The 142,835-nt window shown below is 31.9% G+C and overlaps 15 protein-coding genes, 1 long non-coding RNA gene, 2 other non-coding genes and 1 pseudogene across 24 annotated transcripts; 8 read left to right on the forward strand and 11 right to left on the reverse strand.

Annotated features, from left to right (window-relative positions):
- Positions 1–14,678: 14,678 nt before the first annotated feature.
- LOC107645407 (WRC protein) lies at positions 14,679–16,822 on the forward strand. 2 transcript variants are annotated; one of them, XM_088489588.1, is made up of 5 exons: positions 14,679–14,826; positions 14,969–15,319; positions 15,592–15,674; positions 15,852–15,931; positions 16,009–16,822. In XM_088489588.1, exons 2-5 carry the CDS (start codon positions 15,089–15,091, stop codon positions 16,572–16,574), a joined length of 960 nt encoding a protein of 319 aa, XP_088345714.1. In that variant the 5' UTR covers positions 14,679–14,826; positions 14,969–15,088; the 3' UTR covers positions 16,575–16,822. The 2 variants fall into 2 exon arrangements, with proteins under 2 accessions (XP_088345714.1, XP_016204903.1); XM_016349417.3 differs by having other exon boundaries at positions 14,686–14,826; positions 15,997–16,822.
- A 6,746-nt stretch (positions 16,823–23,568) lies between these two features.
- On the reverse strand, positions 23,569–25,015 carry LOC107645410 (Cysteine/Histidine-rich C1 domain family protein). Its single transcript, XM_016349423.3, has 2 exons — positions 23,862–25,015; positions 23,569–23,683 (listed from the first exon to the last, which is right to left on the reverse strand). Exons 1-2 carry the CDS (start codon positions 24,873–24,875, stop codon positions 23,630–23,632), a joined length of 1,068 nt encoding a protein of 355 aa, XP_016204909.1. The 5' UTR covers positions 24,876–25,015; the 3' UTR covers positions 23,569–23,629.
- Positions 25,016–25,803: 788 nt separating this feature from the next.
- LOC107645408 (uncharacterized) lies at positions 25,804–27,741 on the forward strand. Its single transcript, XM_016349420.3, has 2 exons — positions 25,804–25,995; positions 26,128–27,741. The coding sequence occupies exons 1-2, from the start codon at positions 25,875–25,877 to the stop codon at positions 27,606–27,608; spliced, it is 1,602 nt and encodes a 533-aa protein (XP_016204906.1). The 5' UTR covers positions 25,804–25,874; the 3' UTR covers positions 27,609–27,741.
- Positions 27,742–27,786: 45 nt separating this feature from the next.
- LOC107645409 (Cation efflux family protein) lies at positions 27,787–31,205 on the reverse strand. Its single transcript, XM_021103747.2, has 10 exons — positions 30,597–31,205; positions 30,383–30,491; positions 29,730–29,769; positions 29,368–29,444; positions 29,181–29,269; positions 28,984–29,053; positions 28,841–28,879; positions 28,558–28,708; positions 28,226–28,315; positions 27,787–28,137 (listed from the first exon to the last, which is right to left on the reverse strand). Exons 1-10 carry the CDS (start codon positions 30,970–30,972, stop codon positions 28,036–28,038), a joined length of 1,143 nt encoding a protein of 380 aa, XP_020959406.1. The 5' UTR covers positions 30,973–31,205; the 3' UTR covers positions 27,787–28,035.
- LOC148554442 (uncharacterized) lies at positions 30,259–32,294 on the forward strand. The gene is made up of 2 exons (XR_015885987.1): positions 30,259–31,079; positions 31,765–32,294. It is a non-coding gene; the product is annotated as an uncharacterized LOC148554442 (long non-coding RNA).
- Positions 31,471–31,560, forward strand: LOC148554443 (small nucleolar RNA Z161/Z228). The gene has a single exon (XR_015888436.1). It is a non-coding gene; the product is annotated as a small nucleolar RNA Z161/Z228 (small nucleolar RNA).
- NUDX23 (nudix hydrolase homolog 23) lies at positions 31,796–34,816 on the reverse strand. Of its 2 annotated transcripts, XM_016349429.3 has the most exons (8): positions 34,297–34,816; positions 33,911–34,039; positions 33,566–33,642; positions 33,249–33,384; positions 33,008–33,148; positions 32,837–32,895; positions 32,354–32,418; positions 31,796–32,152 (listed from the first exon to the last, which is right to left on the reverse strand). In XM_016349429.3, exons 1-7 carry the CDS (start codon positions 34,525–34,527, stop codon positions 32,358–32,360), a joined length of 834 nt encoding a protein of 277 aa, XP_016204915.1. In that variant the 5' UTR covers positions 34,528–34,816; the 3' UTR covers positions 31,796–32,152; positions 32,354–32,357. The 2 variants fall into 2 exon arrangements, with proteins under 2 accessions (XP_016204915.1, XP_020959407.1); XM_021103748.2 differs by lacking the exon at positions 33,911–34,039 and having other exon boundaries at positions 34,297–34,664.
- A 369-nt stretch (positions 34,817–35,185) lies between these two features.
- Positions 35,186–38,287, reverse strand: LOC107645416 (Chaperone DnaJ-domain superfamily protein). Of its 2 annotated transcripts, none has more exons than XM_016349433.3 (7): positions 37,993–38,287; positions 37,611–37,703; positions 36,603–36,735; positions 35,986–36,274; positions 35,821–35,875; positions 35,620–35,707; positions 35,186–35,523 (listed from the first exon to the last, which is right to left on the reverse strand). In XM_016349433.3, the coding sequence occupies exons 1-6, from the start codon at positions 38,119–38,121 to the stop codon at positions 35,633–35,635; spliced, it is 774 nt and encodes a 257-aa protein (XP_016204919.1). In that variant the 5' UTR covers positions 38,122–38,287; the 3' UTR covers positions 35,186–35,523; positions 35,620–35,632. The 2 variants fall into 2 exon arrangements, with proteins under 2 accessions (XP_016204919.1, XP_016204918.1); XM_016349432.3 differs by having other exon boundaries at positions 35,186–35,519; positions 37,993–38,265.
- A 5,340-nt stretch (positions 38,288–43,627) lies between these two features.
- LOC107645412 (actin-3) lies at positions 43,628–46,280 on the forward strand. Its single transcript, XM_016349427.3, has 5 exons — positions 43,628–43,809; positions 44,012–44,087; positions 44,330–44,723; positions 45,075–45,688; positions 45,912–46,280. The coding sequence occupies exons 2-5, from the start codon at positions 44,028–44,030 to the stop codon at positions 45,975–45,977; spliced, it is 1,134 nt and encodes a 377-aa protein (XP_016204913.1). The 5' UTR covers positions 43,628–43,809; positions 44,012–44,027; the 3' UTR covers positions 45,978–46,280.
- Positions 46,281–47,881: 1,601 nt separating this feature from the next.
- Positions 47,882–48,668, reverse strand: LOC107645417 (uncharacterized). The gene is made up of 2 exons (XM_016349434.3): positions 48,186–48,668; positions 47,882–48,105 (listed from the first exon to the last, which is right to left on the reverse strand). The coding sequence occupies exons 1-2, from the start codon at positions 48,501–48,503 to the stop codon at positions 48,016–48,018; spliced, it is 408 nt and encodes a 135-aa protein (XP_016204920.1). The 5' UTR covers positions 48,504–48,668; the 3' UTR covers positions 47,882–48,015.
- A 452-nt stretch (positions 48,669–49,120) lies between these two features.
- Positions 49,121–53,751, reverse strand: POLD2 (DNA polymerase delta small subunit). The gene is made up of 15 exons (XM_016349426.3): positions 53,595–53,751; positions 53,374–53,503; positions 53,157–53,263; positions 52,894–53,020; positions 52,548–52,655; positions 51,848–51,963; positions 51,678–51,761; positions 51,219–51,287; positions 51,061–51,132; positions 50,877–50,968; positions 50,656–50,783; positions 50,400–50,501; positions 50,228–50,295; positions 49,781–49,860; positions 49,121–49,378 (listed from the first exon to the last, which is right to left on the reverse strand). Exons 1-14 carry the CDS (start codon positions 53,652–53,654, stop codon positions 49,801–49,803), a joined length of 1,323 nt encoding a protein of 440 aa, XP_016204912.1. The 5' UTR covers positions 53,655–53,751; the 3' UTR covers positions 49,121–49,378; positions 49,781–49,800.
- A 56-nt stretch (positions 53,752–53,807) lies between these two features.
- TRNAA-UGC (transfer RNA alanine (anticodon UGC)) lies at positions 53,808–53,880 on the forward strand. Its single transcript has one exon. It is a non-coding gene; the product is annotated as a tRNA-Ala (tRNA).
- A 10,331-nt stretch (positions 53,881–64,211) lies between these two features.
- Positions 64,212–69,388, reverse strand: FAD2 (fatty acid desaturase 2). Its single transcript, XM_016349428.3, has 2 exons — positions 69,247–69,388; positions 64,212–65,646 (listed from the first exon to the last, which is right to left on the reverse strand). The coding sequence occupies exon 2, from the start codon at positions 65,633–65,635 to the stop codon at positions 64,484–64,486; it is 1,152 nt and encodes a 383-aa protein (XP_016204914.1). The 5' UTR covers positions 65,636–65,646; positions 69,247–69,388; the 3' UTR covers positions 64,212–64,483.
- A 3,736-nt stretch (positions 69,389–73,124) lies between these two features.
- On the forward strand, positions 73,125–75,273 carry LOC107645420 (large ribosomal subunit protein uL22c). The gene is made up of 2 exons (XM_016349436.3): positions 73,125–73,548; positions 74,660–75,273. Exons 1-2 carry the CDS (start codon positions 73,284–73,286, stop codon positions 75,046–75,048), a joined length of 654 nt encoding a protein of 217 aa, XP_016204922.1. The 5' UTR covers positions 73,125–73,283; the 3' UTR covers positions 75,049–75,273.
- A 6,531-nt stretch (positions 75,274–81,804) lies between these two features.
- LEA4-5 (Late Embryogenesis Abundant 4-5) lies at positions 81,805–83,147 on the forward strand. The gene is made up of 2 exons (XM_016349437.3): positions 81,805–82,000; positions 82,451–83,147. Exons 1-2 carry the CDS (start codon positions 81,893–81,895, stop codon positions 82,841–82,843), a joined length of 501 nt encoding a protein of 166 aa, XP_016204923.1. The 5' UTR covers positions 81,805–81,892; the 3' UTR covers positions 82,844–83,147.
- Positions 83,148–104,711: 21,564 nt separating this feature from the next.
- Positions 104,712–108,420, reverse strand: LOC107645422 (zinc finger CCCH domain-containing protein 14). Its single transcript, XM_016349438.3, has 3 exons — positions 107,951–108,420; positions 107,203–107,263; positions 104,712–105,715 (listed from the first exon to the last, which is right to left on the reverse strand). The coding sequence occupies exons 1-3, from the start codon at positions 108,021–108,023 to the stop codon at positions 104,962–104,964; spliced, it is 888 nt and encodes a 295-aa protein (XP_016204924.1). The 5' UTR covers positions 108,024–108,420; the 3' UTR covers positions 104,712–104,961.
- A 2,708-nt stretch (positions 108,421–111,128) lies between these two features.
- LOC107646258 (non-structural maintenance of chromosomes element 4 homolog A-like) lies at positions 111,129–114,912 on the reverse strand (annotated as a pseudogene).
- A 78-nt stretch (positions 114,913–114,990) lies between these two features.
- Positions 114,991–118,915, reverse strand: LOC107647905 (protein EMSY-LIKE 1-like). Of its 4 annotated transcripts, none has more exons than XM_016351953.3 (7): positions 116,948–117,086; positions 116,569–116,753; positions 116,386–116,495; positions 116,196–116,304; positions 115,856–116,041; positions 115,678–115,746; positions 114,991–115,532 (listed from the first exon to the last, which is right to left on the reverse strand). In XM_016351953.3, exons 1-7 carry the CDS (start codon positions 116,973–116,975, stop codon positions 115,464–115,466), a joined length of 756 nt encoding a protein of 251 aa, XP_016207439.1. In that variant the 5' UTR covers positions 116,976–117,086; the 3' UTR covers positions 114,991–115,463. The 4 variants fall into 4 exon arrangements, with proteins under 4 accessions (XP_016207439.1, XP_088347496.1, XP_088347495.1 ...); XM_088491370.1 differs by lacking the exon at positions 116,948–117,086 and adding an exon at positions 118,779–118,915 and having other exon boundaries at positions 115,268–115,532; positions 115,856–116,068; XM_088491369.1 differs by having other exon boundaries at positions 115,268–115,532; positions 115,856–116,062.
- Positions 118,916–126,329: 7,414 nt separating this feature from the next.
- LOC107647906 (cotton fiber protein) lies at positions 126,330–127,237 on the reverse strand. The gene has a single exon (XM_088491635.1). It carries the CDS (start codon positions 127,208–127,210, stop codon positions 126,554–126,556), a length of 657 nt encoding a protein of 218 aa, XP_088347761.1. The 5' UTR covers positions 127,211–127,237; the 3' UTR covers positions 126,330–126,553.
- Positions 127,238–142,835: the final 15,598 nt, after the last annotated feature.

The raw sequence follows: 142,835 nt of genomic DNA on the forward strand, positions 1-142,835 counted from the left end.
CAATAATAATTAATTATTATATTTTAAACACATATATAAAAAGACACATCCAAAAATTATATCTATAAAGACATTTCTATTAAACACAGTCATAAAAAAAACATTTTTATTAGACATATATACAAAAACACTTTCATTAAATATAATTATAAATAAAAATTGGCAGAAATGTTAAATCTAGCGGAATTGTTTTTTTATATAAATAAACACTAAAACGATAGAATCGATTAGTTGGATTTGAGTTGTAAAAAAAAATTATATAGTTAAAAATTAATTAAATTAGATATCTCTTCACTAATTTTACATGCTATGAACATTTATTTTTTATAGACAACAATTGAAAAGAACACTCAAAACAATATTAGAATTATTATTATTTATTTTTCTTCTTATCACTTTTCAATTTCAATTGGTTCTCTCTTCAATGGTGGAGAGAAAACTTTTTAAGTGGGCCTTATACCTTTTAGGTTATTATAGAATTTTTTTTAAGATTTATATTCAAACAAACAAACAAAAGATAATTAATTTTTTTTTTACTTTCTTATCCTTCTTTCTATTTTCCATTCAAATAAGGCCTAAATAAAAACTAAATTGATAGAAATCGATTAGTTAGATTTGAGCTATAAAAAATTCATATAGTTAAAAATTAACTAAATTAAATGTCTCTCACTAATATTATATATTATAAACATTTTTTGTATGGACAACAATCGAAAAAAAAAATCTCGGAATAATGTTATAATTATTACTTTAACCTGTGGAAAATAATTTATCTTTTTTTACTGTCTTGACTAAAACAATTTAAAATAAGATAAGACTCAAAAGTAATTTTTAACAACTATCCCATTTAATGACTAAATTTGAGGAAATAGAAACATAATAAGTTGAACATATTATATCAACATAGAACTGAAAGGTATCAGATTCTTAAAGAAAGAAGGAGAAAAGATAAGAGTTTTGAGGGCTCAGAGAAGGAAGATAAGAGAAGAGTGTAGAAGAGTGTGAAAGAGAATAATATTATTGTTTATTACTCATTGTAAAAAAACTGATCATAAAGGAGGTACAGTGAAAATATTTATAAGGTGTGATTACAGATTGTTGAGGCTGGGAGTAACTAACTAAGGGTGAGTGTAATTGATTTAGTGTAACTAACTGCTGAGCTATCATTAACAACTTTCAACCGCTTTGACAATTTGTAACTGCTTTTGCTTCTGCATTCTATGCATGGAGTTATCTGACTATATACACTCACATGCCCCTCAACTGCTCCAAATATTAGGGTGCTACTTCAAACACTCTTAATGAATCCCTAAACCTCAGAAAAGCAGCTGCTGGGAGAGGCTTTGTTAGAGTATCTACTAGTTGATCCTGAGCTGGAATATGCTGCACAAAGATTTCTTTTTTGGTGACAAAATCTCTGACAAAAGACTAACTTAGTGTAAAATATTTGGATTTGTTGTGTAGAATTGGATTTGCTAACAATAGTACAACGCTCTGATTGTCACAGTAGACTACAGGCTTGGTAGAACAAGGGAGTTTTATTTCTCCTAGCAAGTTTTGTAACCAAATGATCTCACTTACAGCATCTGAGATGCCCCTGAATTCTGTTTCAGTGCTACTTTTGGATACTGCAGTTTGTTTTCTACTCGCCTTTAACATCCCAACTTTTTGAATCAAGTCATTTTTTTAATAACTAATTAATTAATTAAAATGATAATAATTTAAGATTTGAATTTAAAATTTAAATATATGAAAGCACTAGTGGTAGTAAATCTCTAACCGACAGTAAACAACTTTTTAAAACATAGTCATAACTAATTCTACATTTAACAGATTTGAATGATATTTTTTTATATGAAAAGATAAGAATAATAGCTCTATTTCTTAAGTTTATTATAAAATCAAATTCAAATTAAATTAGATAGATAAACCGGTTACAAGTTCATAGTAGAAAATCGCGCTCTTATTAGCCAGCCTGATATACTAATAGTATTTCAGAAATATCTCAAGATGTGGTTATCCGATTAACTTCTTTTAAGATTTGTTTTAAAGATAATTCAATTTTCTATAAATTTTTCTCTAATATCTAATTCCAAGTTGTAAATGTAGAAAAAGTTATAGGGCTCACAAAGTGACGATTCAAATTGAAAATTTCACCTAAATGCCTTCTAACATAATCTGCACATACCTGAGAGCTATTTGATCCTCCCTTTCTCATTCTATTCCCTTTTTCTATACAAAATATTCTAGTATATACAAAGTCTAGCTATGAAACAAGTCTCTCTTCACTAACAAACCGCATCTATTTGCATCAGAATACCTAGCGGAACTTCACTCGAGGTAAGGGATTTTGTGCTAATTTTTATATGTCATATCTTAAATGTTTTTGAACATATATGTTAGTATTACACGTCATGATATAATGTCTCTTTTCTTCATATGCATTATGCATTATAATAATAATCTTATGTGCATTAAAGAACTGAGGGAATGATCCTTCGGTAAGGGAAGGTGACCCCCCAAAGACAAGATAATCGAGATGATCCTTCGGTAAGGGAAGGTGATCGGTAAACTTTTGGGAACCTTCGGTAAGGGAAGGAGACTCCCATCAATTTTATATAATAAGATATCTTTGTTGATATAACTCTTTTCTTGTGTATGTCTAAATAACCTTGATTGTAAATTGAACTGAGGGAATGATCCTTCGGTAAGGGAAGGTGACCCCCAAAGACAAGATATCGATATGATCCTTTGGTAAGGGAAGGTGATCGCCAAAACGTTTGGGATAAGAACCTTCGATAAGGGAAGGAGACTCCCACCTTTTATACCGGTTTGAGCTCAATACCTTCCATAAAAGCTACGAAAAAAAGTAACGAAAAGTGCAATGAAAAGTGTGATCATGATTGTTCTTCTTTTATCTTTTTTTTTATGATTATGTTTATTATTGCATTCAAAGATCCTTCTTTTTTCCAAAGTTCCTTTTTGTATGATGTATGATATTGTTTAAGATCTTTATTTTATTCAGATCTATTATGTTTGACTTATCTATGACAATGTTACTATTCTTCTCTTATTTATTATTTATTTTGCCTTGCTTTATGGGCTATGAGAATATCATACCAAGGTTTATGAGTTTACCTTTATATGTTTTAACGCTATAGGCATTTTTTTGTATGCATTACACATGTCATAACATAAGTAAATGAGAAGCATCTAAAAGTCACACCACTCCGACTAATCAAGACTTTTGAAAATAATAATTAAACAACATTGCATCATCACTGTTTTTATTTTAAAACTCGAAGTGGTTGGGGATGGATACGATGACACCATATAGATAAACTATTAAGAAACTTTTGTTTCTCACCCCTCTCTCCGTACCATCTTCAAGAACGATGCAGTAAGAAGCAATACAATTGAGGTGAAAAGACAGGTGCACTAGTGGGAGCAAGCTATCGAGGACGTAGATATAAAACATTAAACGTTTACATTAAGAAGGAAGAATATGCGATTGTTTTAGCCATAGTTAAACAAATTAAGAGAATTAGGATTTCCTGTGTGTCTTGTTTTATCCTTATTGACTGATTGCAATTGTAACTATTATATTTCTTTTTTTTTTATTTGGTATGAGTAAAGCTTGTCATTGTTGTGTCTTCATAGTTTAGCAGACCGGTTTTTCATGTTAGTATTTTCAAATTCACTTATATTTTTCAACTAGTAACTATTCTAATAAAAACTAATTATTCAATATTTTTATCTATAAATTATTTTATATAAATATTTCACATTTGTTTTAAAAGAAAAATTTTGCAAGGTTTTGAATATCAGCTACTAAATATAATCCAAATAAAGCTTAACTCAGTTTAAAAGTATTAGGGTGTTACATTTTGGTATCAGAGCAATTTGATCCCATAGGACCATATTCTATGTTTGCCAGATTAAATTATTATCATTTAGTTATAATTAGTATTATACAATGAAATATTTTCTATGTGATATGTAATCATCTAATAATCAAGGTTAGTGTGCCCCCTAAAAGTTTTTGTTTGAGCCTTATTGCCATAACTATTTGATCAAAATGTGCTTGTGCTAAAGGTCAAAATATGGATTGTCTAAGAACACCCTCCTCATACTTAAAGACATAGAAAAATGCACATAAGACATTCTAAAAATATATATATATATAGTAGAAAATTATGTTTTATTACCTTTTTATATATGTTTGGCATGCGTTATGTTCTATTCTATTATTTATCATCTATGTTGTCGTATGATGCCCAGTTATCTTTATAGCATTATTTCTTTCTTTCCTTCTTTTACATGCATACAATATGTTTATCATCCAAGTTTTCATATGCAAATTCATTTTTTAAAGGTCTTTTTACCGAGAGTACATGCATATCTTTGTGTTTTCTTGATTGAACTTACTTATGTTGGGACTATCATATATGATATATCCCTATACAAAGAAAATATAGATAAAATCTACTAGGATAAGTGAGGTTGAATCAGTATCTTTTTAGGAGACACGAATTTTGGGGACAAAATTCTTTTTTAAGGGGGTGAGAATGTAACATTCCAACTTTTTGAATCAAGTCATTTTTTAATAACTAATTAATTAATTAAAATGGTAATAATTTAAGATTTGAATTTAAAATTTAAACATATGAAAGCACTAGTGGTAGTAAATCTCTAACCGACAGTAAACAACATTTTAAAATATAGTCATAACTAATTCTACATTTAACATATTTGAATGATATTTTGTTATATGAAAAGATAAGAATAATAGCTCTATTCTTTAAGTTTATTATAAAATCAAATTCAAATTAAATTAGATAGATAAACCGGTTACAAGTTCATAGTAGAAAATCGCGCTCTTATCAGTCAGCCTGATATACTAACAGTATTTCAGAAATATCTCAAGATGTGGTTATCCGATTGACTTCGTTTAAGATTCGTTTTAAAGCTAATTCAATTTTCTATAAATATATCTCTAATATCTAATTCCAAGTTGTAAATGTAGAAAAAGTTATAGGACTCACAAAGTGACAATTCAAATTGAAGATTTCACCTAAATGCCTCCTAACATAATCTACATATACCTGAGAGCTATTTGATCCCCCCTTTCTCATTCTATTCCCTTTTTCTATACAAAATATTATAGTATATACAAAGTCTAGCTATGGAACAAGTCTCTCTTCACTAACAAACCACATCTATTTGCATCAGAATACCTAGCGGGACTTCACTCGAGGTAGGAGATTTTGTGCTAATTTTTATATGTCATATCTTAAATGTTTTTGAACATATATGTTAGCATTGCACGTCATGATATAATGTCTCTTTTCTTCATACGCATTATGCATTATAATAATAATCTTATGTGCATTAAAGAACTGAGGGAATGATCCTTCGGTAAGGGAAGGTGACCCCCAAAGACAAGATAATCGAGATGATCCTTCGGTAAGGGAAGGTGATCGGTAAACTTTTGAGAACCTTCGGTAAGGGAAGGAGACTCCCATCAATTTTATATAATAAGATATCTTTGTTGATATAGCTCTTTTCTTGTGTATGTCTAAATAACCTTGATTGTAAATTGAACTGAGGGAATGATCCTTCGGTAAGGGAAGGTGACCCTCAAAGACAAGATATCGATATGATCCTTTGGTAAGGAAAGGTGATCGATCGAGATGATCCTTCGATAAGGGAAGGTGATCGCCAAAATATTTGGGATAAGAACCTTCGGTAAGGGAAGGGGACTCCCACCTTTTATACCGATTTGAGCTCAATACCTTCCATAAAAGCTACGAGAAAAAATAATGAAAAGTGCAATGAAAAGTGTGATCATGATTGTTCTTCTTTTATCTTTTTTTTATGATTATGTTTATTATTTTATTCAAAGATCCTTCTTTTTTCCAAAGTTCCTTTTTGTATGATGTATGATATTGTTTAAGATCTTTATTTTATTCAGATCTATTATGTTTGACTTATCTATGGCAATATTACTATTCTTCTCTTATTTATTATTTATTTTGCCTTGCTTTATGGGCTATGAGAATATCATACCAAGGTTTATGAGTTTACCTTTATATGTTTTAACGCTATAGGCATTTTTTTGTATGCATTACACATGTCATAACATAAGTAAATGAGAAGCATCTAAAAGTCACACCACTCCGACTAATCAAGACTTTTGAAAATAATAATTAAACAACATTACATCATCACTGTTTTTATTTTAAAACTCGAAGTGGTTGGGGATGGATACGATGACACCATATAGATAAACTATTAAGAAACTTTTGTTTCTCACCCCTCTCTCCGTACCATCTTCAGAAACGATGCAGTACGAAGCAATACAATTGAGGTGAAAAGACAGGTGCACTAGTGGGAGCAAGCTATCGAGGACGTAGATATAAAACATTAAACGTTTACCTTAAGAAGAAAAAATATGTGATTGTTTTAGCCATAGTTAAACAAATTAAGAGAATTAGGATTTCCTGTGTGTCTTGTTTTATCCTTATTGACTGATTGCAATTGTAACTATTATATTTCTTTTTTTTTTTTATTTGGTATGAGTAAAGCTTGTCATTGTTGTGCCTTCATAGTTTAGCACACCGATTTTTTATGTTAGTATTTTCAAATTCACTTATATTTTTCAACTAGTAACTATTCTAATAAAAACTAATTATTCAATATTTTTATCTATAAATTATTTTATATAAATATTTCACATTTGTTTTAAAAGAAAAATTTTGCAAGGTTTTGAATATCAGCTACTAAATATAATCCAAATAAAGCTTAACTCAGTTTAAAAGTATTAGGGTGTTACATCGCCCATGACACCAGGTTTGATCCCAAGTAAATTGCATAGCCATTTGTTGACTTTCGGTCATCAATATCACTAGCCCAGTCTGAGTCACAGAATCCATATATTATGAGGTTGGTGAATTTTCTGAATCTCAGCCCGTGTTGTATGGTTCCTGCTAGATATCTGAGAATATGCTTGATAGCTTTCCAATGGGATTCAAGGGGATTATGAAGAAACTATGCTACTTTGTTCATTGAGAAGGAGATTTCTGGGATGGTTATTGTGGTATATTGTAGGTCACCAACAATTGACCTGTACAATGTAGGGTTGGTAAATGTAGTGTCACCAAAGGCAGAGAGCTTCAGGGAGGAGGTCATAGGGGTTGGGACGGATTTTGCATTGCTCATATCAGCTTTCTTTAATAGGTCTCTAATGTATTTGGTTTGTTTTAATGTGACTGTGCCTGTGGAGCTTCTGTGAACTTCAATTCCGAGAAAATAGTGCATTTCTCCAAGGCTTTTTAGTGAGAATGTGTTGTGCAATTGTGCCATGAGGGTGGTAATCTCACTTTCAGAGGTGCCAGTGACTAGTATATCATCAACATAGACAAGAATGTAGATGGTAGAGGTGGCTGTCAGTTTGGTGAAGAGGGATACATCAGATTTGGTGCTTGAGAAGCCAAATTGGTTGAGAGCAGCACTTAATTTTGTGAACCATGCCCTTGGAGCTTGCTTGAGCCCGTAGAGCGATCTTTGGAGCTTGCAAACTTGCTATTTGTTGGAGGAGACAAAACCCTCAGGTTGTTGCATGAATACATCTTCATAGAGATCACCATTCAAGAATCTATAGTTGAAATCAAACTGGTGAATTTTCCATCCCTTGGCTAGCGCTATGCTTAACATGATTCTAACAGTCGCAGGTCTCACTACTGGACTGAAGATCTAATCATAGTCCACTCCTTGCTTCTGATGAAACCCCTTTGCCACAAACCTGGCCTTATACTTCTGGATGATGCCGTCTGCATTCTTTTTGACTCGGAACACCCATTTGCAGCCTATGGGAGCTGAGTGAGCTAGAGGATCGACAAGCCGCCAGGTACGATTGTTTTGTAAGGCTGAGAATTCTTCTTTCATGGCTTCTCTTCAGTGTGGGGGTACTAAGAGCTTGTTCTATTGACTTTGGCAGGTTCTGATCTGCACATTCCTCCGCAGCTGAGGCTAAAGTAGTTGTGAATACTCGTGGCTTAAAGATCCTATTTTTGCTTCTAGTCACCATTGCATGCGTGTTCTGGGCAGTAGGTGCTGGAGGCATTGATTCTATGGTTGCCTGCAACATAGAGTTAGAGGAATCTGCAGTGGTAACAGAGTCAGTGGCTGCATTGTGCTCAGTGACTGCAATAGATGCATCAGGTAATGAATTAGATACAACATTGATATTAGTGGAAAGTGTATCATGAATGTCTATGCATGCAGGTGAGGAAGAGGGAATCGGGGAGGGCTGGGGTTGAGGAATTTGGCGAAATGTGAAGTTTGAGGGTGGGGAGAGGACCGGGTTGGTTGGTTTAGATGGTGGGATTTTGAATAGAGTTGGGTAAGGGAATTCATGCTCCCAGAAAATTATGTTTCTTGACATATAGACTCTGCCAGATGGGGATAGGCACTTGTAGCCTTTGTGGTCTGAACTGTACCCTATGAAGATGAATTTATGAGATTTGTGATCGAATTTGTGTTTATTGTATGGTTTTAACAAGGGGTAACATGTGCACTCGAAAGATCTTAGGTGCTGATAGTTAGGTGTGGTGTGGAAGAGGGTTTCAAGAGGAGTTTTGAAGTTGAGGACTTAGGTAGGTAAGTGATTTATCAGGAAGGTTCCAGTTAGGATGGCTCCAGTTAGGATGGCTTCATCCCAAAAGGAGAGAGGCAGAGAGGCTTGAGAGATTAAGGTGAGGCAGGTTTTGGTTAGATGTTTGTGTTTTCGCTCAACACACCCATTTTGCTGGTGTGTGTGAGGACAAGTGAGTCGGTGCTGAATTCCTTGGTTTGCAAGATGTTGGGTGAAGGGTTTTGAAAGGTATTCATCACCATTGTCTGTTTGAAGAGCTTTGATTTTGTGGCCAGTTTTGATTTCAATCATGGTTTGAAATTGACAAAAGGCTGAGAAGGTTTGGGACTTGGTTTGTAGTAGATAGGTACATATGTATCTGCTGAATGCATCTATGAAACATGCATAGTATCTGTAACCGGACTTACTGGGCATTGAGGCAGGCCCCCAAAGGTCGGAGTAGATAAGTTCTAAGGGTGTGGTGTATTGTGTTTGGGAGGGAGAAAATGGTAGTTGGTGTATTTTGTTGATGCAGCAAGGTTCACAGGTTGCAGTAATGGGAGTGTTATCCTGGGGTGAGTGAATATTGAGGTTAGCCAAGACGGTTTTAGTGACTTTGGTGGAGGGATGGCCAAGTCGTTTGTGCCAAAGGTCTAGGGAGTTGTTGGTATTAGTGCTTGTGATTTGGTTGGGTGGGATTTCGGTTGTTGTTTTGGTAGTGAGAGTGGTGTGTGTGACTTGATTAGGTGAGGTTTTGGTTGGGTAAGTGTTATGGTAAGGGAAATTGGCTGGGTGATTGCTACAAGTATGTGGTGCATTACTTGAGTTTGTTGTTATTGCACAAGAATTTAATGCAGCAATAGTTGGAGGTTTTCTATGACAGTCATTGTTCATTGTAGTATTGGAATCAGATGCACAATGATTTAAAAATGCAGCAGTACAGTTAAGAGTGTTGGAAAAGGTGTTTGTATTGAATTGGGAAGAAATTGTATCAAAGTTTGCATTTGTATTTGAATTTTTATAGAGATTCTTATTGACACTACTTTGAACACTGTCAAAGTTTGCATTTGCATTTGAGTCTTCATGGACATTCTTATTGACACTACTTTGGACACTAGAGCTGGTTGCACTATTGGCACTTTCTATTGACTTGCTGCAACTTGTTTTTTGTTTTTCTTCACTTTTCTTTTCTTTTTACTCATGACAGCAGACCACATGTTTTCCTTCTTTTTCACTTGGTACAAGTTTGACACTGACATTTGCACAAATGCTTTCTTCAGCATTGGCTGCTTTTTCTTTTTCAACCTTGCAGCTTGGTCTTTGAACCTGAATGTCATCAAATCCATACAATCTATTCCTAAGTCTGTCTTACAGCAGAACCTTCTTGGACTCCTAACATTTTACAACACATAGGTAAGGACAAAATTCAAAGAATACTCTATTATCTAATGCAAACTTTGATACACTGATTAGATTTTTTGAAATTGTAGGAACATGAAGCAAATTCTGAAGTTTGAAGGTTTTGTTTGACATAGATGCATGAATGATAGACCTTCCAATATTAGCAATGCTCATACCTTTTCCATTACCTCCAAACACCTGTTCAGGTCCCTAATATTCTGAGCTGTTGATTAGGTTCAATTGGTCGAATGTGATGTGGTGAGAGGCTCCTGAATCCGGATACCATCCTGGATCTGAGCTGGTGCCTGGAGTGGTGAGCAGTGCTTGAGGATTTTGGTTTGTTTAATTTGTTGAGGTTGTTGAGGTGGCTGCCTGTATGGCTGAGCATGTGGGCTTTGGGGTTGGTAATAGGGCTGGGATGGTTGGTTGGGTTGGTAGTAGGGTTGGATCAGTTGGTTTTGTTGGTGAAATCCATCATTTGGTGGTGGAGGTCCAGTGTTGGGGTGTTGGAGCTGTAGATTCTGGTAATACGGATTGAATCTATGATAGCACTGCCATACAGTGTGACCTGTCCTCCCACACAGTTGGCACTGGGGTCTGTTGTTTTGCCATCATGATCTGCCTGATCTGAAGAAATTTCTTCCTCTGCCTCTTCGACCTATTTGACCTTTGCCATAGTCTCTTGCGTAACTCTCATACGGTGCTTCAGTTTGATACTCCATTGCTTCCATGCTTGAATCAGGTTTCTTGTGCACTAGATTTGCATGCACTATATTCAGATTTGCTTTGCGGAATCTCTCATTCACTTCTTCCTATGCTAACAGTTGTGATTCTAATTCATTGATGGACACATGATCGAATCTTCCATTAACCATGGTGATAAAGGTACTGAATTCTTCATCTAATCTTCCGAGTGTGCATTTGAAATATTATTCTTTTTTTAACGGAGCTCCAAGGGCAGAGAGAGTTTGCTACCTTATTAATCTTTGTGATGAACTCTGCTGCGGATAAACTGTGCTTCTTGATTGATTTCAGCTGAGTTTTCAGTAACTTGATCTTTGATTTTATTCTGGCTGCAAAATGTTCTTCAAGAACTTCCCAGATTTTATGAGCATATTGATATTCAACTACTTTGTTTACAAAGAATTCATCCATTGTAGACAGCATCCACGCTATAAGACATTCATCTCTTTGCTTCCATTCTTTAAATTTTGGAGACACCCGTTCAGCTTCTTGGTCTTTCACTGAGTTGAATTTTCTTGGCATTGAGCGTGTTGAGATATGGCTTTGTAATCGATTTGCTTTGATGCAGGCTAGAGCTTGTCTATTTCAGGCTTTGAAATTGTCTTCATCTAATTTGATTGTTGCAGGAAAGTTTGCAATTGCAGCCATGGGTGAAGTTGAACGAGCTTGCGTTGCGAAAGAGTCGGGTAGAACCATTGGATCAGAATCGAAGCTCTGATACCATGAAAGGTATCATATTCTTGAAGAAAGAAGGAGAAAAGATAAGAGCTTTGAGGGCTCAGAGAAAGAAGATAAGAGAAGAGTGTGAAAGAGAACAGTATTGTTGTTTATTACTGATTGTGAAAAAACTGATCATAAAAGAGGTACAGTGAAGATATTTATAAGGTGTGATTACAGATTGTTGAGGCTATGAGTAACTAACTAAGGGTGAGTGTAATTAATTTAGTGTAACTAACTGCTAAGCTATCATTAACAACTTTCAACTGCTTTGAAAGTTTGTAATTGCTTTTGCTTCTGCATTCTGTGCATGGAGTATCTGACTATATATACTCACAAAAACAATATGTATTGTGTCTCTCCAAAATAGAGTCACTAATAAGTTAAAAAATACGAGACAAAAGTTTTAGAAAATTTAGAACACTAGCAACACGGTCTATCTAAATTTCTTCTATTTTAAAAGGTCCCTTCATCTTTATATGATATTAATAAACGTCTCAATATTTATTTTTTTGTCATTATCTTACATTACATCTTTAATTCTTATATTGTTTAATTAAACTATTAATAAAAATATTTTTCTAAAGAAAAAAATTTACCCTTAATATTTATTTAATATGTCTTTACTTAATTTTTTTCTCAAAATTATTCTATTTTAAATAAAGTGTTACATATATCGATATTTGAAGATTTGATCATAAAAATTATATGCTCCAAATATCTTAATATAATCCGGGCTATAAAAAATGTGTATTAAATCATCCATTAATTAAAAATAATTTCTGTAATTTTTATAAATATAAAAAACAACTATTTTTAAAATTGAATTAAATTCATAAAATCTTATTTTTTTTAATATAACAAGGTAGACAGAATAGTTTACGCAGCATATTGGTTACTGTGGGGCCATTTTTATTTAATTGGCATATCAAACATATAATGTTGACGTGTTAGAATTGGACGTATGCTCGAATTTCCAGGGCTGGAGCCATGCGATTAAATGTTCATATCTCAGCAGCCATTACAACTTACCCATAATCAAACATTCAAACTATAGGAAGAGTTTCAAGTGTACTAAAAATATTGGTGTTCTAGTTATTTTAATTGTTGATCTGAATTATAAAAAATATATATAATATATATTAATTAAAATTAACAGTTAAAATAATTAAAATATTGATATTTTCGGTACATTTAAAATTTTTTTCAAACTATATAGTTGCCTAATTTATTTATTTTTATTTTTCTTTAGAATTCTAAAAAATTATAGTCATCCAAAATTTATAGTGACAGATAGATGTAGAAAATTTAGACATCGGAGAAAAAAATGATAACTAACTATAACGTGAAATTTAAATTAAAATTGAATATATTGATCTAAAATTATGTTAAATAGAACCAAAATTTTACTAATAAAAAAATTAAATATTAATTATACAAAATAAAAAATAAATTTATAATTGATTTTCCTTCTTTTCATATTAAAAAAATAAAGAATAAAAACTTTCCAGCAACTATCTATATCATGTTGTTAGTTTTTATTGGCCAAATAATTATATATATAATTTACACATTATTTCTCTGGTTTAAGAATTTAATTTAGAAAGTTAAAATTTTCAATTTTCTCATTGTATGAGACAAATTTATTAAATTTATTTTTAATTATAAATCAAAGAGTGAAAAACACAATTTAATATCTAATACTGGTCTACAAAATAAAATTCTTAATTGACATATCGTAATCATATGAGTTGAATTTTATGAAAAAGAAAAGATGAATTATTAAACTTACTAGATGACTAATTACAAATTGACTCGTTTATTCTAATTAGCATGATAAAAAAAAAAACCGAATCAGATTGAGTTTATATATATTTAATTTTTCAGCTCCAGCCATAATAACAACATTGTCCACATTTCCAGTTACCATGCATGCACCTTCAGTAGTCTTGCAGTCTTTCACTTTTCGGTTATATATTGCTTCTGAGTAATGCTATAATAAATAACTTTTATAATTCAGCTAGAATTTATAAAGATTAGATGTTGTAAATTTGTAAGATATGCTAAGTTACTACTATGGCATGACAAGGAAATTATAACTAAGCGATCGTTATTATAGGATAAAAATTCAATGTGAATTTTATGCAAAGTTAATAATTGAAAATTATTAAATAATTTGACTAATTTAACTGAATTATCATCTAAAAATTTTTAACTATTAATTTTATATAAATTATTTGGATTGTATTTGAATTTTTATCTTATTATATTTATGGGAGTCACTCTGATAAAGATGATTAAAATATTTTTTTAAAGATGTTTTTTAGTAATTAAAATTTAATACATATAATCAATTAAACTGTGTTATTTTTGTCAAAATTAGATCAGACAAATTGATTTGGCCGAAAAATTAGTAAACCAAACTTTAAACCGATCTAAATTAATATTTTTTTTTATAAAAAATAACTACAATAATCTAATAATAAAAAATGACTAAAATATTCTTATTATATATATATATATATATTTTAAAAATCCTAAATCTTAACTCTACAAGGATACATAGAAAAGAGAAGGATTAAAATTTAGAGTTATAATAATAATAATAATAATAATAATAATAATAATAATATTTTAGTCATTTTTTATAATAAAAATATTATAATTATTTTTATAAAATAAATATTAATTTTAACTAATTTAAAATATATTTTACCAATTTTTTTAATTAAATTAATTTATGTGATTTAATTTTAACAAAAATAATATAATTTAATTAAAAAATATTTTAAGCATCTTTATCTTGAGTTTTTATATTTATTTATTTGTCGCGGATATTTTGGCTTGTTTTTGTTAAGTAATGCTACATTGCAACTGAGTACAGGTCCAATTAGTGGGAAGGAACACTTATATTTTTAATGACGACTAATCATTATTCTTTTGAAGAAATAATAAGTATTATAATAGATATTTAATAAATAAAAGTGAATTAAGAAGAAAGTTAGAGAGGTAGTGTGTAGTAGAATAGCAATATATAGAATGTCCCTTTCTACATTCTCTGTCTACAACCGGATACCGGCTGGTCCAGTGAATGGCAGTGTCACATGCTTGACACACCTCTTCCACACGTGCCGTCTTTCACCCATACAAACCCCCTCCCCTCCTTTCTAATTCTATTTCCATGGTGCAACAAATAAAAGTTAGAGAGAGAGAGAAAGAATAGCCCAACTCTAAATCCAAAGCCATGGAATGGAAGAACAACACAAAATATATGGAGGAGGGTGCCACATGATGCACAGTCACAGTGCCTTTCTTTCTGCAGTATAAGAGTGAGAGTGTGGCTGTGTCCTTTCATTTTTTCTTCGTGTTTTGTATATTTGTGTAGATGGGATGTTCTTCCTCCTCCTCCTCCTGCTTTTCCTCTTCTTCTACTTCACGCTTTTATTATTTTTATGTTTTGTATGAAAACAGAAGCTGAAAGATCGGGTATTTAGGCCTCTTTTTGGGGAAGATATAGCGGTGAATCTTGTGAAGCTTGTGTGTCTTTTCTTTTCCTTCGATTCTCTCTCTTTTATCTGCTCTTGCACCCTCATGAGGATCCGCAAAAGCCATGCGTTTTTATCTTCCCCCCACTTTCCGCCCACTCCTCCGTCAGATCCCCACCGCTCACCAGGGCTGGTGCAACTCACCACCGCAAATCTCCACCACCGACAACGTGGCTCCGATCATGGTGCTCAACCGTCTGATCAACCTATCAACGGCTGGGATGATTCCTCCGGTGAGAGTGGGGCACACAGACAGCACATCAAGCAAGACCCTTCGGTTAGTTAAAACTAATTTATTTATTTAATTTTTCCCCTCTTATTATTTATTATTTATTTATTTTTCCGAAAATTTCATGATGTGGGCTTTTACAAGTGCACTTTTGTCCAATCTCTGGCAAGTGGTTGGTGTCAAATTCGAATTGTTATTTTTTCTCTTTAATCCCCTTTTGGAAAAAAGATTATTTTTTTCAAAAAAGAGGAATTTAAAAGGCATAGATATCCTTATGTATGTGAGTGGATCCTATCATCAATCATCAATTGATCCTGCAGGTGGAGGATGATTATGATTATGATGATGGAAGAAGAGAAGACAGTGGTGAAGACTCGGAGGACAAGAAAAGTAATCATTCCAGGTAAGAAACAGAAATTAAAATCTCTATCTTGTAGGTGAAAACATGGAGACCCATATCTTTGATTTTTAACCATCACGGAAAAAAAAAAGAGTGATTTTTAGCATATATGTAGAGCAATATAATTAAATTGCACGTTGGTTTTGTTTTTTTGTCTTAGCAAGTTTGATGTAATTGTAGGAAAGGAAACATCTTTGGTTCTTCTCAAACACTGCCACCAGCACCACCGTTAAACCTTTATTCTTCGACTCCTCTTCAAGGTAACAAACAAAACCATGGTGCTATTATAATACCTTTGACTTGGTTGGACTCCGATTCTTCCTAGTATTGTATGCAGATGAGAGATGGTGTGAGGAAGAGAAAGCGATTCCTTTCAAGAAACGAAGAGGGAGCTTTGACAACATGGGAATGAGTGATGGTAAGAAGACGAAGGCGAGGATGAAGACGAAGATGAACAACAAGTGCAGTAATAACAACAAGAGTGAAGAGGAGAAGGTGAAAGGGAAGAAGAAGAAGAAGGGGAGGGGCAGTGCAGTAATGGAAGGCTCACGGTGCAGTCGTGTGAATGGAAGAGGTTGGAGGTGTTGCCAACAAACTCTTGTTGGTTACTCCCTCTGTGAGCATCACTTGGGCAAAGGAAGACTCAGAAGCATGACAAGTGTTCGAAACCGTTCTACAACAACAAAGGTGGTGGTGCAACAACAACAACAACATGCTCATGATCGTGGTAATAATAATAATAATCCTTCATCTTCTTCTTCTTCTGATAAGCTCAGCGTGAAGACGATAATGGGTGGTGGTAGTAGCAACAAGAGGAAGATGAAGCAGCTTGGAATGGTGAAAGCTCGATCCATAAACAGCTTACTGGGCCAAACAACTAACACACCCATTGCGCACACTTAGCTTCATTGTTATTTCATGTCGAACCATTATGTGTTTTATATCATATATTATATTACATATACTTGGTGCAACTCAAAAGTTCTTCGTTGCTGATGAATTCATGAATAATTTTGACGTGATTCCCATGAATTAATTGCACCGTTTCGATTGTGGATGGTCTTTACATTCATGCACTCTTTACACTATTTCATCTTTGAAAAATTCATGTATCTACTCTATTATTAAATGAATTATAAAACGTATTTTACGTGAATTTTTACATACATTTGATGCAATAATAAAAATGGTGAAAACTCAACTGTTTGTGTAGCCATAAATCCTATTTTTTATTCATTGAGATATGTTGATTTTGTATACCATTTGACCAATCATAGAGTAAAAATGATGATTCCATCCTCTCTTTCTCTTTGGATTCCAAAATAAAATAGAAATAAAAAATATTTGATAATAAATGAAAAACTACGAATTTTTTGTTCCATTTCCGAATTGAAATGCGAACTATCTAGGTCAAATAGCTCAGGTGAAGTCGACTTCACGTGAAGTTGATATCTGAGAGTCGTTAGATGATACTTCACGTGAAGTTGATATCGTTAGATAAAAATGTCAAATCATTCAAATCATCTAACGGCTCTCAGATATCAACTTTACGTGAAGTCGACTCCACCTGAGTTTTCACCAACAAAAATATGTACATGATATTATTTCTACTTTGAACATATCATAGAGAACCTTGCATTTGCATTTTGAGAAATAGAAGAGCAGCTTTACTTTGATATAAATGTATGAAACTTAGGAAGGTCAAGATAGATGCGTGCCTTGAAAAATTGTTAGCTTTATGATTATGGTTTATGAGTGGGCAATTTCTCAGATACCACTAGTAGCTATATAGTCCTGTTTTTGAACATAAAAGTAATGCAACTGTTATAGTCAATACGAAAAGAACAAGCCATCATATTGACTCAAAAGTGTACCATATTGTTATTATAAATATACATACTTTTCTTATGTGTTGATGCTGCGTTCATATACTTTATATTATTTTCTTCATGCAAGTACTTCTGGACAAAATTGATAACTCAGAATGTTGGATTTGTCAAAGAAAACAATCGATTCCGTCGATATGTATTGTTATTTATTCATAACATATAAACGATAATTATTGACATGATACAATATATAAGGATCCAATAAAGGTAAAGGTTCAATACCCTTGCTTAACTTATTATTGAAAAGTATTGGAATGTAGACCCCATTAATAATATAAGTATACTTTTAATTACCTAGTATTATTATCCGTGCTTTAATTATCAATATATCTTGTCAGTGCCAAAAAGTTGAGGATGTGATCTCTTGGCAGGTCAATTCTTGAATAATTGAGATAGACTCCTTGTACTCTGGCAATGCCCGCTAATATCGTAGCAATTTCCTTGTCATTGCAGAGCCTACAAAATTTTCTATCCAAAAAATTTGTGTAAGCTGTATTATTTGTACCTTTTTCTTTTTTAACACTAGATATATACATTTCTTTTATTATTATAGAAAATTGCATGAAACTATATATATACCATGTGATCTGTTACAGTAGTCTGGAACAAACTAAGGAAGTGTGGGGGGAGAAAATCTAGGTATAAATGAGTATTAATCTTCTAGGGCTAAACCAAGCATATGCATATTATTGTCTTGTGCATGCATGGTTTGGAGGACCATATAATATAAGAAGAAGCAGGCATGGAAACTGCTGATAGAAACATACATCACACTTAATTTGATGAGTATCTATATGTATATATATTATTGTTTTGTTGAAGACTTGAAGTAATATATTTTTTTTTACACACCTCTTTATTAACGCGGAGTGTATGATATACATATATCCCTGTTTCATGGTAATAATAAAGATATCATATGATATTTCCATGGGCTAAAATTACATCGAAAAGTCAATATATTATTATTGAAAAATGATAAGATAGTTGGTTTTATTCTGTGATAATAAAGTGACATCCAATAAGTCATAAAAGTTGAAACTATATATATTCTTTCACTTTGCTACTAGAAGCCTTAGAAGAATTACCACTCAAATGTGGAGTAATAATATATCTTTTAGGAAGAGGTAAAAAGGCCACAATAATACTGGGTTACAATTTATTTAAAAGTATTTGTCTAATTTATTATAAAAAATTAAAAATTAATATTTAATTTTAAAAATATAAAAATAAATAATTATTAAATTAAATATTTAAAATTTGTCATAAAAAATAAGTTAAACAAAAATTAAACACTAAATTATAAGCGCTATAAAATTTACTTTATTTTTTTTGGTGGTGAAGGCATTAAATGTGACAGAGATTCTTTTGGATGGAGACGGTTGGAGATGGAGACCCCATACCAAGAATTCTCCACACAAAGCCACAGGAATCATATCCTCTGAGAGGCCTCAACCTTTGTAGATTAAGTAAATACAAATCAGCGAAGGAAAAGTCCAGTGACTAGCAATTTTGTTAAATTTTGGTCAGCATGTAACTAACAAAGAAAAGTGAGTCATTGAATGAAATTTTACACCAATCTCACACTATTAAAATCATCTTGATGGTTATTTGATAGCTACAAATCACAAAAATTGTTGTCCCCTAGCATTCATCAATCAGTGAATACCAGGAACTTGGGGTACGGTAATGTAGCCAGCCATCAATATATCAATATATTAGTAGCTATATATGCATACAAGTCAATTTTAGTCACCTTAATATTCCAAAGCTAAAATTAAAGTTCATAAAATTCTTGACCCGCATTAATAATAATGTACAACAGTTATTAGTAAAAAGTTTATAAATGTAATGTTACAATAGCAAGGACTTAAGTAGCCAATAAAAGTAATTTTTGTCATTATTGGAAAGAAAATTTGAAGAGTTGGCGTTGAGAGGCATATTTGAGACGAAGAGGGAATGGGGAGAAAGAGGAAGAAAAGAAATTGGTAGAGATCCAAATTGATAAAAAAACGGGAGAGGAGGGTCATGCATATTGCGTGTAGCTTTATTGATGAATGGAGATTCACATGCAATGAGGAAACAAGTTTGTTATGGAAGGCCACTTGTCAGTTGAGAAATGTGGGGCCCAGAGACCCAATCAAACAGCAAAGCAATGGCCAGATAATGTATTCAATGCCACGTGCCCTCACCGCCCCACCAATCACACCATACCAAACCAAACTCATCCATTTTATATGCTGCTTCTTCCTAGTAGTACTAATACCAGAAATGAGTTAAGTTAGTTTAATTTATTAATAATTGAATCTATTTGTAAAATTTGAAATCAGATGTATAATTAGAGCCTTAGAGGTATCTCAATTTCCTCTACCTTAGATACAATAACATGGGGTGTTAAATTTTAATTAATTGAATTTGTAGCAAGTTAATGACGGAAATAAGTAATCATTTGATAATTGATGGAAATAGAGGTAGCCCATGGGCCATGGGAGGGATGGACCCTGTCCCTTAGGCAAAAGAATTAATTGATGGATCCCCATTATGATTTCCATGTTTATTCAAACACTAGCATCAATCAGCAATGAGCCATAGTTCACACGGCATTTGGTTCCCTCTCCATCTCAAAGTATCGGGTTTGAGTTCTACTCGTTGCAACCGAAAAAAAAAATTTGATAAGTATGTGAAGAGTGTATGGGTGTGTATTGTGTATCTAGGATTAGGAATTGTCTAATTCATTGGAGTACCTAAGATTAAGAGTTGTCCAATTCACCGAAAAAAAAAAAAAGTAGCATCAATCTGTGCTTCCAATAGGGCATATTGATTATTGGAATAACCTCTAGGATATAAAACTACTATTCCAATCTCCCTCTACCTATTCTACCTATAGCTCTGCAATTATGTTCTTATCTCTGAATTTGCAATCATCCCTATTCTATTCTCTATATCTTGTATTTGTGATGATGATCATCATCAGGTTCATGAGGGAGCGCGCAGAAAGTACAGTATCATTGATTACTATTGTTTATAATCAATATACAAGGCAACAAATTGTGAATACTAACAATAATAATAAGAAATTAAGAAAGCATGTGAAGCTAGCCAGGATGCATATGTAATTGGTAACTAAGTGCAATTATATATAACAGCTAAGAGTGCCATATTAGCACATTTGAATTGTACGTGTCAATAGCAAATAATGTTCATCACCGAATAGAAGATGGGACCTAACAATATAAATTAGCTAGAGTATGTAGCTTACTGAACTAGATGGAAAAGGCAGAATATAAATTAATGACTCTTGGATTGTAGTTGAAACTGGATTAGTTAATTTTAATTAAAAATCACTCGCGATGGCACCTATTGCCATTGTTGTAAAATGCATGGTGTCGGATTGTGCTTGACCTCTTAGCTAAGGTGGCCATACTTGACAGTAAGGCCGTACTTATGGTAGCAATTTCATAGTGTGGTTGGGGAATCATAAATAATTCTTAAAAATTTTAAGATGGGAATATCATATTTACATGTTTAGTTTAAAGTTTAAAAAATTATTTTTAAGTAAGTTTGATTTCAAGAAATCAAAATACCATCATTTTAATTTCTACATTTCTCATAGATATATTTGATTCCCATAGGAATAAAATCAAATAACAAAGTAATACTTGAACCACACACACTGTTCTTTGGTACAACTGTAATAATAAGAGATCCTTTGTTATGTGCCTGTATTTGGCTCAAATGGTCAATGTCCAACAAAATTTAACGGTTAAAGTTAAAGATTATATCTGTATGAAGCATTTTATGGTTAAAAAAAAAATAAAAACCAGTTAAATTTAGTGATCAAGTTATTTTATGTTTAGTGTTTAAATTTATTTAAAATTCAAGACTACTTAAAATTTAAATTTACCTAAGATCCAAAACTACTTAAAGTATAAATTTACTAAGTTAAAAGTTATATAAATTAATTTATAATTTTTTTCTATAAATAAGATTAATTTTAATAAATTAAAAGAATTTCTATGTATTCACATATTTATTTATTTTCGGGAACTGAGCCTCTCACAAAGAAAGGGGGCAATAACCCCTCCCAAAACTCAATTTTTTTTTTTATAAATTATATGTAGATTTTAATTTAACTCTTTTAAAATATTTATTTTACTCTCATTTATATTATAAAATTAAATTTTGGCCCCTTCTTAAAATTTAGTCTAGTTCCGTCTCTGCTCACTCTAACATACTTTAGTCACATTGAGATACAAAAACATAAATAAAGAGTCCATATAAGTATTGAAACATTCCATTTTTTTTTTCATTTATTTTAATTCTGTTTTTTTTTATTTAAATTCTATCATTTTTATTCAAGCACTTATCAACCTCTACATATTTTAAAATAAATTTTATAATTTTAAATTCTTTATATTTTTGTACTTATTTTTTTATTTTTAACTTTTTATATTATTATTTTTATATTTTTATTGGGTATTATTTATAAATTCTAACAACAAGACATAAAAAAAAATTCATCATATCTGCTCTTGACGTGTTTTTACCTTATATGATGACTAGCTACAACCTACAAGGTCATTCTTCAACAACATAAAACATTCACTTAGCTTCAAAGTATTTTGAAACGCCTAAGCTTCTAATCAAGAAATCGAATTAAATCTAATTAATGTATAATGCACAAATATTTATGGAATTTTTTAATAATTTAACTTTGTATAATATGATCTGTGATATAAATAATGCCTTCGCTCCCCAATAATTTTGATATATATATATATATATATATATATATATATATATATATATATATATTTGCCTTATGAGAATAAATTTTATTATTTAAATATTTAAAAGGCCCAAAAATAAAAAAATAAAAAATCTACAAACTCGCACTAATATTAAATTAGTTTAATCATTTATATTATAATGAGTTAAAACTTTTATGTTCGTGATTAGCAAGTTAAAAACCTAGCTAACAAATACGGTGCAAAATAAAATCCTATAACATTTGACACAAATTTATTATTGATGATTATGAATATTTAAAAGAATCTATTTGTGTGTACTACTATTTCGTCTACTTCCTCTATAAAAATTTTGACACACATTTTAATGTTTTATCGAATGATATAATTTTATTGGTATTAATTTTTATTCTTTATAAATTATGTATACACTTTATTCCACTCCTCTTTATGACTTTTTTTTCTGTGATGATTGTTGTACATTACCCTTGTACTATACATAATTCAGTAAGAAATGATACAAAAACAAGAGTATGAAAGATTGGCAACCCAGTAGTTAACATAGGACATGAATTCATAAAAGCATAGTGGTTTTAATTTCTGGAGGAATTAAAAGGAAAAATGTAATTTTGTTAGTGGAATTTGTGTTTGTATGTTTTGTCCTCAGAAAAACAAAGGAAGAGTAATGTGTTGTAATTAGTGGACAATAGAAAAGGCAATGGGCATGGTGTGGTGTGGTGTGGTGGGGTGGGCACTGTCATTTTGCACTTTGTTTGATTCATTCATTCTCCGTTTCAACCTCCACTAGTAGAAGTAGTACTATTCTCTCTTATTACACCCACTACTGTTTTTATCAGATCAATCCAACCGAATTTGGACTATTATATATGTGAATCCATTTTCACCTGCCCTAAAACTTGCTTCCAATTTCACAAAATAAAAGTCTTTTGTCTTGGCCCCTATTTATAGGGGGGTAGGGCACTACACTACTACCTCCTTCAAGTACTATCAGACCAAATAAAAGGGATTAATGTCTCGTACAACATTAGAATCCCATTAACCTAACCTTATCATCACCGCTAGAATTTAATGTCCTTTGTTTCTGTAGCCAGAGTTTTCAAACTTGCGTTCATTAAATTTGGGTTCACACTAGAATTAATAGGCGTAATTAAATTCACAAAATCCAAATTAAATTCACTATATTGGTATATATTATGAACATAGTGAAGTGTGCAATTATTTTCATTTTATATCTATGTGCTTCAAAAACCTTACTGTATATATGTATACATATCCACATGGCTGTGCTAATAAATAATTATTAAAGGCAACATGACAGGAACTTCTTCCAACCAGATGAGCCGCTATCTCTTCCCTGCAAAGAGTTTAAACACACACCATTAATTATATGTATATCATGTGTTTAATTATGGGTGAAAATTCAGATGCAGTCGAATTATCTAACGGCTCTCAGATATCAACTTCTCCTCAAGTCGACTTCACCTGAGTTTTCACCTTAATTAATTATTAAAGGATCGTTAAAATATACATACCGAGTGTGAAGGTTTATGATTGGTTTTAGGAGTGGGCAATAATCTTTGCTTAGAGTTTTGATTCATTACCATCACCACTTTATGATTTGCTTCACCAAGTTCTTCAAAAACTGCTGAGTTCAACTTAACACTCTTATCCCCTTCGCTCCTCTCTGCAACAACGCTTAGATGATTCTTATTACTTTTCTGATCATCACCGTCTTTCTTCGCGTTCAAATCTATCGAAAAATATGCCTCGCTGAATTGGCGACTCGGCGTGGATTTATCTCTCAACGGTGTTCTTTCTTCCAAATACGCTCTGAAATCACGACCTCGTGATGGACTTGGACTACCAACAACTTTTCCTTGTTGGATCTGCGTGGCAACCAAACGCATGATCTCATACACCATGCCGCCGCCGTGGTGGGCGGTGAACTGCGTCATCAAAGCGTTGGCCTGAGTGAAAGAAGGATGCTCAACCGACTGCGGTTCGATGTTCTGAACAGCGCAGGCGATGTGCGAGTCGAACTCGCACATCCTGCATCTGTATAGCCAACCAATGTTGTAGGTTGACTTGGTGCACAAGTCACAGAAGAAGTCATAGGGAGGCATGAATTCGAGCTCCATTCTGTGAGGGTGCGGCGAGATGGCCACGGACAGCGGCAGCGCCAGGCAGAAGGCGTGGAAGAATACGCTGCTGCATTCGGCGCAGTGGTAGGTGAATCCGGTGACGTGGTGGCCGCACGCGGCGCATCTTAGGGTTGCTCTGGTGGCCGGTGAGGATGGTATGACGATGAGGACTAGATCGTGTTTGGAATGGGATGGATGCTTTGTTATCAGTGGCATCTTGAAGCATGCATAGTGGAGAGAGAAGTTGCAGGGTTCGCAATGGTAGTAGGATTCACCATTCATGAAACTTAGCTTGCAGCCAAAGCATGTTACATTGTTATTATTGTTTAATTCTGTGGTGAATTCCAATGGATGTGGATGACTAAAGTGGACAACGCTTGGGTCTTTGCGCATTATTGATCCCATTTCTTGTTCAGTTAATTCAACTTGTATTGTATGTGTGTTTATATTGGTTGGTTTGCCTTGATTTTCTTTGGTGGAATGATTCACAGTTCAAATTGGAAGCTAGCTGTTACCCTTCCATTTGTCTCATCTCTTCATCATCATGCATCACATGATGCTCTTTGGATATGTCAAACACAACAACTTCTATATGTTTAGTATCATTATTATAAAATGGAGGTAATATATATACCTAAAATTATTCTTGGTGTTTAATTTGTTGGGGGGCACGTGGTTGATACTTGGTATATATTCGGAGATTCTGAAGAAAACATTGGAAGGGAAGGAATTATGAATATTTGCGTGATGAACAAAGCAGGTAGGGTTGTGTTTTGTTTAGTTCTATACAAACAAATTAAATATCCACACATATATTTTAGCCGGCAAAATGCGATGCATGCATCTTTTGCTGCTATTCACCAAACGGCAATGGAATTTTGCATTTGACCTGGCCTTCTTTTTTGCACATTAGAAAACAACATATTGCTTACTAGTTTTCAACATATTGCACACAAAAGACTATTAATATGAAGAATAAATGGGTGCTTAGCATTGCGTGCAAGTTCTGGTCATACCCGTATTTTTAGGAAAACACTTAAGTTATAAAATATATATAATGTGAGATATTATATCTAACCCATATTATATTAATCATTAGATTTTTAATTGAGTATCCAAAAAGGTTGCCAAAAGAAAAGAACTTTCCCTTCCTTTTGTAGAAAAGTAAATCCTATTCTGCATTGGATAAACAAAGAATAATAAGCATACCACATCAATTCCTTCTTTGATGTCTTTCTTCACGTGAAGTAAACTTGATGCCTAATTAACAGTAACCAAATACTCAAGAATCGAATTTGGAAAATGACCAAAAATAAAAACACTACTCTTATTTATATCCCTTGTCTCCCTCAGTTCAAAGAATTCCAAACTTGTGCATTTTGCTATTGAAACTATCAAACAAACATGGATCAAAAGATTGAGCATTTCAGCCATGTGCACCCATTGCTATTGAAAGAGGATCACAAGAATGAAGATGATGGGGTGAAACTAGTTTCTTGCTCAGCCTGTGAGAACCAGATTTCAGGTCCTTCCTATTCTTGTAAAGAATGCAACTACATTATTCACAAATCATGCATAGAACTTCCACTCAAATTGAAGCATCCCTTGCACCCTCAACACCCTCTCACACTCCTTTCAACTCCACCTTATGATGCAGGGTACTTTTGTGATGCATGCAGAGGAACCTTCAACAATGGATTTGTCTACCATTGCTCTCTTTGCACCTATGATCTTGACATATCATGTGCTTCTACATGGCACCCTGATGATGGCCATGTTCATGCCTTCATTTCCTTGAATAGTTTGCAGCCATTTGTTTGTTATGCTTGTGGAGACGAGGCTGGCGAGGGCTCGGCCTCCTTTTGCACTGCTTGCCAGATTTGGGTTCATTGCAGCTGTGCTGAATTGCCTCATACCATCATAAAACATTTCCATCATCATCCTTTGCAGCTCACCTATTCGCTTAATCGTGTTTACGGATTCAGGGATGACATAACTTGTGGTGTATGTCATGGAACAATGAGTTCAGGATTTGCAGGTTATTATTGTTCAGATTGCAGATTTCCAATGCATTTGAAGTGTCCAGCAAAACAAGAAGAGGATTTTGAGTCTGATACTGAGGAAGAAAAGGATCATGAAGATGAGACGCTTGCTCTTGATAAGGACAAAGAATCCAATGTTGATTTTGGACATAACCATTTGTTAACATTGATAGAGGAACTGGGTTTGGAATTTGCTGATAAACTCTGTGATGGGTGTGTACAAGCCATCACTGCACCACCATTGTATTCTTGTTCAGAGAATTGTGGTTTCCTTCTTCATAAGAGCTGTGCTGATTTGCCTAGAACGAAGCAGCACCGGTTTCATCCTCATCCTTTGACTCTTCATTCTAAGGCACCTTCTTATGATGGCATTTATAGGTGTGATAGCTGCAAATCATTGAGCAATGGCTTCGTGTATCGCTGCGACGAGTGTCAGTTCGACCTTGATGTTCGTTGTGGCACCCTTGAGGACAAAGTTAAGCATGAAAGCCATAAGCATCCTCTTTCCGTAGAGAAGACAAACATTGCAAGGGAATGCAAATGTTGTCACTCTCCATCAAAATATGTGCTTGTATGTGATGTTTGTGATGATTTTGCCATTGATTGTGGGTGTGCTAATCTACCCTCTAAGATTTGGAACATGTGTGACAAACATGTTCTGAATCTAATCTACTATGGTCAAGGTAAATTGATAGAATGCAATAACTGTGGCATTTGCAGAGAAAAAATATCTCCAAAGAAATGGTGGTACTATTGTGAAGAATGTGATTTTGGTGCTCATCCTTCTTGTGTAGTTGACAAGTCTTTTAGTAGTGTCAAATTTGGAGGCACTTTCCAATATGATGCACACTCTCACCCGCTTGCATTGGTTGAAGAAACTGGGAAGCACCCTCCTCCTCCATGTGAAGCTTGTGGTGAAGGCTGCAAAGGTTGGACACTTGAATGTGAGCAATGCAAATGCTACTTCCACAGAGAGGGGAAATGTTTCTGGGAGCAGCTTAAGAAGAGTTCACAGTACTCGACACTGTCTAGAACGATGAGGCATAAATTTGCAGCAAATGTGTTGGCTGCCACTCCCAATGTAACTGATAAATGAGAGACTAATAATTTCAAATGATTTAGCTTTTATTCCTATCCTATAGTATTCTGTGTATTATGTGTGATTAAACTATATACATAAATTCTTTATTTATAATGATCAATACCTTGTTCGTGCAACTCTTTATGCATTAATATTTGTTCATGTACATATTGTTAAAATAAGTGTTATTAAATGAGTTCCGCCAATTACTTTTTCCATTGTTAACCATTACTAAAAATTTTGCAATTTGCATCCATATATTTCTGTTTAGCTTTGGCAGGGAATAAAGTACTGCTAAAAATCAACTATCAACTATAAACTATTCCCTAATAAAAATCATACTTGCATCCCTTCCCCAGTAAACAAACAATGAACTTTGATGTGTATCCTCTGCAATAAACCATTAGCAAAATAAAATTTGAAGACAAGAAAACAAGAAGTGTCAAGTATGATCGGTCTGCACGGTGAGGTCCTGCACACCCAAATCATGGTATAGACCATGCACAAATTCAAGGATTGGCCGATCATCAATCCCTTTCTTCACCTGTCACCATCATCCACTAAAACTCAGTATCTACATTTAGTTAGTTATCCTGTCAAGAAAACACATTAGAGAACAACGAATCAATTACCTGAATTGACAATGAACCAACAACATGACCTGGCACCAATTCCCAAAAACGCGCCTGGGAGACTTCCAGAACATCTTCCTGAGCAGTAATCTAACCAAAATAAAGTATTCTTAGAAGCGAAACATTGACTCGTGAAGCAACATGTCGAAAGGAGAAGCAAACACAAGACTGAAGCGAGCAAATTTCAACCAAACACCAAAACACAAACATCCTTATAGCTGATTAGAACAATAACTTTGCGAAGTATTAAGTACAAACATGTGGGATATGCATATGCCCAAGTCAGATGGGAGCATTGGGCAAAGCACATTTATCGCAAGTAAAGTAATAACCTGTCTCAAGCATTTGCTCAAAGCAGTTTTCGGAATGCTGGGAGATGCCATTTGTAGCAAGACACCGCCAGTTGCCCTAAAGAGTGGAAGAACAATCGTAAACACAGCAGCAGCAACAAGTCCCAAACACAATACTTCTGCATTCTGAACCCTGTGAAGGAGACAAAAACAAGTAAAATTACAGGATCTCAAGTACTATGATTAGGAAAATCTCAAGCTCTTAATGCTTATTTTCATTCCATCCTCTCAAGATTGTAGTAACATAAAACGAAACAGTACTTACCCAATTGACAATAACCATGATGCCAATATCAGACCTGCACTGAGAAACCATTGAAGTATATAAGCTTGATTTGAATTTATAATGAGGAAAGGAAAAGCATTAACAATTTTGTGTTGCTATATTTCACATGCAAGAATATCTACCTGCGAATGGAATCTGCAAGAACATGTAGGCAAACTGAATGGTTATTCATATCTTCAGCATTTCTGTAAGCTGGAAGACAGATTCGAGAAGAATCAGATAAAGATTCAAGGTTCGAAAGGAATCCATGCATGAACATCCATACAAAATGATGAAAGGTTACATCAAGAAAATGTTAAACATTCAAGGAAATACTAACCAAGATTAATCCGAGCATAGTTCCGAAAGAACCACACACCGATAAGATTCACAATTAAATTGGTAACCGCAGAAACAATTAAGTAATGCCTGCAAACAAAACATGGTCAGCATAAAATCGTCAGGGAGAAAAAAAATAAAAAAAAGCGTCCCCAGATACAGAGAAAAAGGCAAGCAGTGTGACTTACTTGTGCTCTGATTCATCTTGTATGAATGCATGGAGTGCTTCAACTGCTAGGGAGAATGACATAAACAAAAGAAACAGCTGTCTACACAAGCAGCAGAAAATGAAAATTGAATATGTTAGTGCATATGACAATATTTCCTTTTACCATGCAAAACTATCTAGCATCTTATATTAGTGAGGGTTAAACTGGGTCTCAACTCAACAAGACTATATTAGGAGGCAAAAGGTTGTTGAAAAATGGTCATCACTTTTGTTACATGAGGATCATTCTGTAAATTAATGATAGCATCAGGCAACCAATTAACTATAATGCAAAGGAAACAACTGCATAAGACAGCAGTAATGGAAATGGGGAATACTTACGGCATTGGTGAATGCAGACAAAACTTCTAGCCTTTTATATCTGAAATGAATGCACCACATTAGTTATGCTCATAATTAGGTATTTGAAATTTGAAATTATTAACCAAGAAAGTAAATAAGAGTTCAAATAATGTGTAACACACAGACAAAGTTCCAGTTATGAGTGAATCCACCATTAATTAACTGTTGGACAAATACATAATCTTGCATGATGCAAGCACAGACAAGAAGACACATGGGATAAATTTTTAATAGTGCATGAGATGCATTACAGGCACACCTAGACACATGGCCATGAAAAACTTCAAAGTCCAACAGATGTCAGTATAACCACAGCCATCTTCAACAAATCCATCTCTTTGTTGTCCAAAAATAGTTTAAAACTCCAACTCTAACATTATATGAGAACTAGCTCATGGTATAAAATTAAGAATAACTATGTTCATGAAAAGATAAACACATCACTCAAATGTTTCACAATGCACAACTTTGTCATACAAATTCAAACATACCTTACTAATTCTACAAAGTGAATGTTTGATACTACCAAGAGTTTTTCTATTTTTCCTTTTGCTCTTTACCAATGTGAAGAACATACTTCACAGTTTACACACGAAAATACTCACACACTACATAATGAAGGATGTATTTACCCATAAGTATATTCTCGATCAGGTTTGTTCCTTGATGCAGCCATAACAAATAGAGAAAATGTCAAAAGACCACATCCAAAAGTCAAATGAAACGCATCAGACACCAGACCTGAAAAAAAAAAATAAAGGAACCGAGGGTCCAACTTTAACAAAATTGAGCTCTGCATAAAATCATATATCATAAAATCTCACAAAAACTCACACAGAATCTTACCAACACGGCCAGTGAAGAGGCCAAAGAGCAACTCAACAGTAGAGTAGGCCACATTCAAAGAGATCATCAAAAAGAGTCTCTTCATGTACCTATGACCAGACCTAATATTCCTAAACACACCAAAAACGAAGGAAGGAAAAGACGATCTTTCCGTGGACCCAGTGAGCTTGTCGTAACGGTGCACCGGGTTGGGAATGTCTATGCTGGAATCAGTTCGGGACAAAAAAGGTCTCCCCGAATCGACGGCAATCGGCGTATGAGGCTGCTGCTGCTGTTGGAACGAAGTTTGCCGCGAAAACGCGAACCTTCGATCGCTGCCGGTACCGAACCCGAAATCGCCGTTCATGGAGCTCCGTGGTGAGTCTCGAGCTTCCATCTTCGGGTCCCAGAAACGAAACCGGATAAAGATCCGAACTTCGGAGTTTGGAGGAAAAGATACTGATTCTGAATCAGCTGGGTTGTTTCATCTGGTAACGAACAAAGGTAGAGGCTTTCGATTTTTGGGGGGGGGGGGAGGCGTGTTTGGAAAAACGGGTTTCTTTGTGATTGGGATTAGGGAGAGTTCATTGTTTTTCTTTTTCGTTTTTGCTGGAACTGAACATCACAGATGAATTGAAGCACAAGTCAAAAGTAAACTAAAGAAAATTTCTTTTTTCTATTTATGTTTTATTTATTTTTCAGACTTTCAATGAGGTGCGCAAAAGCCCCACACCGGTGGGATTGAGTTGCAAGTTTATTCTACTCTTACTATAAAAGTTGGCTTGTGTAGCCTTTCCCCTGTGCTGTGGTTTCTTAATCTGGCATCTAATTGGCCTTGTCCATCTCTTAAATTTTCCTTTGATGATTTTGTTACTTCTATTTCTAACTTGGTTGAAAACCAAATGATGAATTTGGATTTATATTTTCTCACGACGGTCGTCTGAGATTTCACTTTGATGTATATAATCCAATGGTTCTGATGGTTTTCAATCTTATTACGATGTATGCTTCAAGAAGAGTTCATTTTGGCCTTTAAAGATGCCAATTGATGTAGGAAGTTTATTTCAGTTTAAGGTCAACTTACCATACCAGCCTCTCTCATACCTAACGTACTAAGTTACTAGCCTATAAAAAGATTCTCTTTAGCAAAAGATTAAGCCATAATTATATTATTTGCTTATTCATGCAGGCTAAAGAATGTAGCTTCAAGAATTGGCTTCTTTGTACAGAGAAATTCTTCGAAAAGAATTTGATTTATCTAAATCAACATGTGTGTTTACAATTCCAATAGAGGTACAATAGTTGTCAATCTTTGTTCTAAAGTACTAGTTAAGGGTGAGCATGATTGCAACTACACATTTTGAGAACATCCCTTGACGAAGTTAAGAGTGATCATGAACTGCAACATTTCTTCCTTACGTTGAAACAGCTGCTCATCATAACAATGGTGGGGTTAAGAGAGTAATTCGGGTAATTTCTGTTCTGTCTGACATAACAAAAACAAAAGTATTGGGCCACTGCAAGAGACAAAGAACACCAGATTTTTCAACTTGCAATCTTCAGATATCCAGAATGTACTGCAACAAACAAAATGATTGATTAAAGCAAGACTGTGGATGTATCATCACTGAATCATGATGAAAGATTTGTAAGAATGATGTAATGCTAGTTGGGTGTTTAGGAGTTAATTATTGACAACAATTAAAATACGTAAAGAAATGTCTGAAAATACATATGATGGTATACAGGGTTTACATGAAATGCCATAGGGAATTTACCTTCTCACAAGTGCATATGATGATCCAATGTATAGGCATGAATATCTGAAGGACTCGTACCGGGCCTAATAACAACCATCGGATTGAAATCAAGCAGCATGATCAAGAATTTCAGAAATATTCCATCAAACAGTTTACACAAGCCTTGTACTACCAAACAAGTAAAGAGCAGTAGTTACATACTACACTTAAGCATACAAGATCATCTTCAAAAGAAAACTCACTGATTTCACGTGTCTGCAAAAAATATGACGATGCATAGCGCAAAGTCATGTAAAGATTGACTAGTTCATTTTGTGCAATTTTGCTAATCATGAGACAACCCAATCCACACAACTAGTTGAGATCCATGTACTTAAGAAGGCCAACATAACTTTATCCAAATGACATTATCATTGCTTTCTAAAATAATATTCTTTCTTCTCTCAAATAAATGATGCATAAGATTCTGAAGGAAACATAGTGTATTTGGGAAGAAAATACCTTTTGTTGATGATGCCATAATGGAATTTAGGTTTTCCAGCCTTAACATCCTCAACATACTGCAGCCACGACCCACGAACAACATGAGATGCACAGTATGAGTGTGCAAAGACCAAAAGAATAAAAAATGAAAGTAAAAGCAGCCCAAGTCTAGAAATATGTGAATCATACCAAACTTAAGGTAACCACCATTGATGAAAAGGATAGAGAATTGATAGGTATTTCATCAACCGGAAATAGTTGGCATTCTGATGATTCTGGACCCGGTGAAAAGTGGGGTGTCTTCAGTTTTGCTAAGAATATCATATAAGTCTGCCTCAAACATGCCATAATCATTATCAAATTCTTAAACTAGAAAAGTGAATATCCATAAATAAATAAATAAGGAGATAAATCAAAGCTTCTGTCTCACTTGACCGATTAAAGGAATATCCAATTGAGCAAACGGAGAAATAACTTCCACATCAGCGTTTGCTTCTTCCCTCGTTTCCCTTATAGCACCTTCCACAGCTGATTCTCCAATTTCCAAATAACCAGCAGGAAGCGTCCTTATTGACACCAAAATATGGAATTGAATTAACATAGCTCCTATGAGATAAGGAAAAAGCTTCATGCTTACAGTGAATGCATTAGCATCTTTAACATACATACATGGTTCTGGGGAAAATCATGTAATATGAATGAGATCAGAATCAATGTAAATAGACTGTTCAAAAATTCCATTCCTACCAAAGGCCATGAGATGGTTGAATATTCCTCTTGCAAAGAAGGACCTTGTTATCATGATCGATGAGGCAACCGACTACCTACTTCGCCAGCCAAAAATTACGTCACATTCATAAGCAAGTAATTAGTGTTTTGCTTTTTTTATGAACGCAATGAATGGAATACGTGCCCGTGTGTATTAAATAATTCTTTTCTGGACATCAGTCAGAGAATTCATTAAAGCAATAAGGCATGCTATATGTATATATCTTAACCTCCATCAACACATCACATCGCCTCCAAAATAAATCCTAAAGCTTATAGTAAGTGACATCAAAAGGAAGCTGATAAGCTAATTCAGGTAGGTACCATTTTTGGATTCTGATAAGCAATCTTCCCACAAAGTGTACAAATGGCTCTCAATTTTTCTTCTCCATCAGGTATATCATGCTTTGTTGGACCACCACACCACTGACAGAACTTGATGTTTCGAACACCCTAAGTTGTTATGCGACAAAGCTAAATCAATTATGAACTATGTAGATACATGCTCTCGCATAAGATCTTAATACTTGTGACTAGTTGCAACAACAACATATCTTGTACAAATGCGAAATGGAATATTATAAAATCAGCTCTGCACCTATCAACCCCTCATCCCAATTCTCTCAAAAGATCCAATCTTTGAAATTTAAATTGACAGAATCTTTAGCATTAGGAAAGGGTAAAAAAAAAAAGCGAGAGAGAAAACTCACAGCAGAATGAAGTAGTGGTGGGGGTGGTGGTGATGATGAAGCGTGAAAGGGAGTGAATCGAAGCCTGCGAGGTCGGGGCGTGGAAGAATCGATGGAAGGGTATGGGATTGGGGAGAATGAGGAAAAGGGTTTGGAATTGAAAGAAGATGAAATAGAAATGAAGGAAAGGGATTGTTTGAGGCTCCAACAACGGAGGGTAACACACCCACGTATCTGAATAGCTTTCAGCATTCTTCTGCTTCTCTCAAAGGATCAAAGGTTCTATTTTGGAACCCACACCATTCAATGTTCTTCTTCTCCTGCTACTACTTCATGCTTCATACATACCAAAGCCTTTTCTCATCTGCTACACTCACGCCAATCCCAAATTTCGGATAAATTTTGTAATTATTTAATTTTATTGAAGGGTTAACAATATAACCATAACCCCCAAACCAACGGTTGGTTGAAGGAATAGTTAGTTGCACTATCGAATCATTACATACACAAAGCAAGATTCGAATTCTAACAACTAGTTGAACTGACGAATAAATTAGTTACTCGACCAACTCAAGCAAGATTCGAATTCTAACTAGTTGAACTGACAAATAAATTAGTCACTCGACCAACTCAAGTTAGTTCTAATCAATGAATTTGTTAGTATCGGATCAATCAAAGTAAAAAAAATAAGCCTGAATATTCAAATGTGGTTATCAATTAAACCCAAAAAAAAAAGTTTTTAGAAGTTTCTCTTTCAACCATAATCCCTCCCTCATTTTGTAGGATTTGACTTTCTTTAAATTATTTTTTCTTTCCCCCCACAAAAATATTCTCTGTTAATAAGTGAAAGACAGAGTAGAACACATTAAATTGTTAATAAAAGAATATTCGCTTTTGCTCCAAGCCACAATTGGATGTCCCCTTCTTAAACGAAGAAAGCATATCGATCAACAAAGGGATGTAACCGTTAGGAGATTTTGAGAATAATATGCTGCTTAATGTAGTACAACAAATATAACTTAAATACATCCGAGAAAAAAATTGTTAATATTATTAATGATACATTTGTAATTGTGAAATAGCATACACATTATTTCCACTATTATCTAATAAAATTAATCAACAAACAAGAGATACAGTGAAAGGAAGCTCCTTGTGTTAAATTAGCATGGTCAAACATACACCAGCTCTCTTGGAGAAAGGCCTCACTGTTGACCACTCAAGTCCTAGGGATTTAAGCTTCTCTGCCTAACATTTGAAAATACAAGAAATTTATCAAAAGAAAACAAATGTTACATGAGGTGAACAGAGAGAATGGAAAATTCTAGAAAAGGAAATACATACATGAGGAGCATCCTTAATCCAAGGCCAGCTTATCACATAAAGACTGATAAGCTGCACTGCAGAGCTTGAATTTCTCCTCTGCTATACCCTACCAATATACAGAATGTAAAATAGATCATGAAATTTGATAGAAAATCTGGAGTAAGGAAAAGAACAAGGAAGGAGTGGGGAATATAATCAGTTGTTAGAGCTTGGCAACACCTTGGAAGAGCCTTGATGACGATCTGGATGCCACTTTAGAGCACATACGCGATACCTGACGACAAAAATGGTAATATCATAAGTAAAAAAAAAAAAAATAAAGTAACTTTGGCCACCTAGCATTTTGGTGAAGGGAAAGGGACAGAAGAAGAATTAAGAACCTACGCATTTTTCACTTCTTCAAGTTTCAGAGGACCAGAAGGACTCAATCCAAGGGCTAATCTATCTGTAGTTAAATCTGAATGTAAACTATCAGACTCGGATGCAGAGTCATAATCGCTTTCACTCCGATGTCTCCAGCTCCAAGATTTCTCATAATTAGAAAAGCGTGCAGACCTCCTCCACTGAGGATTTTCCTCATTGATGAAGGACCAGTAGTGGTATCTATTCCCACCAAAGGTAGAGCGGAAAATGGTTTCAATATCGAAATCATCTTCACAAAAGAATGGATCTCCTAAAGAAATCAAATTTGACTGCATTTAGTAATGACTCCACAATATGCTTTATATCCCATCTGGAATGTTATATTTTATATTAAAAGTAAAAACAGAAATGCTGAAATTCGGTCCTCATTTAAGAAAGCTTATGATGATAGATCAAATCATCAAATCAAATTAATTCATGGTCTCTGGCTCTTTAATCTCTCAAAATTCTACTTGGGCAGACAGTAAGTTTCCCGGACCAGATTTGATTAGAAAAATTTCCACAGAAGGAATCAGCGTACAACTATATGATACATATGGAATATTCTATGACACCATAAGTATTTCAGACACCCTTACTTCTGTATCGATGACTTCCTTGACCGTTATTCCTGTGCTTTCCAGAGGCTCCAGCAGTATATTGCTTTCTAAACCATGACGGCCCCCCACTTGAAGATGGATCATCCTCATCATCAATATCTTGCTTCCACCTCTAAACCATACAGAAAAGAAAGCAACCATAACCACTTTAGATGCAACATTGTAAGAGATACTAATGATAATCATGGAAGATTAGAAGCAAAGGGACCTCCTAGACAGTATCTATGACCAACACAGTTCATACAGAGAAGACCTAAGTAGGTGAATGATAAAAGGTACTAGTAAAGATAAGATGGGGAGGAGAGCTGAGAGCATGAAAGGTCATTCAAATAACCCTAAAATCTGAAGTGCCAACTTTAGTAAAGAGTTCCATAATTAATGTGTATAAACAGAGGCCATCTCATCATTTCACAGCATTTTGAACATTATAACAGTTAAAGGAGATAAAAGGATACATACATAAAAACTTAAGTCACAATCGTATTGCCAGAACTTAAGAATGTCAGAAATCATGTTCATTCTGATAGAAATTTCATTGAAGAAATATAACCTAGAATGGAACAAATGTGAAGGGAAACGATGGGTATTGTATAAATTGTTCCAGTTACCCTTCATAAGTATTATTTCTAGGATGGAAACTCCTCTAAAGTACACAAGTTGGTAAAGTGAGAAAGTAGGGGTGTTAGCACCCTTGGATAATTAAATTCAGTCAAAATAACAAACATAAAACACAATAAAATCAAAGTCCAAAGAAATGCAAATAGAAATGAATAACTGCAGCAAGATTAAAATGAATAAACGATCAAGAGTCTTGTTGAAAACCATATGATCGAGTTATCCGGTTCCAAAATTGACCATCTGTCTCAATTTGTTGTGAAGAATGAGAAAAGCACATACAAATGGACACAGAGATGAATAAGAGAATATCAAGATAAGTTTGTTATCCGTGCATTGAAAAATTGTGCAAGCATGACAAGCATCACGAACCTGAAATAGGAACTCTGCATAATCATTCATACTGCGAATTATTCTTTGCTTTCCATGCATCTTCCTAAACCTTCTCGAGTAATGGTTGCATTTCTGCAATATAACAATTAAGCAATGCTTTCACCCCCTAAATAGAAAAGGCCTAAACAGCAAAATTCAACACCACATTTCTTAATCTTAAAACACAAACAAACACTTTAACATTTTTAAATCAACCGTGTAGATTGCAAAATCTTAAAACTCCAGGATCATTATCATAAAAAAACATTTTGCTTTGTAAGTTGATAGAGAATCAGAAACAAGCGAAAATTAAAAGAGAGTAAATTGGAATTCTAATGGCGAATGAAAGAGTATGACTAAGCGAAGAAAAAGGGAAACTAACAGAATCCCAGGAATTACGCCGTTTGCGTTCCAAGAAGGGAGTGGAATGAAAGAGTGCAGCCCGAAGAGAGAAATGGAGATTGTTGGTGTTAGAGCTCAAGAGTGAGGCTTTCATGGCACCGATGTTCATTGTTTTCGTGGTGGTGGTGGTGATGGTGGTGATGGTGCAAATCGATCTTGAAAGCAATGAACGATGATGCTTTCAAAGGGGCAAACGAACCCAGTAACCCTTCAACAAAAGAAGGGGTTCGGGGATGTCTAATTAACACTCAATATTTTGAAAACGTGTTAGGTTTAAATTTTGCATTCTTTTTTTAAACAACATAATTAAGCTGCAATGCAAGCTTATTTATTTAAAGGATTTAACTAATATTTGGTTCCTAAAATTTTGAGTAAAATCTCAATCTGCTTCTAATTATTTTACAAATTTTTATTCTGTTTTTCAGTGATTGAAAAATGATATTGTGATTTTTTACTATTAATTCTATTAGATATTATGTTTTTATGTTAATATTTTTGTTTAAAACTAACAGATCTTGTCTACATGTATTGTTAATTCAAAATACTGTTGTTTTATTTTTTATTTTTTCTTTTATTAGTGTACTTTATTACTATCTTAAACACTGCTATCACCATCAACACGACTCTATTATCTTCATTTCTCTCAAACTATACCCCTCAATCTCTCACTTTATTATCACCATTTACCTTATTTTTATTTTTACCATGTCTATTTCTGTTTCTAATTCTCAATTTTGTCCTCGACCTATTCTCATAGTCTCACTCATTCTTACAACAATACAATATACTCTAAGATTCATATTTCACTCCGCTTAATTTTTGCAGTCTCTTCTCTCTTTTTTTTCCTCTCCCATTTGTCTCTCTTATTTTTTATAATTTTTTTAATTTTATTAATTTTGGATCTATATTTTAGTTTGTTTAAAAAAATTTAATGTTGCACTGGATGATTTTGTTATTGTTAAAGTTAAGAAATTGTGATATCGTCAATGAGAATAAAGAGTGAAAGACAGAATTAGACATAATAAAGGTGGAGTGAGAAAGGTATGGTGAAAGAAAATGATGGAGGAAGAGGGGATAAGTTTGTGGTAACATTAAAAGATATTAGTGAGGTGCAATAACAAATGTTAGATGATGATGGAGGTGACGAAGTGAGGTAGTGGCAGTTAGGGTGGAGTGAAGAGGTGTGATTGTGATGGGATGAACAACCAATGAAAGAAAAAGAAATAAAAAAGAAGTAAAGCGTTTTGAGATGTGCAAATTGGTAGTGTTCTACTAACTCATCACCAGGTGATTTGTCTCTTTAAATGGTTGCTTGACACATATTGAATTAGCGATATACGTAGATAAGATCCGTTAGATCTAAACGAAGATATTAATAGAAGGAGTATAATACATGACGGAATTAATCGTAAAAGACTGCAATGTTATTTTTCAATCGACGAGGAACAAAATGAGAATTTGTAACATTGTTAAGAAGAGGGTTAGGGGTTTACTCTAAAATTTTTACCGTTTGAAAATAGTTTAAAAAGTTGTAGCATGCAAATTAAAAATGATTTTCATTGAGCAAAAATACTGTAATTATATTTAATAAAATAGTTTTTAAAATTAAAAAAGATCATAATAAACACATATTTTAATTTTGATGCATTGATAGTATAAAATATTTTATATAGTTGTGCAATCATATCTATTTTTTTGATGACCATTTACGTGGTCAATGTGAAAAATAATTATTTTTAGTTATGTGACATTACGTAATTAAATACACGTATAAAATTATTTTATATATTCTCATACAATTTTAAAAATAACAAAAAAACATAAAACACAAATCAAATATATAAGACTTTAAATTTTTATATTTCTAATATATTTTTAATGTATTCAAATATATTAAAAACATCAAAATTACTCTTTTTAATTAGCATAACTGCCCCTTATTTGTTAGCTGATTCAACTAAAATATTACATAAGAATTAATTTTTAATAAAATCAGAAGACAAATCAATCTTTTAATTTTAAAATGTAAAATGGTATTTTAGAAAATAATAAATTTATAGTTTTACCTTATTAAATAATAATATGTGTAATATTTTAAAAGTAAAAACTACTTTTTTATTTAATTTTTTTTATATACAATCTGACCAATATAAAATTTATTAAGTGCTTAAGAGTATACTCAATAGTCAATAAAATAAAAACTTTTGATTTTTCAATGCGTTGAATACATACAAATTTTGAAAACCAACATTGATTTTATACTTTTAATAAAAGTTTATTTATTCAGTATCATTAACTAATGTTTTTAGGATATTAATTAGCAAAACTTCAATGTATTGCCTTCGAAGAGTGATCTGCATTTGGTTTAGATTAGCAAAAAGTAATTTTTATATAATCATTTTGGATAATAATAAAATCAACTTATTTTAAATATATAGGGAATTTAATTTTAATACATAGTATAAATAATAAAGTAATTCTAAGAAATTAATATTACAACAATTAATTTGAATAAATATTATACTAGTCTACCAAACGATTTTAGTACAAAGTCACTAAAGATAAACTTTTGTTAAGTTTATATTTTGGATATAGGTGAAAATTTACATGCAATTATTTTTATGTGAATTTGATAGTTAATAATTATTAAATAATTTGATAAATTTGAGTAAATTATCATTTAACAGTTATTAATTATCATGTAAAAATGAATTGGATCTTTTTGGTGGACCGTTTAGATCTCTCGGTAAGCCGTTTGAAGTTTTTCTGGCTGCGGTCATTTCGACGGGATCAAATTTTTAAGATCTGTTACGGTTCCTACTCCTTCTGCGATCGTGGTTCGGAGTTCTTGATCTATATTCTCTATGGGAAGTAATTTAAAAAATCACTTTATCGATGTGTTCTAACTAGTAGCGTTTGTTGGTAGCGACTCTGCTTGCTATAAACTATATCCGGTGACGCAATTCTTGGATTATTCGGTTTGTGTCTTCGCCTACGCTCACGAATGGTTTGCTTCTATTAAATCGGCAATCATCTCTTGGGAGTGTCACCTTGGCTGGTTGGACTACCCTTCCATAAGCTGGATGGTCGCCGTGGTCTTAAGGTTCGAGTTGATCAGGTTGATATATTGTATGTGTAAAATAATTTATTATGTAAATAATTATCCAAAAAAAATATAATTACACAATTATCAATACATTAAAATTAAATTCTTAAATATGATGCTAACACATAATTTAATCTAATATATTTCATATCAAATATAATATAAAAATTTAATTTAATTTATGTCTCTCAATTTCTATCTACTAAAATGGTCTCTTCGGCTTTCCTCTACCTACCAAACGTAGTTTCTCTAAATTATTACTCAAATAGAAATACATTCGAAAATAAAATAAAAAGGTAGAAAGTAAAATCAGAAAAAGTTGTCAACGGTGATCGAGGATTGTCCGAAACGGGATACCACGTTGTCTGTCTAGTTGGCAGTTATACACTGCACGTCTTCACTTATCGCCGCGGGAACTTGTAACAACCATCAGATTCAATCGGTCAATGGAAGGATCCAATCGTAGCGACGGGGAACACCAAAGCGTTGAGTGGATGCGATATCACACAAGCAAGCACACCCGACATGATCTATGGACAGTTGCAAACAGACTTGCTGAGTTGTTGGGCCCACTTCCATCGCTTTTTGCACCGTCCCATGTATCATTACTCCCACTCCGTTCATCACCATTCACCGCTGTAAAGTTCATTTCAAAAATTACAGGAACAAATTATTTAAATTACTAGTCACATAAAAATATTTTTATATAAAAATAATAAATACATAATATAGACGTACGTTATATTAAATAATTTTATTAAATATAATAAACTATTTAATAATTTTTAATTATTATTTTTATATATAAATTCCGAAAAAAAACTTGAGCCCATTTGTAACTTTTTAATCATATGATCATTATGTCCAGCTCACTTTACTGTATAATGTTTTATGTTTATATTTGTGCTGGTACTGGGACTTTTTCTTTTCCTTTTTCTTTTTCTTTTTCTTTTTCCCATATATATTTGTGTTACTTGAATGTAATGAATAAATTGTGACAAGATGATATATATGTAAAAAAGAAAAGAAAGGAATGAACATTTAGTTTTTTCTAATGTAAGAATCTGTATAATCTGATTTGGATTATACAGAATTTCTTAGTAAAAGTGCTATCTCTTGAAATGTTGAGAATATTAATGCCTTTTATATGTATTCAATTTAATAAAACTATAGTCTATATAGAGACACGCCTAATTAAAGACATTGTCTTCATCCTTCCAATAATGTAATAAGAAATTAGTTATTCATGGATTCGTTTTCGTTTCCTCATATGTTAAATAATGAAAACTTGCTTTAAATTCATATACATTCAATGTACCAAAAAAGCAAAGAAAGAAAGCCATATAGGCAAGCTAGGACCGATTAATTTGTGAAAATATTTTTATCTTTTTTTTTTAAAACAGTTATTTTTGTATTTTAAAAAATATGATTAATTTGTTAAAATGTGTTTTTAAGCGTAAAAAACAATAAAAATATATTTAATTAGTCTATTTCTAAAATGTAGTTTTAGTGTTAATTTAAAAGAATAAATGTATTAATTTAATAAATACCAGACATAAAATAAATGCAGTTGTAAATATGTGAGAATATATTAACCCAATAATAGTTACAAATTCCATGAGAGAATCAACACACTGTTCATGACATAAACGAAAATGAAAATCCCTTGTTTTCCTTTGGAACTATTTTAAACACTTAAAGAAAAAAAAGTTGGATATAAGAAAATATCGTTTCTAATATTGCAATTTTTAGAGATATTTTCATTAAAAAAATACTTCTACAATGTTAAACCAGATAATTTTTTTTTATGTTTATTTTTACTTTTATTAAAATGAAAATGAAAATGACCAAATTATTTAGACTTCAAAGTCTTTAAATAAAAAGATTCATATTTAAATTTAGAGAAAAATGATGGAATATTTCAATTAAGAGTAAAGTATTGTTTTTGTCCCAAACGTTTGGGATAAGTCCTATTTGTATCCCTAACGTTTAAATCGTCATATTTGTATCCTTAACGTTTATAAAAGTAATTTAATGTTATCCTACTATCAACATTTGATGAGCTATTTTTCGGAGTAGATCATCGATTCTATCCCAGACATTTGTATTTTAACTCCAAGAAGAGATTTTTAAAACTCAAACTAAAGCGCTTCATAATGTGTAACGGCAGGATAACATTGAATCACTTTTACAAATATTAAGAATACAAATAAAATGATTTAAACATTAGAGACACAAATAGGATTTACCCCAAACGTTGGGACAAAAACATAACTTTACTCTTCAATTAAATATCTAAATGCAGTATTTTATATTTGAAAATTTTAAGTGTTCTGAAAAATAAGATTCACTTCATGCAAACACATACATTCTAAGAAAAGGATATAAGTGCCAGCTATTTCCAACAATAAATGTGGCCCGTGGATGAGATATTCGAAACAGACGGCCAAGATTACGCGACATGGAATTTGATGTTCATTTCAAACGAATTTCATTTGCCAGAGACTCATTTCCTCTTTTTGAAAACCATATATAAGGGCGGGTACTACCCTTTAGCTTTGTGAGAGAATCACGCATAAGCCTTTTTTATTTTCTCTCTCTCTCTCTCACACTTGTTTCATCGTTTTCAATCCAAACACAAACACACACATTCCCCGTTTAACCTTAATTCTTGTGTTTTATTCTTCCTAGGTGAGTTCATTTAGTACTTTTTTCCCCTTTCAATTACAAACATAATTTCATTTTATTTTTCTTGTTCGCTTGTTCTGATGTATTATTAATCCATGCACTGGTTGGTTACTTAGTGTCATAGTAGTTTTCATGATCAGGGACATAATTTGGTTAATCTTTTTCATAGTGTCTTATTTTCTGCAAATTTGGTGTCTTTTTGCAGCAATCAATAAACAAAAATGGCAGATGCTGAGGATATTCAACCCCTTGTTTGTGATAATGGAACTGGCATGGTCAAGGTATGTATGGATCAAGCTTGAGTCTTTTCCAAATCATAAACTTTACCATTTTGTCTTGTTAATCTGGATTATCATGTATTGGGAAAAGGCTTTATTGTTATTGTTGTTGTAATATTTCATATATTTAGTATAAGTTAAGATGATAGTGTTACCAAGATTACTCAAAACATGCAATTAAGGGTATATAGCATAATCTGGTGACTGGTATGTAGTCTTAAGATGTCTGAGATTTGTGTTGGTAGGCTGGTTTTGCTGGTGATGATGCTCCAAGAGCTGTGTTCCCTAGCATTGTTGGTCGTCCGCGCCACACGGGTGTGATGGTTGGGATGGGACAAAAGGATGCATATGTTGGTGATGAGGCTCAATCCAAGAGAGGTATCTTGACTCTCAAATACCCAATTGAGCATGGAATTGTGAGCAACTGGGATGACATGGAGAAGATCTGGCATCACACCTTCTACAACGAGCTTCGTGTGGCTCCTGAAGAGCACCCTGTGCTTCTCACTGAAGCACCCCTCAACCCAAAGGCCAATCGTGAGAAGATGACACAAATCATGTTTGAGACCTTCAACACTCCTGCTATGTATGTTGCCATCCAGGCCGTTCTCTCCCTTTATGCCAGTGGCCGTACAACCGGTAATCAATCTTCAGTGTCAAATTTCCTCTGTTTAGTGTCAGTATATGATGATGATGCATCATGCATGTGTAGATCTTCTTAAAATCTGATATTTTGATACTTCCGCACAGAATTTATGGGACATGAACATGAGTATGTATATTGTTGTGGTCTTAGTTTTTGTTATAGCCTTATAGGGAGGTATGCTTGAAGATGTCACAGTTCAAACTTTATGTTTATTTTATAATGAGTGAAGGGATTGTTTCTTGAATGATGTATGTGATTTGAAGGATTAGCTTTCTCTTTAATGGTAATAAGGTATGTGTTGGCATTGAAAGGGATTTGATGTTGTTTTGTTCTGTTTTATGCAGGTATTGTCTTGGACTCTGGAGACGGTGTCAGTCACACAGTTCCTATCTACGAAGGTTATGCTCTTCCGCATGCAATCTTGCGTTTGGATCTTGCAGGGCGTGATCTCACCGATGCCTTGATGAAGATCTTGACTGAGCGTGGATACTCTTTCACGACATCAGCTGAGCGTGAAATTGTGAGAGACATGAAGGAGAAGCTAGCTTATATTGCTCTTGATTATGAGCAAGAGCTAGAAACTGCGAAGACTAGCTCAGCTGTTGAGAAGAGCTATGAGCTACCAGATGGACAGGTTATCACAATAGGAGCTGAAAGATTCCGATGCCCTGAAGTTCTCTTCCAGCCATCCATGATCGGGATGGAATCTCCTGGAATCCATGAAACCACATATAATTCGATCATGAAGTGTGATGTTGATATTAGGAAGGATCTCTATGGTAACATTGTCTTGAGTGGTGGTTCCACTATGTTCCCAGGCATTGCTGACAGGATGAGCAAGGAGATTACAGCATTGGCACCGAGTAGCATGAAAATTAAGGTTGTAGCACCACCAGAGAGGAAGTACAGTGTTTGGATTGGAGGCTCCATTTTGGCATCCCTTAGCACATTCCAACAGGTAAAAATAATGCATCACCATAGTTACATAGAGCAAATCATTCAATAGACTTTGTTTCAAGAAAACCATACAACTAACAGAATACTTAGAGATAAAAAAAATCAGAGTTATAAAGAATGTTTTATGTTTTATGTTTTATATTTTCCTTGTGCTTTTGGGGCATAATTCCATGTCATCCTTTCTGAATATTTTTTATATTTCAATTTTCCTTTTCCATTTGCAGATGTGGATTGCAAAGGCAGAATACGATGAATCCGGGCCATCAATCGTTCACAGAAAATGTTTCTAAAGCATGGAGAGCAAGAGGTGGAGGTGGACCAGTGGAACTGCAATATATATACTTTGTACTAAAGAAATATCATCAAGTGGTTGAGGAACTTTTTTATTTTCTATTCTCTACCATTTTCTTTTTATCATCTTCTTTCTTTTGAGTTTCCCTTTTCTTTATATGTTGGGATAAAGAGCATGATGGCTAGTAAGACATGTAACATTCAATATTTTCCCTCTCCATTTTGTGTAGAAGAGCTGTGTATTGTTACTTGTTTGGTTTGGTTGAATCAACAATTCTTTATATAAGGTATTCTGATTAACATAGTGTGATGTGCTTGATTTATTATTCTCTGCAAGGAAAGAAGGCTATTGTTAATTCTTGTCCAATCTTTTTAGCTCTATCATATCCTACCAACACATAACATGCCAATTTCACATCAAAATTATTACTTGTGTGTTCCACTTCCACCAGAGTTTTAAAATTATGCTGGTGTACAATGTATATGGCAGTGCCTGCAATAATTAAGCTTCCACAAACTATGCTGTTTCTCTAATCAACAGCAGCAACGACCAAATATTTTTGCATTCAGAGGGTCCATCCTTTTCAATCAATGCTTATCTTTTCTCAATTAATGTCTATCCTTTTCAATCAATGTCAGGGAAAAAAACATCTTAAATGAAAATCTTGTTGCAAAGTGGGAACTGGTAAAGAGGGAGGAAGAGATCACAAGATGTACTGCTTAACTCACACATGATGCAATCACTGGTTCTAGTTATAATATGTTTTAGAAGAAAATGATTCTTCCAAACCCCTGCACTAGAAAGAGTGACTGAGACGTGACTTTATCTTTTACTTTACACTAAATCCATGGACCATGAACAAAAGAGTACTAGGAAGTAGGAACTGTGTACAGAGCAATTATTGTAGTACTTGTACCATTTAAGAAGATACTATATATACTGTTTGTTGGCACCTTGTTTGTTGCATTTCCACAAGACCTTTTGGATGAGTGTGTTTGTTGAGTATTTCAAAGTGGACACCAAACCTAGGTAATCAATGCTCACTTTGTTTTGGATTCTTCATTGGGGCCTATGATGCTTTAACATGCCTTTTACTTTACAGCATGTTATTTTTAACCTTTTAGTCCAAATCTATGCACTTGAAACTTGAGAATTGAGTGGTTGGTGTATGCATTACTGTGACTATTTTTATTTTAAAATTCTTCTTCTGGTTGAACCTTGAACCAAAGAAAAAGAACTTTACTTTTTTGGAACGAAAAAGAGTTACACAATTCAAGACAAAGCAAAATACAACAGTCCAAATAGGCAGCAGAACAAACCTAATTTGCTCTGCACAATTCTACAACTAAGAGTAGTGAATAGTTACTTTTTAAAGACAACTAGATACTTCACAAATTTAATCTGTTTTGATGCCCTTGTCTTCTTATAAGAATTATTTTCTTAAATTTTAGCCTCTTGTCTCAACCTAAAATTATTTATATTTTTTGTTGAAAAAAAAGAGAGACGGCAAGGAGACACGTTCAATATAATTGTGTATGGAAGGGCAAAGTCACATTAAAGTCTTAAACACATGTTGGCACTTGGCTTCTGAAATGGCCTTTTCTGAATTATTGCATTCCATTATTCAGTTTATCATTGCTTTTCTTCTTTTACAGAAAATGAAAAAGGTTGTAATAATTCATTTTGATCTCAATAATTTCATTTGTTCTGAGCTATTAGGAGGTTTAGGACTTGTATGCATCATGATAACACTAGAGATTTGAGGTTTCTACCACATTGCATGCAAGTTCACTTTCAATTCCACACTAGAAAATCTGATCATGTTTTAACCTTGAACTTGATAAGGCAAAACATACACTACTTTTTCTATGGCAAGACAAGAAACTGGAGCAGAGAAGGGAATGGATGAAAGAATTAAAGTTTATTAAGCTAAGATGAAAGAATAGAACAGAACAACAAAGTAACAAGAAAGCAACATGAATAAAGTGAATTAAACTAACAGTGCAATCAATATACATATATAACATAGGATGGGCCTAAACAATGTCATTGATCAAACGCTTATGGCGATGATAGTGCTTCTCGATGAAAACTCTGGAAGCTCCTTGCACAGTTGTGCGCCATGTCTGCAACATTGAATGGTTAGTAGTCTAATTTGTTAGTGTTGATTGTTGAAGCTTCAATTTTAGGACAAAGAGTGACTAACCTTTTGAATGGTTCCCAAGAGTGACCTGTTCCTGATATCTCTAGCCCGGAGTGGGCGGAGCAACGCCGTCCTGCGGCTGACACCGGGAGGCAGAAGTGATCTCCTCTCGACGACAGCGGCAGCACTGCCGGAAGGGCTGTCACAGTGATCATCCCTCCGGAATCCCCTGGGCTTCTTGAGGCTAATGGTGAGACTCAAGTGTTTCTTGCGGGTTGTTTCCTCTGAACCCAGCTCAGCAAACTTCCTAAGAAGCTCATCGGAAGATTTCTTGGTGACGTGTTGAACCTTAGCATCAGCATCAGCAGTAGCAGTGTCCATCAGAATTAGAATTGAAAATGGAGTGTGTTGTGTAGAATCAAAAGAAAAAGTTGATGGTTTTATGTGGAAGGGATTATGGACCGTTGTGGGAATGGAAAAAGGGAAGACAGGTAACGCAATGATTAATATTAAGTGAATGAATAATGGAAGAGAGGAGAGGGCAAGTGAAAACTAGCCGTTGGGGGTTTAGGCTGAGATCTAAATCTAAATTCTAATAAAGGCCTTCATTTTACAGTTGCTGCTGTTTCTCTGTGCTTGCCATGTGAGACGGAACAATACAATTGCGCGCCTCTACGATTTCAGTGCTCTCATTCTCCCATGTGTCACGGGACTCATTCTAGGAAAACATGTTTCAGATTCTTATTTTATTCCTTCCTTTTCGGGTGTGTCAATCACAAAACTTTTTACATTTATACTTCCAACCAAGGTTGGTAAGTTAAAGTTGCATGATTACACAAGCTTGCATCAACGGTTTCTCCAAATATGAAATATCCACGAAGATATTTTATACAATTCAGCATAAACCAATAATAATAAATATTTTCTCTACTACTGCAAAACGATTCATCAAGTGGCAGGACTTAAATATGTCATGGTCTGGGAAAAAACCTAGAGACTAGAGCAAAATTTAAATATTTCAAGAATTTTTTTGTCAAAACAAAATGCCCGAATATGTTACAACGAGAAAATTAGATAATTAGAAAAAAAATTACACAAACAGGTCAATATATTATACTAGGATATACAAAAATTATGATATACACCCAAGAAATGGAGGAAGAAAGCCCTCATCAACTTTAAGCCTTAATTTTCAGGTCTTCGATCCATCTTGAAGATACAGACAGATGGCAGGCATTCAACAAATTTCCCATAACCTGAATTATACAAGACAAGAAACTTTTATTATCATTCCTAAGATGTAAACGCATATTTCTAGGAACCTTAAAACACAAAGAAGCTCTTAGAAAGTAAGACTATTAACTAATACTAGTGGCAGGAAAACTTATGCATGGAAGTGAATAAGGATGAATTTGGCAATACACTACAAATTTTAAGTAAAGCTCAGCTTCTGGTCATGACACAATGCTATTTTGTCTCAAGGATATCAAGTTTGAGCCGGAACAGAATACTACAACAATAATGATTACTGGATTTACAATTCAGCTCAAATGCAGACAAGAGTATCCCCAAAAAACAGATGTCAACTACAGAACAGTTGCCTGTTTTAAAGAGAGAAATCATAATTCACTCTGTAAAAATTAGGTATATTTACTTACCACAACTTCAGTCTACATTCTTATGAGCTGAATTGAGTTCCAAAACTGAGAGCATGGCATTCAAGATCCCTCAAATTTACCTGCAAAAATGAGGAAGATTTCAACATAACTTTTTTTTATATTCTTTACATAAAACCTTTACGTATATATATTAGAGGAACAAAATAAAATTCATTTCATGTGCTTCTTTTATGATGGAACTTTAAAATTGCTTCATTAAATAATAAAAGGGAGAAAAGCATGTGGAAAGATAACATATGTTATTTCTAAGAACCACATTTCCAGTTCATTATCAATTTGACATCATGTCAAAGGTTACTTTAACTATTACATTGTCAAGACAGCAAATGTCTTCTCAAGCACAAAAGACAAGTTATTAATGTGCTTATGGAAGCAACATAAGTATGAAAAAGCCATCTTTAAGAGTAGTGTAAAAACTGAGCTCACCACAACTGCAACGCCAGATTCACTGAATTTCGGGACGCTTATGAGTCTCACAAACTGCCCTTCAGATCCTGCAATCAACATGAAAGCTAATGAGTGTCAGAAAGGGGCAAGATATAGTAAAAGCAAATCATAGAACATTTATTTCTGCACCATAGATCTAGAATAAAAATACCCTTTATGACACGAGATTCATATTTATTCTGATTGCCAACAAAGTACACATGAGGACAGCTCTCAATGAAGAAGGGATCACTATCAGTATAAGGATAGCATCCTGGAAGACAGCAATAAACATCAAAATGTTAACTTCATTTGGAATTTTTAACTCTAGTTTTCTTCAGAAATAGCATGTGAAATATGATTGCCAAAGGTTCAACCTTCCAGAAACGTTTATATTACAGTTGCATTGAAGTACACATTATGCATACCTAGAGTATTAGGTGCTGTAGGTGCTATATGCCTCCACCTTAGTGTCCTTTCCATGAATTCAAGTTTATCTTTTGCATCAGAATACTTCTCAAGATCGTCTACATTCTGACCTGACGTGCCAAGAAACCTAAAAGAAATGCCAAAACATGTTAAATGTATTGTAGATAGTAGATTCAGAGTCAAAGACAGTAATAGGTTTGTGATTTTATAGCCTACTCACCTGATATTATCAATCTCAAAAGAATGAGGATTTGTACAAGATCTAAAGGTGTTATAAGCTGCCGAACCAGGAAAAAGGCATCTATGCAATGGCTGAAAGTAAAACTCTTAGTATTACAGCCAAACAACACCTAACATATTATATAAACATAAAGCATATTTATCTTGAAAGAAAACATGAAAACCTGCTGTGGTAATGAGAAATTAGCAGGGTCGTTGGGTCCTGGCATGATATCCAAAGGCAAACCAGCTGCAATCTAAACAAACATAAGTAAAACTTAAGCAATTTTCATTTGGGATAACAATGACAATGATATAAGAATCAAAATAATAAAAATGAAACCTGATTCAATAAAATATCCAGTTCCTTTATTGGTTCAGCAATCCTTGAGAGATCCTTTGAAGCCAAATTCTGCAAATATTAAAGAAAATACCTCAACAAATTCAGCAATTGGAGCAGTCTACAGCACCCATATGTCAACACCAACAGGAAAAAAAAAAAATAAAGGGGGAAAATAAAGCATGAGATGTTTTGGCTTATAGTGTGTATAATGTTTGAACTTGGAAAGGAAGAAGACATCATCACAGGAAACCAAAGTAGAAAACAAACGGATTCATGAAAATGTTAACAACAGTTGAGATATCAGAGTTATGAGTCTTTATTATTATAAATTTTATAACCATTAGAGTGTTAAACAGCAAACATTGTACAATTGTATTACAAATGTTTGTAACTGTAATATTCTTTTCCCTAGTAGTAAATGCACAGAAGTAGGGAACGATTCTGCTATAACAACAATACCTGTCCATTAACAAGTCCACGTGGTATGCCAATAGAATTTCCAGCAATGACAACATGAACAATTTGAGATGCAATACTTTGCTCCTGTTCAATTGTCATTTTAACAAGTTAAAACTTTGAATGTTGCATGATTATCAGCATGAGAGTTCTGGGAGAAGAATCAGGTAAACCTTTTCATCTCCTAAATGCCCTGTAATATGATCAATGAAAAGCTGAAGCTGAAGAGGATTAGAATCACTGCTCCCCACATTTAATCCAGACACAAGAACAATGTATTTGTCTTCCCCTGTTGAATCCAAAATAGAATGAAATTTCAAATTGTTAATAATCAAAATTGAAGAAATGAGCACTAAAGATGCACAGTAAGTGTAAAGAATGGCAAGGCTGTTATTGATCATCAGCATCTTAACAAAAGCAAGAACGTGAAGCATAAGCAAGCAGCAAATTATCATTATGACAACAGATGACTTGTTAAGGTTTAATAATGCAATAGGCAAGTTGAGAAGTCAGTTTCTTAAACTTGCAGCAAATGTTAAATATTGCACCAAAAGAAAGCAGACCATGTTAAGAGAATTGAAGTAGAAAGGCATCTATGATTGTGACTATGATTGATAAGTGTAAAGCATCTATGCTGGAAAAACAAACAAAAAGGCAACTCAAACAGCAATTCTCACAGGAGTGGGATGCTAGTCCATGTAGATCCAATTCATCAATCTTAATGCAAAATTAAAGCCTACCATATGAGGGTAAGATCCAGAATAATAATAATTGAAAAAGAAAAACACATGCACATAAACAGAGACACATATTCTAGGCATGTGCTTCACTAGATTAGCACCACCGTACATGTAAAAGATAGAGAAGTAATACTTGATTTAAGAGGGAATTCTATCTGTGGTGGTAGGCCAGCTTCTAGGACTTCCAAAACCGAAAAATCACCTGCCCCCGTTTCCTTTCCATGTAAGGCAACCACAATTCCTGTAACAGATGATGTCATTACAATATCATCATCTGCCAAAAAGAATAATTTGTATGGCAGGCAAGTCGCATTACTAAAAAAGCGGATATCATAAGTAGCCAAAAATTTAGCTTGGATCTCAAAGCATAGAAAAAATGAAACAAAGCCAATAGCATAACAACGAATGTGCTAGTGTTTCAGAAGTTGAATCACCATCCTACCATACCCGATTAAGATAATCTGTTTATAATTACATACCTGTTACAAACACAGAAGGCGATATGAGATCCCCGCCAAGCTTAACTCTCCCGCTTTCATCCTCCAACACTAGATAATCATCGTCGTGCATGAAGTTATGAGGCCTAACAAGTGGAACCGCAGATCTCTGTATATAAATTGCCATTGAAGCACATCATTGTCAATTTGCATACACAGAAAGTATAAAATTCACACAAAAATCAAATAAAAAAATACAATTTTTCCCCCCTAAGACAAGAAGTGAAAAATAAAAATCCCCCTACCTCCTTAGAATACTCATCAAGTATGCAAGGTTTGAGCTTCATGTGTTTATAGAGGGTTCCAACAATGACACACTCTTTTCCCTGTTCCAATCCCAACACAGTGCACACTGCACCAAACAAAGCATGAACTAAATGAGACCTAAACCAAATAAAAAAAAAAAAAAAAACAAACAAACAAACAAACAAAAACCCTAAATTGAAAGCAAGGGTTACGAACCAGGGGTTTGGGGTTTCCATTGGGAGACGAGGGAATACAAGAGAGTGCGCATCAAGTGAAGCCGAGCGAAGTATATCTGGCTGTATTGCTGCCCCCTGTAAGTCTCCTTCCCAATTTCGAACACTTCATCCTTAAACCCAAATCCAAATTCAAATTAAGCTAAGAGAAACTCTGAGTACTGAAGAAAAATAGAACAAAGAGAAAAGAGAAGAGAAGTGAACCAAGGAAGCATAGGAGCATTGCAATCTGCAGAGGCTGTTCTTCTCAGAGTCCATTCCCATGGCAATGGCGGGAAAAAGAGTTCGCGCACTCTCAAATTCGAAATCGACTCAGCTGGCGGCGCTCTCTGAAGAGACCAGGGAGATGTCGAACTTCAATATAAACACCGATCGCTACATTCGTTATTTATTATTGATTCTGGTCGGACATTCAACGGGGATGTAGCTCAAATGGTAGAGCGCTCGCTTTGCATGCGAGAGGCACGGGGTTCGATCCCCCGCATCTCCATTTTGATATTATCATTATTAGAGGTGTTCGCGGTGCAGTTCGGTTCGGTTCGCGGTGCAGTTCGGTTCGGTTTTAAGGGTATGTGCGTTTTGGATCAGTTTGAATTTGTAATTTTTTAAATAAAAAAAATTAAATACATATAACAAGTCTCAATATTAAATTTTAAAAAATCAACAATGACATAACAAGTCTTAACAATATCTTAAAAAGCCAACGATAACATAACAATAGAAATAAAATTATAGGTTAGTTAAAATAAATAAATAATATTTTGAACATAAAATATTTATTAATAATAATAATACATGAATAATAGAAAAATGTATAACAAATTGAACATGTTATAAATATAATTGTAAATATAATAATAAAATGATAATATTATAGTACATTGTGCGGTTTGGATTTGATTGGATCAGTTATGAAAAGTAGAATAAAATTCAATCAAATCCGAATTAATGCGGTTTTAATCGGTTTTCGGTTTAGATCGGATTTGATGAGCAGTTTAATTTGAATCGGTTTGGATTTGAACACCCCTAATCATTATGGTAGTATTATTATTATTATTTTTTGAGTAAATGCCTATCTATAGACGGGTTAATGAACTAACTGTTACACCGTTAATTATGTTATTAAATTCTTTAAGATATAGGCTCAAATAATTAAATTAGTACTTCAATTTGCTAATGCCTAATAAAGTATGTCAATGAAGGAGGGTAACTTCTTCAAGTCAACGTACTTATTACTTCCCACACAGCCAAATGGATAGGTTTCTCATAGCCGCCCCTCAATCATGTGTCCTTTATTTAATTTAACTGTAACACGTTAGTTTTAATATATTATTATATGTGTTACTACAACAATGGAAATATCTAAATTACTATAGTCTGATAAAGTGATAATTGTCAAATTAGGACTCTATACATTGTTAGCCAACAAACAGAGACAATATTCATGAATTTTGTAGACAACTTGCCATTCTAATTAAATACCTAAAAGCTGGTTATGTATACTATTAATCTATAAAATATATGTAATATTACATAATATAAAAGTAATTAAGATAACAAATTTTCTTATACCATATATGATAAATGTTGAAGTATAATTAGGATTAATTAACATTATTTAGTTCTAACAATAAAAAATATTTTACAAAAATTATACATTTTCGTATCTTTATTATATACTGTATACACAGATTAGCTTTTTTGCATTACATTTTTTAGGAGAATAACAAATGTATGTCTAAGTTAATTATCTTTAGCTTGACTTAATTAGCCATTTGCCGGGATATATACTATAAAAATTCCTTATTATTTATAGATAATTCCACGTCTATGTGGTCAAGTGTCACGTCTAAAAACTAATGAACCAATAGGAATACTTGTTTGTCGATAGATATGTAATAAAGTCATTATAAATAAGTCTTGCAAGGTAAGTAATTAAATTAGCATTTATATTTATCTAATGTTGGTCTTTGCACGTTCTTGGTTCGTTTGCCAGAAATTAGACAAACCAAATGCAAGTTTACAAATAGTGAAATCACAATAAGAATTGGGTCATCATTCATCAAATAATTTTGCTTATCTTATACATATCTCTATTTTTACATGATATAATTTTGTCAATCTCACACATAAACATGACGACATTGCTAACTGAAATGTTTGCAACAATAATAGGTGCTTGACCTTTTTTTCCGTAGACATTTTCGTTCTTAACCATTGAAAAATACTTTTAAATTTCTGACCTTCACAAAGCTTTGACGGATCAATCCCTGACGGAGATATTTAGAGAGATCAGTCCTGACGGAGGCATTTGGACGGAGGAATTGATCCGTACAAGTTATTTTGTGAAGTTCAGGACCTAAAAAGAAAAACATATATATAGGAAGTTGAAGATGCATGAAGGTAATTAATTAACCCTATATATCGAAGGGAAGCATTGGAAGCTCAGAAATAAAGCTTTGTTCCAAATCAGAGAAGCCTCCCAAGTAACCACCGCCACAAACTACTTCTTCTTCTGATGAGGATATAGTTGGTGGCTTCTTCTGAATGTTGCAACAGTTTTCATGAGTGGTTGTTGGTGGTTTCCCGGTTATCCTCTGAACCAGTTCCCGGAAGTTCTGAGCTTCTGTCTTGATTATCTGCGGAGGAAACATGTGAATTATGCGTATCTTAGGGTTCTTAGTCCTTGTTTTCGATATTGTTTTGGAATCCTTGTGCATGGCTAGGGAAGAAGAATAATCACCTATGCATATCTCATTCTCATTACTATCAACCTTTCGAAGCTTGCTTTCCATCGTAGAAATATGAGAGAGAGAGAGAGAGAGAGAGAGAGAGAATACTCTTATACCTCACTTGGCTTCTGCTTTTTGTGAGAAAAGATATAAAAACAGGAAACAATTATAACAAAGGTTAGATATACACAAAAAAATGAATTATTAAGTTAGTTATTCATATAGAATGAGTGTTAAAATATAAAATCTCCATTAAAAATGAGTTTATATATATATAATAATAATAATAATAATAATAATTAATTTAGTAGTTAATTTTTAATTTGTGTGTATATATAATATTGAAAAATAATATTAGAGAATTATTAAAATTTATTATTTTTTATCATTAATTAACCATCAATACTTAAAAATATGAGATAAAGTATGTTATTAAATTATTAGAATAAAAAAATTAATTCACAAATAAATATTTTTATCTATAAATAATAAAATATTTTTATTTATAAATTCTAATTGTCTCTTAGTATTTGTCTATAACATTATATTTTTGAAAAAATTAAATCTCATTTGAAAGTGCTTTATTTGGTTATTGTATATTCTTTAATATAATTAGCTTATGAGCAATACTCTTGTATATGTAATTAAAACATAAGAATTTGATGTATTTGTTAATTAACAATTAGTATATGTTTTCTCGAAAAATGTTTGGTAACCAAAGAAAATTAGCCAAAAACAGTCATAACTTGCCTTATTTAGCATTTATTAATTGTTGCGACAATTAATAAATGCTAAATAAGACAAGTTCTGACTGTATTTTTTGTCTCTTCCCAATTGATCGCTTATATATGTAGATATATTTTGCTACCAAGAATTCGGAAATGTTTGGTAACCAAAGAAAATCAACCAAAAACAACCATAACTTACTTTATTTAACATTTATTAATTGTTGCGATAATTAATTAATGCTAAATAAAACAAATTTTGGCTGTTTTTTTTTGTCTACTTAGCATTATCCAAATTCGAAAATGTTTTTTTTTGCCTTATATATGTCTACCCAAGAATTATGCTTTTTTCGTTCACTCAAACACACAGCTTTTGCGTCCAAAAAACAAAATCGTAAACGGTTTAACCACTAAATAGTAAATGCTAATTAATCATCTAGCCTTTAAACATGTAGAAAAGCCAGAAGTTTTGTTTTCAATTGGCATATTGCTTTTGATACATATTAGCAGTTTAATAATGGTTTAATTATTCTGTTGGTTCTTATAGTTTTGTAAAAAATTTAATTAAGTTTATATATATATATATATATATATATATATATATATATATATTTTTTTTTTTTTTTATTGGGTTCCTGCATTAATTTTTTTTAATTAGGTCTATTTGAGCAGTAATTAACTTAATTTTATAGGAACTCAACTAAAAAAAGAAAATTGGTGTAGGAACTCAAATAAAAAGAAAAAAAAAATGTAGGGACCCAATTAAAAAAATTTAGTGCAAGGACTCAACTGAAAAAAAAAATAAAAATTTTATAAAATTATAAGGACCAATAAAATAATTAAATTTTTAATAATTTAATTTTATTAAAAGTTTATTTACAGGTCAGAATGAAAAATCATAAATATATAGTACTTCATATTATATAAATTATATTATTCTAATGAATAGTTGACTAATATATATAATATAAGTAACATTATATTTAATTACAAATCAAAACTATTAATTATTAGTATTGCAGGATTGAAGGATTGGGGGAAAAGAATGGAAACAATCAATTGTTTGGCAATTTTGTAGATTATCACGAAGAATTCTGTTAGGTAAACAACGTAGGTATTTCGTAGGCAAAAATAAAAATGAATTAATATTTAATTTCAGCATGGTAATGATAGATATATTTTATTTCTTATTGGTAATAGGTTTTCCAACAAAAGATTTACGCAACTTTTTATTATATCATAGAGTTAGTATCTTTTATGTGGACACAGGACATATATAGATCTTGAATGCAAGTTAATAAATAACGTGTAATAATTAATTATAATAATTTCATCAAGAAGTGAATTATAAGATGAACCATGCTAGTGATCAGCATAACATGCAAGAATAGAAATTTCCAAACAGAAACTAAAAAATATAGAGTTAAAAGAAACAGAATACTATAATAGGTTTCTATTAATTTTAGTTTTTAAGTCTAAAAATTTAAGATTAAGAATGATATGGTGAGTGGTGACATAAGAATGGTGAGTAGGAATTTATCCAAGTTGGCCAATGCCCAATTGACCGGTGGGAAGAATGGGGCGGCGGCTATGTTGTGTGTATGAATTATTGGGCTTGTGACCTGTAATGGATAACATTAGTCAAGATCCAATACGAGTGTTAGTTAACAAATCAGGGAAGAGCTTTAAGTATGAATCGTATTGGGTCGATCACGAAGATTGTGAGAAAGTAGTTATCAAAAGTTGGAGTAAGGAGAAATCAAATGGAAATAATTGGAGTAAGACGATGGAAAAAATTAAAAATTGTTGAGAGGAACTCAAGACATGGAGTAAGATGACCTTTAAAAGGGCAGATAGAAAAATTCAAAGAATGAAAGAGGAATTTAGAAGATTGTAAGCATCAGAAATTTCAGAAGAGCAACAGAAAAGGATCCTAGAGCTAAAAGAAAAGATAGCAAAACAATGGAAGCGAGAGGAAAAATTCTAGAGGCAGCGAGCTAGAATAAAATGGCTAAGATGGGGCGACAAGAACACGGCATTCTTTCATGCGACTGCTATTCAGAGAAGAGACATGAACCGTATAGAGAAATTAAAAAATAGTACGGGACAATGGCCGAATAGAAAATGGAAAATAATGGAGCACATTGAGAGCCATTTTCAGAACCTTTTCAATTCAACAAAAGGGCAGGATTTTAAAAAAACCATCAATAAGATTCCAAAAATGGTAACTAAAGAAATGAATGATGAGCTATTAAAAGAAGTTACAGAGGAAGAGATCAGAAAGGCTGTCTTTAGCATGGGAGGTCTCAAGGCACTCGGGCCTGATGGGTTGAGCGGATTGTTTTATCAGAAATACTGGGAGATCATTAAGAACGACGTGTGTGCGATAATGAAGGAATTTTTCAATAGTGGGTATATACCTGAAGAGGTGAGCGAGACAACAGTGGTCTTAATTCCTAAGACCAAGAACGCAGAGAACCTCAACCAGTTGCGACCCATTAGCTATTGCAATTTTGTCTATAAAATTTTAGCAAAAGTTCTAATATAGAGAATGAAGAAGATGATGGAAAAAGTTGTATCGCCAACTCAAAGTGCATTTGTGGGGGGTAGATTCATACAAGACAATATCATTATAGTACAAGAGGCTTATCATAGCCTTAACAGAACAGGGAGAAATAGTTCCAAAAATTTAGCAATTAAGCTAGACATGAATAAGGCTTACGATAGGCTTGAATGGGACTTCCTAGAAAAGGTCCTCACAGCCTTCGAGTTTCAAGTCAGGTGGGTGAAGTTGATGATGGCATGTGTTACAAGTGTTACCTATAGATGCAAAATTAATGGAGAGCTATCAAGAAAAATCAAGCCATATAGGGGACTTCGACAGGGCGATCCCTTATCACCGTATTTGTTTATAATGGCAGCAGAGGTGTTAACAGTCCTAATGAGTGAGGCACAAAGAGAAGAAAGGATCTCAGGATTCAAAAGAGCACCAACAGCACCCACTATCTCTCATCTACTTTTTGCGGATGACTGCATCATTTTGGTAGAAGCAAAGGAGGAGGAGATTTTTCAGATCATTATAGTTTTGAATGAATATACTGAAGCTTCGGGTCAGAAAATCAATCTAGACAAATCAAAAATCACTTTTGGATATCAAGTGCCTTTACAAACTAGAGTGAACATCAAGGAGATTCTCGGCATGGCGTCATGGGATACTCCAGAAAAATATTTGGGGCTACCAGCCAACTGGGGAAGGTCCCAAAATAGAGCTTTAGCATGGATCGAGAAGAAGGTCATAAATAAGTTTGAAGGTTGGAAAGAAAATCTATTAAGTCAAGCAGAGAAGGAAACTTTAATAAAAGCAGTTGTGCAAGCAATACCGTGTTATGCGATGAATGTGATTAGATTTTTGAAAGGCTTTTGTAGAAGGCTGAGTTCAAGAGTGGCGAGATTTTAGTGGGCTTCATCAGGAAAAGAGCGAGGCATACACTAGAAGAGCTGAAAATCTATAACAGCAAGTAAAAGAGACGGGTTGATGGGATTTAAAGATGTTGAGATTCAAAACCTAGCTTATTTGGCTAAGCAAGCTTGGAGAATTATAAAAGATCCGAATGCAACATGGGTGCAAATCCTAAAGGCTGTCTATTTCCCGAGAGAGAACTTTTGGGATACGAAGGCTTCAAGAAATGCTTTGTGGGTATGGAAGAGTATTTTACAAGGTAGGGAGCTGATCCGGAAACAAGAAAAGTGGTGTATAGGAGATGGTACTCATGTTAGTATAAGGAAGGACAATTGAACAGCGGGTAGAAAAAAAGAACTTAATTTGGGGATAGCAGATGACAAGAAAGTAAAGGAAGTAAGGAACTACTCAATGAAAGTGGCGAGTGGGACAAAACCAAAATTTACTCAATGTTTTCACAAGAGATAGCAGATAGCATAATGAGAACACCAATAAGTACAATAAAAAGGCATGACACTCTATATTGGCCTTGGAGAGAAGATGGTACGTATACAATCAAAACTGGTTATCAAGCAGCAATATTAGAGGCGCAAGAAAAAACTAAAAATGGTCCTTCAACAAGCACTGATAGAAGGGGACTATGGAATGAGATTTGGAATATGAAAGTTCCCCCAAAAATCAGAACGTTCTTATGGAAGGCAACCCAAGATATCCTGCCCGTAAATACTAACTTATATAAGAAGAAATTGATAGCTAGTCCTATTTGCCAAATGTGTAACACGGAAATTGAAACTATAGAGCATGCTCTACTTCTCTGCGAATGGACGCAAGCCACCTGGTTTGAGGTTGAATGTCAATGCACACCCACAGTAGACTCAGTAAAATCGTTCGGAGACTGGTTGGTGGAATATATAGAGAAAATAAAAAAAAACAGGGAAGAGATCATCAAGAGATGAGAATAAGTAGAATAAGATTTTTAGCTTGGGAGGTGTGGAAGACAAGAAATCAGAAAATATTTCAGCAACAGAATATTCAACCAGAATGGACAATTAAAAGAGCGAAACTGATAGAGAATTTATTTTGGAACACAACAGACCAGCAATTTGTGGAAAAGAAGAGCGAGAAAAATAGAGCAGCACACCTGATCAGATGGAGGACTCCACCGGAAGACTGGTTAAAGGCTAATGTGGATACTGCTTTTAGGAAAAAGGATGGAAAATGAGCAATATATGTGGTCATTAGGAACAATAATGAAAAAATTGTGTTAGGCTTTTCTAGAAAAATTAGTACATATTCAAGTATAACAGCTAAAGCTATAGCTATTAGGAAAGCCCTTATTATTATTGATAATTTGGATTAGGGAAAAATATTAATTGAATCAGACAATTTAAAACTAATCCAAACCGTAAAATCAAATGCTTCCATTGGAGAAACTGAAGCAATATTATAGGATATTAGAGAGCTAATAAAAAGATTACTAAATTGTGGTCTAACTTGGACACCCAGAGAAGGAAACCAGCTTGCTCACACAGTTGTTAAAATGGCAGCATCAGATTACCTTCGTCAGAACTGGAGTATGCAACCACCATTGGAGATGCGGCGTATTATCAACATGGAAGCTCAACGTTGACAACAACTATTGAAAAAGGAAAATCAATAATAAAGTTAGGAACACAATAATTCAAAAACGGTGGGAGTGAAATTTCAACGGCAGCAACAATTTGAATTGAGACAAGACATGCAATCAAATTGATATAACAAATCTTATTTTGAAGAAGTATAAAATGCAGGTCGATTACAAGAGAAAAGGGAGCGGGCTCGGTGCAGGAAACGAATTTCAAGGCAAATAGGTTGCAAATCGAAAAACACGTCATCATCAAAATTGCAAATTCAGAGGAGAGGAAGTGGAAGCTTCCATGTTTGTGCACCCTCGACGTCGGAGCTTCATTCAAAGCGCAGGCAGCAGAGGAGAGCCAATCGAAAGTCTCAGTCACAATTAGTATACCCGCAGTGGTAAATTGGAGCACAAAGCAGGGAAAAGATAGGAAGAAGATCTATATAGGCAAATAGGATGGAAATCGAAAAACACGTCATCATCAAAATTGCAAATTCAGAGGAGAGGAAGCGGAAGCTTCCATGTTTGTGCACCCTCGGCGTCGGAGCTTCATTCGAAGCGCAAGCAGTAGAGGAGACCCAACCGACCCAACCGAAAGTCTCAGTCACAATTAGTATACCCGCAGTGGTAAATCAGAGCACAAAGTAGGGAAAAAATGGGAAGAAGATCTATATACTTTTTTTTTTGGTCTTATACATTACACAACACACCCATTCACACACTACTACTACTAACATGAGTTCTATATACCTCATTTAGGATTCGAACCTGAGTGCAGCTCTTAGCGAGGCAGGTGATGCTGCCATTGATCCAAGGCCTCAGCTGCTAGATCTATATACTTTAAAATTGAATGAATTAAGAAATTTAGATTGGGTTGGGTTTGATTGGGTAATTTGGGTCTTAATGGCCTATGTCAAAAAGAAAAAGTTTATTTTTTTCAAAATTCAAACAAAAAATCAATATATAAATAAAAAAAATTAAAAAATCGGTTGATTTGTGAAAATATTTTCTATTTTTTTATATTTTTTAATTTTTTACATTTTAAAATACAATTGATTTATAAAAAATTATTTTCAAATTTTAAAAATAATAAAAATATGTTTGATTGATCTATTTTTAATATTTTAGAATATAAAATTATATTTTTATTAAAGATACGACTTTAGTTATTTAATCGATATTGACAACTATAGTTGACAGTTATACTAAAGATAATGTATATATTTTTTGAACTTATTATGTAGGTTCATATGTACACATTTTTTTTTTGGTGACTAATAAATTTTATTTTATTTTATTTTATTTTAACCAAAGATATGAGTCATATGTACACATTTGCCTTGCTTTTGCATAATTATTATATTATTTACCTGTTTTTCGTTTTCTATAATATCTAGGCATTGCAATTTGAAATTGCCGTGTCTTCTTTTTTCATTTTCTTAAACATTTGGTTATTAAAAAAAAAAAAACAATAGAAAGGAGCAGCGCATGTGCGAAGCAGATGGATAATGGATGAGTGTGTGTAGCCATAAATTCGTCTTGGGCATGATATTCTATTCCATCTGTCTCATCGTACTTTTTGGTCTACTACTATTCCATCCTCTGTGTATGTTTTTTTGGCATAAAATTCTTACAAGCTGCAATGCCTACGGCCTATGCCCTCTTCAACCATTAACTATGCAATAATTAGACGATGGTTAAATCCTCATGTTTTATCTCGTATGTTATGTGAGCGAAAAAGGGGGAAAAATATTATTAAAAGAACATTTAAAATGTAAAGGGAACTCATATTAGGAAGTGGGACAGAAGTAACTTCCGAAAAGAAACAGGAGAACCAGAAAAAAGCCACTTTCGTAGGTAGAAAAAGATGCATTGCTCTTGGAGGTGATTGATCTGATTCCTAACAAATTTCAGCACCAAATATCATTAATGATAAAGTGAAAGGCACATTATATTATTTTATTACCATGATACGATTCTTCAACATACCCATCCACGTCTACACTACTCTCCTAAGAATTTTAACTAGCAGTAGAATACCAATACAAATTGTTACAGACAGTGGTCCATAATTTTGCACCATTAACAGAATATAGGAAAATTTTGAAGTGTGCCGTCGTACCGGTGTTTCTGTGATTTTTAATCGTTGATCTTAATTATAAAAAATATATATAATATATATATAATTAAGATCAACGGTTAAAAATCACTGATATACCGGTATGACGGTACACTTGAAAATCTTCCAACAATATATACTACTAATGACTTGGAATCAAAAGCCATGAGTGACAAAATAAGAACAAGCTTCAACCAGAATAAGAACTAACACACAGTTGACATGCACCAATTTGAAACCATTGGGCAATAATCTAACTGTTTAACACATGCCATGTCTTATTCTGCAATCAAGCAAACTATAAAACTACTTTTAACTACCAATATCAGGGTTCAATAGAATTATTCCCAATAATCAACCATCCTAATTGGCAGAATGGAAACTTTAAACTAAACAACTTTTCCGACCAAACACACCACAACTTGGACAGCAGCTCTAGTCATCACAACTTATTGTTGTACCAGAATACACCTTTATTCTGAGCACCCTGATCCGACTCAACATAGAGACACTCTTTCGCCTCTCTCCACATTGCCTTGTAAAATGGAGTCCCATCGAACCGATAATACTCTCCCAAAATTGGTTTTATTGCATTTGTAGCCTCCATTGCATGGTAATGCGGCATTGTGGAGAACAAGTGATGTGCCACATGTGTGTCAGTGATGTTATGGAAGACCTTGTTCAGGATTCCATAGTCTCTGTCCACGGTCGCCAATGCTCCCCTCAACCAGTCCCACTCGGATGAATCGTAATGTGGCAATGCAGGGTGAGTGTGCTGCAAATATGTGATCAACACCAAGAATCCATTGACCACTAGCAATGGAACACCATAAACAGCCACAACCCAGGCAAGGCCTTTTGCCAGGACAAGACGAATAAGACCATAGGAAACTGCAAGCACTCCAGCATCTGATATGTATATTTGAAGTCGTTCGCGATCGGAGTAGATTGGACCATATGGGTCATAGTGGCAAGCAAACCTATCATAAGGCCTTCCCGAGACATTAAAAGCCAAGTAAAGTGGCCAACCAAGGGTGAGGGTAATAGTGAGTGTGAGCACTCTTCCTAGTGGGTTATTAAGGTACTTAGACCACCATGCAATACTAGACCTTTTCTTTGGCACAAAGACTTCATCCCTGTCAAGGGAACCGGTGTTGGAGTGGTGGCGACGGTGGCTGTATTTCCATGAAAAGTAAGGGACCAAGAGGCCAGAGTGGAGAACAAGGCCAACCGTATCATCAAGCCATTGATAATCACTGAATGCATGGTGGCCACATTCGTGTGCGATGACCCAAACACCGGTAAGGATGCAACCTTGGACAGCCCCGTAGAGAAGCCAGGCCAAGTAAAATAAAGGGGAAGAGAGTTTGTGGAAGTAATTGGTGGCGGCATAGTAGAGGCAAAAGGCTATGGTGAGATCATAGACAACATAGGAGAATGAGCGGATAACAGAACGCTGAAAACAGTGAGGTGGGATGGCCTTCTTGACTTGGCTGAGACTGAAGGGAGGTTTTTCATGCGGAACTCGCTTCGCATAGTCAGCCTCGACCGTCCTGTTTGAAGGAGGAACAGAGGTTCGGCCGCCAGCTCCCATCTTCCCGCAACCTGTACATAACATAACAGTGCATTTGTTTCTTATTAGCATTAATCAAAATTTAATTGTACCCGAATAAAATTTAGCACTATCTGAAGAAAGATATGAGCTAATACTTTTATTTGATTTGTGCAGAAAGAATGAGAATGGAAAATGTGTGTGGTCTCTAAAGCAGAAACAGATAATTAATTAAACACTATACAAGAACATTATTAACAGGATATTATAGTCATCACTGTTTACAGGTTCGTTAATTTTCATTTCCTTTCTCACTCAGTAAGGGGAAAGGATTACAGTCCGTGCTATAACCGCTATAATACATAACATACATAGTACATAAAGGCAAACTCAATGAAAAGTTAAAGTAAAAAAATGGTGAAAAACTCAAACTAAAAGCAAAACACCTTTCCAGCATTTACAAATACAAAAATTATATAGACTTTCATCATGAACACAGAATTATATGGAAAGGGGCAAGGTTGCAGGAAATTTTATGATTTTTGGTCAAGTTAATTAACTTGATACAAAGTCGTCAGTTGAAAATATAGAAAAGGAAAGAAAATTATCGAATAAAAAACATGGATATGAGCTTGCACTAGTCAGAGTATTTTGATAATGGTCTCGTGCCTAAATTTAACTCGCAAGATTCAAAAATAAAAGGGTAGATCCCACCTACTCTATTCTTTACTTTTAAGCAATTTAGACAAAAATTTCATAGGCACCAAAGAATTTCTCTTTGATATTACGAGGCTGCCATAACTTTGCCTGCATGAGTCATGGCCTTTCAAAGCAGGAATATGTCACACAAATTGTTAAGGTTAAGGTTTAAAAAAACTAGACATACACAAGAATACATCATTAATGTCAACAACTAAACTACACATCAGATTGACAAGTCTTTTAGGTTATAATAATTAGGATTATTAAGATTATTTTTTAACCGAAAAATCAGGCATGCATGCAGTTAAACTGAATAATGTCATAAGAGCCACATACAAAATAAACCTTCCAAAAGACTACATGTTACGCAACATTATATATTAGCAATTCTCTACAATGGACCACTGCATGTGCAATAAATTTGGTGAATATTTTTGTGGATCAGAGCCAATGGGGTCTCCGGTCCCGTCCAAAGTAGATAGGGACTTGCCTAGTGTGTGTCCAAAACCAATAGTGGAGCACACGGGATTTCAACATCAACTAATGCACATGACTATAGCTACATTGTGTCCTATATCTGACATGGTTCTTCAATTAAATAATTATGGCTTTGCATGCTATGCAAGTTGCAATCTTGCAGGCTCATCTTTCAATTTATTCAACATTTCAAGTACGCCCTAATTATGCAATCTAAATGCTACTCCTCCACATAATTGGTCCATATCATATCATAGCCACAGACGGTACCAACCAGAAAAGAAAACAGGATACATTTGTTTCAGTTTATTTGAGAATACAATAAACATTTTAACAACAAAAATTTGTTATAGAAGTTATTCATGTTACTCTTTCTAGTATTTCAACAAAATTAAGAAATACTTTTCTTAAAAGAGGTTATAAAAATTATCTCATATAAAAAGTTCCTCAACGCTTACTGTAGTTGACTGGTAGGAGTGGCACATGAAATGGGTAAAAAAAAGGAGCTAACTCTGAAATGTGTTCTTTTGCAGTTTTGGGGAATCAGCCGACCCTAATAAAGTACTCGCTCAGAGTGACCTCACTGTATATGTTATTACCTCTCTCGGAAATGCCGTCCCTCAATTATAATAAATTGCCATAGATTTTTACCATGACACCAACAAACTACTAAACATGAATCTGTCATTTTATATAGTAGTTATTTTCTCTTTTTCCATTCTCTTCAATTTTCTTCTCTCTTCCTACCCAAAAGGAGCATTGGAGTGGCCCTCTCTTGTAACCTCATAAACATACTAACTACTAAATACCACTATAAAGGTTGGAGCTTTTGTTGGTGAAATTAATTTTTAAAAACTAAAAAGGTACTACTAGCTAATAAATGTTGAGTTGGACTATTCATTAAAATATTAAAAAAAAAGCTTTAAACTCATTTAATTAATATACTTGTAAGTTGTAACACTTTTAACCAAATCGATTTTAAGATTTTCAAAGAATCAAACATTAAAAAATAGAAACATTAGATGGGGTGACCGTAAAAGTAACAAAAATAAGAAGAAACATTAGATGTAAATTCTTAACTATATGTTAGCAAATATATAATAATATCATAGTATAAAGCGGAGTCTCATTTTACTCATTTTAAAGATTTAGTCCCTGTTTTGCATTTTTAATTTATTCAAACTTAGTGCATAACACGATGAAAACTTGTAACGCGTCCTTTTTTTGACCTTTAATTCTGTCTACTCTAAACTTTTCTTTTGAAGTCAAGTGACGATTTTAGCCTATAATAGAAGTGCGCAAGTTGACGTCGGTTGGAAATGATCTTTCTAAACCAATAAGGGTAATTTCGTTAATTAAAGCTTTCCTAGCATTGGCTATTTGTGAGTTGTAAACCCAACTAGGATCATAGAATCAAAACACACACACATCTTACCAACCAATTAGTCCAAATTGGACATAGAATACTACAGTAATATAAAAAATATCTCCACCTAGAGAAAAAAAAATAATACATAAAATAAAAATCACGAGTGCACATCAAAGACGAATCAATCAATTGATATAATATTTCAACGAGATCTGCGTGCCACGTTATTTTTTAATTTTCTTGCCAAAAGATTAGTCCCTAAATTAGAATAATTAGGGTAAAATAATAGGTGAATGCTATGATGTTTAAAAGATAGTGTCTATTTATTAAAAAAAATTAAAAAATAATATTTAATTTAAAAAATATAATAATAAATAATTTTTAAAAAATCAAAATTTACTACAACAAATAAGTTAGACAAAATTTAGGTACCGGTTCAGAGCCACCATAGAATTAGCCAAAATAATATATGGAAATGAATAAAGAAAAGGGTTTGGGCTATTTTGTTGGAGAACGGAGCGAGAAACCGTACAAAAAATCCGGAAAGGTCAGGTTGTTGCTTAGATCCGAGAGAACCTTACCTAAATATGCTCATAGCCGCACGTTAAAAAAGAAAAAAAATGCACATACAAACATATTTTATTTAATTTATTTATTTGAATTTATTTATCCTTATAAAAAAATAGTAAAATACGACTGAAAGAATCGTTGCTTGGAAAGAGACAAACAAGTGGAGACAGAATTGGTTAAATAATTTTGTGATGCTACGATGAAAGAGAAAGAGGAAAGAGATGCAAATAATGAAAAAAACACCTCAGAGATAACACATTCTTGTTACGGAAATAAAAAATAAGACATGAGGAAAGCAAGGAGGGAGGTAAGGGGGATTATGAATGCTTCAATTATGTAACACAATGGACCCTACTGAATCAGAAATTACCACCACATCTAATGAATTAATGAACGAAGAGATCTATGGCATCCAATGAAAAGGTTAGTTAGATCTAGGCGAGTGCGGAAGAAAAAGCGTGAAGTGCGATTGATTAATAAGCAGGTAGCATGGCATTGAATTGAATTGAGGAGAAAGAGGAAGAAGGAGGTGTACCTGGATGGAGGAGAAGGTGTGACGGAGGAGGAGGAATGTGTGTGGCGGCAAATGAAGAAGGTGTGAGGAAATGAGAGAAGGGGGCAGAGGGGTATGGGGCGCAAAGAAGGAGTATTTAAGCGTAAAATTGTGATACTCCTCCATTTGCACTTTCCGTCCATCCACTGTTATATGGGCCCCACCGCACCATATATTACTAACTAATGTACTACTACTATACATTTTTTTATTATTAATAAGTTATAATATTCTTCTTAAAATTAATCATGGTAATATTAAATATGTCTTGTTTTGACTGCTGAAATTGTATAATAAGATGAATAATTAAGCCAAAAACCAGCTATTAAAATAGAATATATATTAAAATGTAAAATATATATTAAAATAAATTAAATTTTATATATATTTATATATAAATATATAATAATTAATTTTAATGTATAAATAATATTTTTTATAAGTAAAATTTATGTTTTTATCAATTAAAACTAAGCTCATAAATTTTGACTCTTTTAAAATAAGAATATTTATTAAAAATGAGATTCGAATCATCTTTAAATAATAATAATACATTTAACTATTATTAATTATAAAGTGAATAAAATACATTAACTATTGAGAAGCGTATTTATGTTCTTGATATGATTGTCAGGAGACAATATGTTATGTTATTTACGGATGACAATAAAATATAATAAAATTAATGAAAATACTGAAGTTTGGAGATATTCTTTTAAAATATAAGACCAACATGTAAATATAATATTTATGAGTAATTATTTTGGAGAATAATTTAAAACCCTAAAATGAAAGAGTACCCTGAAAATTGTGGGTGTGTATCCTGTGTGAGGGTTTTTCCCAGTTTGAGAGGACAGAGAATAGAGGAGAGTAAGGTGTGTTGTGATGAATTATGAATCATGTATATTAGCCACCCCTCTCTTGTTTTATGGAGAAGGTTATTAACACATTAAAATTAGTTATTAATATATTTATATATAAATATATGTATAATTTAATTTATTTTTAATATATATTTATATGTTATTATATATTTTATATTAATAATTAATTTCAGAGTACAGTGTACACGTAATATAATCGTATTTTATTACGGTGACTCCCTCACTCAACCCAAAATATCTGCTTCCCTCCATCACGTGACCACTCCTCCTCCTTCTCCCTCCTACATACGGATCCCATTCTTTTATTTATTTATTTTTAATCGGAAACAACTATTATTCTACCTAGTAAGTTCATTAACTAGTGTTTGTATTATTTATTATTATTATTTGCCTCTCTTTTCATTTTTTATTTTACTCAATATTTCGGTGTCAGAATGCTAAGGTACTTGCCACCTACCCATGTCGTGAACAATGTTTCGTTCTAAAATTTTCAACAATTTATTTATTGGGTGTCACCGATCAAGTTTCCATAATTAATTAATCTTTCTAAGATTGAGACGCTTTAGATGAGTGAAAACTTTAAAATTAAAAAAAAAAACATTGGTTCTCAAGAATTATGTTTTCATAGATAATATTATATTTGAATATTTTTATAAAATTTATTTGTTTATATAATAAATTATTGCAAATTATCAAAGAATAAATTTCAATCATGCATGTTTTATTTATAGTATGTATTTCTGAAAGGGAATTGTCATTTGCCAAAATACTTTTTGGAAATTTGTATTATTACTTGATCAGTGATAATAATTAAGGAAAATATAATAATTAATTAGAATTTTTTTTGAGATACATAAATAAAATGAGTATTTAAATCATTAAAAAAAACTATCCAAACTAACCCGTAGATTAGCAACGTATACGTTTTTCCATTAGGGGCTTTGCCAATCGCATTTTTTTCGATTACATTTCCATCACACAATAAACACAAATATAATTAGTGATTAGAAAATGTATAAAAATTTTAAATGGGCCAGATTTAGCTATACTCTTGTTTTAAATATTATAATTTTTACTATAATATATAGGTGTATAAATTATTCGTGGACAAACTTTTAGACCTTATCGTGAAAAAATTAAAATTAAATTATAAATTTAATTTTGATACGTTATAAATATAAAATAATTTTATATTTATATTTAATTATGTAATATTATATTATGTATTTGTTTTCTTTTACGTTTTTTTTTTTTTGGTCATGGTTTTCTTTTACGTTAGTAATAGCTATGTTTGTTTTTTTTTTCTTACTAGTTTTTATACATTAACTTGGCCCACAGTGAAGCCCAAGACACTCCCTCTTTCGAACAAAAAAGGAAAACGTAGAGAAAATAATGCTAATTTTCGGGAATACCAATTCCGACGCCGATAAATTGGATAAGAATTTCAATTTCAGTAAGACTCATAGTTTTACTGTTTTAGTTATCATTTTGTTTTGGGGGATATATGATTTATACGAAAGACTCCTTTCAAAATCTAATAATTGCTAAGTAGATTAGGTATGGCCTATGGCTACCTAAAATTGACAAGTTATTGCGAGCGCAATTACTTGTGAGTTGTGAATAAATGAACGGTCTTTTTTCCACGAGATATTTTTTATTTATAAATAAAATTATTTTATTTTATTAATATACATATTACTAAATCTATTTACATTTTTATAGTATCATTGCATATCTCAAATATACAAGAATGAAAAACAAATAAATACTGAAATTAAATACTATGCACTTAAAATGTGTAACATTAAAAAAAAATACATTCTAAGTATATTTAAAATATGTTATATTTGCATAGATATACATACCCAGTATATTAAAGAAATTTGATTTGATTTTTATTTTATTTAATTTTATTTACAACTTATAGGATGAGAATAAAATATAATAAAATTAATGAAAAATATAAGACCAACATGTAAATATTATAATATTTACAAGCAATTACTTTGGAGAATAATTTAAAACCTTCAAACGAGAGAGTAGCTTGAAAATTGTGGCTATGTATCCTGTGTCAGGGTTTCCAGTTTGCGAGGACAAAGAAGAGAGGAGAGTATGTAAGATGTGTTTGATGAATTAAAAAAGGAAAAACAATAGTGAGTATCATGAATTTTATAAACGTTGATAAAAATATTTATTAAACAAAAAAATTAATATTATATTTATAGCAAAGAGTTTCGTACGAATAAAAATATTAAAAATTTAAATTTTTGTTTGACTTTTTAACAAAATACCTAAATTAACTCTAAAATTTTCTTGTTTGATGGGTATGAGTACTAGTAATGGTTGTTTTATTTTTATTTTTTATTTTTTATAGTCATCGTGAAAAAAGGGCCAATTACTTTTAGAAATAAGAGTAAAGTATTGTTTTTATCTCTAACGTTTGGGATAAGTTCTATTTGTATTCCTAATGTTTAAATTGTCCTATTTGTATTTTTAATATTTATAAAAGTGATTCAATGTTATCCTACTATTAATTATACTAACAAATCAGATTATATTTTTCAATTATTCTCACTTGGATGTATTCATTCTCAATTAAGTCTCATTTAGATGTGTTTGATTTTAATATTATATCCATTATTTATGTTTAGATTCAATTATGTCCCTAAAAAAGTAAATTATGTAAATGATTGTAGGAATTAGTTTTAACATTTGATGAGCTATTTTTCAGAGTAGATCATCGATTCTATCTAAGACATTTGTATTCTAACTTCAAGAAGAAATTTTTAAAACTCAAACTAAAACGCTTATGATGTGTAATTGATAGCAAGATAATATTAGATCACTTTTATAAACATTAGAGATACAAATAGGACGATTTAAACCTTAAAAACACATAAAATTTACCCAAAATGTTGGGGAAAAAAAATGTACCTTCCTCTAGAAATAAAAAGTAGAAAAATGGGGTTAAAAATTGTAACCATGAGTCCTCTTCTTGCTCCTTATCTTATCCGTATGGGTGCAACTGTGCGAGGGAGGAGTAGCTAGCAGAGAAGAGTGTACTCGTGTGTTGTTCCCTTTTCAGTTTTCTTCATCCAAATACATAAACATTGTTGGGTTGTGGTCCGAAACCGAATGGCTCTTTCCTTCTCTCAGTCGGTGGTTAAGGTTAACCACCATCTCCCTCTCCCCATCCGTCGAAACCCACCCTGCTCTACTTCGTTCCCCTTCCAACCCAACCCCAAATTTCCATCCCTAACCCTTGGAATCCGATGCTCCTCCGCTTCAGCTTTCAACGACAAAACCGTCATTTCCCTCAAACCCAGAACTCCAAACGACGTTACTCTCACCCAAAACGACAACGCTTTTGCCTGTCGCGCTACAACTTCCCAATTTGGAGGTACGTACACTAATAACCATTACTAATACTACTTCTTTCGTTCTCGATTGATTCATGGCTACAATTGATAGTAATACCCTGATTATATTTCTCTTCGACCAGAAAATTTTAGTGTTAGGGGCAAAAATAAGTAACATAGGTTTGCATTTGGATTCTGTCTGAGATAGATAGGGTATTTGGTGTCCTTACTCTTGGGAATTGCTGAAAATATAAAAATTTTATTGTTTCACATAGAAAAATTTAGTTTCTGGAGTGTTTGTGTTTGCATATCCAAACGGAGTATCTGTAATTTTGGTTTGGATGCAGAATTCAAATGCAAGCTACATGTTTGATAAAAGGTTCCATAGAATTCTTTTATTCTTAATTTAGGGTAAGATTAATAAGGTTGTGTAATGCCTATAAATTACCAATAAAGTTCCACAATTTAGTGCTATGCGGCGAGGGGAAGGCTTGATAGTGATAACATGGATATGCCTATTTGCGGCTGGCCATGATTATATTTGTGTATCTTCTTTGTTATTGTTATGATGGAATATCTTGATATATCTAGGACTTTTCCTATCCCATTTCCTGGGATCTCATGAATTGCCTACAATAATTGTTTGATCCTGCAATTGACCTCAATTAGGATCAACTTTTGTGTAAAGTTAGTGACCTAAGTATATTTCATGAACAAAATGAAAAATGAAAACACATTCTATGTCCTGGAAATTTTCTATTTCTTTCACTGACTAGTTGAGTTAATGGACATAGTTTAGAGTTATACAAGGGCTACAATAAGATGCACATTGGTTTATTAATGGGGTATTCCAAATTTCCACTTGTATCATTTAATCTAATGTCTTTTATAAGTTAACACAATGCCTTTCCTGGTTGATACTAGTTGCAATGATTTTGGTATGATAAGGAACACATGGTAGTTTATTAAGATACAATTTATTGGTGGACACATGCGGCATCTTACTACTATAGATACATGTTCATCTGTAGCTTAGCAATTTGCAATTCTGCTGTTCTTGATGTTACTAAATGTTCCATCGATTATTGAATGTAAATCTAGTCAGTTGTAATGCAGGAAATATATAACATGTGTTGTAATTTGATTCTCCAGTGCAAGAGAGTGACAAGTCATATGTAGAAGCCTATGCCATTGGGCGGAATATTCGTATGTCTGCTGACAAAGCGCGAAGAGTGATTGATCAGATTCGTGGACGATCGTATGAGGAAACACTTACTATATTAGAACTCATGCCATATCGAGCCTGTGAAGCCATTATCAAGATAGTATTTTCAGCAGGAGCAAATGCTAGCAACAACTTGGGTTTAAGCAAAGGAAGTTTGGTTATTAGTAAAGCAGAGGTTAATGAAGGAAAGACAATGAAAAGGGTCAGGCCCGTGGCTCGGGGACGAGCTTATCAAATTAGAAAGCGCACTTGTCATATAGCAATCACTGTAAGAGGTTTACCTAGTAAGTCTGTCGTGGAAGCAACTCCTGCATAATCCTACAAGGGATGAAATATTTGTTGTTATGATTGTACTCTTACCATTATACGCATGAATATTTCCGCATTTTGATGTTATGTTGTATTTTGTGTAGTGATTCATAGAGGATTATAAGCATGTTGTGAGTGTCTGGCTATGACTGAACTGTTTGAAAATTCAATTTAGTTCTTAAAATGAAAATATTTAGCTTCAACTTGTGTGAAGCGTGAGCAATTCTGCTACATCCCTGTTTAGTACAACAATAATCAAAAATTCTTTTGTTGGTATGTAGAGTTGTTACATGAATCATATGTTCTATCATAAACACTGGTGTTGTCAATTAAGCCCCGGTGTTGATGATGTCATTACCTCTGAAGATTATCTTCAGTTCAGTACCATAGCTTCCATTTGACGAGTCCTTTTCTCCTTTGCTTCATTTTTTTTCTTTTTTAATTTGTGTTCAGCTATGATTGGATAATTCTATATATGTATATATTCTAGTGATTGTGTTTGACTGTTTGGGGACGTTAGTTTTTGCCTACTCTGTTGAGTGTGCGCCCCTGCCCTCATTTTCTTTTGCTGACATTACTTTTTATTTTGTGCTCACCTATAATTTGATGTAGCAGTAATAGTATTACTGTGATTGCACTTTCTGTTTGGTGTCTAATATTTCATAATTCTTTATTTTTTATTCATGCCTTTAGTTTGGTTCGGTTGCTGTTTTTCTTACGCTCTACACATATTATAGCAAATTGGGAATGTCTAAAATCAGCCTAATTATTTTGTGTACATTAGATGGGCCATTTTTTATGAACCATTAGATTTTTTTAAATAAAAATCAAACGATATTATAAAAAGGGTATTAATACACTTTATAAATATAGAATATATTAGTATATACATACATAAATATATTTTAATACATAATATTTTAAAAATGGTAAGTATAATATTTTACTTTAAAATAAATATAAAACATATAAATACATACAAAAATATTTTTTATTTATTAAGATTAATTATTATACAGTACTATTTTTAATTACATAATATAAAAAATTAAATTATTTTATATTATTTGAAAATAATTAAATTATTTTATATTATTTAAAAATAATTAAACTATTCATTAAAAAAAATTTAATAGTTAATTTTATTAAAAATATATTATTATATAACATAATTTTTTATTCAAATATTTGTAAACAACTAGACATTTATTTTATTCTAAATAGTATATATAATATTATTTTAACAAAATTAATTATTATATAATATTTGAAAAAACATGTAATATTTTCGTGTATTATATAATACATGGAAATAAATTATTTTTTGTGATATATATGTGTTATATTTCCATGTATATATATGTATTATATATCACAAAAATATTATTATATAATATTTGAAAAAACGTAAAATATTTTTGTGTAATAAAATATGTGATAATCTTTTTAATATATATATATATATATATATATATATGTATTTTGTCGAGTTAGAGAATAAAAAAATGATTAGAAAAAAATATTTAAAAATAATAAAAAATAAAAAATATCTTATTATAAATATATAATTATAAATATTATATATATGAAACTATAAATGTTAAATTTAAAAAATAATTTTAAATTATTATCTAATTAATATTACAATAAAATAAATATGAATAAGAAAGACTATAAGAGAGAATTATGAGGTGGCATATATATTAGAGAGTCTAAAAAATAAAAGAATATATATTAATTCTATATCAGTTACTATTATATATACACATATAATACATATACGTAGTTGATACATATTATTTATTAAATTTTTTAAAAAAAAATTAAGAAATAATATTTTAAATAAACTATATTTAAATAAATATTTGATAAAAATTATATTATATAATAATATTTTTAACAAAAGTAATTAGTTTAGTATTGAATCTAATAATCTAATTATTTATCAAATAATATAAAATAAAATTTAATTATTTTATATTTTTATGTTGCAGTTTAAAATGTCATTTTAATATAATATTTTAATGTTATAGAAAATTTTTTCATAATAATTAATTTTAATGAATAAAAAATATTTATATTTTTTGCATTTATATATTTTATCTTTTTAATTATGTAAATTTGATTAGTTTAGGTCTTACTAATATAAGTAAATATATAATGTGATAGACATGTATTTATAATTATATTATTTATTCTGTTTTTCTAAAAAATAAAAAAATTAATATTTTCATATATTATATATAATATTTTAAATAAATTATATTTTTTATATTTTAATAAAAAATTATATTATATAATAATATCTTTAATAAAAATAGTTAGTTAATAAATTTTGAATATAATAATCTAATTATTTGTTAAGTAATATAAAATAAAATTTTAATTATTTTATATTTTTATGTTACAGTTTAAAATATTATTTTAATATAATTTTTTAATATTTTAAATTTTTCTTACATAATAATTAATCTTAATGAATAAAAAATTTTCAAATTATATATTTTATATTTAATTATTTAAAAATAAAAGATTTTGCTGTCATTTAAAATATTATTTATTAAAATATGAGGAATGTTAGGAGGCCAGCAACTTTTGTGATTTGTAGCCATCAAATAGACATTAATGATGATTTTAATGGTGTGAGATTAGTGTGAGATTTCATCTAATGGCTCACTTTTCTTTGTTGGTTGCATGCTGGCCAGAATTTAACAAAGTTGATGTCCTTATACTTTTTCTTAAAGTATTGTCATTTAAAGCATTTAATTATGTACTAAGATATTTTATATTTATTAGAGTCCATTAATGATTTTCTTTTATATTAATCTTTGATTTTTATCTAATATAATCTAACGGTCTATATAAATATGACATATCCAATAAGTACATAATTATTGTGCTCATTTTAGACATACCGGCATACAAAAAAAATAAGCCGACAGTTATAAGTCGGAATCAATCCAACAAACTAGTAACTATAAGTCGAAACCAATTCAAACAAATCGAGACCTATAAGTTGGAATCACTTCAAACAAACAAGGTGAAAACTCAGGTGCAGTCGACTTCACATGAAGTTGATACCTGAGAGTCATTAGATGATTTAACTGATTTGACTAAATTTTCATTTAACGGCTCTCAGATATCAACTTCACGTGAAGTCAATTTCACTTGAGTTTTCACCAACAAACAAACAAACTGATAATTATAAGTTTGAATCCATCAAAGCAAAGCGACACCTATAAGTCGGTGTCAGTCCAACAAACAATCACCTATAAACTCGTTTAAAAATATATTGAAATAAGCAACATATTTTTCAATGATAAGTTTGTCCAATTTTATTTTTAAGATTATCAAGTTGATCTTGGGGGCTAAACCTTATATCTCTGAATTTTAACACAACCACGTCTCTTTTATATCCTACCGAGTTATAACTCAATTTTCATAAAATCTCAACTTGCTTCTCTTAAAAATTAAACAGGTCAAACTTGGGGGTTGTGATCTAATCATTATAACTCGACAGCTACAAGCTATAATTTGGATATTAGGTCAAGACGTTAGGATTTTCATGAGTCACAAATTACCAACACATAACTCGGTCGTTATATTATAACTCAGTCATTACAGTCTGGTCCATTCCATATTACTCGGTAACTACCAACTATTACTCAGAGAATAAGTCTTGATCCATTACCTATAACTTGGCCAATGAAACCCATACCTCGGCCCAAATTTATCCATTGATCTATTAGCTATAGCTCGACCCGAATTTACCTCTTGATCCGTTAGCTATAACTCCACCTAATTATACCTATAAACCAAAAGGTGAATTATCTTCCGTTAGAGTATCTTCAGAAACAGTTACCACAAAATCAGGTTGACATCCTTAATAGCTCTGCAATATTAAGGCTTAGTTTAGTAAAGCTTATAATTTGACATTAGAAAAAAAGTTATATCCCAATTTAAATTACTGTACAAAAATAATATTATATATATATATATCTTTTATAATTAACATCAACAATTAAAATTATTGAAATATTAATGTACATAATATACTTGTGAATTAGCTAGGACCAAATGACTGAATGAATACTTGAAATAGCAATTACTTGTGCGATCACAATTTCACTAGATATTTTTTATTTATAAATAAAATAATTTTATTTTATCAATGTGCGTATTATTAAATTTATTTACGTTTTTACATTATTATTATTATATAACTCAAATACACAAAAATAAAAGACAAATAAATATAAAATTAAGTACTATACACCTAAGAATAAAGGATGAATAAGTATAAGTATATACGGAAGTTGAGTACTATGTATACGAGATTAATGTGTAACACTTAAAAAAAATACACCTTAAATGCAACTGAAATATATTACTAGTGGGTAATTGTACCTATCTATTATATTAGAAAAATTTTATTTTATTTAATTTTATTTAAATAATTTAATTTTTTTAAATAAAATTAAATAAAATAAAAAAAATCAAAAGATCATAGTATATTTCAAATATCTATGAAGCACAAACATTTCGCTGAGTTGTCGTATCCACGTGTCGGACACATTTTGGATACGATACTCACCGATAGGGACAGAGCTTAGTTAAGACAAGGGGGTCATGCCCCAAAATTTTTGATAAAAAAATTAGTAATACTTCTTTAAAAAATAAAAAATTAGTTCAATTGGCTTAAATATTTTTCTATGACTTAAAATACCAAAGTTCAATCTTTATCTTTTGTTTTTATTGCACAATAATTTTTAGTTTTAAATATTCAAAACATACTAGATTTGGACTTAAGTAAGTGTATTCGTATTTCGCAGCTCTTCTCTATTTAATAAGCAACACTTTCTCTACTTTTGAGTTCAAATATAAAAAATTAAGTATTTTTTATTTATGTAATTTAGTATTATTTTACATTTTACATTTTACTGTTTATCTAATTTAATTTTTTATATCATAAAAAATATTAGAATATTCAATAAGTATTGATATTATTGTATTTGTATAAATTGATAAAAAAAAATTCAATAAATATTATAAATTTTAATATTTGTCATTCTAACTTCTTTTTTACATATTTTATAGGATATATATTCAAATTTTTATATAAAATAATCATGAAAAATCAAAGAATTGATGCATTTTTTTAAGAAGAAGGCTAATATTTAAAAAGGAGAATATACAACCCCTAACGGCTAATTTTTCAAAAAATTTAAGACAAATTCAACAACAATTTCATAAGAACAACCCTCAACACAAGCAAATCAAGCATAATTTTTATGCATTATTGTTAGATTGGTCTTAATTATTTTGAAAATTTAGCCGGTAGGGTATATTTGATGCAAATCGAAAACTTTTGGGACAAAATTGAAACAAAATAAAACTTAGGGGTATTTTTGAAACTTTTGTTAAACTTGAGGGACAAAAAATATACTTTACCTTATATATTATTATTTATTAAAAAAATATTTTAAATATCTTATATAATTAAAATAAAATATTAAAAATAATTAAAAAATCAATTTATATTTTAATATGAATAAAATATCAAAATATCATTACGATTTATCTAAAAAATACTTTATATTTTATATGTATGCGTGTTCCCGTATCTTATAAAATTTTAAAATTTGTGTATCGGCGTGTCCTGTTGTGTCCCGTATCTGTGTCAGTATTCGTGCATCATAGACAGATATATACATTGATATATTCTTTTTAAGGTATTACACATAGTATTTAAGAGGAATGCTAGGGAACCAGCAATTTTGGTGTTTTATAACCATCAATTGGCGTATTTTTAATGGTGTGAGATTATATCTAATAGTGAAAGATCACTCACTTTTGTTTTGATGGTTAAGTATTGACCAAAAAATACAAAAATTGCTGGTCCTAGACTTTTTTTTTTAATTTTTAGGTTTATTTACTTTTTAAACTATGTACTCAAGACGTGGGTAATGTAAATATTTTATATATTTATATATTTTAATAAATAAAATATTTAAATAATTTAAATAAAAATTTTCTTCACATCACATTATAACTTCCAATTATAAAAACTAAAAATAGAAAAGTTAGATGTGATACAAACTTTGCAAGACATGCTGTACTTATGAACGTTATAATTGATAGTTAATTAAATTGATCTATGTCAAATGCCAATGTTTAGATCATATATTTTAATTTTAAATTCAGTCAAGTTTCCTATTTACCTACTATTAAATAAAAAAATATGTTCCTCGTACCACAACTTTTAAAGAGAAAAGTATTTGCGGGTTATTAGTCTAGTTTTATATAGTATTTTAGGAACACAAATTGAAACATAATAAGAATATAAATATATCTAACGGTAAGATATATTGACAAAAATATGATAGAATTAAAATTAGTTTTACTAGAAATTAATTTTTTTTTTCATAACAACCAATGAATAAAACATAAAATAGTAGATAAAGGAAAATTCAAAAAAAAAAAGTTATATTTAATAAAAGAATAAACAATAACAAATTGTTTTTAACTTGAACCTGCTAGATGGATGGAATGAGATGAATATGAGCAACATATGTTTACCACATGTTCTATAACTTTCGGAACTGCCACGTCTAAGTCGCTAAAGTCTTTGGCAACAGACACGAGGCTCCAATACGTGTAGGATGGGTGATGCCAGTACCCTCGTAAGTTGGACACGTGTGCCTCAAAATGACACGGGTGCAAGTGCTTGGGGGTGCACTTAAATCTATTTAATCCATGGAATTGATCACAGCCAAAACACATCAAGCTAAGGTAATAAGAGTGAAATTAAAGTTAATTGAATTGTTGAAGAAAGAAAAGAAAGAGAAAAAATGCAAGGAGCAAAGAATACTGGACAGAGCATTAAGGAGAAAGCTGCTAATGTTGGTGCTTCTGCTCAAGCTGGTTTGGAGAAAACCAAGGCCACCGTCCAAGAGAAGGTAATTAACATATTTTGTGATGATTAAAATCTTAATTCGTATTGTATAAAGTATTATTAGCAAAGCCAAGATAGATATTTTATTTGTAATTTGTTTATTTTGACACGAGATCTTTTATGTGATTAATGATTACTTAACCTTGAAACAAAAAAAAGTTTAAGATATAAGTACAGATTGAAAAGCAGTATCGTTTGAAAATTAAATTACTTAAATACACTTTCTTAACTATACATTTTTATTAAAAAGCTACCTAATAATAAAGATGAACTCCACATGCTTTTTAGGTAGTTAGTTATCATTAACATTGAACATGATCATCATGATTGACTGACGATGATTTGATTAGATTAAGCGAGTTATACATGGTTTTAAGTATATGTATTAGTTCGTTGTCATTAGACCTACCACGTCCAAAACTCATTATTTATGAATGTTTATCTCTATAACCAGGCTGAGAGGATGAGTACACGTGACCCTGTCCAAAAACAGATGGCAACACAAAAGAAGGAACACAAGACCAACCAAGCCGAGATGGAGAAGCAGGCTGCTTATAATCAAAACGCTGCCCAAAAAGAGGCGGCACGTGCCGACAACGTGGCCCCAGGCTACGGAACTGCCACTCATTCCACAACCGGACAACATGGACATCCTACTGGAGGCCACCAGATGTCTGCGTTACCTGGCCATGGAACTGGACAGCCCACAGGTCAGGTGACTGAGGGAGTGATAGGCTCGCGTCCTAGTGGGACTAACACCGGCACCACTCAAACCTCTACAACCACCACTACCGCTCGTAATACACGTGCTGGTGTTAATCCCAATGATCCTGGGTATGGGTATTGAACCGATGGTTCATACACTTTAGTATAAGTAGTCCAAAAAATATAGTTTAATTGTCATAATAATAATAATACGTGTCAGGTTTAATAAAAGGTAAAAGGTAGGGAGAGAGAAAAAAGGTTTGGTTTATAATAATGGTGTGGTTTTGGTTACTAAGAGTACCTTAGTTTCGTTTTGCGTTTTGATCTTATTTTCTCTTATTACGTTCGAGTCTTGTGTACCAGTAATGTACTCTCTTATTTTTATTTTATCCATGTAATGGGGAGCATTCTGTTCCTGAAGAAAACTAATAGAGTTTGTAGTTTCAGTTTTTTCTGGTTGACCTCTTGAAAATTTAATAGCACTGACAATTAGATCGAATATCGTAAGAGATATATACAATTGTCTTTTAAAATAAACTATTTTAATTTGGCGGCTTGACAAAATAAATTTAAAAATAAAAGAAGAGTGTGATATTGAAATTTTACCCACCATGTTTGTTTGGTTTTATTGTAACTTTACCAAAAAAATTTGTATATTAAAATTAATTATTAATATATTTATATATAACTATATGTATAATTTAATTTATTTTAATGTATATTTTTTAATATATATTTTATATTAGTAGTTGATTTTAATGGTTAAATGTTAATATGTATATATTACATAGTATAGTCAAATAATTTTAATGCATTATTTGGTCTGGATTTGGAATATATATATATATATATATATATATATATATATAACATGGTATAGGATTTGGAAAACATATATATCAATATGTTGGATAACATGGTATATCCACAGCCTCTTTCCTTACTCTTATTATTTTTGTTAATCTCCTTGCTCTTATTATTTTTGTTAATACCTCATTGCTAGATGAATTATTATTATTATTATTATTATTATTATTATTATTATTATTATTAAGACAAGGGATGCTCCAGTAAAAAGTTCAATTGTGTCTTTTACATATTAGGGATTTTACATAGAACACGATCTTTTATCTTTAAAAACTTAGAAAAAATTATGTAATGGGCATTTCACTTCTATTTCAGAATGATTTGATAATTTTGCTTATAAAGAAACAAACTACTCTTAATTCAAAATGCGTTGCAATAAGGCTTATAAATTTCAGGATTAATTTACTTGTTAACAAAATTTCTAATACAATAAAACAACCATGTTAATACGTTCGTTCGATAAATTTTAATGATGCATAATTATCGAAACCAAGTTGGAAATATAGTAAGAAAGAAACAAAAATAGTAAAGAATTAGTAGGTAGTTTTTCAGATGAATAAAGTCTCAATTCTCATCACGTTTTCATTTTTTATATGAGCAGAGCTCCTTGTTCTGAGCCTAGAGAAATAGTACTAAAACATGTGCAATAAATAATTGGTATATAGTGCTTTCAAACAAATATGTGTAATTTATATTAATAAACTAAATGGAATTTAAAATTACTAGCGCTTCAACAGAGAGTTGTTTTTCTATTGTTTTTTAAGAAATTAATTTTTTTGTTCTATTGTTTTTTAAAAAATTAATTTTTTTTGTTAATATGTTATTCACCCTTTAAATATAAGTATTTTTTTATCATTTTAAATTTGTTGGATAAGTATTATTTTATCATTTCAAATTTAACGCGATTTTATTCATATGATATTTTGTTGAAATTAAAATTACTATAAAAAGTTTTTAAAATGCTGAATTATAAAAGTAAATAATAAAGACATGTATATGTTATCAAAAAAAAGATATAGTTCAAAAAATAACGACAAAAATATTATTCTAATTAAAAAAAAGTATATATAAACCAAAATGCATGTTAGTTATTTACAAAAGATTAATTTTGCTTAAATATCATGTATATTCATATTTGTCTTTATCTTTTTTAAGTAATAGATTAAACAAGAAGTAAATACAGGATTTTTTAAAGGCAACAAGGGGCGTGAATAAATGCTTCAAATGTTAAGATTTTGGACATATTGCTGCTGATTGTCTAAATCGAAGGGTTATCACTCTTGTCGAGGAAGAGGTTAATGAAGAACCAATTCAGGAGCAAGAGGAGGAATGTGAGGTTGACTATGCTATTGAAGAAGTTCCACCCGATTGTGGAGAAGCTTTAGTAGTTTGTCGAAACTTGAATACTACAAGGGTCATAGAAGACGAGAGTTGGCGACGCCACAACATCCTTCACACAGGATGAACGGTTGAAGAGAAGGTTTGCAAGGTCATTATAGACAGCGAAAGTTGTGAAAATGTTGTTTTAAATTATATGGTAGACAAACTGAAACTTCCAATCGAGTTACATCCTCATCCTTACAAGTTGTATTGGTTAAAAAAGGATAATAAAGTTAAAGTAACAAGACGATGTTGTGTCCAATTTTCTATGGGAAGTAAATACAAGGATAAAGTATGGTGTGACGTCATCCCGATGGACGCGTGTCATTTACTGTTAGGACGTCCTTGGCAATATGATCGTCGAGCTATTCATGATGGTTTCAAAAATACATAACTCCTTTATCAAAGATGACAAGAAGGTCGTATTAACTCCATTACAACATGTAGATGGTCAAAAGAATCAAGCTGAGCTATGTCTTTTCACATCTTTCAAATGTACTCACCAATGGAATCTTTCGCCAATACAAGACGAGCCTTTTTCAACCTAGGGAGAATAATGCAGGAGCCCTTTCCAACCCAGGGAGAATGATGCAGGAGCATGTATCTTTATGTTTGTATCGTTAATTAAAGTAGTCTAGTTTAACATATATTATTATATTGTGTTATGAGTTAGTCCCACATCGCCCGAGTCATGAAAGTTCCCCCCTCCCCTACTAGTATTTTTTTTTTTGGTGACCCTCCCCTACTAGTATAAATATGCGTATGTACCCCTTTTATTTGCAAGTTGAACTGATTGAGTTATATATTTAAATAAGCTGTGTGCTTATTTTTCTCTAGACTCTTTGAGAGTAAGAGGTGAAAAGGCCTTCATTTTTCTGCAAATAGTAGAAGGACAGAAGAAATGAATATGCTTATTTTTTTCGTTTTTAAATATCAAACTATAAGATAATTAAGAAAAAAATAGTAGAATATAAAGATTGTGTACCTGAAAAAAATTTTTCATAATTCATCATACATTTAGGGTTGGCAATGAGTAGGGTAGGATAAAGTTTAAACCCTACCCTAACCCTCCGTGCGGGTTAAAAATTTCATTAAAACTCTACCATACCCTATCCACTTATTGCAAGTCATTACATGAAGGAGGTTGTGAGTTCAACTCTTACCTCCTTCACTGTATACCTAATTTTTATCTATGAAGTACGGATACTTCGATGAGTTGCCGTGTCCGCGTGTCGGACACATTTCGGACACGACACTCACCGACACTCGTCTGACACGCATGTCTGTTGTGTTCAATCGTGTCTTAATAAAAAATAAAAAATTCTTTTCCGGACACGCATGGACACACCTAAATACCATCACGTGTCCGTGTGTCTAGTCTTATTCTTAACATATATTCTTAAAATAAATTTAGATATAGTATATATTATTATTTATTAAAACAAAATATTTTAAATACTTGATATAATTAAAATAAGATATTAAAAATAATTAAAAATTTTAATTTATATTTTATATGTATGCGTGTCCCGTGTCATGTAAGATTTTAAAATTCGCGTGTCGGTGTGTCTCGTGTCCTGTTTCCGTGTCAGTGTCCGTACATCATAGATTTTTTTTATAAAATGTGTGTTATATATAGGGTGCAGGTAGGGTAGGATTTTAATGAAATTTTACCCTACCCTATCTGAACGAGTTAGGCCGGATTGGGTACCCGCGAGTAGGGTATATATTGTCAGCCCTACATCTCCTTGTCAATAACTTCTTGAAAAATTGTCAGATTTTTTTATCATAAAAATAACTATATAAATGCTTCAGGTTTATTCAATTAAATTGATTCCTTATTATAAAGAAGAATTCAATTAAAACCTGTAGAATTGAGATATCTTGTTTTGCATTGAATTTTTTGAAAGGACAAAAAAAAATGACATTAATCCTTATTTATCATTGACAAAATGTAAATTAAATTATATTACATCTGATTTGTTAGGTATTTTTTTAAATAACAATTACCTATAATAATGATATTGTTTTGTATCGATATGAGTTAGTCGTGTTGTTTTGAGTTCATGGCTGAAAAAAAAAAAGTTAAACTTTTAACATAATTTGTATACAGGTCGAAATAGACGGTATTATTTATTATAGAATAAAAGTTTATTGCATTACCTTTTATTCTTTTGATCCAATATTTCTCTTTTTATCATTTTCTATAACTGAGTTTTGTCTGCTTTAACTGTACCTCCCCAACCAATAGAATAAATTTTGAGTGGATGAACCTGATTTAATTTCACGTCTGATTAATAACATAAAAATAAAAATATGTATCATCAATGCAATTGTCACTATCATTAATATAGTAACCCTTACTTTATTAACGATTGATCTCTTTGCTGCAATTGATTGCTCATCCTTTCATATGTTGGAATAAATTACTTATTTATTTTATTACCCAGATCATCCTTATTGAATCACCAAAAATATATCATAATACGGAAGCGTCCTTTACTTATAAAAGTCAAAAATTGATGGAAGGATTTGGATCTTGTGGTTCTTTCGATCTTCCTCAACCAAAACCTTATGTATTCCTAGGCGGCTGAATTGTGACTCTTCTGATGGGGAAAGAGTGACAAAGGCGACTTTGGTATATTGGGGACTGAAATCCTGAAGGCACTATTTATATTTGAGCATGGCACTCATTAAACCCTAAAGCCCAAAAGATAATATATCTAAAATTCAAAAGATAATTATCTAAAGAATAAAAGATAATATATGGTTTTATTCTCATTTAATTCCAAATCAAAAGTAATAATGACTTATCCAATTTAGCATTTATAACAATAAATGAGATCACCATTATATAAGTCATTTAATTTGAAATAGCATAATTTGTGATTATAATTAATATATGTATTGCCTACAAACAAATTAGGAAATTAAAATAATTTCCTAACAATCTCCCACTTGGACTATACGTATATTCTTTCTTGACATAATCACATCTTATAAACTTTATGCGTGCATCTGAATGCTATTTCTCTCATTACTTTAACAATCTGGTCCGTCTCATACATTAGATATGGAACTACCGCAACTTTTATCACATTAATGTCGTGACTAAACCACGACAATCACCATCCTAATATACTTAACGACATAGATCAAATTTGGATGAGTAATATGGAAATTACATGCCAAGTGATCTCATGCATGTCTATTTCCAACTGGTCCAACTTTAAAATTTTATTGAGATCAAACACAATACAAATATTGCAAAATGAACATTTCACATAATATGAAATAAACCATCAACTTAATTCTGCAGAAAAATAATTCAATATCTGCCATAGAATATATAGTATAAAAAATAAACTCTCACTAAACCAAGGCATCACAATTATTGATACCCATCCGAGCAGTGCGCTTATAAAATACTTTAGGGATCAATCCCTTGGTTAATGGGTCTGCTAGCATGTACTCTGTTCCTATATGTTCTATGAAAATCTGTTTTTCTTAAACTTTCTCCTTGACAACTAAGAACTTGATGTCTATATGCTTCGATTTTGTCAAACTTTTATTGTTGTTGGAGTATAGTATTGTTGACTTATTGTCACAAAATATATTTAATGGCCTTTCAATGTCATCTACTACACGAAACTCAGTGATAAAGTTTCGCAACCATATGCCATAAAATCAGAATCAGAGTACCTAATGATCTCCAAATTTTTTGATCTCCGATAAATAAGTATGTAATCCTTTGTTCTCTTTAAATAACGCATTACGCATTTAATAGCTATCCAATTATCACTGCCCGGATTGCTCAAATATCTACCCAATACTCCCACTATAAATGATATATCAGGACGTATGTAGACTTGAGCATACATTAATCTCCCTAATGTTGATGCATAAGGTTTATCATGCATTGATGTCCTCTCAAGATCATTTATTTTTAGGGTATAGCTTGAGACTGAACTTGTCTCCTTTAGTTACGGGTGTGTCCATTGGTTTATAACTTTCCATGCCATATCTACTTAAAATCTTTTCGATATAGTCCTTTTATGATAATCCAAGAATACCTTGAGAGTGATATCTTAGTATCTTGACTCCTAATACAAAAGAGGCATCACCAAGATCTTTCATTTCAAATTTGTTCGATAGAAATTTCTTAGTTTTATGCAATAAGCCTATATCGCTACTGGCAAGTAGAATGTCATTAACATATAAGACAAAAAAAAGTATTTACTCCCACTGAACTTGCTGAATACACATTTCTCTATAATATTTACCTCAAAACCATATGAGGTAATAACTTGATGAAACTTGTGATACCATTAACGGGAAGTTTGTTTGAGATCATAGATGGATTTTCTCATTTTTTTTCTGTTAGATCTCATTAATGGTACTTCTTGAGGTTGTTGAGCTTGCTGCATGGATTGGGGTTGAGGAGGATACTCATTATTTTCTTGTGCTGTAGCAGTATCTTAAGCAACAACGATATTCTCATTGTTCTCTTGTATTGTAACTGGATCTACAGTAGGATTCTTATTGTACTCTTGTACTATAACTGTATCTTGAACAATAATAGGTACAAAGACCTTATTATTATCAGTTATAGAATCCTCATCAAAAGCAACATTTCTTATATTTCCTTCCCCCCAAACTCAACATCCTCAAGAAATCTTGCATTTCCTGTTTCAAAAATAGACTTTGATGCAGGATTGTAAAACTTGTACCCCTGTGAACGCTCAGCGTAACCAACAAAGTAGCAACTAATTATCCATGAGTCCAACTTTCTTTTATGCAGCCTATAACTCGCACCTCAGCTGGACATCCCCAAATATGCAAATGCTTTATACTGGGCCTTTTTACAGTCCAAATTTCATAAGGGATTTTGTTAACTGCTTTGCTTGACACCCTATTAAGGATGTACACTGCGGTCTTTAAGGCTTCTCCCCAGAGTGATTCAGGCAAGGAAGAATGACTAATCATACTTCTCACCATGTCCTTAAGAGTTCGGTTCCTTCGCTCTGCAACACCATTCATGCTAAGTTTGCCTGTCATGGTGTATTGCGAAACAATACCACACTCCTCTAGGAAAAGAGCAAAAGGCCTAGGACGTTGCTCACCTGAACCGTCATATATTCCATAGTATTCACCACGATCAAATTTGATAGCTTTAATTTTCTTTCCAAGTTGAAGTTCAACTTCAGTTTTGAAAGACTTGAAAACATCCAACGCTTGGGACTTTTCATGAATTAAATATAGATACCCGTAACGAGAATAATCATCTATGAACGTAATAAAGTACGTTGTCCATTCCAAGATACAGTAGGGAATGGGCCACATATATCGGTATGTATCAGTTCTAAGACATCTTTAGCTCTCTCGGCACCAAATTTCCTTTCGTTTGTCCTTTTCCCCTTCATGCACTCAATGCAGACTTCAAAGTCTACCAAATTTAGAGGTCCAAGAATTCTATCCGACACGATTCTCTGAATTCTCTATTTAGAGATGTGACCTAGGCGTTTGTGCCATAATAATGCCGAATTCTCGTTTAGTTCTTGTTTTGTACCTGTTTGCAGTATTTCATTATTATAGGAATTTAAGTCAAGCCTATATAGATTATTCAACAAAGGACTAGAGCGAATATTATTCGAATTATAGAAGAGACTGACTTTATTATCTCCAAACGAACAAAAATAACCTGATTTGTCCAAACGAGAAACAGAAACCAAATTTCGTCTAAATGACGGTACATAAAATGTCTCTAATAAATCCAAGTAAAATCCACTCATTTAACATAATCTAAACATTCCTATAGCTTCGACTGCAACTATACTGCTGTCTGCCACATAGATGTTTCTTTCGGCATCACTTGGCGGTCGGCTCCACAGGCAACCCTGCATAGTAACACTTACATGAGTAGTAGCAGCAGAATCTACCCACCAAGTATTAACAGGTGCGTAACTTAAACTAGCCTCAGAACAAGCGAAAGTAAGAATTATACCCTTCTTTACACGCCAGGTGGCATATTTGGTACAATCCTTCTTCATGTGTCCCTCCTTCTTACAGAAGAAACAAGTTGAAATTTGATCCTGTTTCTTAGCCTTTTCTTGCTGAGAAGGCACATCCGTAGTAGTATCACGCTTTTTTTTTATACTGAGAAGATGAAGCCATGTGAGCACTTTCAGTTTTATCTTGATTTAGCCTCTCTTCTTCTTGCACACAGTGAGATATAAGCTCATTTAAGGATCAAGTGTACTTCAGAGTGTTATAACTCACTTTGAATTGTCCAAAGTGTGCAGGAAGGAAAATCAAAATGAAATGCACGAGTAAATCTTCAGACAACTCTAACTTTAGTGCTTTCAATTTTGAAGCAAGATGAGACATTTCCACAATGTACTCCCTTTATGTTCCCTTTACCTTTATACCTCATGGAGACAAGTTTGCTCAAAAGACTACCTGCCTCCGTCTTTTCATTCTTAGTAAAGAATTTTTCAACATCCTTTAGGAACTGTTTGGCATCTTTATCCTCAGTAATTGAGTCCCGAAACGCCTCAGGAATTGAGCGTTTCATGATCATAATGCTCATTCGATTGGATCTCTCCCACTTCTCTATTTTAACATCATTAAGGTTTTCTAGAGTGGAAGTGGGTTTCTCCTCTCGAAGAGTTATATATAGATCCATACAATCGAGGAAAATCTCCACGGTATCCTTCCAAACTTTAAAGTTTGAACCATTCAGCATAGGAATACTGCTAATTTGTGCAGAAACATTGGTAGCTAAAGGCATAGTTTCTGGATTAGAACAAAAAAATCATGCAGTAAACATTAGTTACATAATGGGAAAAAAAAATCCACATTGAGATATCTAGAACAACATTAATTTTCAATCTTTGGATAGAAAATTAACTGTAAGTGATACTCTCATTGCAGTAATCAAATATTGTCGAAATTCCTGTCACACATTAAGCCTTTCTTTGGACCGACTTAATGCGCACATGGAAACTTAAACTTCGCAACCTATTTATTACCGCATATATTTTCTATTAATTGGCCAAACAATAACGTTCTTTTGGGCCAATTATTGACCGCATAATTAATAGAAAATAAACAAAAGTGTGCAATGCTTATTATTTGACCAAACAATAAACTTCCTTTAGGCCGATTATTGTCTGCATAAATAATAAGCATTACTTTATTCTTAATTAGTTACCCAAACACATATTTACTATCAATATGTGTATGTAATTCGGCCAAATATAGACCTTCCTTTGGACTGACCAATATTCGCATGAATTACATATCACCATATCCCTAATGTTTTAAATAAATCAATTTTCACAAAAGGGGCTACTTTGGCAACATAATATTCAATCAATTTATTCCAAAACCAAAACTTTATAAAATGGGTGGGTATAATAATCCAAATTGTTACTAGTTTCCTTATGTAATGATTAAATAATATTTTCTATTACTCAATTTTTTATTATTATTAATATGTACACATAACTTGGCCAAATATAAATCTCCTTTTGGATCAATTAATATTCGCATGAGTGACATATACATATTAATCCTTATATCCTAAAAGGATAATCAATTAATTTTATACCAAATTAATGACACACACAATTTAATAAAAAAAAATATAATTCAATAATACTCGGTAGATTTAACAAAAGATGAAAACCGTATATAAATCATTAATTTATGAGCATCATTTTATATATAAAAAAATTAACCAAAACATGCTTAGCTTACATTATAAGCACGCAACAATATATATATCCAAACGATCAATAATATATGTATGTAAATGGCCATGTCAGTATGTATATAAGAGCACTATAACCCAAACGACATCCACAACTGTATATATTATATATGTGCAACAATAATTGACAGGACCATAGAAGAATAGTGTTTATCCATTATATATATAATTTTGCGATGCGATAATGTTAACGTAAGCTACGCAATATTAACGTATACTGAATAAAATAATAATAAAATTGAATATTTTTTATGACCAAATTATGGATGGCTCTGATACCACTTGTTGGAATAAATTATTTTATTATCCAAATCATGCATATTGAATCACCAAAAATATATCATAATGCAAAAGCGTACCTTTACTTATAAAAGTCAGAAATTGATGGAAGGATTTGAATCTTGTGGTTCTTTCAATCTTCCTCAACCAAAGCCTTCTGTATCCCTAGGCAGCTGAATTTTGACTCTTCTGATGGAAAAAGAGTGACAAAGGCGGCTTTGGTATATTGGGGACCGAAACCCTAAAGGCACTATTTATATTTGAGCATGGCACCCATTAAACCCTAAAGCCCAAATAAAATAGTATCTAAAGTCCAAAAGATAATATATCTAAAATCCAAAAGATAATTATCTAAAGAACAAAAGATAATATATGATTTTATTCTCATTTAATTCCAAATCAAAAGTAATAATGACTTATTCAATTTAAGCACATAAATTACCTGAGGTGCAGGTAATAAAATTTCTTTTAACACCACATTTTTTATGAATTGTCTGCTTTTTTCATCTATTGTTCTTTCTTTGACTAAGATTTTTGTGGTTGACTGAGAAACACTTCGAGATAGAGCAACGTATAGTTGACAATGACTTAACACATGTTTAGGGAGATAGATCCCTACCTTAAGAATAGTTTGCTCTTGTAATTTATTTATCGTTTAGGCAAAACTCAACCTTATAGAAAATTGCTTCCTAATAAGCACAAAGGGTAATCTTGAGTTCTCAATTGTTTTGTGTTTTATCCGAGGCAGAAAAATTCTTTGTTCAGAGTGATGACCTGTTAAGATTTTCACGTCTAACATGTTTTGAAAAGTTCCTCGACACAGTAACCTTGTGCCATTGCATAAGCCTGCCTTAGGATCTATGTTTCTCAGTAACATCAAAGGAGCACCTTTTTTTACTTTTAATGTATGAGGTGGCAATCCACATGTGGAGATTGAGTTAAGATATTCTTGTTGATACAGATTATTTGTATATCCTTCTACTTAATCAAAGGATACTAAAATTCGTTTGTCTCCCAAAAATTGGTTGATGACTATATCATTGAGCTGTTGTACATCATGGCTTTTGGGTGTCAATATCGCTCTCTTCACTATGTAAGATGCATCACACCCATGAGATTGCAAATCTGGAAAGGTTTCTTCTATTAATTTGTGCATAATGCCTCACATTCCCATAGTATTGTCATGTGTGCTTCTATTTGTACCAAGTCCTCACATATGGTAGGCTCAATCCCATCCCTTGTGCCATAAGATACTCCGCAAAATTATGATCATTAAGAGATCGCATATTTTGTCGCAAGTGGAGAATTTTGATGAATGCCCACAAATGTGATTTAACAATAGAAGCTAAAATCATTTGCAACTTAATTTCTTTCAGCACAACAGGTAGTACTTGACAGAAATCCCCTCCCATAACCATCACCTTTCCTCCAAATTGATTATTGTTTTTTAATATGTCTCGCAATATGTGGTCTAATGATTCTATTGTCTCTTTATTAGTTATTGGCGCTTCATCTCAAATTATCGATGTCGTTTTCCTAATAAGTTTTGCAACATCAGATTGTTTACTTATATTGCACATGGAGGATGGCTCCACATTGATTGGGATCTTAAATCTAGAGTGAGCTATTCGACCACCAGACAATAAAGTTGCAGCTATTCTTGATGATGCAGTTACCAAGACAATGTCTTTTACTTCTTAAGTCTGTAATTATAGCTCTGTAAAGAAATATTTTACCTGTTTTGCCTGGTCGGCTGGTCCATCAATGAAGAACACTCCATTTTCTCTCCGATCAACTGTATTCATAATGCACCTAAAAGTTATAGACTAGTCATGATTCAATCTTTCTATAGAACACAGGTCTTCTTAAGAAACTTTGATGGACATCTCTTCTTGAATAATTCTAGGCATCAAGTTGTCATTGTCATTGTCCGAGGTTGGAGCTGGTAAATTGTATTGTACAATATATTTTTCATATTGTATGAGGATGTCATTTAAATTCCTAAGTAAACGATTTGTCAACCCATGGCATGTAGTAGTGCTTGTTGATGGATAATCATCCACCATATATGAAAAGAACTCGTCCCACAACCTTCTTACATCTGTTGACTCACAAAAAATTAAGATGGTGGCAAACAACCTTCTTAAAGCATATGACATTCTTAAAATGAATGCCTCAACCAAAAACGATCTTAGAGTGCTATCACCCTTTAACAGTCCTCGATGCTGGGTGGATTGCTTAAAGGACGAATATAGGACACCATTTGATGTGTGAGCATCTTTTCTATCTTTTTCTAGTGAATTTGCATTCAAATTGTTGAGTTTAATCAAGAATTAATTATCTTTTAGCCACTATGGATGCTATTTTGAGTCGTGTGCAATTCTGTTTATTTTAGGTAGCATTCGACTGGATTTGATGGAGTTTCCGCAGAAAAAGAGAAGGCGAATGATGCTGTCAACCCTGACCTCTCTGCACTCAAATCTAAATAACTTGAGCTACAGAGGTCCAATTGATGTGATTTCAGTGGCGTTGGAAAGCTAACTTCCAAAGCTTTCTAACGATGTATAATATTTTATACTTCTTCTCCACCAAGTCAGCAAGGGTGGCGCCTAACTTGAGGTTTCTCAAGTTAGGCACCAAAATCAACTACATCCACTAATCCAAAGCAGCCAAGGTGGATGCTGGCCACTCCAAGTTAGGCACATCCTCTTGCCAAGTTAGGCGCAGCAACACAAGGATCACGCCATTTCTCACTGCACTTTCCAAGTTAGGTGTAGCCTCTTGCCAAGTTAGGCGCAGCAACACAAGGATCACGCCATTCCTCACTGCACTCTTCAAGTTAGGCGCAAGTACACTCCAAGTTAGGCACCAACTCAGGTTGTTCACGCCATTCCTTCCTGCATCCTTCAAGTTAGGCGCAGCAACAACAAAATCAACTCCATTCAGTGCTGCATCTTCCACGTCTAACTTGAGATTTCTCAAGTTAGGCGCCACTTCTAAGGAAGGCCATGGTCCCCACGCTCCACTTGAACGCATGCAAAGATCTTTATTAATTTTTTTATTAAACTGTATTTTATTTAAAAAAATATGAAAAGATATTATTTAGTTTTAGGAAATATAATTTACATTAATTAGGATTAGATATAAAAGGGAAAAGAATCATCCCTTCGGGCTCTTCTCTTCTCTTCTACCTCATTCCGTAATTTACAGTTTTTCAGAATCCTAATTTTCTCTCTGAACCATGAGCAACTAAACCTCCACTGTTAAGGTTAAAAGCTCTGTCTATTGTATGGATTGATACTATTATTTTTTCTATTTTAATTCATGTACTGATTTCTATTTCAAGAATTATTTTCGTTCTTTATCTTATGAATTTAGGTGGAACGGAAGTATGACCCTTGTTCTAATTGAGTTCTTGTATAACTTGGAAAAGCATTTTACTTGAACAATAGCTTGAAAACAATTTCTCCTAAACTTCTAATTATCTGGACTTAATGGGATACATGACATATAATTCTCTTATATTTGGGTAATTAGGGTTTTTGTTGCACATAAACTAGAATTGAACTTCACCTTCTAATTGGAATTAAGTGACCAAGGAATTGGCAGTTGATGAAGGTTAGAGGAGACTAAAAAGATCTAAGGAATTAGGGTTTAGTCACATATAGTTTGTCATGAATTGAATCTTGCATGATTAAATAGTTGGTAACAAAAGTCAATCTGGAAAATAGATATCTTTGAAACCTTAACTGTTTTCTCCATATATTTTACAACCCATTTACTACTTTCTTTTTGATTTACTGTTTAATGCAATTGAGAGTCAAACACTCTTTTCTGCTTGTCTAACTAAGTAAATCACTCAATCATTGTTGCTTAGTCCATCAATTCTCGTGAGATCGACTCTCACTCACCTGAGATATTACTTGGTACGAGCCAATGCACTTGTCGGTTAGTTTGTGGGTTATAAATTTCGTACCAAGTTTTTTTGGCGCCGTTGCCGGGGATTGACAACTACTAGTTGTTTGATTTCTTAGATTAGGCATTTTTGATTTAATTTCATTTAACTTATTTCTTTAAAATTAAAAAAATTGATTTATTTTATTTAAATTTTTTTCTCTTAATTTCTGAAATTAAGTTTGGTGTCCCCTTAGTTGTTTTATTCTTCCTAGTTATTTTACTTATTGAGTTTGAATTCTATACTTTTTTTGCTTATTAGTTGTTTTATTTTTTTTATTATTCAGTTTATTTTTTTATTTTACTTTTCTTTTATTTTTGTTTTTTTATATTTTATTTTATTTTTCTTTATGTTCTTTCTTCTTTACTTGCCTGTTTACCATATAGTGCGTTTAATTTTGTTTGGTATTTTGTTTTAAGGAAAAATAATAGAAAGAGATCACATGGGTTACTACTCACACCCAAGTAGTGATTCATATTATTGTGGATGGAGGAACTATCCGAATTTTGGATGGCAAAGTCAAAACCAAAGAAACTTCAGTGCTCCATGTTCCAACTATCAAGAACCACCATCAACATATTCATACCAAGAATCACCACCTCTATATCCATATCAAGAACCATCATCTTTCTACCCATATCAAGAGCCACTATCTCCCTATTCATACCAAGAACCATCCTCTTTTTACTCTTATCAAGAACCATCATCTCCTTCTTACCCATATCAAGAGCCACCATCTCCTTATTCATATCAAGAATCATCATCTCTTGAGCTTCTCATGAAAGAATTCATACATGATATGAAGATGAGTGTCAAAAATATAGAGAAATATGTGGAGTTGATTATCAAGCCCCAGGAAGAGGAACAATCAAATTCCTTTCCAAGAGATACACTGCAAGATCCTATGGAAGAAAGTGAGGAAATCAATCAAAGGAGTTCATTCTCCAGTGAATTAGAGAACTCTCCACCCTCACATGTGGAAGAAGAGGAAGATGCACAAACAAAGAAGGAAGATGCAAATAAAGGAGATTGTAAGGGATGAAAACAATTATGGGAATCTACACTCCAATGAAGCAGAGAGTGGCATAGAGGGTGAGTTTCTTGAACTACCAATTCAAGAAGTTTTTGATGAAGGGTACACTCCAACCATCACACAACACCCAACTTTTGAAATCAAAGAAGTGAAGGCAACCAAAGAAAGCACTGAAAAGGGGATTGTGAACAAGAAACAGAAGAAAATATCCATAAAAAAGAGAAGGTTAGCAAAAAACAATCCAACCTCTACCCCAACAAGTAAAGTGAATCAAGCTAACCACAATAAAAGAAAGCTTGTTATGAGGAATTTATATCAGGGGCACTAATTTTCACATCTTCCCCCTTGGAGACATTTCTTTTAACCAACTGAAAGAAGAGGAAGAAAATTCAACAATCAAGTGTCAAGCTAGTGACATTAAAGAAGCGCTTGTTGAGAGGCAACCCAACTACTAGTATCCTTGGTTTTACAGTTACTTTGGTTTTAATTTTACAGTTATTTTGATTTTAGCATTGTAGTTATTTTAGTTCTGGTTTTAAATTACTTTATCTCAATTTTTTTTAGAATTTTTCATATTTTACATGTGTTTTGGTCATGCAGAGTGATTAGAATAGGAACAGGAGCAATTAAAAGAAATTTTTGACACCCTGAAGTTTTTCTTTGCTAGGGGACAAGCAAACTTTTGAGTTTGGTGTTGTAGAGTGCGCTCTATATTTAGCTTATCATCAGTGGCACCATGGGGAGATGAATGTTCTTCATGGAGGAGCACAGCCGAAGGAATGAGACGGCCACTAACATAACTAAGGTGGTTAAATTCCTTCATTCTATTTCCCCTTCTGTTCTTATTTTGTTGTCTTCTGTTTTCTGTTGCTTTGATTGCCTGCATGATCCTTAGTACTTTCAGTTCTTAGATTTAGTTTCATTCTGTTATTTGCTTTTAGTTTGAAAAAAAAATAAAATAAAAATTTGTCTCATGTACCGCTCACTGAGCTTGAATCTAAAAAGAAAAGAAAAGAAGTGATGTATTGCATGAGAAATTGACTTTATATTTAAGAGTAGTCTTATTTACTTGAATGTGGTGGTATTCTTTGTGATTCTGAATGCATGACATGAACCGTGCATATTTGAATTTGAATCAAAGGATGTTGATGTATAAGGAACAGAAATTTAGAAAACTATTATGAATTCTCTGAAGTTAGTGAAAGCTTAATCCTTGAAACAAAAGAAACATCAAAAGAAAAAAAAAAGAAAGCAAGGTCCAAGACTCTGAACATCAATGACTAGGGAGGTCAGACATGATTAAAAGCTCAAAGAGTTGTTTCCCTAGTCATATGCTTGTGGTGTGAATGTGTCAAGTAACCCTTGAGACAGAACACTAAGAGTCGAGATCAAATGCAATTAACAGAGTATGTTAAAGGCTTTGAGCACCACTGTCTGGGAGTGACTGAAAGAAAAATTAAAACTTAAAGAGAGTTCCACAGTTAAGTGCTTGTGGTGTTTTTGTGTCAAGTGAAGCTTGAGACAAAAAATTTAAAGTCAATGATTAAACTGAAGTATAAAAGATTAGAGAATTCATAATATTATCCAGATTCTAATTCCGAATGACAGTGATATTCCTCTGATTCAGAGGAGAGTGAGATGCCAAAACTATTTAGGATTGTAGTTTGTAAACTCCACTTCAAGAAGAGACATGAGCTTAATTGAACTCTCACTTCTCATGCAAATTCACATCTTAAACCTGTATTAGTTTTGATTCCTTGAGGACAAACAACAATTCAAGTTTGGTGTTGTGATGCGTGAGCATCTTTCCTATCGTTTCCTAGTGAATTTGCATTCAAATTGTTGAGTTTAATCAAGAATTAATTATCTTTTAGCCACTATGGATGCTACTTTGAGTCGTGTGCAATTTTGTTTATTTTAGGTAGCATTTGACTGAATTTGATGGAGTTTCCGCAGAAAAAGAGAAGAAGGCGAATGATGCTGTCAACCCTGAACTCTCTGCACTCAAATCGAAATAAATCAAGCTACAGAGGTCCAATTGACGTGATTTTAGTGGCGTTGGAAAGCTAACTTCCAGAGCTTTTCAACGATATATAATAGTCCATACTTATTCTCCACCAAGTCAGCAAGGGTGGCGCCTAACTTGAGGTTTCTCAAGTTAGGCGCCAAAATCAACTACATCCACTAATCCAAAGCAGCCAAGGTGGCGCCTAACTTGAGATTTCTCAAGTTAGGCGCCAAACACAATAACAAAATGTAATTAGTGGATTCTGGCCACTCTAAGTTAGGCGCAACCTCTTGCCAAGTTAGGTGTAGCAACACAAGGCACTCTTCAAGTTAGGCGCAACCTCTTGCCAAGTTAGGCGCAACAACACAAGGATCACGCCATTCCTCACTGCACTCTTCAAGTTAGGCGCAACCTCTTGCCAAGTTAGGTGCAACAACACAAGGATCACGCCATTCCTCACTGCACTCTTCAAATTAGGCGCAAGTACACTCCAAGTTAGGGGCCAACTTAGGTTGTTCACGCCACTCCTTCCTGCATCCTTCAAGTTAGGCATGGTCCTCCTTCAAGTTAGGCGCAACAACAACAAAATCAACTCCATTTAGTGCTGTATCCTCCTCGCCTCAAGTTAGGTGCCACTTCTAAGGAAGGCCATAGTCCCCACGCTCCACTTGAACGCATGCGAAGATCTTTATTAATTTTTTGATTAAACTGTATTTTATTTTTAAAAAATAAGAAAAAATATTATTTAGTTTTAGGAAATATAATTTACATTAATTAGGATTAGATATAAAAGGGAAAAGAATCAGTCCTTCGGGCTCTTCTCTTCTCTTCTACCTCATTCGGCAATTTATAGTTTTTCAAAATCCTAGTTTTCTCTCTGAACCATGAGCAACTAAACCTCCACTGTTAAGGTTAGGAGCTCTGTCTATTGTATGGATTGATACTATTATTTTTCTATTTTAATTCATGTACTGATTTCTATTTCAAGAATTGTTTTCGTTCTTTATCTTATGAATTTGGGTGGAACGGAAGTATGACCCTTGTTCTAATTGAGTTCTTGTATAACTTGGAAAAGTTTTTTACTTGAAGAACAGTTTAAAAATAATTTCTCCTAAACTTCTAATTATCTGGACTTAACGGGATACGTGACATATAATCCTCTTATATTTGGGTAATTAGGATTTTTGTGGCACATAAAATAGAATTGAATTTCACCTTCTAATTGGAATTAAATGACCAAGGAATTGGTAGTTGATGAAGGTTAGAGGAGACTAAAAAGGTCTAAGAAATTAGGGTTTAGTCACATATAGTTTGCCATGAATTGAATCTTGCATGATTAAAATAGTTGATAAGAAAAGTCAACCTGGAAAATAGATATCTCTAAAACCTTAACTGTTTTCTCCATATATTTCACAACCCGTTTATTGCTTGCTTTCTGAGTTATTGTTTAATGCAATTGAGACTCAAACACTCTTTTCTACTTGTCTAACTAAGTAAATCACTCAATCATTGTTGCTTAGTCCATCAATCCTCGTGGGATCGACCCTCACTCACCTGAGGTATTACTTGGTACGACCCGGTGCACTTGCCGGTTAGTTTGTGGATTATAAATTTCGCACCACCATTCACCATTAGCAAATCATTCCAAGCAGTTGGTCCTCTTACATTTGACAATAGAATACGCAAATAGAATTTTTCTCCTTCTGTTAGTGAAACAGTATAGATTCGACCGATAGCTCTCTTTTGTGACCTGCGTCGATGCCATTCTTTTTTCTTGTTGTGCCAACTGTAATATTCTGAGATTTTCCTATACAAAAAATGCCTAGATTGTTGGTCATCAGCCCGATTAAGTGCAAAGAATTCAATGAGCATTGTTCTTGAAAAGTAGTCATTATTAACTATTTCAAAAATAGTTTGGTGCTCTTAAAAGCTCACTTGATGTTGATTTAGTAAATCAACTTGCAACCTTTCAATTGATGGGTACATTCGGTAAATGTTGAATTTAAATATTCTCCAACATGCCTCTAGAGCGGCAATCCATCATGCATCAATAAACTATTTCACCTCATCGTAATGTGACCTTTTGTGAACTTCTATTGCAACACGGTCTGATCTCTTATAGCAATACTTGTACAGATACTTTATACTCTTGATACTATTACATATCTCTACATTGATATGGCAATCATACTTCAGTAGTAGCCAAGGATTGTATGGAACTTTCCATCTATTGTCAATTGTGACATTTTTGTTTATAGGGATTGGAGTATCAAATCGCCTCCTATATTGAGGATATGAGTCATCACCTCATCGTGTCTCTGCTGCGAACTCTTTTGGGTAGTTGCGTTTATATTAACCATTTTTCATGCATGGTGAAGATTGATTAAGTATTCCGCCAGGACGCGGATGGATCATATGCCTTAGCACTGCCTCATGTAAGTGTGGTTCTTCTTCTTTACATGGTATTTTCGCTCGGACCAAACTATCATATTGGTTAGGATCACTCAACTTGTCATTATTTTCTAAAATTAGCAATATATGCACGTGTGGCAATCCTTTTTTTGAAACTCAGTGACATAAATATAACTTTTTAACTTTTCTAATACACCCTTGATAATAACATCCTCCTTTAATTATTCGAATTTGGCTCTGAAAATCCTAGTTGTTAGATCCGAACGATCCTGTGGAGTTTGAGTAGTACTGAGTTCCAAAGCTATTTCTGACAATGATGGATTGCATGCCATAGTGAGAAAAATATCCAGTTTTCCTTCTTTAAGAACAATAGTCATTCTATCCTCGTACCGTTGGGTCATGTCTCGATGACTGTCCATGAATGACGATGATAATATCGTTCTTCTGCCAACATTTTCTGAAACCAATTATAGAGAAAAGTATTATTAGTTTGAAATTTTAACTTTGAGAACGTCATGATCAACCGTGTAGCATTAAATCGAGAAATATTTACTAGCATTAGTCTCTCCTGTGTGCAAAGCATCTTGTAAGCCTTGATCACTCAACAAATTCAAATTGATTAAGATAAATATTAATTATTTTTAATATTTTAATATTAAAAATCCTGAGAGTTTGATTTTAATTATAACTTTGTAAAATATTTATAATAATAATTAATATATATTTACTTAATTTTTTAATAAATTTTTTTTATATAATTTTATGTATTATCTCATACAGGCTAGGAAGCACCGATACGACACGCGATACGGACACGACACGACACGGATACGCCGACACGTTTTTTTTTTATAAAAAATTGGATACGACACGTTTAGGATACGTTGTGAATTAAAATTTAAATAATATATTAAATTAATAAAATATCATATTGTAAATATAAGAGAAAATATAGTTGCATAAAAAAGTCTAAAAATTATGCAATTATTAAAAAAAATAAAAAATTTTAATCTACTCTTGCCATCTCGCTAACAGAAAATGTATCAATTTCTTCTCCTCCAAGTCCATCATCCGCAAATACCACAGCTTCTATGTTTGATTCATCTAAAGATAAATACGAAATCTCACTCAGGTCTGGACTGTTGTCATCAACTCTGCTTCTATTAATTATTTTATTTTTAAATTTAAATTTTGATTTGTTTTGATTTTAAAATATTTTAAAATGAAAAAAAAATCGGTTAATTGGGCCATAAAATCACAAAATCAGGTCGGACTCGTTCGGATTCGTGACAGCTTCACCAAAATTCTGCACCGCAAAAAAAACACGTCACCGATACACTCGTTTGAAGTATCTGTCGAGTGTCGGTGTCGGATTCATGTCCGACACGGATACGCCGACACCATAGGAGAATCCGTGCTGCATAGCATACAGGATACGAGAACATATACTAGTTTTATAGTAAAATTCGGTGTCAACCAAATTACATGCACTTATGTTGAAAGATTGTCATGTTGAAAAAAAAAAAAGGAAAAAAAGAAAAGGAGGAGGAGGAGGGAAACAAAATCCCATAATGAAAGGCACAACTTAGCAGCAGAGTTTCCTTCTTTGCATTATCACGTAAAATAATAACTATATATATTTTGTACAGGTACATATCTTCAAATCATTGCCACTCCAAATTGGGAAAAAGAATCAGAAGAAAAGTCAATTACAAGTGATATGTATGTGGTTCCCTTTGATGTCTGATCTTCATGTTGCTTGGGACAAACCAGTATAGATCACTTGTTGCTTTTGTCCTTATCAAAATTTATCTATTGCTTCAGATGTATAATCATGATCCATATTCAGTTTATAAATTATCAGCTGTCAATTTATACTTTCTAAAATTAAAAAGAAAAACAAGGTTGAAACAAAGAAAAGATAAAATTAAAAAGGTTACTATGTCTTTACTCTTTGAAAGTATATATAATATAACCCATAAGCTTAAACTTCTGTTTTTTTTTTTCCCCGACCCAACTAAACTCCGCTTTAAGTGTCCTTTACTTACAATTATAACCGTTTATAACCCACCTTGTTCCTTTCCCTCATGAATTATGATTGTTTTTTTTTGCCTGTTATGAACTATAGTGAAATTGGACCATTTGAGAGTTGGTAACTGGGAGCTTATGTTTTAATTATTATTCAACGCACTTAATTTTATGTTTGAATTACCCCATTGCTTTTATTCTATTTATGGTTATGCGATAGTGTGAATTAGAGTATGGAAAAAGAAAAAGAAAAAAAGAGGACAGCTGAGGGAAATGAACACAAGAACATTTGCAAATTGCAACCCTAAAAGAACAAAACCCATCAAGTAGGTTTTAGATCAGAGTATAGGGGGAAGTTGCAATTGCAATGTTAAGAAATAGTTGTAAGGAAACTCAACAGCAAAACATTTCCGAAAATCCTGTCAGTACCACTAAGTAGCAATGCACAGCAATAACAAACAATAATCATAATAACTCTAATATGATGGCAAAACCCAACAATGCATCTGACTACGACTCATACTTCATACACCTTTACGCAACTCCGCAGCACCGTGTGCAAAGTGACATCTGTCCCCAAAAGTGCAAGATCCTTTTGAAAAATTCTCACACAGCTTGGTCTTGTAGTTGCTTCCAGGAGCGGCCGACCCCGGGGCACCTTGGTTCGATTTAGGGGGCGCAGACATCTGCAAGGTCAAAAGTAATTCCTTTACCATGTTGCTCGCCTCCTTAATTTGTTCGAAACTTCCCTCGAGTTCTATGTTTCTGAGATTTGGATCCGATTCGTGCTCTCGAATCGAAAGTTTGGCTCCTGTTTGGCGACATATCTGCTTCGAGTTTACACCACCCTTCCCAATGATAGCTCCGGCAAGGGAAGCTTCTACACTGATCTTGGCTGTAGCATTGGCACCAAAGCTAGTGGCAGGACCAGGGGGCGGCTCCATTCGACCAGGACCAGCCATGCGACCTACTGGAGGGGGACCCATGGCACGATGATCATCAAAATGAGCAATAGGCTTGCCAAGTTCCCATTCACCGTGGGCAAAATGACATTTATCACCAAATTTACAGCCTTCAGCAGAATTAAACTTGTTGCATATGCGGGTTTTGACAGAAGACTGTGCAGATCCATTAGGGACAGGTGGTGGTGGGGCTGCAATGTTTCTAGATGCTTGAGGTGCAGCAGGTGCCAGATTCATCATTTGGGCAACAGCATTGTAGCCACCAGGTACATAGTGCAAGAAGTGGCAGCCCTCACCAAATGGGCAGCCAGCAGTACTGCAAAACAAAAATATGACACAATCAGGCAAGCACCACTGGAGATATAATTAATGGTGACACAGAAGAAGAAGAAGAAGAGAGAAGTGACCCTTCCATGTTTCTAAAGGTGAAAGTAAACACAGTAACTGATTTCCACCTTCATTTACTTAAAAGAATGTGAAAATGCTCAGAGATCCATGGCTAACATGTTATAGAGCAACTTTAGCCTAAATTGACCATTCCATTATTTACTATTATATGAAGTCATGCAATCTAATAGTATCTCACATAAATTTCTATAACAGATCCTCCAAATATAACTATTTGAAAAAGGCTAAACCCAAAACCAAGTTCCTGATAGGGAAACATCCAGCAGGAACATTTGCAGGACAGAAGAGACAATAGGTCAAATGGGAGAGAAATCTAACAAAGAATGAGATCCAAGGACCAACCACATCACGATTTCTCATTAACCAGTCTAGTCGACAAAGTGACAATATACCAGAACTCAGTCTAACTTGCAATTACAGTAAAGCAGACCAAAATCACGAATAGTCAGATACTGGGATTTTCCCAAAGACTCGGAAGAAGTTGGGTATACAACTAGAACTGGAAAGGTGCTACAAGCATGGTAAATACCATAGAATACAAGAACACATTTATGGTAAATTTCAAACAATGCACATAAACTACTATCATGGCTGTTTCCAATAATGATTATAATACAGGTAACTACATCCTACTTTAGAAGGAAATTATATAGAAAAGGACAAAGGGAATTAGACGACTTAGTTGGATAAAAGAAACAATTATATCAAGTATTGAAGACCAAACAGGTTTACAGGAGCAAAGATAAGATAATACTTAAAGACTACCTTAAGGTGGTATGCTATTATAGATAAAATCATGATTGAGATTAACTTATTGTTTCTGGCTGAAAGTTTTATATCAGAACTTCAAATTATATTATTATGAGTCTTTCTTAAAAGGTTATGATGGCCAAAAATATGTTTATTTGCTTCAACAGAAGTGCAAAACTGGAGACCAAAACTAGTAAATTCACGTGTAAAATTTTAACATCATACCTGACACAACCAATCAACATTCAATTCATATTAGCTTGTTCATAGCTTATCAATTGAAAGGTGGGTTCATAAAAAATAGAATAAGTAAAAGCCAAAAAGTTACTGTTGAGCATAATTAAATGTAAACAAGCTAATTGGCTCTAAGGTTATATGGAGACAAAAATGATCAATTTATCATTTGTGTAGTGGTCTCAGTGCCAATTATCATCCTCCCACTTCTTATCTATTTCGTGCTCCATTAATAAACCAAAATTCTCTCACAACTTGTTTAGACCAAAGAACAGTAAGTACCTGTATAGAAGCTTTGGATGCTCGATTCATTAGTGGAATTATACAATTTAGTTTTCTAACAATTATATTTATATTAAAATATAAAATATGCAGTTGATAAGACTTATTTAGACAGGAATAGATTAGAACCTGAAAAACTTGGTACATGGCTTCGATTTGCTTCCTACACCAGTTGATAAGGAGTCCAATTCTGTTGCAAAACATTATTACTTCTTCTCAGTTAACATACTCTTGCTTATTAATTTAGTACACTTTGTTCTAAAGCTGTTAAGAACTTAAGAAAGAAGAATATCATATTTACTTCTGAGTAGTTAGATTTTAGATATTTTAGAAATTTTACCTGTTTACACTTTCAGTTAATTAATTAACATAGCAAGCTTTTAATTTAAAGAATAAAAATTGCTTTTGAGTTGTACTATGTTTAGAAATTTTTTATGTTAACACTTAGATGTTTTGAGTTCATTATGAAACATTTTAAGGAAAGCAATGGGGGCAACCACATTTATCTGATATTTTCCATCGCCATACCAATCTGAAACACATATGTTGGTATATTTGTGTCCTTGTGAGCATGGGAGAAGAAAACTCCTCCTCATTAAGCTCCACAGCAGACTGAATCTATAGTTGTTCTTTCTCTCACACACATACGTACATAAAAGTTTCATGACAGTGTGGATAAGCTTAGTTTTTAACTCATTATTATTACATTTTATAGACACAAAGGAAGAAGTTTGCACATAAGTATTACATTAAGCCTACTTTGAACAAAAAAAGAAAAACAAGCAGCTTTCGAAGCAGAACCAAAATATAAGAGGAGTAAACAAAACTACAAAAGTGCAAGAGGAACCCATAAGAACTAGAATGCTAAAAAACAAACCTTGCTTGTTTTTCTTGAGTCCTCCGTTAACGTTGAATCCGAATTCAGGCCTTCCTCTCTTACGGGTATCCATAGATCGGGATCCTAATAAAAGGAACGAACTTCTGAATCAGAAGGCCGAACAGGGGAAACCCTAGAAAGAATAAGGATTTAATTTTCAAGTAGAGGGATCCAAGTGGGAAGTAGAAGAACAAGGAGAGAATGGCAATTGCGGAGAGTGGTGGAAAAACCCTAACCCTAGCCGTCACCCTTAAAGAGGGGGTTTTTGGAGGACGGAGGAACAGATAGAATTTGAGAAAGGGTGGCTTCGAAAAAGGGAGGGATAGAAGGGCAACGCTGAGATTATAAAATCTTTCTTTTCTATTTTTTTCCTCAGATTTTTATTGATTTACTACAGGAGTGACGTTATAAGTGAATACATCACAAAATAATTAATATGACATGATATCTAATAATTGATTTTCGTTCCCTGAAATTTGGTCACGTAGATTATTTTAAGTTTTGATCGTAGTTTTGTTAAAACTATTGCAAGTTAACAAATGAAGTAAGCACAATCATAAAGTTTACTTACATTCGTTTAGAAAATATCAAATAAAAAAATCCTATTGCTTAGCATATTTTATATTAGGTAAATAATAATCCAAAAAGGCATTTATTTATTATTATACCATATTATCTATATATGGATGTGTTAATATTTTTTTCTTATAATTTAAGATGTTAAATTTATTTATCATCATTTTTTATTTAATTTTAATATACAATGGCTTTACAGAAACAATTAATTGTATAGCTAATTTTTAAATTCATTAATTAAAATTTTATATAAATATATAAATTTAATTAGATGAATATGTAAAATTTTTATTAAAATTAAATTATTTTTTATAATATTTTTTTAAATATGTGAATATAAACAAAAGATCTTATTATTAAAATAAAAATATAATAATGTGCTTTGCAAAAATAAAATAAAACTAAAATTTAGTTATTCTAATAATAAATTATCTTATTATAAAGTTAAAATAACACGCACGTACACACGCACAGTCACTGACATCCATCGCTATGCTTTCACCCTCGTTCCTGCATCTTACGATAACATTAATTGACAAGCATGTACACACACTCCTACCAACACTCACCCCACTGTCTTTGCCCTTGTCGCAGCATCTTATTCTTTTCATACATTGCTCTTGCCCTCGCCTCTGCATCTTATTCTTACCAAAACATTAAAATAACACGCACATCCATTGACACTCGTCTATTGTCCTCGTCCTTGCATCTTACTATAACATTAAAATAACATACAGCGCCTTTGTCCTTCTTACCATAACATTAAAACAACACGCACATATACACTCACACCTATCAATACCCACCTCATTGCTTTTGTTCTCATCTTTGCATCTTATCATAACATTAAATAACATGCACGTACACACACCCACAGACACTTACTCCCTATCCCGCACACGCATATATATAGATTGACTTTTTATGTGTATATAGTTTTTTGTTTTTTTAATTAGTTACTAAACATATGTGACAAATTAGTTGAATAAATAAAACATAACATAGTACGAAATAAGCCAACATGAATTTATTAAAATAAAAAAAAGGATAATAATGAAACACATTTACCTTAGTAATAAAATATAGATACCCACTTTTTTACTTTTGTTTTTAATATAAATTTACAAAAAAAAGTTAAATAATCAACATTTTTCTTTATCTTTGTTTTACAATTAAATTAACATTAAACAACTCTATTTTTTCACTAAAAATATTAGTTTCCTAACATTTTTTATTTTTTATAATAATTGTAAATATAAACAAGAGATTTTATTATTAAAATAAAAATATAATAATGTAATTTTGTAAAAATAAAATAAAACTAAAATTTGGTTATTCTAAATAATGAATTATCTTACTATAACATTAAAATAACACGTACGTACACACGTACACCTACCAACACCCACCGTCATGCCCTCACCTTCACTCCTGCATTTTACCGTAATATTAAAATAACAAGCACGTACATCTACCAACACCCACCCCACTATCCTTGCTCTCGCTCTCGCCCCGGCATCTTATTCTTCTCATCCCACTGTCGTTGTCTTTGCCCTCGTCCCTGTATTTTATTCTTGCCAAAAAATTAAAATAACACGCACACCTACCGACACTTACCCCCTGTCCTCGCCCCTGCATCTTACCATAACATTAAACCAACACATCCGCGTCCTCGCTCCTGCATCTTATCATAACATTAAAATAACACGCATGTAAACACGCACACATACTCCACTATTCTTATTCTCATCCCTACATCTTACTATAATATTAAAATAATATACACATACACACGCACACTCACTGACACCCTTCCTTGCCCCGTCCACACATATATATAGATTCACTTTTTATGTATATATAGTTTTTTGTTCTTTTAATTAGTTACTAAATATATGTAACAATTAATTGAATAAATAAAACATAACATAGTACGAAATAAGCTAATATGAATTTACTAAAATGAGAAAAAAAAATAATAATCGAACACATTTACCTTAGCTTAAAATATAGATACCCATTCTTTTTACTTTTATTTTAAATATAAATTTACAAGAAAGGTTAAATAATCAACATTTTTCTTTATCTTTGTTTAACAATTATATTAATATTAGACAACTCTCTTTTTTCACTAAAAATATTAGTTTTCTAACATTTTTAAAATTAAATATCAAGAATTAAAATAAGTGATTGTACATATTTTTAGTTACAAATTAAATGTGATTAAGAAACATAGAATTTCTCAATGAAATGACGTTAAGCATAATAAAAAAGTAGCTGTCAAGCACAATAAAGCAAAATAGCGAATAACAACTGGTGTCATTATCAATTTCCGGACATCATTCCAAGTCAACGTCAAAAAGGAAAAAGATAGAAGCCAAATAGATATTCCTAATTGTTCCTTGATGTCAGGAACAGTAGTATGCATCTTTGTACCTAAAACTAAGCATATATACGCAGGCTAAAAACTGCATCAATTCAAGTATGAATTACCAATTTACGATCATCAACTAATACACTACTATATGGTAAATGGTCTCTGTTGACCAACCTGTTTCTATTTAACCAAATTATGTTGCCACTGTTTACATCCTTTCATTGACTATTCCCTACGAGGCATTAGATCCTCCACAACCCCAACAAAATCGATCAATAGCTGAAAATTCAATGCCATGAAGAGCCAATACATTAGCCCACAAAAAAAATACTACCTTGCAATTTCACACAAGTTCATTTAGCAATAGGTTAAGACTCGAGAATAAAAGAAATAACACTATTAATTTCCCAATATTGCTCCCTTTTTATAGCACAATGCCACAATGTAAAAATGACTCAATGAAATTTTAAAGTACCAGCTATTTTTATAGCTCCGTGACAAGTTTCAGCTATTTACATAGCCACTTGATTGATAAAGCTCTCTAGAATGTCCTGACAATAAATAATAAATAAACTGAATAGGAAGCAAAGAAAGTTAACCTTTCATAGCACATAACCGCATACACCCAAAACATTAACGGCATCAAAGTAAACATAGATACATATACCTTCCAATCCTTAAAATCCAATCTGAACACAAAGTGACTGAAAGCAACATCCCCAACACGAACTGCATTTGCACGAGGGGCATTTCTAGGTGCTGCATAGATAAAGGATAATAAATTCAGTGAGAGCGAGAGAGTGAGAATGTTAATACGAGTATATTCGAAGAAACTCACACACTACTAGTTGTGATCCAGCCTCGTTGACTTTTATTTCAGCCCGCCCATCTTTGACTAAGAATGATAAAGCGAATAAATTCTCCACTGTTTGAGCAAAGGAGTTCCTATTCAAAATCAGATTCTCAAGCTTAATAACACTATTTTTCCTTAAGATGTTAAACATCGTTAACATATTTTTATCTGTATCAGCTTTTACTTCTCTTAGACCTCCGCCAAGCTGCCAAAAAAAAAAAACAACAACAACAACAATGTGAAGGAAAAGGAAATTGTATCGTAACTACATAATAAGCTTAGCATTCTGAGCAGTACACAATATTCTTAACTTCAATATTTTGACGTTCTACTTATGGATAAATAGGTAATAAACTGATAGAAAGAAACTTACTAGAAATTAAGACATGAAAAGTCGAAAAATATAAGCTACACAAGTCTATCAGAGAAATTTTTATCCAGTTAAAACCTCTTGTTAACACGAATTTTTCTACCTTTGTCAATCGAAAACTTCATACATATTAAACCAGTTTATTACCTCTTCTAGCCGAGCCAATTCATTGGGCCTCACATGCTTCCTACTTCTACGATTAACAGCCTTCCTCTGCATTACTTTAGCATAGATGGGACCATTCCTGGAGGAAAAAAATATTGGAAAAACATATAGGTGAGGTATAGAACAAAGTCTTCTATGGATATCATAATTACAGAACAAAGTCTTCTAAATGCATTGAAGTTACATTGTACAGCAGCTAGAACCCACTTTAAAAACATGTGATACTGATAGTCCAACACCATTCCAGGCTATTTAGATTCTGGTGCAACCTTCTGTGCTAGTACTTGATCCACCCTGTCCTCCAAATTCTTCAAAAATGTGCGATACAAATTCTGAAAGAGTGACTACACCGTTAGCATGCCCCTTCACAAACATTACCAAGGATTTCGTTATGTCCAACAGAGCCTTTGCATCAACTACTTGTTCTCTTGGTTTTGTAACTGGAATTAGATAGAACAGCTAATCAGAATTGAGAAATTCATTTTAGTAGCAAAAACTATTAAACATCACACACCACGTCAATTAGTTACTCCTTCTTGCAAAAACAAAACCGCTAAAAAATATTGTATCCTTTCATGCAGGAATAGTATACTATACTGAGACAATAAAGTTGTAAGGATGCACAACAAAATTTGAGCATACAAATGCAAAACGAAAAACTTTTAGTATAAATCCTGTTACATATGTGCAAAATTTTTGAAAAGAACATCGTAATTATTATGATTGATTTAATAGTTTTTCTATAGTTTGTTTAATTTCCGACCTTAACATTTAGTCAACTAGTACAGTGTTGATTACTATTGATTTCTTAATGTTCAACAAGAAGGCCAAGCCAAACCTTACAATATAAATGCAGCACAATAATGTGTTGCTAATAACAGAAAAAATGAGCTTAGATACCTAGTTGATGCAACCTCTCCATTTCGCCAAATATCAACTCAAACATCTTGGAATCAGCCCTTGCGATTTCGTCCCTTTCATCTGCAAAAAAAAAAAAACATAAGCAAACAGATAAAACTAAGCATGGAAACAAGTAACATCAACAACACTATTTTTCTTTTTCTATATTTGAACTTGTAAGGACGCTATAACTTCAATTTACAAGCATTTGGTTTTTGTTTTGAAAAATGATCTATAGAAAATGAAACAATAGTAAAATAGAGCTGAAGGTTGCAGAGATTGAGAAAAGAAAGGCAAAGTTCACCGTTAATCATGTTGTTGAAGGCAAGGTAGCGAGAACGAAGACCTCGACGGGTTCGATGATCGGTGTCATCGTGAGCTGGAGAGGGAGCTAACAACGAAGCTTGGGGTTGATTGTGGTGCTGCGGCAATCGGCGCGATTCAATTGGTGCTTGGCCATGATGAGCGAGTAACAGTTGTTGGTTGTGTGATGAGTGATGCAATAGAGAGAGTAACTAAAACAAGGAGGTAAGAAAGGTATAAACGTTTGAAAAACTGCAAAGTCTTAACCACCGAGAGACACACGAAACAGCATTCACACACCAGCTTGCGCGACACGCCACTATTAATTTGTTGGAAAATATTACATAAAAAAGCATTAAAAATATAATATTTTTTTGAAATTTTCACCAAATTTAATAATAGTTAATTTTAACAAGATGGAATTGACTTAAGTCTCAAAATAATTTTTAAATTTTCACACAAATTTTAAATAGGTTCGTGAATTTTTAATTACTTTTTTAATTACTTCGATTCAGATCGATTTTTACTCCGTGATTTACATCAAATTTTTAATATTTTCTGTTAACGACTTGCCAATATGACGTGCTAACATAAACGGTCAATAACACGTGTTAAAATATGGTTTCATTATTTGTAATATGACAAAAAAATATTACAATCTCGCTACGTAACGAACAATGATTCTACCAACTCCTGCCAACTCTTGCTTATGGATGTATTTAGTGAAAATATCTTTATGGATGTGTCTAACGAAAATATCTTTTTTATGGCTGTGTCTAATAAAAGTATCTTTGTGGATGTGTCTCTTAAATATGTCTCCTTATATATGTTTCTTCTAGTAGAAGTGTCTTTGATATTAATTATTGTTGACAATAAATTGACAGATAGTATATTGATACCCTATACTTTTTCAAAATATTAATAGGACTAAAATGAATTACAAAATAAAAATTTATAACTACTTTAAAGTTTAACTCATATTTAGATGTTTAAAAAATAAGTACAAAATGATGAAGAAATATAAATTACATGTTAGTTAAAATAAGTTTGTTAGCTTCAAAATTTTATTTTTTATTTCTTATTTGTAACATGTGAACTCTAAAATGAATATATTAAAAAAAACAATAAATATCAGCTTTAATTTTAAATACTTGATTTTTACTTGAAATATTAATAAAAAAAGGACAAACTTTATCTATATTTCTATATGACATATAATAGGGATGAAAAATAGTTGGTATACAAACTTTTTCTTTTCAACATGTCTTCAATTTCTTATGTAATCTTAAAATTTTTTTTTTATTAATTTTAAGAGTTGAATCCATAACTTTTTTTTTTAGTATAACATTTATTATTTTTGACTAATATCAAATTACATTAGCTTGAAATACCTTATCCGCACATCAAATTACCTTCATGTAAACATGATTAAAAACCTAATAGGTCTTATTAAGCTGCTAAAAATTTATATACTATTTACAATATATATATATATATAAGAACTAAATTACAAGATGACTTATTGAAATATTGTTATATACTAGGAGATACATTTATAACATAAATAAATTATATATTATGCTTAAGGAATTTATCATCTATTAATTATTGATGGGAAAGAACATCATGAATGCACACCCTAACATGTTTAGAGCCTAGTGTAAATTTAGGGCCAATGAATGATTTACGTTTGCGCATGAATCCACTATTGAATACAACCACTACATTGTCTACATAGTACATACCATGCCAAGGAATTGCAGAGAAAACTTGTTGTCATGGAAGAACCATTCATTTGCATTTACATGTTCATTGCATATTGTGCCTAATTTTAAGAAAACAGCACCTAATGAGAATTATGTTGATCTCTGTAATGCATATCAGGGTAGGTATGTATGTATGTATTCTGCGTATTCCTCAAATCTGCACCACCATTTGTGGTGGTGATGAGATAAGAGTATCTTCATTGTTATCTTCTGAGAATGCGAAGAATTGGCCGTCCTTCTTCATTTTCCCATTCTGTGTCCTCAGCTCGCATCTGTAATCAATACAACACATGTATAGCAAAGATTATATAAAGTTGACAGTAATAAGATTTTGTGATCCTACACCAATGATTGGATAAAATAGACTTAACTATAGCCTTTTATGAGAAATATCTAAGGAGGATCAAAGTTGCATACCTTGTTGAGATTAACCCATTCCTCCATCTCATTAGCTTCTCCAGAATCATAATACAAACCATTCTTTCCCTGCAAAGAATACAAGTACAGAATTTTTGCCTATTACCCACTCTGAGTCTCTGACCATGATGAAATCACAATGTACATCACAATCAAGCTAATGGAAAATTCAAAATACCATGGGAGCTTTGTTAATTCCAATCCCAGCCTCATGGATTTCATTCCTAGCTTTTCCTGCTATCGCTTCTTCTTGAATAGGTTTTTTCGGGGGAACAACACTATAAGAGCTGCCATTTATGATGAGCCTTCGTCCTGAAGAGGGAGCAGCAGGACGATGCTGCACATTCTTTAGTGAATATGAACCCTGTAACAATTGATTCGGGTACTGAAACTGGTGGAAGAGTAATGCAGAAAGGGGCATCATTGAATAATTTTTCTTTGCATCTCAGGGACTGAAATTTTAGTTAAAAGTTCAGATCAACAAATCACATCATATGCATAAAAGAGAAGGTGATTACCGGTTGGGATGATGAGTTGTGTTTCTTTGGAGAAGATGAAATTGTTGAATGGAGTGAATCATCATGAACATGCTGAGCTGGTTTGTAACAGCTAGTTTTTCTCCACTCTCTGATTGCATTTTCCATCATCATTTTCTTTCTCTATTGTTTTTAGCTACAATTTTGCAAAGTATTGAAATAATTAGCATACCTTATTTGGTGGATAGTTGAATTGGTATTCACCTGTGTGAGAAGTTGTATGTGTTCATCATCCGAAACCCTTAACTCCTTCCGAAGCTCAACCATCAAATCAGCTTTCTCCTGATGAATGCACAACCATAGGAGATGACTCTTGAAACACTAAGATCATATATAGAAATTAGAAAACACATACCCAAGTTAGAACATCAGATTGACATTTGAAGGCTAACAAGACATGAGAGTATGCTTCCTTCTCAATTTGATGAATTAGAGTGTCCATGTTTCCCTGCAACTTCTGGTGGGGAAGGGGGGCAACTGGAGCAGATCTTCCGTTGCTGGCTATGGTGCTATTTTGATTCAAGGGAGGGACATTCTCATCTGTGACTCAAAAATTCAAGGGCTTTAACTTAGATCATGCACAATCAATTGTGTTCTCTATAATTTAAAGCATTAGGGTTTGAAAGAATAATCACTTCCTCATAAAAATATGAAATTGCTGCTGCCATCTGAAGAATTCTTGTTATTAGATTCAGTAAGCAAAATGATGAACATATAAGAATGTATAATCATACCAGTGTGTGAATGTTGATGATGATACATGATGAAGGAAAGAACTTGTTTCCGTACAATGCATGCACAAGAGAAATGCGGAGTGAGTGAGTTTTCAGAGTGGAACAAGAAACAACAAACTCTCTTTTACGTCATTTCTTTCTAGCAAGTAGGACCTGCGTTTCTTCGTCTTCGTTATAAAATTTAAAGCTTATCTTTTCTATTAATGCATCTCTCAGTAATTAAATTTCTTTTTTTAAAAAAATTAAACTATCAAATTAGGTGAAAACTCAGCCAATTTCACGTAAATTTGATTAAATTATTTAATTGATTTGACTAAATTTTTATATAACGACTATCAATTATCAATTTCACGTAAAATTGGCTACACCTTAATTTTTATTGTAAAGTTATTAGTAAAATTAAATAAAATTTAGTTTTATTTTTCATCTTAACTTTTTTTTGTTTGGTTTGGGCTTAAGTTCTTTAACCTCCCCTTGGGTTTTTTCTCCTATTTGGTCCGTTTACATATATTCAAAAGCCTATTTGTATATTGGGCATGGTTTCTGCTGTCTTTGGGTCTGGGCCAGTCTATTGGGCCCGGATCCTGACCCAAAAAAAACCCTTTTAATAAATGAATGTTTTCTGCTTAGTTATGCAGTATGCTAGATAATCAATGACTTTTTTGAACAACATGAATAACGGATCTTAAAATTTGTCCAATTCAAGTGAAACACACTACAGTCCAAATTATTCACCTAAATTTTAATATTAAAATAACCATCCGCACACCTAGTGAATTGAACATCCGATATATTCATTGTTCACATTGTTTAATATTCTCATTCTTAATCAATAATTTTCCTTTCCACTTTTGTCATTACGTAAATTTTCATACCCTTGAAGGTCATTTGCCTAATCAAACTATGAATAATGACATATAAAAGAGAGATCATGGTACTACTAGTACTAGCTACTAGAATCTCCTAGATCAAAACCAAGGGTATAATAGGAAGTCAAAATAATATATTCATTTAATTTCTCTGTGTACATAAAAAATTGACATATAAAAGAGAGTTACTCACAATATCCAAAAAAAAAAACCTTTATATTATACATTGATTTGATCCCGAAGATGGGATATGGTAGATAGTGGGGGCTCCCTCACGTGGGACTAAAAGCATAAAAATCTTCCAAAGTGCTGTCAATTTCGTAGTTTATACTCATCCCCCACATATACATCTATCTTAATTACAATTTCGGGAAAACAAAGAAGAATCTCGATAACAAAATTAAGGAAAGAAAACAAAGCTAGTCTTAGTTAGTTAATCTTCATTAGTATTTTCCTAATGAGTCTGACAAGCCAGCTAGCTAGTAACATAGTTGGACTGAAAATACTCTTCAAAAAAAAAAAAAAAAAGTTTACCGAACAAGCAGATCTCTTCTAATTAATTAAGTTTTATAATTATCCAACTCAAATTATGAGGTTTTCACATGCTTATACCGAAAACATGGGAACATTAAAAAGAGGTGAAAGTGTATGCGAATGTTGATGATGACAAATAAAATTGAAGTGTGAATTTGGTTTACAACGCTAGCTAGCTAGGAACATGGATTTACATGGTTTAATATATTTTAATTAATGGTATAGACATGCATTAACACTAAAATAAACAACCTTTATTAACGAATGAACTAAGCAGCTATTTATTTATTATTAAATTATTTTAGAATGTGATCCAATACAACGCAAAGTGAGTGTTGGTGAACCACGTGCAGAAGGCATGCAGCATGTTATTGCCTTTATTATTGTTCAATATATATATGATCAAAATCTTCAAAATTTTTCAGTACCTTATATTATTATTCACTATGAAGATCATGATCATCATCATCAGATGCAGAGTAGTTTTGACTGCTATGTTGGCCTTGTTTCTGGTTTTTCTTTTGTTCTCTTCTTTCTTCCAGAGCCATGATCATCACAAATCTTCTAAGGAGATAAGTCTCTCTAGGAAGTTGCTATCTCAATCTATGGATTCTATTATTTCAACAAGAAGAGTAGGAAAATTAAGTGGAAGCAAGAAACAGAATAAGAAAGCTGTGTTTGTGCAACAGAGTTTGAGGAAAGCTCCACCAAGTGTTCCAAATCCTACTCAGAACAAGTAGCATCGATCTCATCATCGAAGAAGAAACTCTTTTTGTGATTTGATGTATTCTATTGTACTTTTTTTTTTTAATTATTTGCCATAATTATATAGTATACTATTTACAGGGTAATGTTAGAGAAACAAAAAAACAGACAGAACTTGCTTTATTTAGTATTCATGAATTGTCGTAACAATTAATAAATGCTAAATAAGACAAGTTATGACTGTTTTTTGCTGATTTTTTTTGTTATCAAACATTTCCGTTAATTTTCCATATTATACATTGTATTAAGGTTTTGCTAATAGTAGTGTTCGTTGATAAAGTTAGGGAGCTCAGAATGATTTTGATCTGTGACACTTGAAATTAAATACAAAATTCTTTTTATTATTTATTTTTTGAAGAACAAAGATATATAAAATAAAGAAATGGAATTCTTAGATTACACGCATGGATAGTGAAGAGTATTCATGGTACTGAATTAATGAAGGAAGGGTGATTGGGTGACAAGAAGTCACGTTTGGATGGTGGCTAGTGCGTTGTCGTTATATCTAAATTCTAAGCATTGCCAATTTGCCATGCACCTTTTAGGTATTAATAATTAATAATTAGGTATAAGCTTCACTTTACAGCCAAAAAGATTGAAATCTCTACTTGGCTGTGACATGAGAGACATATACAATGCCTGCATGTCTATATTAGCGTTTGAGTTGAAAAATTATCATGTTTAGATGGAATAAGAAAGACTCGATGGCCAATAATTTTTAGTATTTTTTATCGTTATTTAATTAACATAAATATTAAATTATTTTTAACAAATAAATATATTAATTTATGTGTATAAATTTTAAAAAATATAGTACAAGTTGTATTTATTTATGTATGTAAACTATATATTTTTGTGTGCAAAATTCTTATAAATATTTGTGTAAATTATTGTTGGTCAAGTGCGGACAAAAAACAATAATATTTGTTGGCTATGTAATATTATTTTAATAATAATAATAATAACAATAATAATAATAATAATAATAATAATAAGGGATGGACATACGGGGCGAGTGTTTTTTTAAAAAAAGATTAATAGTAATAAATTATTATGTACGATTTAAATTTTTTAAAATTTATTTAGTATTTAGTCTAATATAAATAAAATTACAATCTAACCTAAATATTAATGATTTTTAATATCTAAAAAGTAAATAATAATATTAAAAAAATTAGAAAAGATACTATTACTAATATTTTTTAATTAAATAAAATTTCAAATCCCATAAAGTGGAAGTGGATTTTTTTTCTTCTTGTGAGCATCTTTCTTGATTCATTTGGTATTAATTATCTCTGTTTTAACTACTACAACTGAGAGATCTTTTTCAGCTATGAATACTGTGAAAAATAACTCAGAAATAAAATGAAAGATAAATTTCTTGTTAATTGTCTTTTAATTATATTAGAAAAAAATTGTTGAAAAATTTGACACAGATTCTATTATCAACGACAATATTTCTAACCACATTAGTTAAAATCATTTAATTTATTTTAAAATAATTTATCTAATATTTTTAAGTTTAGACATTTCTTTTTAATATTTAATTTTAAATGATAAATCTTAGCTACAATATTGGTTGAGAAATGTTGGCTATACTTCCTCTATCAAAAATTCAAAATCATTACCTGTATCAAAATCATGACATATTTAACTTTGAAATGAGATTAATGATCTTAATTTTTTTTTTTGGTTAAGTATGGTCATAAATTTATTGAGCCTAAGGTAAAATTAAATAACAGTTGAAAAGACTAAAGCTATTTGTTGAATGCTATTCAAATTTCAGAGCCCATACCCCTCTTCCCTTTTGAATTTTCAAAACAACAATTTTATCTTTAGGCCTGACACATCCTTCATGTGTTGACTATCAGTTGGGCTATCCCCTGCCCTAAGGTCCAACTTCTTGTTTGAATTAACATAATATTATTCCACACCCATAAATCTTTAGCTCCATCCATTAATTAAAATATATGTATATATATAAAAAAATTAATTACAAATTAATTATTTGTATGGAATAATATTAACATATAATTTTATTTCAAATGTATAAAACAATATATATAATATTTTGTCCACTTATTATCATTGAATTGGATCTTACTAAGGTTGAAATTGTATAGATTATGAAAGATTATTCTCTAGATGATTTGATCGATCCTATCTTTGGAATAAAATGGGAAGATGTTGGAGGCAGGCATATTCACTTTAATTTTATGTTTAAAGGGAGTTTCTACCAAATTAAAAGAGACCATAGGCAGCGGGTTTCACTCTATTAAAGCTTTTTCCATATCCATGTCTCTCTAATAATAAAGCAAGCTAAGCCAAACAAGTTTTGGAATAAAGGGGAACACATAAACAAGAATAAAAAGAAAGAAGGCATCAATTCCATCTTCTTTTACTGTGTACTAAGAACCCTGTACGTCATTGCAAAAGGATTCTCAACTCTCATTGACTAGTCTTCACTTCCCCTAACTCCATACTTGAACTAACTCATCCAAATCATAATAACATCATCATCAAATTGAAACTATATATATAGGTATGAATTTAATTTTGATCTAAATACTATCAGTATAAAATAGTTTTACACGTGTATTAAATCAAATAATGTTATATTAGGTAACATTTGGTGGAGAGATAGAGACTAAAAGATTGAGACTGAGAGACAGAGACTAAGAGACAGAGACAGAAATAAATCTCAGTATTCTGTTTGGTACAAAGTGGGAGATAGAAATTAAAACAAGAATGAAACTCTAATTTAATTTGTACAAAAGGTAAAATTGAAATTAATTAATTGAAATGAGGGTATTTTAGGTATAAAATGTTATTAAAGTTTCAGTCTCTGTCTCTAAAAATTTCAGTCTCCTGTGTCCTCACTTTTTGGAGGTACTGAAATACTGAAATTTTAGGGACAGAGACAAAAATTTCAGTACCAGTCTCTGAGCCAACAAATATGATACTGAGTCTCAGTCTCTCAATCTCTGTCTCAGTACCTCAAAACAAACACTACCTTAGTAAAAATAAGGTTAAAGTACACAGGTAGTCCATACACTTTTAGTGAAATTATAAATTGGTCCCTACACTTTAAAAATTTGTAATTGGATCTCTAAAGAGAATTAAAATTTGCAATTTAGTCTCTGTTGGTCAAAAAGTGTTGATTTAACAGAATATTTTCAGAATATGCTGATAATATTATGTTAAAATAGAAAATATACTGAGAATATTTTGTTAAATCAAATACTTTTTGAACGATTGAGAGTAAATTACAAATTTTAATTATCTTTAGGGATTCAATTACAAACTTTTAAAGTATAGGGATTAATTTATAATTTTTTTAAAAGTGTAGGATCAATTGTGTAATTTAACCAAAAAATAACTACTTTTTATATTAATCGCGTGAATAATTATTTAAGAGAACGATTGTAATTGTACGACCGTATAAAATGTTTTATATTGTTAATGCATGAAAATTAAACTCTCTGTATATAAAAGATTCCTTTTCAACGTTTGTATTAACATTAGTGTAATCATCATGTTAAGCATAAGATTCAAGATTGATATATTACTCGAGCATATTTCATTACGCAAATTATTAAATATCTAATTAATTACTTAATTATTGTACTTGGTGTCTTCCTAAGACAGCGGAAGCATAACATGGCTCAACCAGCAGACAAATATTTGTTTTCTTATTAGTTTATTTTCCACAAATATAGATTTATTAATTAATTGTATTAATTATTATTATTTATTATTGTCGTATCTGTTGCTTACATGGAGCTTCAAGATCCAACACGAGTTAGACAGGAAGTCCTAGACCCCTATCCTAAATTAAGATTAATAATTAATTATTCTTGCAATTAATAAACTATACTAAAAGTTAATTAGTTAGTGGAAATTCATGCTTCTGATTTTCAGGGACCCATCCACTATTAATTCATTAGAACTAAAAGACAAATTTAACCATTATTCACACCAACACGAATGCAGCTGGCATATGCAATTTGTGATGCACCATGAACAAATTAAAGTAGTATCAATCATATAGAGTATAGTTTTACTAATTAATGTGTATTATGGTAAGAACTTTATTAAGATTTTATGTAGAACTTTCAATTTTGCTATATATGTAGAGGAATGAAAATAAATGTCGTCCTTCATCCTTAGCTAATTAAGCTGAATGATATGATTAAAGATGTCACATTGTCACCTTTATTGGTTTAAATGCATCAGCATATGACATCAATGACTTGTGCCCTTGTCATTGACATGTGCTCTTTCCTTTAAGGTTATAAGGTTTCACTTTTCTTCCTTTTCTTCCTGAACGTTATATTTTTTTCCATTATTCTATATATTCGAGTAAGACACAACACGTTCCGAGACTAAATCTCTAAAGTGTATGTGTTTTCAAATTTACAGTTTTTATTATTTTAATTTTTTAAATTTAAAATTATCTATATTAGTTCTTGAAATTTAGTTTTTGATATTATATTAGTTTTTAGACTTTTTTTAGTACCTAATAATTAACAAATTAAATGTTAAATTAATTTTAATTTGTCATGTTAGACACATGACTACTTTATTTTAACATTTAAACAAGATAAAAACAAAAAAAAAAAAAAGAATTTATATGATTGAAAATCATTATATTTCTTTTCATTCTATAAAACGATATCATTTTTGTCTTATTTAAAAACTAAATAAAAAAAAACTTAGTAAGTCTTAACCTTCTGTTTGTTGACTCAACACTGAAAAGACTTCAAACATTAATATGATGCTTAAAACTAAATCTCAATTATCAATATAGTAAATTTTAAATTTAAAAAACTAAAATAATAAAAATTATAAATTTCAAGAATCATTAAAAAAATTTAGTCCACGCACGTTTAGATTATCATCACAAGAATATCTTTAAAATAGTTGACAAACTTACAATTTAATTTTAATTTACCAATAATATAAAATAATTTTATACATATATTTAATTATATATAATACATTAATAAAAATAATTATATTTTATATTAATTACATGAATAATTATTTAAAAGCATGAATATATAATTTAACGATCACGTAAAATATTTTACTATATCACAGCATCAAATTAAACTCGATAAGCTTATTCATTTAATATTATTACTTTACTTGCAAAACATGATTTTGGATGAAAAGGGTACTATATATGTTGGATCTATCACTACTATAACTATATATCATCATCTTTTGTTTCAATAATTAACCTATGTATGTCTAGCTGTCCTGTAGCGAGTTTGGATGCGTGCATCATGATCTATGCACTTATCTATACCTAACAGGGGACCATCATAATTATTTTAATATAATTATCATCTAAATCAGTGTTAATTAAGATTAATAATAAGATTCTATTCATGACCATGAAGGCATGAACCCCAAGAAGAACTGTATATCTTCTTCTATTCCGCCTAGTGTGGTACATAAAGCATATTTTAATTTGTACCTTTCCTAATAATATCTCACTTTCCTTTTTCAACTTTTTCTTACCCCAAACAAAAAAAAAAGGAATAAGGGTAAAAATATAGAGAAAAACCCAAAATAGTCCCTGACAATTATTTCGAAAGACAACGAAGTTCTTGACAAAAAATAAATCTAACCCGACTTCTGATAATTACCTCGAAAGGACAACGAAGTCCCTGTACAAAAAAAAAGTCAATATTATTTTTTTGGCACAGGAACTAATCAATCTAAAAAAAAATCAAAGACCGAATTGGATATTTTTTTTTTTGAAGACCTCGTTGTCCTTTCGAATTAATTATAAGGTCGGATGGCATATTCACTCTAAAATATATGTGGGGACTATAAGGTTGGAGTAGGTGAGAATGAGTCCACTCTTAATTGAAGAAGTGGCATATAGAAACAAAACTTGTTATGAAAATGAAGGTAGCAAAAAAAACCATGGTCATAAATTCATATCATGTGGCCTAAAACTGACATGTGCCTAAGATATGTGCAATCAGCATGAGATACGGTAGGAAAGTTGGAAGTAGGAAGCTTCAAGGGTTAAAATATCATACTCTCCCAAGAAATTAATACAATGGGAGATGAAACTAGCTAGGGGCAGGTAAATAAATAAATAAATACCATAAAGAATAAGAAAAAAAAATGTTAGGTTTATATTTTCATTAGGAAACGCAAAATATTTCACACAATAATGTATCATATAGTTAATACAACTATGGCAATAATAATAATAATATATATGTAGAAGAAACATGATGTTTATGTTTTTTTTTGGCAGCAACCAAGCATGCACTAAGAAACAAGCAAGCAATGCCAAAATTCGTTTTGACAATGGATAAAATGTATTCCCCACAATTTAGTTATATATATGTGTCCGGAAGACAAGGAGCCGTATAAATCTATATGGCTTTTTTTTTTTTCATTATTTTTTTTTTATTTTTGCTTAAGAGAATCCATATATCCTAAAACTTAGTTCACATTTGAAAAGTAAATACTTATTAAACACTTCTTCTGATAGTTTTTTTTCCGGTTAATAATGTATTTTTATTTCTCTTTATTGTTGATAAAAAATTATTAGTTCTCTAACAAAATTAAAATTTTAAATTATATATGTCTACGAATTACCAAATTTATAAGCTAAGATTTCTAAAGATGATATGTAAATAATAGTTTCCTTTATATATGTCATATATAAACATAACTCTTGCATTGCTACATCAAAGAATTGCTAAGTAGATCCACATAGGTTTTTTTTTAGTGAAAAATTGTAAAAAATACTATTAGAGATATAATTATTTATATATTTTTTATTAATTTAAATTAAAAAAATAATTTCATCACATAATATCAAAATTTTTATGACTTAAAAATTTAGAATTCAATTTTGTTGACTATGAAAAAAAATTTAACATAAAATCAATAAAAAAAAATACACAAATTCAAAAAATTCACACAAAGACGAAGAAGTAGATATCTTAATATGAAACAACAAACTAGCAAAGTGCTATGAAAATTTATAATTAAAAAAAAAAAGGAAGAAAAGAATTGCAAGTTAAAAAGTTAAAGGCATGAGCATGATGGGTATGTGAAGACATAGATAGAGAAGAGAATTATATTGCACAAGTTCCCATCTCTGATTAGTGATGTACCCTTCTCTGATCTTTTGAAAATTAAAGTTGCAAACAAAAAAGGCAGATCAGATACACATATGATTAATTAACCCTATTTCCCACACTAATCATAACAATTAATCATTAACAAACCAAATTCCAATGTGAGAAGATAGAGGAAATAAAAGAAATTAACAAGGTGAGTAAGTAGTGAAGTGAACTATATAGCAAAAGCAAGAAAATTAATTAGCAAAAACATGGATCCAAAAACACAACATTATTATTCATCTCTCTTTCATTCTTTGTTTCTTTGTTTTTCAAATTCACATGCTTCGAGCTAACATCTCTTGAAACCTTCTATCAGATTCTTGCTTCTCCAACCTGAACTTCTCATGGCAATTCGCAATGAACATTTCAGCCAACACATCAATCTCATTCATCTCTTTCTCTTTCTCTTTCTCTTTCTCTTCACCTACTTCTTGAACCTTCTTCTCCTCAAGCCACCTTAGATACCCTGCAAGTTGCAAATCGGGACAATCCTCACCACCATTGTTACTCTGAGTTGTTGATGATGATTCTTCACAGCATAACCCTTCATAGACCCGTTGAGGAACCGGCAAAACATGCGACGATTTCGAAGAGCACCAATTGTAATGAAGCCTAAAAGACCCCATTATAATCTTATTGCGACGCTTTTTTTGCGACGAAGAAGAAGTGTAGGGAAAGTGAATAATATTATTGGTAGGGTTATTGAGAATGTCAAGCATAAATTCCTTGACCTTAGATAATGCACGAATGATTCTACACATGTGGGAGACTATTAGGGTGTGGATGATTCTCTTTAGTTTCATTGAGCTTAAGGTTGAAGTTGTTGAAGATGATGATGATGATGGTAGTGTTGATGCTTTCACTGAGAATACTTGAAGATTATTGTTATTATTAATATTATTGCTTCTCAGATTTGATGAGTGGCTAAACATTTTTTCTCTTTTTCTTTGTGGCAGGTGGATATAGAACTATACTATGCTCTCTCTTATATTTATATATATAAGGTGTGAAAAATGGTGTTCCCTTATTTCCATTTTTGCCCTTTCGCTTTTAGTTTATTTAAAGGACTATGCCATTAATTATCTTTTTCCTGTATGTGGAAAAAATAAAAAGAATTAAATAGTAAAAAAATGCAGTAATAGCATGCAATCGTTCTTTTTTCTTTTCTGGATATGCTTGCTTGGGATAAGATACCCGCTTGCCCGGTTCAAATTTTTTTGGATATAGTTTACTTTAATTTGTGATCTATGCCACTTGATGAATATATACATTTTTTTTAATATTTGATAATAAAATAACAAAATAAAAACAGTCAAAATTTATTTTATTAATTTTTTTATTAATTATCATTAGAATTAATAAATATCAAATAAAATAAATTTAAATTTTTTTTTAGTATTGTTGTTTTTTTTTTGCCAGTATTTTTTTATGTCGGAATTCAAATTTTTGACATTTTGCTTAAATACACTAATGAATTAACCACGAGACTAATTCAATTTTGTTAGTTGTAAATTGTAATATATACCAAGAAGCATATTGAAAATCGTTGGGAGATAAGGCGAACTCTATAATAAAATATAGAAGTTTGCCAGGTCAGGCGAATTCTATATAAATGAGGAGTAATAGGGGGCCAACAATTTTTGTGATTGTAGTCATCAATAATGTTTTTAATATATGGTGTGAAATTTCATCCAATTGTATGGAATTACTCACTTTTCTTTCGCTGATTACATGCTGGCCAAAATTTAATAAAGTTGTTGGTTCTTTAGACTTTTTCAATTATAGAATTCGCCGGGAGTGTAGGAAACTTGTTCTAAATGCAAAAAAAAAAAAATCGTATTTAAAAGATTAAAGTTAAAAAATTAGGTTTGAAAAAATAATATTTTTTTATTTTATTTCAATTAAAAATCCATAAATCTATTGTATATATAGCGTAGTACTGTTAAGCCGTTCGAGAACGGTGATTAAGGCTTAAGAATCGCCAGCGCATTAAGAACCGTTTTAGGATTATTTAATTATTGATTATTCTAATAGCTACTAGTACGTAGGAGAAGAACTACGATTAAATAAATGATTCGTTTAATATAATTAATGCTTGAGGAACACAGACAAGTAGTGGTCTTAATGGCTTATTGCTAAGAACTTTCGTTCAAATTACTAGTAAATTTAATTTGCATCCAAAGTTGGGAACTTATGGTATATGCGTACGTACTTTGATACCTTATTTACGTAGATCTTTAATTAATTATTTTGCCTTAGCTTATGTAGTATTAGTATCACTCTGAGAAGAACAAGTGTCACTGGTTGACGTAAGAAAATAGATCAGCATAACAACGATAATATTAGACTAACAATAATCCACATCCACAATTATAATAATAGTAAGAATAATTTTATACTTTTACTAAAAATGATTTAGGAAAAATATGATGGAGTTTAATTTGATAATCAAAAACATTTTATGCATTTTGTCTTAAAATTATTTAATTAGTCAGTTCTGTTATATATACAATGTTTTTTTATAAACAAGTCCAAACAAATTAATCTTAACCTAATAAAACTCATTTACATAACACGTATATGAAATTATGTTTTTTTTTTGGTCTTCCTTTTCAAATGTTTGTATCTTGTATTTCTCTTATTCTTCCTTCTTTGCGTTCTTCCTCTTTTTTCTTTGTGTTCTTTTTTCTTAGCGTATTTCATCCTCATCGTCGTTCTTTTTATTACTGTTATTGTTGCTGTATTTTTTTCTTACTCTTATTTTTATTGATTTTACTATATTATGTATTTTTTTCTTTGTTTGATTTTTCCTTTCAAAAAAAATTATAAAAAAAAACAACAAAATATAAAAAAAATTAATTATACAGAACTTATCAAAATACAACGATAATATTAGACTAACAATAATCCACATGTACAATTATAATAATAAATAATAATAATAATAGTAAGAATATATAATTTTTTATTTTTACTAAAAATGATTTAGGAAAAATATGATAGCGTTTGCTAATTAAAATCATTTTATGCATTTAATTCTTAAAACTTTTAATTAATAACATATGCTATATGACAATTAATTAAGGTGGGGTTAGTTACCGACTTAAATCAAAATGAAAAGTAATTAAGCTGGATCTGGATTGATAAGTATGCATGCGCTATCAACGAACTCTTGTCTCTATCTTCCCTTCAAATTAAAGAACTAAAAATCGAGTGGTAAGTAGACACATACAATGTAAATGGCTCCGTTTCATGCACGAAAATAAAATAATACAATTTAATATTTAAAAACAAATCTGACAAAAAGTAGGCAAAGGTAGATAGTAAAATTTGTTATCATATCCTAATTAATCTTATATGGATAATTGGTTCACACGTTAATAATTAATAATCAACTAACAATACACTTATAATAAGGATTATGATTTTGCATCTTCTGCAATCAAAAAATTCGAAATAAGTGGCTATAGATTTTTAATTTTGAAATATGAGAATAATTTCATATTTATATTAGCTATTGATTTTTTAATTTTGAACCATGTGAGATTGGGTAATGTTTTCAAATATTAATAGCAGCAAAAAATAGTAATAATAACATAACAAAAACATAAATAATAATATTATTGTAAAGTTTTATATTTTTTAATAATATAATTTTTCAAACGTGTATAAACATCGAATTTTTGTTTACCTTATATAGTTTTTGAAATTAAATTAGGCAATATCGGAGCTTCCTTCTTTATTTAATTTTTGAGAAAAATTATAAATAATTTTTGACAATTATTTCGAGAAAAAATGATACCCTCAACAAAAATAAATACTTTTTCCTGCTTTTAATATTTATTTTTATGATACTGATTAGTTCTTCTGTCAATATTTTTTATTTGTATTAACGGAATAAGTTTATATGACATGTTAAACAGTTGATTTATCCATTAAAAACTAACTAGGATTATTAATAAATTCTTTTTTATTTATTAAGAGTCTTGTTGTCTTTTAAAGATAATTATCAACATCATTTAATTTTTTATTTTTATTATTTTTTTTAAATATATTAAATAAATTTATTGCATAAAACTAAGAAATATTAGTACATTTTAAATTGTTTTCACATAAATATATTTTATAGAAAAATCATTGATAAAAAAATTATTCAATCTCATAAAATTAAATATTAAGAACTGAAAAAAAAATCTGGCAATCCTTAAAAAAAAATTATTAGGGTCAGATTATTGCATATTCACTCTTTATTTTCCTGTTTTGGCTACATTGTTTCTCTCTTTCTTTCCTTTTTTTTTCCCCCTTTTTATAATAGAATGCTGACCTGCCGACTCAGGATTATCTCTCAAATCTTAATATTGAGACATGTCCCCCTATAATCTATATTTTTTTCTTATCTTTATTATGAAACTAATGTCTTTAATTTGACTGACTTTGAATATATAATTTGGATTTGATGAAGACATTGGCGAAATTACGTGCACTCTATTATTAGCTTAAAAACAATATGTGAGACTTTGTATATTGATTATGAAAGAGACTGTTCTATATATGTACATATATCTCTCCACATAGACAGTATGTACTATAGAAAATAAAATTATATGAAAGATAAATAATTAATTAGTGTGGAGCATCAAAATCAAAACTAGGATTTGTATCCTCTTATCTTATGCGATAAGATCATACTTGACAGATAGGGATAAAAGCAAATTTACTCACCAATTAGAACATGTGTTAGTTGTATGCATGGTGTTTTTTTTTTTTTTTAATGTTGGAAAACCACTCTTGTCTTTATCTCTAGAGATATGACCTTGATTTTATCATTTAACAACAAAAGAATTATTAGCTGATTCAAATCTACTAAATCGTATATTTAATCAGGATAATTACTATTGAAAATCATATGCCATTCAAATTAAATGTGAAATGTCAGATACATTCGGTAATGTTATTTGATCAAATTATTTTGATAATTAATTCTAATTAAGTTGATCTAATAATTTATTTATAAAATAAAAATCAGTTGAAGAAAAATAAAAAGATGTATAATAAGAGCAGAAATTATTTTTAACACAGAAACAGAAATAATATTTTGATTAAATATTGATATTTAAAATATATTATATTATTGTAAATATGCAGAAATATTTATATATGTAAAGAGCATATTACTGTAACTTGACACGTGTTTAACATATTCTGTGTGTTGGTTAAAATGTTATCACATATTTAACACGTCTTCGCGTATTATCACATAGACAACACATTTCCACGTGTTATAACATATTTTCACGTGTTAATTTATTATCTACAAAATTTATCCACTTATAATTACATTAAATAATTTTATTTCTAATAAAAAAATTAATATTTTTGTTCATATAAAAAAAATTAGCCTATAATAAGAAGAAAAAAAATTTGGTTAATTTTACTTACAAAATAACATGAATGTTTAAAAAACAATAAATGTAGAGTAGTAATTAATAAATTCTTCAATGATGTTATTTATATTTTAATTAGACAAAACAACTTTAGTTTGTATTTAAAATAAAATAAATTAGCATTAAATTTCTTTACCATAAAATAAATTTGTAGTGTTTTTCTGACATGAGGCAAGTGCAAGTGCAGAGAGAATAATCCTTTGTAAAAGAGAAAATTAAGCTCCCTCTACAGGCCAGGATACCCAACTTTATTTAGTTTGAGTCAATTTATATTAATTTGTAGCGACAGTTACAAATAAATTGAGTGAGACTTTCCCCATATTCCCAACTTAGCTTTAATATATTCGCTCATATATATGTGAGTAACTGAGTATGAACCATCACTATCAAAGAAACTCCCATGCAATTCTGCATTTCAACTAACTTGTGCTGTCCAAATAAACCAAGTGCAACAATAATTAGGTCAAACTCAAACATCTTCATTTAATAAATTCCCAAGAACTTCCTTTAATTTCCACCCCACAACCTACCATGACCAATTTGCTAGAAAAATATATACTACTCCTACATGCATATTGGTTGCTTATTTTCTATCCACAAAAGGAAATCAATACATGATATATATGACCTAACTAAATTATATACAATGTACTTCAACAGTTGAACAACCTAAGAAACAGATCCGGAGAACTTTTATTTTCTTTAAAAATATGTGTATAAATTAGTCTAGTTAAAAACTCATACGTACAATAGTTTTCATATAAAATTATTAGTTGGAAATAGTTAAATAATTTGAGATATTTGACTAATCTATACTGACATATATAATATGCATGTAGGGACATATATCTAGAAATAATATCATGGGGGCTAATAACATGTATAATATTAAAAAATTATGTAAAAAATTATATAATGTAAAATGTATTACAAAAATATACTGATAGAGAATATATTTTAAAGTACAAAAAATATATATGTACTTTTTATTAACGAAGTGGTCGATTCCTCATTTCATAAAATTAATCGATAATAGAATTTATGTCAAATTTTTCTGCAATTTTCTTTTCAATATAATTAAAAGACAATTAGCAAGTAAATTTATCTTTCATTTTGTTTCTGAATTATTCTTCACAATATTCATAACTGAAAAAGAACTCTCAGTTGTAGTAGTTGAAACAGAGAAAATTAATACCAAATGAATCAAGAAGAATGCTCACAAAAAGAAAAAAATCTACTTTATGAAAATTGAAAAATTTTATTTAATGAAAAAATATTATTTCATATTTTTTTAATATTGTTACTTACTTTTTAGGTATTAGAAATCATTAACATTTAAGTTAGACTGAATTTTTATTTATATTAGATTAAATACTAAATAAATTTTTAAAAAAATTAAATCGTACTTAATAACTTACTACTATTAATTTTTTTTTTAAAAAGTTGGGACCAGAGGCCCCCGGGATCCTATATGCATGTATAGATTTGTTTTTGTCTTAATTTAGAATTTTTTGTTGGAATTAAGAATAATGGAATTCTAGATATTTAACTCACAAAATTTTTAAAATCATATCATAAATTTTTTTTCTTAATAAAAATACTAAAAAATTAATAAAATTTATTATTTTTGGTTAACAATTAATTAGTAATATTTAAAAATGTTACTTAAATATATATTATTGAATTTTTAATCTAAAAAAATTAGTCTAATAATTAAAAATATTGACTAAATAAATAAAATTTTATTAATTTTTAAAATTAATAAAAAATACATAAATAATTATATTTTTAATATGCAAGCTAAGTAGCTAACTAGATTATTAGTATATATGCTTTATTTAAGAGACTCGGTCGTGCATGACATGCTAATGTTAAAATATACACCTTAGTGGTGATGTCATTTACAACTATGATTGAAAGTTGGTAAATGGTAATAATAAAGTGTGACCGTGGTTACGTTCTTATAATAATCATTGGAAGCCTCCAAGTTTTGGAACTCAAGGATGATTTGTCATGCTTACCTTGGGGAATAAAAATAAAACCCTACATATACATATACATGATATGATATATGATATGATGATATGTAATCAAAATTTCACGTCATTTTCGATATTCTCATTTTGGGCACATGAAAGTAGCTTCAGAGTGATCATGCACATAATAATGCATTTTGTGTGCCCGGAGTAGTCTCACTCTCTTCGAATATTAGTGTCTGTTTTAAAACTCTACTATTGAATCGGATCAGATCAAATTAATTATAGGAATTTTCTTAGTTAAAATTGAATGAAAAATGATTATCCTTATTAAATTTGTTGAAAATATGTGTAGTTTTTTATTATAAAAGAAATATTTTTTGTTTTTTTATGAAAAGGTATAATGCGTCATAGTATTATTCTAAAATACATGTTATCCAAATTAAAAAATTATTAGTTTAGTTATTAATATAATAATTACTTTAAAATAAAAAGAATATATATTTAATTTTAATGTGCATACTGTTAATGTAACACAGTTTTACATTTAGATTTAATTACAGCGATTATGCTCATGAATAATCGTAAATAAATAGATGTAATTGAACGCATCAAAATTATCGATATATATATATATATATATATATATATATATATATATATATATATATATATATATATTCAAAAGCAAGGAAGATATTAAGATAAAACTATAATATACAATGTGAAGTCAAATTGCTCTTTTTTTTCTTTTTAAGTGAAGCCAATTACTTATTCGGCTCTTTGGAAAAACACTCCCCTTTAAATTAAACAAGATTTTTTTTTTTAAATTTGTTTGATTTTTTATAGGCATTTTTTTATTTTGAATTCACTAAGAATCGAACTTTAAATTTTTCGAACATAAAATTTTGATACCATATCATAAAATTACTTCTCTTAAAAACTAAAATTCATAAAAAGATAAAAAACACGAATAGTTATATCTCTAATAAATATTATAAATGCAATTTTTTTTTTGTTTATCTAAACAATATCCCCCAATCCAGGTTAAGAACTATTTTATCGTGGATCTAAGTTTCATTTAAGGGTCTGACCAAATTGACTTATGAATAAATATAAACTTTATTAAGATCGTTTTAGGAGCGATTCACGATCCATGCACAAATTGACTTATTGGTTTTTTTATTTGACGAATAATTTAAGAAATGTTCGGTCCATTCAAAATATTTATGTCTAAAAAATAACCAAGATCGTAGAAACGAAGACATAACCCCACCAATAAATTTATTACCGGATTGGCAAATTGCACTAACACCAATATTTTTTCTCTTTATTTAATTCCATATAATATTATTATTATCCTTAAAATCTTACATGAAACTATGAGAAGATAAACAATAGCTTTTAGTCTTCTGTTTCCACTTAATTTCCACCAAACCTAATAACACTACTTGCACATAGCTAGGGAACTATTTCGCCATTATAATGTCAACTTGGAACTAACTAAGTACTATAAAATATGGCCTTTCATATATACATACATACATGGCTATAGAGATGTTTAATAATTGAACCGTAGTCCTATTCGTGTCTCCTGTCACCACCAATAAAGTTGTATATAATAATAAACATATGATCCGGTGTGATATCATATCACTTTTCAACATATAAGGCAGAAGCTTACTTGCACTTTACACGCTTGCACTGTGATTAAGACACATAATAATTATTAGGCAAGCCAAATCCTTCTCTCTAATAATACCTATGTGCGCCAAAATATCCTTCTTCCTATAGCAATAAAGATATTTGTTGGAATATATATACATATTAATTCAATCTTTTAATAGTTGATGTGCAATAATTTAACTCAATTATTGTAACATACTGAGTGTAAAAATATTTTATAAATGTCCAATAGTTATCACATGTCTAAAAATATTAATTGAATTACATATTATTTTAAAAATAAGTAAAGTGTTGTGCATTATTATTAGTGTAAACAAAAGTATATTAAAATCCAATAAATTTTTTTGTTATGAAATAGATAAAAATGATATTAGTATTCAATAAAAAACTGCTATAATTTATCAATAAAAATTTACACCATAATTTACCATTTTAAATCAGGCATATCTCTAGTATACATTCATAAGGGCTACAGAAATTTTCATAGATAATTTATCTTGTGTATAATTCAGGAAGGAATCATATTAAAATGCTTGGTTATCTGTACAAATTGATTTAACTAGTTTTTTTTTTTCTTCTCTTGGGACAAAAATTTTTTTTTTGTTGTCCACAATATCCCCCAGTCTCACAGATCAATAACTAATCCGTTGCAAATCTGAACTTCGTATAAGGGGTGTGTCGTTGACCAATAAGTTATTGCATTGGGACAAAATTTTTTTATTTTTTTTTTGGGTAATAAGGGACAGAAGTTTTACTAGTGGATCTGTGGTTACTTCCAGGCTCCAGCTTCTATATTTATTATTTTTTTTTTCAGAGGGCTCCAGCTTCTGAATTGTTTTGGTCAAGGATCCAGCTTCTTATTTAGTTGGGCACAAATTGGGCTTTTAAAATTGCAAGCATAACAAAAACACATTTCTGAGGCCTATAATTAATTCCCACTTTCATAGTTGTTGGCCCAAATCCAATCAATTTCAATCTTTTCGCGCTCTACATTTTTATATTTCAACTAAATGTGTTGAATATGGGTGTTTCTATTTAAACGATTAAGATTTAGATGTTTACTTTGGCAAGTGATAAAAATTAGAAAATTTATTGTGTAGAATAATTGAATGTTCTTACTTTGCTTTATTTATCTTGCCAATTTGAGGTTAGTTTCTGTTTTACTAATATTTTTTAAATTTAAATTAAAAATAATAATACACTTAATTATAATATTGATGTGGAAGACAATTAATTGATCAAAGTAAAATTATTTGTTCTCATAATACCTAAGAAATTTTCTGAAAATTATTGCTGTTGTAACTGAACTTAGCAAGTATCCCAACAATTTATTTTAGGTTAAAGTAGTAAACAACTAAGATTTATTTAATTAACAATGAACGGAACATTTTTTATTAATTAAAAAGCATTTAAGAATGAGCCAACATATCGATAATTTCCTCAAAATTCTAAGAAATCGAAATATTTTATTTTGCCTAAAACCCTGGCGCATTACTTTTAGTTTTAGTTTAGCAACAAAATGCCTAGGAACAACTAATAAATTGTCATTATTAACCGTTTTAACTACCATCTCAAAACTTTTTGCTTATTAAAATATGCAATATTGAAACAACCACACCTAGGGGTGTTCAAATTTAAACCGATCCAAATTAAATTGCTTATCCAATCAAATTCAAACAGAAAACAGATTAAAATCGTATTGATGGTAATCAGTGGCTAAGAGAAGAGGGGGTTTGAATCTTAGCCTCTTTTTGCTGAGTGTTACTTTTTGCCCTTTGAAATGACTTCATGAGATTTTTCTTCTTTTTGTCTCGTAACTAGTCAAGAGATATTTTCTTTTTGTCTCGTAACCAGTCAGGAGATATTTTTCAATTTTGTCTCCCATGCAACAGAATCAGAAATGGAGTAGAAGAGAGAGAAAATCACACCAAGAAGTATTCTGGTTCAGCTGCTACGTACAATGCAGCCTACATCCAGTTTCCATCACAACTATGATGAAATTTCACTATAATCATACAGATCACAGACACCAATTCTCCCTAGGAACTACCCTTCCTATCCGGGACAAGTCCAGAATCTATCCCCAATCCTGAACTTGACTTGGTCACGTACCAAGCTTTCAACTGCTAAGTGCTAACCCAACTTGCAAGGGGATTCCCACAGAATCATGATACACAACTCATAGATGTACAAAGGACCTCTAAGACACCTATGGCTTTTTCTTTAATTTTGTACACTCTACCTTTTTCCACTCACTGGCTTTTTCTTACAAACCTCACATCGTTTGCCTTTTCACCATGAGACTCAGACAGACAAAACTAAAGAAAATACAAAATAGAACACATTGAAGGAGAAGAACTTCTGTTAGCTTAGGTAGCTATGAGAACTCTGTGCTTTTCTCTCCTTATCTCAAGCCTTGGCTGTTCACCCTTATTATAGAAGGGGAAGCCTCCAAGGTTAAAATGGTTCAACCGAGCTAACTTATTCTTCTTCAACACCAAAACCGGTTTGGATAGAGAGAAGAGAGAAGGAATCGAAAGCTAAAACCAACATGCAATTACCTCTCTCTCATCCCTTTTCTTCAAACTTCATCAATCTGAGCCTTCCATCTTGACTTGGTCCCAAGAAGGATTTCTGACCCTTGATGAACACTTGATCCTTGATAGCTCCATCTGCTCCACTTTTGCTTCCTCCTCCACGTAGCTACAGTAGCTACCTTCTGTGATGGATGAACAAAAAGTAGAGACGCGCTTTATCTAAGGGATCTTCTTCTCTGACCGAATTGGATTGCTACCATTTTTGGGTATGGAGATCTTGAGGCTTCTTCACCACATCTTACCTTTAGTGGTAAAGATCTCAGCCATGCCATACTGTAGATCTTCTTTTTGCAAGAGCCATCATCACCTTGGCCGCTTGCTTCTTCATAGCTTATCTGCTTCTACCTCTGATAGCTTGCATCTTCAAGCTTCCTCCCTGTAAGTGAAGTGACCGAAACTAGAGAGAGAAGATAGAGACGAGTGAAAAGCTTTTACTGGAAGTAAAAAAGGAAATTAAAATGAGTTAATTATCCACTTCCCTTCTCCCATGCCTTGTAACGTGTGAAAATTAAATGCCATCAAATCAATTGTATTTTCGCTTTCCTGTTACCAATGCAATAAAGGCAAGTTAATTAAATTTGAATTCTATTCAAAGAGGGGAGTGGATAACTGAACCAAACATGTACTTCTCCTTCCTTCTTTCCTTTCAATTCGGACTAAGCTTTGTTGATCTTGCAACAAAGATTAATTTGGGCCTGCTCATTAATTTTTCTGGCCCAACTAACATTATAATTCAGCCACATATCATATAGCATTTTTGCACAAAGCTAAATCTATTTTCTTAGCACATTTGGGCTTTAATTTGCATTAAGTCCAATGATCAAGATCTGCACACAAAGCAGAAATTATTAAGCACATATTTTTAAATCAAAATTAAATTAATAATTTCTAATAACAAATTTTTTTAACAATGTTTGATCATCATATCAATTTGGAGTTTTCCAAACTCATCAATCTCCTCCTTGATGACAAACATTATTAAAAATTGAAATGAAAAAGGGTAAGGATTAAGAGTACTTCATTGAAGATTTTTGGATCCTCCCCCTTTCTAATTGTCACATAGCTCCCCCCTTGATATGTGCCATTTTTATTAGTGGAAGCATTACCTGTAACAAGCTTTTTATACATTCCAAAATGTATTAAACATATGATACAAAAGAATGTTGAACATTTTGATTTTTGAGCATATGTATTAAGATAAACAAAACCTGATTTGTTATCTTCTAAATAATTTTTCTGCTCACAACAAAATAAAACAAAGTATGCTAGAGTACTTTCAAATAAACAAGATTCAACATTCTTATATCAACATGTTCACAATTATTTCCTGTTAAATAAAATTTCTTGCCAAACAAAACAATAATTTAGGCTCTATGAAGTATTTTCTGAGATTTAGTATCAACAACAAAGCTTCATAAAAAATTGGCAATGAATATCAGATCAGAAAAAGGTATCAGAGCACAAACAAATTTAGAACATGATAAAGCAGAAATCAGAGCATAAACCATAGAAATAAAAAATTAGAGCACAAGCACAAGGGTAATCATTAATCATTCAGATTTCAGTCCCCTGTTCAGAGTCAGCTCTGTTTCTTTTCTCTTTTTAATTTCTCCTCCTTTTGTCATCAATGGGGGTCCTGCAAAATAAATGAAGAACAATATGCCAAAAATGCAGAATATTTGTTTAAACCAAAACAAAAGGATCTAAAGTATCCAAGTACAGTCAACCAACAAAAAAAAAAACAGTACTCAAAAAAACAGTAAACTAGAAATTGTTCAAAAAATAGGCAGCAGTGAGCCTAACAATTAGGCATCAGACAGATTCACATCAGAGTCAGAAAATTCATTGTCTTTGTCGGAGGGGGCCATATCCTTTTCAAGGCTTTGGAGAAGCAGACTGATCCTTTCATTACATTTGTTCCAGGCTTTTTCATTTTGGTAAGCCTGCTTACGAGCTTCTTTGTAGGAACGTGCCATCAGTTTAGACATATGTGAAATCTCATTTACAACATCCTTGAGTGACTCAGTAAGCCTAGATGGCTCAGAAGGACCACTTTCAAGATCACTGTCAACTGACATGGCTGGCATTGAGCCTTTTCCTTTGTTTTCTTTTCCGGTTCCAGACACTCTGCCTCCTTTGATGATAGACACCCTGTTTTCTACAGGCTCATTTAGCAAATCAACATGAAAATTTTCAAAGATACATGTGAGAAAAATACCATAAGGCAGATTTGCCTTCTTATCACTACGCACACAGTCCCACATGTGGCGCACCATTAAATAAGCAAATGAAATAGATGAAGAAGTTAGAATAGCAAAGAGAACTAGGGTATCGCAAACTGTTACTCTCTGATAAGAACCACTTTGTGGCATTAGAATGTGGTTGATGATTCGGTGAAGTAGAGCTCTCACAGGCCCGAGAGCTTTGCGAGTCAGCACAGTCACATTCAATGCAGAAAAATTTTCACAGACTTGAGTCAGAGCAATCTGATAAGAGATCCCAACTTGAGAGTCCCACTTTCCTGACATATATGCAGTGGCTCCTTCATCAGTATACCCTAAGGCAGCGCTGATAGTCTCCCTGTTCAGAGTCAAATGGACCTTCTTGACATAAGAATGAATCGCTCCATCGTGGTACATCATGTTCGCGTAGAACTCGCGAACCAGATTTGGATAAACCGGCTTTTGAATCTTGAACAAAGGAGTCCACTTGAGATTATCAAACAGAGCAATGAAGTCAATTCCTTTTGCACTCAGGATTTCCAGATTCACTATGTGAGAGGCACACAGATGTCGGTTAATCAGAACTTGACCATGAAACTCGTAGGCAGTGCAAGAGTTGAACCGTGCCGGATCAAAATGAGAGTGATTCTTGTTGAACCTATTTTTGAAGTCTAGAGAATCCAGGTTTGGTGGTTCTCTAGTGTTACAAAGAACGTAACCTTTTGAACGCTGAGTGCTTCGGCCAGAGGGATGGGGTGTTGATTTTCGTAGAGGTGAGGGATGTGGAGAGGATTGTGACTCTTCTTCTTCTTCCACCACAGGCTCATTTTCTTTTCCAATCTTTTTGCGAGAAGAGGTTCTCTGAGCAATTACTTTCCTCCTCATGGCTTCGGTTGATTGTGAAAAAGGGGATGAAGATGAAGCAGAGTGTATGTGAATATGGGTGTGTGTTTGGGGAGTAGAAGAGGATGGGAGAATTTTGGAGGAAGGGGTTCGGTTACTTCTCTTAGGTGCCAACTTCTTTTTCATGATAGAAAAATGAAGAAGAGGGTGAGGAGATGAAGGGATGGCCGAATGGATTGGAGAGTGGAGAGAGGTTATAACTGCATTTAATGCTAAATGGAGAGAGGGATAATGGAATAATGGGCATTTAATGGAGAGGTTATCATCAAGAAAATCTTTTTAAAATTTAAAAGTAACTAAAGGATCCTTTCTTTGAATCAAGGGAGAGAATAAGGGAAAAATATTTTGATTTGACATTAACTCCCCCTATAAAGATATGATGTGATAACCTCCATAAATTATTTAAAAAAATTATGAAGCACTTAAATGGGCCAGAGTTATGGAGTGGAAACAAATTTTGGTTGGGCTCAAGTTTTAAACACGCTTGTGATCAGTCTCCCCCTGTTTCCTGGCTTGTTCACCACTTTCCAGATTTGTCTCCTTCCAACCTACGAGACAAAAATAAACAGAATTAATAAAATCACATTTTATCAACAGAACTTAAGTCTAGCATACCCAAACTGTTCCTCAATGAACAGAACCTATCTTCACACAGAGGTTTAGTGAATATATCAGTGAGTTGTTCTTCGGATTTTACAAATTGAATATCAATAGTACCTTTTTGCACACGTTATCTAATAAAATGATATCTAACCTCAATGTGCTTAGTTATAGAGTGCAGAACAGGATTTTTAGAGATGTTTATTACACTCATATTATCACAAAACAAAGGTATATTATTGATTTTCAATTTATAATCCTCTAACTGAGTTTTTAACCAAATTAATTGAGAACAACAAGCAGAGGCAGATATGTATTCAGCTTCATCCGTGGATAGAGCAACTGTGACTTGTTTCTTACTTGACCACATATTTAGTGAGCTTCTAAAGAAGCAACACGTTTCGAATGTGCTCCGTCTATCCACCCGATCTCCCGCATAATCTGCATCACAAAACCCTACCGCACAAAAATTATTAGTTCTAGGATACCATAAACCATAATCACATGTTTCCTTAATGTATCTAATGATTCGTTTGACGGCTGAAAGATGGGATTCTTTTGGGTGAGATTGAAACCTTGAACATACACCTACACTTTGAACAATATCCGGCCTAGAAGAAGTAAGATACATAAGTGAGCCTATCATTCCTCTATACCTTGTTTCATCCACATCTTTGCCATTTTCATCTTTTTCAAGTTTAGTATTTGGATGTATAGGTGTTCCCATTGGTTTGGAATTTTCAAGACCAAATTTTTTGATTAATTCTTTTGCATATTTACCTTGATGAATAAAAATACCACTAGAAGTTTGTTTAATTTGGAGACCAAAAAAGAAAGTTAATTCTCCCATTAAACTCATTTCAAACTCACTAGTCATAAGTTTTCCAAACTCTTCACATAAGGTTTCATTGGCCGAACCAAACACTATGTCATCCACATAAATTTGAACAAGTAGAATATCATCATTAGATTCTTTGATAAATAAAGTTGTATCGGTGGTACCCTTTTAAAAGTGATTTTCCAACAAGAAGGCACTAGGCCTTTCATACCAAGCTCTTGGAGCTTGCCTAAGCCCATAAAGAGCTTTTGAAAGTTTAAAAACATAATTTGAAAATTCTTTATTTTCAAA

Source organism: Arachis ipaensis, chromosome B6 (genome assembly GCF_059453495.1).
Source record: "Arachis ipaensis isolate K30076 ecotype BB chromosome B6, ASM5945349v1, whole genome shotgun sequence".
NCBI classification, from domain to species: domain Eukaryota; kingdom Viridiplantae; phylum Streptophyta; class Magnoliopsida; order Fabales; family Fabaceae; genus Arachis; species Arachis ipaensis.

What these genes read in the sequence shown, in the direction of transcription:
- LOC107645416 (XM_016349433.3), bottom strand. Translation starts at nt 38,121, where the DNA reads ATGAACATCGGTGCCATGAAAGCCTCACTCTTGAGCTCTAACACCAAC. An exon ending in AGGAAGTCATCGATACAGAA is followed by an intron (nt 36,275 to 36,602) that starts GTAAGGGTGTCT and finishes TGATTTCTTTAG; the next exon opens with GAGATCCATTCTTTTGTGAA. An exon ending in GTCATCAAGGCTCTTCCAAG is followed by an intron (nt 35,708 to 35,820) that starts GTGTTGCCAAGC and finishes GTATATTGGTAG; the next exon opens with GGTATAGCAGAGGAGAAATT.
- LOC107645417 (XM_016349434.3), bottom strand. Translation starts at nt 48,503, where the DNA reads ATGGACACTGCTACTGCTGATGCTGATGCTAAGGTTCAACACGTCACC. An exon ending in TCTTGGGAACCATTCAAAAG is followed by an intron (nt 48,106 to 48,185) that starts GTTAGTCACTCT and finishes TCAATGTTGCAG; the next exon opens with ACATGGCGCACAACTGTGCA.
- LOC107645420 (XM_016349436.3), top strand. Translation starts at nt 73,284, where the DNA reads ATGGCTCTTTCCTTCTCTCAGTCGGTGGTTAAGGTTAACCACCATCTC. An exon ending in TACAACTTCCCAATTTGGAG is followed by an intron (nt 73,549 to 74,659) that starts GTACGTACACTA and finishes TTGATTCTCCAG; the next exon opens with TGCAAGAGAGTGACAAGTCA.
- LOC107645422 (XM_016349438.3), bottom strand. Translation starts at nt 108,023, where the DNA reads ATGGATACCCGTAAGAGAGGAAGGCCTGAATTCGGATTCAACGTTAAC. An exon ending in ACTCAAGAAAAACAAGCAAG is followed by an intron (nt 107,264 to 107,950) that starts GTTTGTTTTTTA and finishes GTTTTGCAACAG; the next exon opens with AATTGGACTCCTTATCAACT. An exon ending in CCATGTACCAAGTTTTTCAG is followed by an intron (nt 105,716 to 107,202) that starts GTTCTAATCTAT and finishes TTTGTTTTGCAG; the next exon opens with TACTGCTGGCTGCCCATTTG.
- POLD2 (XM_016349426.3), bottom strand. Translation starts at nt 53,654, where the DNA reads ATGGGAATGGACTCTGAGAAGAACAGCCTCTGCAGATTGCAATGCTCC. An exon ending in AATGCTCCTATGCTTCCTTG is followed by an intron (nt 53,504 to 53,594) that starts GTTCACTTCTCT and finishes TTTGGGTTTAAG; the next exon opens with GATGAAGTGTTCGAAATTGG. An exon ending in ATGGAAACCCCAAACCCCTG is followed by an intron (nt 53,264 to 53,373) that starts GTTCGTAACCCT and finishes TGTTTGGTGCAG; the next exon opens with TGTGCACTGTGTTGGGATTG.
- LOC107645412 (XM_016349427.3), top strand. Translation starts at nt 44,028, where the DNA reads ATGGCAGATGCTGAGGATATTCAACCCCTTGTTTGTGATAATGGAACT. An exon ending in ATGGAACTGGCATGGTCAAG is followed by an intron (nt 44,088 to 44,329) that starts GTATGTATGGAT and finishes TTGTGTTGGTAG; the next exon opens with GCTGGTTTTGCTGGTGATGA. An exon ending in TGCCAGTGGCCGTACAACCG is followed by an intron (nt 44,724 to 45,074) that starts GTAATCAATCTT and finishes TGTTTTATGCAG; the next exon opens with GTATTGTCTTGGACTCTGGA.
- LOC107645407 (XM_016349417.3), top strand. Translation starts at nt 15,089, where the DNA reads ATGAGGATCCGCAAAAGCCATGCGTTTTTATCTTCCCCCCACTTTCCG. An exon ending in ACATCAAGCAAGACCCTTCG is followed by an intron (nt 15,320 to 15,591) that starts GTTAGTTAAAAC and finishes TTGATCCTGCAG; the next exon opens with GTGGAGGATGATTATGATTA. An exon ending in TTCTTCGACTCCTCTTCAAG is followed by an intron (nt 15,932 to 15,996) that starts GTAACAAACAAA and finishes GATTCTTCCTAG; the next exon opens with TATTGTATGCAGATGAGAGA.
- LOC107645408 (XM_016349420.3), top strand. Translation starts at nt 25,875, where the DNA reads ATGGATCAAAAGATTGAGCATTTCAGCCATGTGCACCCATTGCTATTG. An exon ending in CTGTGAGAACCAGATTTCAG is followed by an intron (nt 25,996 to 26,127) that starts GTCCTTCCTATT and finishes CTTATGATGCAG; the next exon opens with GGTACTTTTGTGATGCATGC.
- LOC107647906 (XM_088491635.1), bottom strand. Translation starts at nt 127,210, where the DNA reads ATGTTTAGCCACTCATCAAATCTGAGAAGCAATAATATTAATAATAAC.
- FAD2 (XM_016349428.3), bottom strand. Translation starts at nt 65,635, where the DNA reads ATGGGAGCTGGCGGCCGAACCTCTGTTCCTCCTTCAAACAGGACGGTC.
- NUDX23 (XM_016349429.3), bottom strand. Translation starts at nt 34,527, where the DNA reads ATGCTGAAAGCTATTCAGATACGTGGGTGTGTTACCCTCCGTTGTTGG. An exon ending in ATATTCCTTTAATCGGTCAA is followed by an intron (nt 33,149 to 33,248) that starts GTGAGACAGAAG and finishes TGTTTGAGGCAG; the next exon opens with ACTTATATGATATTCTTAGC. An exon ending in TGGTGGTTACCTTAAGTTTG is followed by an intron (nt 32,896 to 33,007) that starts GTATGATTCACA and finishes TCGTGGCTGCAG; the next exon opens with TATGTTGAGGATGTTAAGGC.
- LOC107647905 (XM_016351952.3), bottom strand. Translation starts at nt 116,975, where the DNA reads ATGTATCATCATCAACATTCACACACTG. An exon ending in AATCTGATGTTCTAACTTGG is followed by an intron (nt 116,496 to 116,568) that starts GTATGTGTTTTC and finishes TGCATTCATCAG; the next exon opens with GAGAAAGCTGATTTGATGGT. An exon ending in AATGGGTTAATCTCAACAAG is followed by an intron (nt 115,533 to 115,677) that starts GTATGCAACTTT and finishes TATTGATTACAG; the next exon opens with ATGCGAGCTGAGGACACAGA.
- LOC107645410 (XM_016349423.3), bottom strand. Translation starts at nt 24,875, where the DNA reads ATGGGATCAATAATGCGCAAAGACCCAAGCGTTGTCCACTTTAGTCAT. An exon ending in ATCATAAACCTTCACACTCG is followed by an intron (nt 23,684 to 23,861) that starts GTATGTATATTT and finishes AACTCTTTGCAG; the next exon opens with GGAAGAGATAGCGGCTCATC.
- LOC107645409 (XM_021103747.2), bottom strand. Translation starts at nt 30,972, where the DNA reads ATGGAAGCTCGAGACTCACCACGGAGCTCCATGAACGGCGATTTCGGG. An exon ending in CAAGATGAATCAGAGCACAA is followed by an intron (nt 29,270 to 29,367) that starts GTAAGTCACACT and finishes TTTTGTTTGCAG; the next exon opens with GCATTACTTAATTGTTTCTG. An exon ending in CTTGCAGATTCCATTCGCAG is followed by an intron (nt 28,880 to 28,983) that starts GTAGATATTCTT and finishes ATGGTTTCTCAG; the next exon opens with TGCAGGTCTGATATTGGCAT.
- LEA4-5 (XM_016349437.3), top strand. Translation starts at nt 81,893, where the DNA reads ATGCAAGGAGCAAAGAATACTGGACAGAGCATTAAGGAGAAAGCTGCT. An exon ending in AGGCCACCGTCCAAGAGAAG is followed by an intron (nt 82,001 to 82,450) that starts GTAATTAACATA and finishes CTCTATAACCAG; the next exon opens with GCTGAGAGGATGAGTACACG.